Below are 111,217 nucleotides of genomic sequence, written 5' to 3' on the forward strand. Positions count from 1 at the left end.
TTATGATCGTTCTGATACATATTTTCAGGGGTCCATATTTTCATTTGGTATATGATGTAGAAAAAAATTCTCCCTCTCCCCATTTGTTGATTGGTCTTTAGTTGGATTAGAGTCAGGTTGTCATAAAATGCAAATCTAAGTTTTTTAGTATGTTAACAGTGTGAGAGGAGGAAGCTGGTGAGACTAAAGAGAATTCTTTGTAATGTTAATGTACAACTTTGTGGACTACCTGTCTCCTTTTTAAAAATTATTTAATTATTTTAGTTTTTTTAGTGAGGCAATTGGGGTTAAGTGACTTGCCCAGGGTCACACAGCTAGAAAGTGTTAAGTGTCTGAGGTCAGATTTGAACTCAGGTACTCCTGACTCCAAGGCCAGTGCTCTATCTACTGCACCACCTAGCTGCCCTGACTACTTGTCTCCTTGATGAGGAGGAGAGGAGGGAAGGAAGGACTCTTAGTCAAAGAAGATGAAGTGATTGGGATTAGAGTGAGTGGTGATAGCACTAAAAATAAGAATAGAGGCAAATGATTGAAGGGATTTAAAATCATAGCCATGAAATGTTGGCAGCAAACAATATACTCAGAACAAAGGTTAGTTCCAGAGATTTCTATAGGAAGACTCCACAGGGACACCTCTCAATTGAGATTTAGAATGTTTCAGGTAGAACAGTTTTGATTTTAAGACAGAAGGAATAGGATTCACTTTCTCCAAGGACATGTTCAACCTGGGAATCCAAAGAGCTGGGAGGAGAATCAGAGGGGCCCCAAGACTTATCCAACTGGGAGGTAAAATAAAGGAGTGCTTTGAAGAGACTGATTAAGGTTTTAAACCTGTGCTGAGTTAATTGAGTAACATGAGATTGTATGCCTGTACCTAACCTTTTTACATGTAATGTATGCCCAGAGATTGCCTCCAACTGTAGTAAAAATTGATTTGTGCTTCTGAATTGACTTGCATAGTATACATGAGTGGAAATGAAAATTCTCGTTTCCTGTCCTGGTCCATCTTTGGAAGAGAGGTCCTTGCTCATCTTCTGAGTGGTAGTAGTAGTAGAAAGTTACCCAAGAACACAGCTGCCATGGGAACTGGACCTGGGAGCCCTATTTGGTAGCTCCCCTGGGGGAACCTGTTTTATCACCCATAGTAAAAATATTAAACTTTTGCTTAATTTTTTTAGGGCAAGGGTCCAAAGGGAGAAGGAAGAGGGTGGTAAACCTCAGGTACTTAATTCACACAGAACTGGATCCCTCAGGATAGGAATGAGGACTCTTATTTTTTTTAATGTAGCTAAATTTGGTGGTAAATGTTCCTCAAGTCACAGGTGATGAACATGCTTTTTGGTTTGATGGTTTGATGATAAAGCACAGGCCCTGGATTCAGGAGGACCTGAGTTCAAATCCGACCTCAGACACTTGACTCTTACTAGCTGTGTGACCCTGCGCAAGTTACTTAACCCTCATTGTCCCACAAGAAAAAAAAAATTGATGTTTTTATGGTGTACTCAAACTTTCCAGTAGAGGCAAAATAAGATAAAATACATGTAACCTAATAATAACCTGTTTAATTTTTCCAAAGTACTTTTACATTGACTGATTCATTATATTCTCCCAACATTTCTGTAAGGACCACAATCAAACATAACAGAATTTCTAAACTGTAGTTCCCCCCAAACATTACCTGTTTACTTTGAAAATTTTCCCGGATTATCAAGTAGCTATGATCCTTTCTCATCTCACTCTGAACTTTCCACATCAAGTCCCTGATTATTTAGAGGCTTGTCCCAGTTCAAATGACTGTAGGACTTAAATGGCTGAACTGAATGAGATTTTCACTGATATGATTATGTCTTTGACTTTTCCCCTTATCACCTCATTACTGTTCATATACTCTCTTATGGTACTCCTAGTTATGCCATTCTAAAGGACCTTCACATTGATGAATGCCATGTGTTAAGGCCCTCCCAGCTCTTCCTTTCCACTAATGGCTGGAAAGAGCAGTTTACTCATTCCCTCTCTCTCCAGGAGGCTGGCTGTTTACTGTTGATTGCCCTATAGTGAGTGTGTAGAGAGGCTACAGATCCTCTAAAATAAGAGTTAAGAATCAATATAAAACAAATGAGATTAGTTATGTGGAAATAAATCAGCCTGACATTTGTTTGTATACAAATTTTTGGTGCCTCTCAAATCTCAAGAAGACTAAAAGCCATAACCAGCATTAAATAAGCTGGTACTAAAATTAATGACAATGTCATAACAGAAGGGTGATCTACCTGGAATCTAGGGGAAAGAGGGTTAAAAACTACCTAACAATTTAGCTTCCATTTATATAGACCTCTAAAGTTGCAAGAGCCTTTTTGTAAATACCTTCCTCCTGAAAAGTAAAGCCCAGGTAGCCCTGGGGAACTTCACATTTCTCTGCCCCATTGCTCCTACTCAGACAATATAGGAACTTTAATATCTGATCTTATCTTAACTCTCCTGGGGCATTAGTCACCAACTCCCATTACAAATACACAGGTTGACAAGGCTCAAAACATGAACATAAAGAAATAGAATTCATTTTGAACTTAAAGAAAACAATACTATCCACCTGTGAACAACCTCCCCACAAAAGTCTGTATAGGTTGTCAAAAGTTTAACACTTTTGTTTTAACATGTAAACATGTGGACCTGTAGGCTTCTCATATAGCCTACAACTCTCCTGAGTGTAGCCAGAATAAAATGTAATTGAGAAATATTTAACAAGCAAAAATACAATAAGACATGGATAATATTACATTTTAAAACTAAGTCAATATGCGGCTTGCAGGGATCCTTATGTAGTGATTTTGAATTTGACACCTAAAGTTTAAATCACTTACAAAGCTACCCTGAGTAGGGTTCCAGCAGGGGGGTCCTGGGAATTCTCTTTCACATTGGTGCTCCTTCTCAACACCTCCTCTAGTTGCCTATACCTTATTGTTTTTGTTTGTTTTGTTTTGTTTTGTTTTGTTTTGGTGGGGCAATGAGGGTTAAGTGACTTGCCCAGGGCCACACAGCTAGTAAGTGTCAAGCATCTGATGCCGCATTTGAACTCAGGTCCTCCTGAATCCAGGGCCAGTGCTTTATCCACTGCACCACCTAGCTGCCCCCTTTGCCTATACTTTATTAAAAAAATAAAAAATAAGGGTCATTTGCCCTGAACAATCTCTTAACATAATCCCCCATTTTCTCCTCCTTTATTCCATTCTGATGAAGAGGTGACCCTTCCCATCAAAGCCAACCTGTACATGTATCCTGTAATGATTGGAATGATGCCACCTGCTGGAGACTTACTGTAGAAAAGCTCCATCATGAGGAGAAGACCTCTGAGGGCAAGCCATGCTGTCAAGGTCCTTTGCATCAGGAAGTGATGTTTGTTCGTGGGCACTGTCTATCAAGGCTACCAGCCAATCAACTTGAGGAGCCTCTCATTTCTGGGAAGAAGACATGAAGGAGGAAGGAGACCGTTGTGGGACTGGGCTTCCTCTTTGGCTGTGAGACATCAGCATGGTGGCAGGGAGCTTCAGAAGTGGGAAATTAGGAAGGCTAGGATTGCCAGGTTATAAGAAATCTCTTCTCAAACTTTCTCTTTCTTTTACTATCTTTCAATAAACCCTTAAAAAAAATTCTAAACTCGTTTATCAGTAATTTTAGTCAGTTTCCCCCCAAAACTGGGGGGGGGGGAGGGACAGATTAGAACCCACATTTAGAATTTTAAATTATACAATCCTCAATCCCTTCCCCTTCTATCTTTTTCAGCAAATTGCACCCACTATCATATCTGATCTCTCTAATCTTCAATCTTGTTACAGGTAATGGTTCCTTCTATACCACCTACAAACACAATCAAATCTCCCGATTCTTTTTAAAAAAATTTTCTCAATTACATGTAAAGATATTTTTTGAATTCCAAATTTTCTCCCACCCTCCTTCCCTCCCCCATCCCAAGGCCATCAAGCAATTTGATATAGGTTATACATTACTATCATGTTAAACATATTTCCACATTAATCAGAACAAAAGGAAAAAAGTACAAGAAAGAATAAACAAGAACAACTACAAAAAAGCAACAACATAAGTGAAAATAGTATATTTCAGTCTGCATTCAGACTTCATAGTTCTTTTTCTGAATGTGAGAGCATTTTCCACCATAAGTCTTTTGGCGTTGTCTTGGATCATTGTATTGTTGAAAAGAGTTAAGTCTATCACAGTGGATCATCACAAAATGTTGTTGGTACTGTGTACAATGTTCCCTTGGTTCTGCTCATTTCACTCAGCATCAATTCATGTAAGTCTTTCCAGGTTTTTCTGAAATCCATCTGCTCATCAATTCTTACAGCACAATAGTATTCCATTACATTCATATACCACAATTTGTTTAGCCATTCCCCAATCAATGGGCATCCCCTCAATTTCCAATTCTTTGCTATCACAAAAAGAGCATCTGTGAATATTTTTGTACATGTGGGATATAGGCCTAGTAGTGGTATTGCTAGGTCAAAGGGTATGACCAGTTTTAAAGCCTTTTGGGCATGGTTCCAAATTATTTTCCAGAATGGTTGGATCAGTTCACAGCTCCACCAACAGTGCATTAGTGTTCAAATTTTCCCACATCTTCTCCAACATTTATCATTTTCCTTTTTTGTCATATTAGCCAATTGGATAGGTGTGAAATGGTACCTCAGAGTAGTTTTAATTTGCATTTCTCTAATCAGTAGTGATTAAGAACATTTTTTCATATGGCTGTAGATAGCTTTAATTTCATCATCTGAAAACCATCTGTTCATATCCTTTGACCATTTCTGAATTAGGGAATGACTTGTATTCTGATATATTTAATTCAGTTCTTTATATATTTTGGATATGAGGCCTTTATCAGAAACACTGTCTGTAAAGATTGTTTCCCAACTTTCTGCTTTCCTTCTAATCTCATTTGCATTGGTTTTGTTTGTGTAAAACCTTTTTAATTTAATGTAGTCAAAATAATCCACTTTGCATTTCATAATATTCTTTATCTCATCTTTGGTCATAAATTCTTTCCCTTTCCACTGTTCTGATAAGTAAACTATTCTTTCCTTTTCTAATTTGCCTATGGTATCACCCTTTATGTCTAGATCTTACACCTATTTTGACTTTTGGTCTATGGTGTAAGATGTTGGTCTGTGCCTAATTTGTGCTATACTATTTTCCAGTTTTCCCAGCAGTTTTTGTCAAATAGTGAGTTCTTATCTTGGAGGCTAGAGTCTTTGGGTTTATCAAAAAGGAGATTGCTATATTCATTTACTGCTGTGCTTTGTGTGCTTAACCTATTCCACTGATCCTCCTCTCTATTTCTTAGCCAGCACCAAATAGTTTTGATGATTGCTGCTTTATAATGTAGTTTTAGATCTGGTATAGCTGGGCCACCTTCCTTTGCATTTTTTTCATTAATTCCCTTGATATATTCTTTTTTGTTTGTTTGTTTGTTTTGCAAGGCAATGGGGGTTAAGTGACTTGCCCAGGGTCACACAGCTAGTAAGTGTCAAGTGTCTGAGGCCGGATTTGAACTCAGGTCCTCCTGAATCCAGGGCCGGTGCTTTATCCACCGCCACCTAGCTGCCCCCCCTTGATATATTCTTGACATTTTGTTCTTCCATATGGATTTTGTTATTGCTTTTTCTAGCTCTATGAAATAATTTTTTGGTAATTTCATTGGTATCACACTGAACAAATAAATTAATTTGGGTAGGATTGTCATTTTTATTATATTAGCATGGCCTACCCATGAGCAATTTATATTTTTCCATCTGTTTAGATCTGATTTTATATCCTTCCCTCCCTATGGGTCAACCCCAGTCATACCACTCTGAAACTCTGATCTCTTTTCCTCTTTGTCCACCAGTGGATCTCGGAACCAATCTCCTGTGCTCATCACAGCTGAGCCCCTGCCACACTTGGAGTGGACTTCAGTACTCTTCTATTTTTCCCATCCAACAGCCGTCTTCACAACTTTTCCCTCCCATCCATCTGTGCTCCTCATAGCTGAACCCCTGTCACAATCTTGGGGGACTCTGATACACTCCCTATTCTCCTATTTTTTTTCCATTCAGCATCCACTCCCATCTGCTTTACCTGATCTCCTGCAGTTGCCTGTACCCATTTCCCTAGTCCCCTTTACCCCTCCCCCACTGACTTCACCCATGCCCCTACAGGCATCTTCAACCACTCCCTTGCTTCCATTACAGGAAGTTCCCGATGGAGGCAACAGGTTGTGGGGAGAGGGAAAAGACCCTTTAAATGTAGGCTGACATTGCCTTTAATATGTATACATGAGGATCACAAATTTCATCATCCCTTCCTAGTTTTACCATCCTCATCCTGGCCCTTATTGGGGCGGGATATCAAGAAAAAGAGGGTCGGCCAAAAATTTACTAATATTGTTTTAAGGTATTATCTTTCTAAATTTCCTTATAATGTATAAATTGGTGAACAATTAAATCAGCTATGGTGGAAAGGCAATTTTTCATATATGTCAAAGTAAAAAAAAAATTCTGTTAAAATGGGAAATCTGAGTTTCCTCAATACTTAAATCCATATGAGGCTCTGATTATTGGAATTTACCAGTTAAGACATTATGGGACTCTTAATTGATTTGAGTCTGACTACTAAGTATTTTTTGGTTTGGTCATACTCCTGAGCCAGTGAATAGCAGGTGGTGGACTGCCATGGGAAAGGCTGGGAGCGTGACTTTGGCAAGGGCTGAGGTAGGATTTTCCTGATTTAATTTCCCTAATATGAAGCACATCCCACCTGACTCAATACACCTGGCTGTCAACAGAACTTCTGTCTGCAGTGTACATGAAGCTCCTTGAGAGGTTGGTCCCTTTTCTTCTATGGTAAATTCCTACAATCATGTCATTTGATCAGCATGAATACAATATTGGATTTTAGGTTGGTACTGCAAATGAGTTATTATAGTGAGATGCAAGTATAGAAATTCTAGTCCTTTTTATATTCTAAACAACTGAAGTGCATAAGAATCTGGCTTCGTCATCTGTCTGCTATTAGTTATGATTTTTAAAACTGAATCAGAAATGTGTTAAGTACAATTTATTTGACATGCACTGTCACCTTAAGTCTATTGATTCTTAACCTCTTCTTGAGGTCATCCAGGCTCAAGGCTTCAACCTCATGGCAGCTAGAGCTGGTGGCAATACATCTCCTCCCATCCTCTGGACCTCACATCTCCTTACTCTCTAGACCAAGCCCTTCCCCACACCACCCCCCCCTTGATTTCTTCAACCCCACTCATTTTGAAAGCAATTACAGAAGAAGAATCTTCACCCCTTTTCCTTACATATAGAGAAGTGGGGAATGTTATGGGGTTAGGATTAAAATTTAAACTGGCCAGCTAAACTGAAGGACACCTTGTAACAAGAGAGATAAGTTCATTAGTAATGGCTGCTGCCTGAATGGCACCGACGGGACTGAAAACTCCAGAAGTCAAGACCACTTCCCCTCATTCCATTGTCCCCCACCCCCAAAAGGAACTTTCCAAAGTCAGATGATCACCCCATTTGTCCCTCCACCATCATCTTCTATAAAAGCTTTTGCCTTTCTCCTATTCATAGGTATCTCAGAAAACAACGTCTCTGGATCTATCTCCCCTCAAGACTCCTCTTGAGGTTTCCTTTCTCTGGCATTCAAATAAAATATTTTATTCTAATTGGATTTGTGTTCGAGAGGGTATAATTTTTGTTTTGGGTGGGGGAGAGGCATGGCTGGCAAGGTTATTGGATGGGTGTTTCAGTACAAGAAGCAGATGACAAAGTAAAGGCAGCTCCTGGGCCCCACCCTCCATGGGGAAGCTACCCAAAACCCCTCCAACCCCAGCTTCTCCAGGGAGAGATTGTCAGGAAAAACTAAGTCAACTTCTGAGCGGTCCAGAGAAAACAGCCCTTCAGACCTTGGGGGTCGGAGCTTCTCACAGCAAGTGACTGTGTGGGCCCCAAGAGGAAAGACTAAGGGAAGTCACCTACTGGCAGCCTCAGGGTTGGGGTCCTCTCCCCTCCCTGGGCTGCATTCCAGAGAAGCCTCACTAAACGTGGGGTTAGGGCTGGTGAGGCCCACGAAACAGCCATGCCCACCGAGCCAGCCCCATGCCAGGGACCCCAAGGATACCCTGCTCGCTTTGGGTCTGCATAACTTGGAGGACCTTGCCTCCTGGGTTCCATTTTTATTAAATTGAGAGAAGGAAAAACCACATCTGGGGGAGGATACAGAAGGACCAACAGGTGAAGGAGGGAATGAGTGAGGGGACGATGGTGCCATTCCGGGGCAAGGCAGGGCTCAGTTACCATAGCTGGGGCCCCCCACCAGCTCAGGAGGGGCCAGGCGAGGGCCTAGGAGAGGGGGAGGGAGGGGCTCCAACCAGAATAGCCGAGAACTTGGTGTCCCCAAAATCCTTGTTCGTGTGAGTCTCAAAGAAGCATTGAAGGCAGATGATGGACTGGACATCAGCTTTGTCCTCTGTGAGTTTGTTGAATTGCTTGAACATGTGGCCCAGTCCTGGGCAAACTCCTGGGGGGAGCCGTAGCAGGGCGACAGCTTCTCCTTCAGGCGAACTCGAATCAGAGTGAGGTCCAGGGTTCCCGGTTGCTCCGCTGAGGGCTCTGTTGTCATTCGGTGCAGGGGATAACATGGCTCATGACATAGCAAGGCCAGCAGCACAAGCTCACACTTCTGCTGGCTAGTAGGCGACAGCTTGGCAGGGCAGGTGTCTTCATCAGGGGTCAAGGCCACACTCTTGGGGCCAGGAAGAAGGACCTCATCTTTATATAGTCCACCACCTCCTGGCACAGGGAACACCTCCACTCCTCCCCAGGCACCTCCTGCAGAGTGGGCAGGTGGCATTCCAAATGGAAGCAGAATTCGCACTGGTTACATATCACCAGGTCCCCCAGCTTCTGGCCAGCACGGCAGATGGTGGAACTGTCATCCACTGCCTCCGGGGTCACTAGTGGCGGAAGTGGCTGCCACAGCTGCATCAAGCCTACCCAGTATTTCCAGGCCAGAGCTGGTGCTGCCACTGGGTGAAGCCAGGTGAGGGCCCTTGGGTCCTGAGGCCTCCAGGGGAAGCAGGAACAGTGGTTTTGTCTCTAGCCCCTCCACTCCTGGGGGCTCTGATGGCAGCCTCTATCTCTTCCTCCTTAACCATGGCCATGGGTGGCATGGGAGGCCCCCCGGGGCCCCTGGCTGCTGGGCCCCCCCCCCATGATGATGAGGTTGTAGTCCTCCTTGGTTGTTCCAGGGAAGACTTTGAAGACAGCGGGCTGGCTGTCCACTGTGAGGTCCAGATCAAGGCGTTCCAAGCTCAATCGGGTACTTTCCAGATAAGGCCACTCATTTTCCCCTTACCGGATCTGGACCTTTTCATCTTTGACACATTGGGCTTAGCACTATAGGGGGTCATCTGGCCTGTGGCTCCCATAGCCCTCCTGCAGGTCCATAGCCTGATTACCTCCAGGATTGCCGAGGGTGCCCGGACCACTCCTCTTGAAAACAATCTTGGAAAAAATCTTGCCAAAGGCCTCAGCACTTTTCGTCCAAGCATTAAGGTCCCACTGGAACTTCATGTCCCTCTGGGGTTCCACAGGGTCTGCGATCATCTTGCGGGCCCAGTTAACCTGGAAGTAAATCAGCTTCTTGGACAGCAGCAGGGCAGTGTTGTTGTCGGTCTCCAAGGCCCAGGAGGCAAAGTGCAGGATGTGCTCCTGATGATGCTGGATCTTGGACATGGTCCAGTGCTGGCACTCCAAGCGCTCCTGCTGCCCCTCTCTCACCTTCTGGGCGTTGTTGACCAGTACACAGCCTCGCTTGTTCAATTCTTTCATGATCTGCAAGATGGCCATCTTCACATCCACCTGCACCCGCTTTCTGCACATCCGTCACCTGGCGGATCGAGGTGCACACTTCCTTGGTGTTCTGCAGGGTGGTGTGCTTATCCTCCAGGCACTTGACCAAGGCAGCCAAGAGTTTCCTCTGGTTTCTCACAGCATCCTCTAAGAACTGGTACTGATGGTCCTTGTGGGCATTGAGTTGGCAGTCTCGGCAGGGGAGGGAGTCACAATTCTCGCAGAAGAGGACCAAAGGCTTGTGCTTGTGGACCGAGCAGTAGACGGCGTGCTCCCCTTCACGGGACTTGGCGGGGCCAGTGGAGTGGACGGTGTGGTCCTTGGTGTACTTGACGCGCTGGTGAGCCTCAACACAGGTCTCACAGAGGGGCTCTGAGCACTCCACGCAATAACTGGTGGCCGGGGTGTTGTCCTCACAATTAGTGCCGCATTGGTTGGCATCCTTGGGGTCCGGGTTGGCTTTGGCGCCTCTGTCCCTCATGAAGTAGTTCTCCACTATGTCCTTGGAGAAGCACTGCTGCTTGCACACGGGGCAGTCCACCACAGCGCCGTTGCCCCCATTGTTGGCGGCCGCGGGGCGGTGGAGGATGTGGCCAGGCAGCAGCGCCCGGCGCGGAGGCTGGCTGGAGCAGCAGGTACTGCCCACACGCTGAATGCAGGCAGGGCAGCAGGTGCTCCCGGCACACGCCACAGTGCTCCAGCAGCTTGGTCGCCTCTGGGCTGGGACCAAGTCCGGGGCGCCCGAGGCCTAGGCCCTGGAGACAGTGGCAGACCCTGGATCCGAGGGCCCCCCTGATGCCGCCGATCCCGCTGCCCCTCCAGGGCCCATGGGGCTGCCCCCGCCTGCCGCCACCCTATGCTGCTGGCGCACTCTCTGCCTGGGCTGGGCCGGGGCCTCACGCGGCTCTGCTCGCGCTGCTGATGGATGTAATTCTTTAAAGAGGATTCCTAAGGACCCCCACATCAATCATTTCCCCCATGACACTATTTTTTCCCTTGTTTGTTTTTTTCTTTCCTTTTACCCGGTCCCTTCTCACTAGTGTTTTGTTTCTGGCCACTTTAGTCTGCTCTCCCTTCTATCAACCCCACCTCCTTTTTATCCTTTCCCATTTCCCCTCCTAGTTGTACCCTCCCTTCTATTAGCACCCTACCCTTTTCTTTCCCTTTTTACCTCCCTATAGGGTAAGATAGAATTCTATACCCAATTGAGTATGTATGTTATTCCCTCTTTGAGCCAAATCAGATGAGAGTAAGGTCAAAACAATGCTCACCCCTCCCTTCTTTCCCTCTATTGCAATTGATCTTTTGTGCCTCTTCACCTAATGTGATATACCCCATTCTGTCTTCTCTTTCCTCTTCTCTCAGTATAGTTCTTTTTGTCTCCCCCCCCCCTTTTTTTTTGCGGGGCAATGGGGGTTAAGTGACTTGCCCAGAGTCACACAGCTAGTAAGTGTCAAGTGTCTGAGGCCAGATTTGAACTCAGGTACTCCTGAATCCAGGGCCGGTGCTTTATCCACCGCCACCTAGCCGCCCCCCTCCCCCCTCCTCCCCCCCCCCCTTTTTTTAACATCATCACATCAGAATCCACTTATACTCACACCTTCTGTCTGTGTATACTCCTCCTATCTGTCTTAATAAAGATACAGTTCTCAAGAGTTACAAGTATCTTCTTCCCATATAGGTCTATAAACATTTTAACCTTATTGAATAACATGTTTTTCCCCTTTTACTTTTTCATGTGTCTCTTGAGTCTTGTATTTGTGGATTGAAATTTCTGTTCAGTTCTGGACTTTTCATTAGGAAAGTTTTAAAGTCTCCTATTTCACTGAACGTCCATCTTTTCCCCTGAAAGATTATGCTTCATTTTACTGGGTAGTATATTCTTGTTTGTAATCCCAGTTCCTTTGTCTTCCAGAATATTATATTTCAGGTCCTGCAATCCTTTAATTTTGAAGCTGCCAGGTCCTGTGTAATTCTTATTATTGTTCCTTGATATTTAAATTGTTTCTTTCTGGCTGCCTGCAGTATTTTCTCCTTTACTTCATAGTTCGGAAATTTAGCTACAATATTCCTTGCTGTTTTCTTTTCAAAGTCTCTTTCAGGAGGTGATTGATGGATTCTTTCAATGACTACTTTTTCCTTTAATTGTAAGACATTGGGACAGTATTCCTTAATAATGTCCTGAAATATGCTGTCTAGGCTCTTTGATCATGGTCCTCAGATATTCTGATTATTCTTATATCATCCCTCCTGGATCTATTTTTCAGGTCTGCTGTATTTCTGAAGAGGTATTTTACATTTTCTTCTACCTTTATATTCTTTTGATTCTGTTTTACTTCTTCTTGTTATCTCATTGAGTCATTAGCTTCCATCTGTTCAATTCTGATTCTTAGGGAATTATTCTCCTTTTCCAATAGTATTTTTAAGGCATTATTTCTTTTTAGAAGCTATTGCTTTCCTCTTGCATAACTCTTTTTTTTTTTAATGTATGAGGTATTTTATTTTTTCCGTTACATGTAAAGATAGTTCTCAACTTTGGTTTATACATGCTTTACAATTTCAGATTTTTCTCCCTCCCTCCCCTCCCTCCCCCCTCCCCTAGACAGCAGGTAATCTGATATAGGTTATATCTATATATCTCTATACATATACATATAGATAGATATATATATACACACACACATATATATATATATACACATAATAACATTAATCGTATTTCTGCATTAATCCTGTTACAAGAGAAAGAATCAGAGCAGTGACTCTTGCATAACTCTTATTTCTTTTCCCAATTTTTCTTTTACCTCTCTTATTTGATTTATAAAATCCTTTTTTGAACTCTTCCAGGAGGGCCTTTTGGTATCGAGACCAAGTCTTCTTCCCCTTTAATGCTTCACATATAGGAGTTTTATCACTGTTGTCTTCCTCTAAGTTTATGTTTTGATCCTCCCTGTCACTATAGTAACTGTCAATGGTGAAGTTCTTTTTTGTTTCTTATTCATTTTAATTTTAGCCTCTTTTGTGCCTCTTAAGGTTGAGTTCTGATCCTGTGGTACAGCATATGCTGTCTGGAGCTTCTTTTGCTGGGAGTTGGGGGCCGAATCACCAGCTTCCTGCTCTGAGGTGTCAGCAGCTTGTGTCTTCTCGCTGCACTGGAGTGGCACAGCTTAGTTGGGCTTGTTGGGTAGCTGATACTCCAGCTTGCAGATTGATTTCTGCATTGGGGTTGGAGGCCTCACAACTGGCATGATGTGCCACTAGCTTGCTGTGCTAGGACCATGGGTCCTCAGCTGTTGATCTATGCTCTAAAAGCCTTTTGCTGGCTAGCCCAGACACCCTCTGCACTGAGCTGTGTTGCCCTTTTCTCCAGATGAAAATCCTGAAGATCTTATAGGTTATCTTAAGTTGGAAGGTTGTTTCACTCTGATTTTTTTTTTTTGCAGGTTTTACAGCTCCAAAATCTGTTGAGAGGCTTAATTTAACATTGTATCTGAGGAAAATTTGGGAGAGCCCAGGCAGGTAGTTTCCTGGTTTCACTCTGCCATCTTGGCTCTGCCTATGGAACTCCTCCCTATTCTTTTTTTTTTTGGTGAGGTATTTGGGGTTAAGTGACTTGCCAAGGGTCACACAGCTAGTAAGTGTCAAGTGTCTGAGGCCGAATTTGAACTCAGGTCCTTCTAAATCCAGGGCCAGTGCTTTATCCACTGCACCACATAGCTGCCCCCATGCCATTTCTTGTTGATTTAACCTCCCCAACATTTCTCAAATCCATCTCCTTCTCTATTCACACAACAGCCACTATAGTTTAGCCTCTTAATTAGTCTTCCTGCTTCTAGTCTCTTCCTTTTGGTTGTTGTTTAGTTGGTTAGTTATGGCTGACTTGTTGTGACCCCACATTTGGGGTTTTCTTGGCAAAGATACTGGAGTGGTTTGTAATTTCCTTCTCCAGCTCATTGTATGGATGAGGAAACTGAGTCAAACAGGGTTAAGTGACTTGTTCAGAGTCACATAGCTAGTAAGTGTTCGAGGCCACATTTGAACTCAGGTCCTCCTGACTCCAGGCCCAGAACTGCTGTGCCACCTGTAACGATTGGAATGATGCCACCTGCTGGATACTAACTGTAGAAGAGTTCTGCCCATGAAGCGAAGGTCTTTGAGGGCAAGACCAGGAGTCTTTTCTTCAGGAGTCAGGAAGTGACGCGGACTAGTGGGAGGAGGAAGGAAGAGACTGGCGCTCAGTCTCGCGCTCTTTCCTCTGGACTCTGGCGGAGAAGGGAGCTAGAAATGTGCTCTCCCTTTAATAGATAGGAATCTAGGCCTTTTTCTCTCTCTTTACCAAATTCTTATTCTCCTTAATAAATGCTTAAAAGTCTAACTCTTGCTAAAGCTTTTAATTTATTGGCGACCACTCATTAGATATTTTAGACAGTTTAGCTAGAATTTTAGCCCTTAACAGATGGCTGACCACGAAGAGGAAAGCTAACCCTCAGTCTTCTTCTGATCTTCTGGTTGGGTAAGAAATTTCCCCTCCCTCTCCCTTTAACTGCTAAGTACTGGTGTACTGGCTGTGTTTTCCTTTAAATTTTTTCAAATGGATCTTTTAAACTCCCTAATTACCCTATTTTTTATTTTAGTCTGTTTAACCAGACAAATGGGAGATAAGATCATGTTAATGCTTTGTTTTTGTGGATTTTCTATTTTTCTTTTTATTTTTGTTAAAAGAGCCAGTAACTTACTCACAGGAGGAAATATCTCTCCCTCTCCCAACCATGCTTTTTCAGAGAAACCTGAAGAGATTCCTGCAGCTTTTCCCAGTTCCAACACTAATTGTTGCTCTAATTTTGCATGTCTGGAGGCAATGACCCACCCTCTAGAAGCTTTTAATCCCCTAGCACCTGGAGGCAAAGTGGGGGAAGAGGAATCCAGGCCTGAGTTCAAAATCAAGTCGGATTCAAATTGCGCTGGTCCCTCCCCTCCTCCCCAGACCCCACCCTTTACTCCTCCCATGGCCAAGCCCATTGCTTCCCCTGCCTGGGAAGTCCAGAGATCTGATGCACATGCGCAACTTTCTGTAACTACATTTGCAGCTTCAGGCTCAGCCCTTCCCCAGCCTGGATGTGCTTCTGAGACAACCTTAGAAAGCCCTTTAAATTCCACATATGCCTGTTTTGTTCATAATTTTGCTAACCTGCTTTTGTCTTTAATTAGTATTCTTATAAAGCATTTGTATGGTGAAAACACTGACAGACAATATAGAGGGGTTAAAGAAGAAAAACTTAAGCTGAATAAGAATGACAATCAACATAGTTCAAGACTCTGCTTCTTTTGCCATGGAAGGGTATATATTTTACAGAAATGTAGAAGTAAGCAGCAAGGTATTGATATGAGTATTGGGGATTTTAGATATCGGAATCAAAAGTGTTCTGAATTCACTCAGAATAATAGTATCAGTTCAGAGGTTACATAGGATTTCTATGCTATTATATATACATTTTGAAATGAATGGTATGGGTTTATTTTCATAGAGATTTTCATGCATTTGAGATTGTGTTTTATACTTAGTTTCTAAAACAAGGAGAATATTTGTAAAAGCTTTTTATAGTCATGTGATCAAGTTTATATTTTATAATACTCTTATTAATATTAAGTTCACATTCATTTAGACTTCCTTAGTTTGAATTTCATTGTCTTTTATTGTTCCATGTGTATTTTCTTCTATTTGTTTATTTATCTAATTTTAAAAAATTGCAAGATGGTTTTGATTTCATAATACAATGTTAATTCTAGGAGTATTGTGCTCCCATATTCTGAGTTGTTTGTTTTTGTTATTTTTTTTCCTCAACTGATTATTTGATCAAACTCTTTAAAGCATTTCCCTGGCAAATTGGTTGCCATGGCAAGTGTAAATTGATTCTAGAAGTATTATTTTTGATAAGCATATTCCAAAAAAAAAAAAAAAGAGGGGAATGTTTGTAAAAGTTTTCTTTTTTCATAAAAAGTTTTCTTTGGGATTCTGTTGTGCTTTAACTTGTATTTAAATATGTTCTGATTTTTCACAAAAGTAATGGTATACTAAGTAAAAAAAGGGGTATTATTTGAAATTGTTGCATAATTATATATTGTGTTCTGAGTCAAGATGTATTCACATTTTTTGCAATCATTTATTATCCTCAATTTTTAAATCCATATGAGACTTGGATTATGGGAACTTATCATTTAAGACATTAATTGCCTTTATTCTGAGTTATCAGATGCCAGTTGGCCAAGGTGCCATCCAATCACAAGAGGAATACATGCAAGAGCAGACACTGAACTGTCACATGAGGGGAGACATGCATGAAGTCAAGGTATGGCCGAGGGAACGGCTTTTGACAAATGTTGAGGTTGGATTCTCTTGGTTTAATATTTTATTTTTCCCCACAGTATTGTACAGATGGCTGGAAGTTTTGATCCCACCCATCTCACTCCTACACCTGGCTTCTATGCTCCCTCCTATATGCCTGATGCCATGGACATCTCAATCCCATGCATCTGATTAAGTCTGACTCAGTTTCTTCCAATATGTTCGGTGGCATGGACATATATTCCATCCACCTATTTTAAGCCTGGCATACTGTATGGGCAGTACATATTGCTCAAGTGTGGGAATGCTCATATCCCATCATTTCTCTGTTCTTTTATGGTAACCCCCATAATTATCTCAGGTGTCATGATAAATAACAGTGTTGAATTTGGCCTTGACATCTGTTACTAATTATATTAGATTTTAAATTTCTCATAATGGCATGAGGATAATTAGGCAGATGATGCAAAAAGTGATAAAACAAAGATAAAAATTATTTTTACTAATTAATATTGCAGCAATTGTCTTCTCAATTACCCTCCATAAGGGGGGACTATAGTAATATTATAATTTTAAAGAATGTTTCAATTTTTGTTTTATTGTATGTTTCACGTGTTAACAACTAAGATTCTGAATTCCCTTAGACATGTTTTTGAGAACTTTCATTGTTTGATTTGATTATTGACAAAGCTATTTTAAAGTTGTGTTAAGCTCAATTTTGTAGGAAATTTTCCTGGCTGATTACCAGCATCCACACATCAACCCCTGAAAAGACTTCCATTCCACGACTACACCTAGAGGACATCTGAGAAAAGACTTTCAGAGACTTTAAATGAACAGTTTTGATTTGTTGTTTTTGTTGTTGTTTTTTTTTTTCTCTTTCTGTTATAATATACACCATCTGTAACATGTATTCTCTGCAGAGGCCCTCCCTTTGCAAGACTAATGTCAAAGCGTCGGTTCATGAGGACAAAAAAAAATCGCCCCTCTGGACAAAACTTTCCTCTCTTCCTTTTCTATATTGTTGTTCACATATTATTAGTTAGCAATAGTTATTATATTGTTTTTACTGTTCCGCCAAGGAAACATTCTGTTTCTTGAGGAACAACAGGGGGGACTGTAACGATTGGAATGATGCCACCTGCTGGATACTAACTGTAGAAGAGTTCTGCCCATGAAGCGAAGGTCTTTGAGGGCAAGACCAGGAGTCTTTTCTTCAGGAGTCAGGAAGTGACGCGGACTAGTGGGAGGAGGAAGGAAGAGACTGGCGCTCAGTCTCGCGCTCTTTCCTCTGGACTCTGGCGGAGAAGGGAGCTAGAAATGTGCTCTCCCTTTAATAGATAGGAATCTAGGCCTTTTTCTCTCTCTTTACCAAATTCTTATTCTCCTTAATAAATGCTTAAAAGTCTAACTCTTGCTAAAGCTTTTAATTTATTGGCGACCACTCATTAGATATTTTAGACAGTTTAGCTAGAATTTTAGCCCTTAACACACCTAACTGCTCTACTTCAATCCATTTTCTACATAGTTGCCAAAATGATTTCCCTAAAGAACAGGTCTAATCAGGCCACTTTCCTACATAATAAATTCCAATAGCTCGATGTTACATCTAGAATAAAATAGAAACTCCTTTCTCCGTCATTTAAAGCCTATAACAACCTAGTTGCAATTAGGGACTGTGAGGTAGCACAGTAGATAGAATATGGGCCCTGGAGTCAGGGAGCTCTGAGTTAAAATCCATCCTCAGGGGCAGCTAGGTGGCATAGTGGATAAAACACTGGCCCTGGATTCAGGAGGACCTGAGTTCAAATTTGGCCTCAGACAATTGCTAGCTATGTGACCCTGGATAAGTCACTTTAGCTCTTTTTGCTTCAGTTTCCTTAATTGTAAAAGTTTCCTTAACTGTAAAATGAAGATAATAGCAACCCTTACCTCACAAGGTTATTGTGAAGATCAAATGAGATCATATTTGTAAAGCTCAGAGCACTGTGCCTGACACATGGCCTTATTACACATCACTTCCTGTCATATACTCTATATTCTACCTCAGGGCTTTTAAAACTTTTTCCACTAGAGACCCCTTTTCTCCCAAGAAATTTTTATGCAACCATTGGTATATAGATATATAAAATAGGTATATATAACCTTTTACTGTTGCCAAATTTTTCCTGACCCCCACACTCAGTTATGCAACCCATATGGGGTCATGACCCACAGTTTAAGAAGATTTGTTGTAGCTAACTTTGCAGTTCCTCTCACATGACACTCTACCTCCTGGATTTGTGTTTGCACTGGCTATCAACTGTATGGAATGCATTTTGTTCTCATCTCTGTCTTAGAATTTCTGGCTTTCTTCAAGACTCAGCTCAGGCACTACCTTCTAATCCCCACAGCTACCTTCTCTTTGCCCTTCTCCCACCCTCAGCCCCAACCAGATTATCTTGTATTTTCCCCTCTTGGCCCTGCGTCTGACTTTCTGGACTTTGCACCATTCCTCAGTTTCTAGCTCACTCTGGAATTTTCCTCAGTGCCTGGAGCCTCTACTCCTGGAGCCATCTGTCCCTGCAGCCTTTCCATCCTGGAATACCTCTTCTAGGCCAGCCCTAGTCTTCCACTGATGAGTTCCTCCCAGGGCTTCTATTTGGGGAAGGGACCCAGGCCAGTCAATCTTCATTCTGTTCCTGGCTCTGCTTTTGACTTTCCCGATGTGATGAAGCCATGCCCTACCCCCATTGCCCCATTTCAACTCCCTTTTGTGTGTTGTCTTCCCCCATTACAATGTAAGCTCCTTTAGGGGAAATATTCTATTTCTTTATAACTTGTATTCATATCTCCAGAATTAGCACAGTGCCTGCATGGCACATCTTCAAGGTTGGCTCTCAGGACACTACAACAGGCTCCTAAGGATTAAAAAAAAAAACTGAGCCACTCATGATCAATTTGCACAAGTGCCATAACATGTCTCAGAAGCAAGAAAAGTATTATGTTTCAGACTTGCATATATATTCTTTGTCTGGATATCAATAAGTAACCTGAGAAGTTTTTTTGTGGGGCAATGAGGGTTAAATGACTTGCCCAGGGTCACACAGCTAGTAATTGTCAAGTGTATGAGGCTAGATTTAAACTCAGGTCCTCCTGAATCCAAGGCCATTGCTTTATCCATTGCACCACCTAGCTGCCCTCAACCTGAGAAGTTCTTTTCTTTGAGTTGTCTTTTCTTTGAGGTGGGACATGTTTGACTAGTATTTTTTTTTTGAGGCAATTGGGGTTAAGTGACTTGCCCAGGGTCACACAGCTAGTTAAGTGTTAAGTGTCTGAATCCGGATTTGAATTCAGGTCCTCCTGAATCCAGGGCCGGTGCTCTATCCACTGCACCACCTAGCTGCCCCTATGTTTGACTAGTATTTAATTTTTTTTTCCATTCACAAGGTCACAAGGGTTAGTTTTGACACTTAACTCTCATAAACATAACTCCAACTTACTGATTTTCCCTGCCCACACACTCCTTTCAGTTTTATGTTTTAACTTTACAAGATCCAGGCTTCTATTTTCCCCACAATAAATCATTTTACAGAGGAGAAAACTGAGGTCAAGGATGACTTGCTCAAAGTCACACAGATAGCAAGTGGCAGGACTGGCATTTAAGCCAAGGTCCTTGGCTTCCAAATGCAGCATCTTTCCATTGCACCATGCTATTACCAGCACCTTTTCTCTATGGGAAGTCCTGTACCCATGATGCCATAATTTCCACTTGGAAAAATAATTCTTTAAAGCTTCAGGAACCTGGGTGCTAAGTAAGCTGGTATGGATGTATTGATGGAAGCTTTCAACTTGCATAAGTCCAATATTACTCATTACAATGATTCAGGGAGCAATATAATGGCCCCAAAGGTCCCTTTGGTTTCCTTCTTTCTGGTTTTAGGGAGTTTATTTTAGATTAAAAGTTCTGAGTTCATTCACTGCCCCAAGTTGGCAAAATTTCCCAATACGTAGGCAAAGGTTGTGTTCTGCCTCCCTTTACATTTTATCTTCAAGGATAACACTAAGGGTGCAAGCCTGAGGGGCTGGGAGATTTGTGCTGCTTTTAACAGTAATAAGGAAGTTTGGAGAGGCAGATGGCTTTGGGGGGAAGAATAATGAATTCAGTTTTGGACATGCTGAGTGTAAAATGACTATAAGACATACATGTTATATCTAATAGGTAGTCGGAAATGCAAGACTGGAGGTAAGCAGAGAGGATAGAGCAGAATAAGTAGATGTGAGAATCATCAACACAGCGATGATAATTAAATCTATGGAGGTGATGAGATCACCAAGAGAAGTAGTATAAAGAAGAAAAGAGGGCCCAGGCCAGAGCCCTGTGAAATATCTATGGTTAAGAGGCTTGATCTGGATGACATTCCAGCAAAGGAAAAGCAGCAGTAAAATAGGTAAGAGAATTAGGACAGAGTACTGCCTTGAAAACAAAGAAAGAAGAGAATATCAAGGAGAAGAGGGGAATCAACAGTGTCAAAGGCTACAAAGAGGTCAAGAAGGATGGGAACTGAGAAAAATCCATTGGATTGGGTAACTGAGAAATCAACAGTCATGTAAGTAACAAGATGGAAGACTAGACATTTTCTCTGATGCTCATAACCTCACAAAATTCTCTAAAACATAAATTATGCACCAAAGATAAAGCAAATTCAGCTGAAAAGGAGGTAAAAACAATCCAATCTCAAAACCCATGAACATCTGATGCTCAGTGACCCTGAGCTCACCCAGCCCTCCTTCCCACCCTGCTATGCTATGGCAGCAAGGCTGCATTAGCAGACCCCAGGACCCAACACAGTTTTACTACAAAACTCACTTCTACACCCAGGTACCCCCTCCCTCTTTCCAGTCTGGAGCAAAAGCCTTGGGGGTGAGGTAGTGGGGTGGGGCAGGACTCAACTTCATAACACCAGCACTGCAAAGTTCTGAATTGCTAATGCTCAGGCAGGCAACTATATACTTAGGTGGCAATTCTCTGAACTGACATTGCTGGGATAGACAACCCCATAGCACCCAGCTATGAAGAGACAGACCTGGGGCATTATGGATAGAATCCATATATATATATACATATTGGTGAGTCAATTGGGATTAAATATATTTTTTTTTGGTGAGGCAATTGGGATTAAGTGATTTGCCCAGGGTCACACAGCTAGTAAGTGTTAAGTGTCTGAGGTCAGATTTGAACTCAAGTCCTCCTGAATCCAGGGCCAGTGCTCTATCCACTGCACCACCTAGCTGTCCCTATATAATTTTTTCTAGGACTATATTATAACATGGGAGGGTATATGAAGGGCGGGGGGGAGAGAAGAGAATGGGAGATAGAAATGTATGTTGTTCTAGGGTCAAATCAAGGGCTGGCAATGAGAAAAAGTGATTGTTGTAGTCTCAGAAAGAGACCAGGAAGGGGTAAAGGGGGGGGGGGATTAAAAAGAGGGGGAAGGGAGTCTTGCTGTGAGAAAATAATGGGTTTTGGACTGCCCAGGGGCCACCCTGTTTGAGGGGATTAAGATTGATTGGATTGACTTTGCTGACTGACTCACTTGGAGTTAACTTGATTGGAACCACACCTACCTGAAGGCCTGACCCTCAGGGGGTGTGTTCTCTGAACTATGACCTTGGCATGGACTGCTTATGGACTACTTTCAAATCTAGCTAACCAAATAGATTTGGGTGATGCTAGCCAATTAGCTTGGAGCTGTGTGTAAGGACCACCTCTCCTCTGGACCCAGAGGGAGTTTCCACTCTCAGAGAGGCTCTCGAGCCACTGGAGGTGGAGGATTTAGAGAAAGAAGGAAGCCAGGCTGAGCTCTATCTGTCTTCTAGGCTAGATAGGTTTCTTAACTTTCTGAACCATGTGTTGTCTCTCTCTTTTCTTCTTTTTTTTTTGGTGAGGCAATTGGGGTTAAGTGACTTGTCCAGGGTCACACAGCTAGTAAGTGTCAAGTGTCTGAGGCCAGATTTGAACTCAGGTCCTCCTGACTCCAGGGACAGTGCTTTATCCGCTGTGCTACCTAGCTGCCCCCTATATCCATACCCTTTGAACCAGAAACTCGATTACTGGGTTTATTTTTCAAGGAAGCCACCAAAAAAAAATCCCTATATAATCCAAAATATTTATAGCAGCAACTCTTGCTTGTGATGGCTAGGAATTTGAAACAAAGTAGATGTCTATCAATTGGGGAATGGGTAAGCAAACTGTGGTACTTGAATATAATGGACTATTAACATACTGACATATGTGATGGATATAGAGAAAAATGGAAAGATCTATATGAACTGATGCAGTGTGAAGTAAACAGAGCCATGGAAATAATAGGTACAGTAATTACAACAATATAAATGAAATAACAACTATACACCAAAAAATCAAAAGTAAAATGTAACAAAATTATAAGCAAGCAGGATTTGGTCACCACTCCCTCCCTCCCCAACCCATCCCTTTATGGAGGTGAGATGACCGCAGGCATTGAGCATTGCACATGTTTTCAGACTTTTTCATTTTATTGGTCGATCATGCTGATTTTTTTCCTCTCTAAAAAAATGCTATTTTTTTTTTTAGGTGGGAGGGCTCTCTAGGAGAAAGAAGAGGAGGGATACTTGGGATAACTATGATGATATAAGAAACAGAAGATATCAATAGAACCTGAAAAAAGAGATAATTGTTTAATAACTTTGAACCTTCTTTCCTTGATGCTCATATAGCCATGAACTTCTTTATCACTCCACTACCTTCTCTACTGTCATTCAGTCTTTCCTTTGTTCCATGCTTGCTCCAATGTCTAGAATCCATAGTCTCAGAATCTGTTCTCCAATTTCTGACATAGCTTCTGTTTTATAAAAAGTGCTTAGCATGTGATCCAGTGTCTCACAAAATGTATTTGATTGATTTAAAGAGGTGTAGAGGCCCATTGCATACTCAGTTCTGATTGTTTTGATGGAAGCAGCTAGGAGGGGCAATGAGTAGAACACTGGACCTGAGGTGAGGAATCACTTAGTACTTACTTACTTCCTTAGTCACTTACTACTAGTGGGATTCTTGTCAAGTCACCTAACTTCTGTCTTCAGTGTACTCTTCTGTAAATGAGTATGATACTAGTACCTCTCTCTCAGGGTTGTTGTGAGAATAGAAAGAGCTATTTGAAAAGTGCTTGGTAAACCTTTAAAGTATTATATAAAGATAGTTGTTATAACTACTACTATTATTATTGTAGTAGAAGGAAGAGTGGTAGTGGTGGCGGTAGTGTTGGCAAGTAGTAGTAAAAAGTGCACCCAAAGCATCAAAACCAAATGGGGTGATCTAGATTCCACTCTCACACTATTATAACTTCTTAAAGCATGTTCAAATATGGAGTCAATTTATGGTACTCTTAGCCCAGTGATGAACATATAATACTAGGCCTTCTATAAATGCTTGCAGAAGTGATTAAGGGGTATATTTAAATATCATTTAGTGGAGAGGAACTGCACTATCGATAATTTCAATTCTGTTGAAGGAAATTTGGTTGTATCTATTTACTTACAAGGTTTTATAGCACCTCTCCAAATAACTTAAGTATTGACAAATAATTTTCACAATATTTTAAAGTACCATATTCAAATAGAGGGATCTATACGCAGGCATTCTGAACCTATGGAATTTTTCAGTCTCCTCTTCTAGTTGCCTATCTTCTTTGCCCCACTCCTCCAACTTCCTGAATTGTCTTACCATAAGATCTTAGCTTTGTTGTAGTAGTTGTTGAAGTTTCCTTCTCTAAGAGGACCAATGACATCATGAACATCAAGACATCAGTTTTGGCTTGTTCATGAATTGGATTTGAGACAGAGATGTGCAAAGTCATCAGCCTTGATCTCTCCTCCAGTCACTGAAGTCCAGTGGCAAGAAAAAGGTCAAGACAAATGGCAATGGCCCCCAAGATCATAGATTTAGAGCTGGAAGGGACTTCAGAGCTCATTGAGTCCAAACCCCTCATTTTGCAAATAAACTGAGGCCAGAGAGATTCACTGACTTTACACACAGCTAGTAAATGTTTGCGGGCAGCTAGGTGGCACAGTGGATAGAGCACTGGGCTTGGAATCAGGAAGACTCATCTTCATGAGTTCAAATCCAGCTTCAGATACTTACTTGACCCTGGGCAAGTCACTTAACCCTGTTTGCCTCACTTCCTCATCTATAAAATGAGTTGGAGAAGGAAATGGCAAACCACTCTAATATCTTTGCCAAGAAAACCCCAAATAGGGTCACAAAGAGTTGGATATGACTCAACAACAAAAAGTTAAGTATTTGCAACAGGATTCAAATTCAAGTCTCCCCAACTTGTCCAACACTATGCACAATACCTATGTATCTCTAAACATGATTTAATCCCTCTGGGATAAGAATCCAAAAAGTATTGTTTGCCAAATGATCTTTAAAATTGGTATCTTCCTCAGTGGCAAAATAAAAGGGGATTATGCCAGATCTCTAAGGTTCCTTTCAGTTTTAAGTGCTATGATCTTATAGTTGATGGAAATGTTGTATTCCACATAATTTGCTACTCTGATTAGCTGTGATCAAAATAAAATAAAACAAATTCAGGTATTCCTAGAAGATGATAGATGGGACTCATGCTTTTAGGAAGTTCTGTTTCTGTGTGGTTCAGCCTTCCTGTGACCAGTTAAGTGGGTAGTGACTTGGGGAGGAGACATTTGGAGATCTAAGAACGAAGTGGCTTGGTTAGTTGAGTCTGGACAAGACCTTAAATTCATAATCTTCATTTCTTCACTGTTTTCCCCTTCAGATCCCATATTTAGTGATTCCCCCCCCCCCCTTTTAAGACTGCTCTTGCTGATTCATCTGAACTTGATTTCATTTCTATAAAAATATCATTTCAGCCTTTCTCAGTGCCAAATATGCTCCTTCCCCCAGTTCCCTAGATCTACTGAAAGCATGATTCAGAATCATACGTAATGATGATTAATAATATGATGGCATTGTGTAGCATTATGAAAAAATTCTGAGTCTGGTAGCTTTCTCATTATTTGCATTCTGGATCAGTGGGGTCTTTGACTTCTCAGTTTGGGGTGGAAGGGAAAAAGGATTGTCCCGTTTTTACCTTTAATACTATTTCTGTCTTCATATAATCTACGATTTTTACATAATGTCATTGATTTCTTAAGTAAAGGCAAATGACAATTTATTGATAATGAGTAAATACCCAGAATGTAAGTGACTACTCAACAAAGAGAATGCTAGTCCATGAAGCAATATATGAGGTCCCTTTACATATAGTAGATTAATGAATCTGTCACTAAACATTTATTAAATACTCACTATATGCCAGATACTGTACTAAGCAATGGGAACACAAAGGTAAAAGAGCCCTTGCTCTGAAAATCACAGTCTAATTAGGGAAGCCTGCAAGCAACTTTGTAGAAAGAAGCTATATACAGAATATATAGGAAATAACCAACAGAGGAAAAGCACTAAAATTAATAGAGATTAGGAAAGACTTCCTGCAGAATGTGAGATTATAGCCAGGACTTGAAGGAAGCCTGAGAAGCCATGAGGTGAAAATGATGAGGGACTGAATTCTAGATATGGAGGACAGCCAAGTGAAAATGCCCCATCTAGAGATCGAGTGTATTGAGGAACCGCAGAGGCCAATGTCCCTGAATCAGAGTATTTTCGTTGGGGGCTTCAGGGAGAGTGTAAGATGTAAATAGACTGGAAAAGTGGGGGAGGGGGCAGGTTATGAAGAGCTTCACATGCCAAAGCATTTATTAAGCACTTGCTGTAGGCCAAGCACAATGCCAGATAAACAAAAAAAAGGACATCCCCTACGCTTCAAAGATTTCACATTCTAATAGAGTGAGACACTTGGGGAAAGGTGTCTGGGGAGGTGCACTTTGGTCGATCTAGTTACAGTGATGTTGAGCAGTTCTAGAATTGAAAGGGGGTAAGGGGGAGAGGAGTCGGGGTTGCTCATGTGGCTTAATAAATGTTGAATTTAAATTATTTGGGGTGTAAATTCTGGAACTATTCAAATCAGTCAAGATTGTTATTAAGTGTCTTTTGGTAATGCCAGCGAACTAAAGAAATTAATATTCCAAGTCAAATATGCCGGTAGAGTAACTCGGAAATTGGATAGTAATCAGACTTAAGGCAGTACTGGACAAATCAGTTGGTACGTGCAAAAAAAAAAAAGTAGCACCCCTCCCCCACCTAATTTAAAAATTGAGGGCACAAAACCCCAGACGCCGTTTCCTTTGGTGGATTTGCGTGCAGCAGATATTTTCGGGAGCGAACACTGCAGGAGCTTCTTCCGGAGAAAAGCGCGAACGTGGTGCTCTGGCCGAGGAGCAGCAGCAGCAAGAACTCATACCAGGTGTCTAGGTTTTTGGACTGATGACTTCGCAGATCGAAACTTAAACCAGCGCCCGGCTCGCTGGGACGGGAAAGTGAGTCACGTGACCAATTAATCACTGGCCTACCCCAAGGCCAGAGCTAACAAGGCTTCAAGTGAGCGCCACTTCTGAAATTTCGCCCAACTGATAGGGCGCGCCTCTGGGGACTGGAGAACGGCCGGCCGCTCCTAGATTCGCTAGCTGCTTCGATTGAAGCTCCCGCCTTTCCCTTCAGCCGGTTTATTTTTTTAACTCTTATCTTCCCAAAGTGAGAGACGTGAAAAGAAACTTCCGCCTGGGTCACGGCGAAGGCAAACCACGTGACCCCGGCACGAGAGGCGATTGGGAGGGGTGGGGCGGGAGTAAGTCGGTCAATTTCCCAGCTCCCCAGCCCCGGTTCCTTCCCCACCTTCGCACAGTGCTGAGACGTCGGTCTACCGCGAGTCACTTTGGCAGTCTCGCGCGCCCCCAGGCGTGCGTGCACACAGCCGCTCTCGCGGTGTCTCGCACCGCCTACCTACCCCCACCATCCTTACTCCTCCTCCCTCTCCCACTCCGCTCCTTCCCTCCTCCCCTTCCCTCCCCTCCCCTCCCCTCCCTTTCCTCCCTGCCCCTGTCTCTCGACGGTGGTGGCTCGCGCAGCTCGTTGGCTCACTATATAAAGGAGAGAAGCGGGCGGAGAAGACGGCTGGTGGCTGCAGCCCGTGCGGCGGCGGCGATAGCGGCAGCGCGGGGGGCGGCGACCGGTGGCAGTTTCGCTCCTTTGCCCCGGGCGGGGGGCGGGGAACGCTCCCCTGGACCCCCGAAGGGTCGATTTTTTTTTTAAAAGGGCGATTCTCGAGGATTTCAGCTCCCGGAGGACCCCCCCCCTTTCACCGCCCCCCCCTTTCCCCCTACTCCACCTTCGGGACTCGATTTCATTTTTTATTTTTATTTTTTTAAATCTCGGTGATCTGGTTACAGTCGGGGTCTCTTTTGCTTTTGTTTTTATTTCTTTTTTATTTTTTTATTTTTTTGTTGTTGTGTTGTGTGTGGAAATGGCGAACTCGGCAAATACAAACCCCGTGGTAAGGATGTGACTCGGTGACCGGCGGCGGCGGCGGCGGCGGCCACGGCCGGAGCTGGGTGGCGGTGGGGGCGGGCGCGGGCTGGGGGCCCAGGAGCCCAGGAGCCTGAGCCGGGCTCAACTCTTTTCCCCCTTCCCCACCCCCACCCTCAGCCTCCTCTCGCTGTCGCCGCCGCCGCCACCTCTTCCCGCCGAAGGGAAGACCTGGGCCGAGGGCGGGGGAGGGGGGGCTGGGGTGGAGGCAAGAATGTGGGGCTCCTGGGGGCTGGGGTGGGCATCCCTCCTCTCTCCAGGAGGGAGGGAGGGGTGGGGAAAAGTGGGGGAGACGAGAGTAGGTGGAGGGCGCTCAGCCCTGCTTTCAGGGTTTAAGGAAGGCTTTCCTCAGATTAGTCACCACTCGAGCGCAAGAAGAGGCTAAAAACTTGAGAAAGGGGAGGGGACGGGGGCAGATAGCCTCTCCTTCCGCCCCCCTTTCCCCCCCCAAACCCGCCATAAGATGGTTTTGGTGGAAGGAGAGTTGGTTTTGTTGGGGGGGGGGGAGGGAGATTGTTTGGTAGAGGGAGGAGTTTAGAAAGGAGTGTGATCCTCTGGGGCAACCGAAATCTATGGCAATCTCTCCAGACAAGTAAGGCAAGAGAAGTGGCACCGGGAAGCCCGAGAGTCTTCCAAGCCCAAGCTGGCCCGGAGCGAGCTCGTCCCGCTTGGCAACACTCAACTGTTTCATTCTGATCGAGGGGGAGAAATCCGGGTCTTGGGGAAGAAGATTAATCTTCCAGACCCCGCCCCGATCCAGTTTGTTGGGGGTTGGGGGGGGTTCTTTTCTTTTTTCCCCCTTTCTTTTTTCCTTTTATTTTTGAACAAGGATGCCATGGACTAGCGCGAAGTGTGAGGCGACATTTGAGTTTTGTGGTTAGTTTCTTTGGAGCTGGATGGGGCCATTTTACGTTTTAAAAAGGTTGAAAAGCACTTGTCCCATCCCCTTTAGAATCGTTAAAATGGCGAAGGGGAAACAAAATCCCGTCATACCTTCGACTAGCAAGAGGGAAAAAAATCACATTGACCCAAGGCACCCCCTTTGCCTTAAATGCTGCCTTATCCTCCCCACCCGTCCCTGTATCCTTTTATTTTTTTTGTTACTTGCAGTCACATAGGTTTGCAAAAAGCAGTCACATAAATAACCTTTGCAGTCACCAGTGCAATGTGATCCTCGATCCACCCGACTCTCCTTTATTATAAGACTAAATAACAATAAAAAATGATACCCCCCCACCCCTTCCCCAAATGCCGCAAACAAACCCTCTCTGCCCAGGACTGTACCGTGGAGACTTGGCCCCCTTGTTTGCGACTCTCAGAGAGAGATCGATCCATCATGGCTGCTGCAGCTTCCCCTGCTTTTCAGTCCCTGCTCCTTGTGGTCCTCCTCCCTTTGGCTGCCCTGTTTATATAGAGCCATTGCGCTCTCTAATATAGACTCTGCCAGGATGGGAAGGTGCTTTTCAGGCCTACGTCACCAGCTCTCCATTTAAACACCAGATCAGGCTTTAAATAGTGAGAGCTGCGGAGAGCGAGGCTGGGAGGTGCATGCTCCGGAGTGAGAAACTGATTCGTGCACAGCATAGTTTTTGTTGTGTGTGTGTGTGTGTTTTTTTTTTTTCCTATGTGGCCTCCTCTTGCACTTGAATTTTGCAGCTCGTGGGTCCACTTTATACATTGCTTGTTGACGCTGACTTGCTACAGTAACTTGTTTTTCTTTCTGCCTTTTTAAACAATAGGAGTCTGTGTTATTTCTTGATGACTTCTGTGTATTTTTTCAAAGAGAAAAATGTAAGAGAGGCTTGCCTTCCTTTTCCTACCTAGTACCTCAAGTTTTTCCAAAGTATTTAGAAGTGGGAAATAGACCAGATTTATAACTTATGTGGAAGATGTAGGACAGGCTGTGCTCAGTACTGAGTAATTTACCATTTTTGTTTACAGATGACTTTAAAAGAGATGTTTTTAAAAACCTCTGTTTATTTATTGAAAAATTTAAAATTGCAAAACATGTAAAAAACTCATACTTTTGAAATGTGGAATAGATTCTAGGTTCCTATGGTAAATCTTAAATGTAATTTGCCTTCCATACCTTTTCTTTTCATTGTGAATGAAGGGGTGCTTTGGAGTATAAACACTGAATTAAAAAAAAGTTAAGAATAACAGAATGTTGAATGGATAGATATTAACATTATCCCCTTGTTACACAAGCAGTTTCGATTTATTTTACATTGTATACAGGGTTCTAAGTGTGTAGATATGGATTTATACAATCTGTCATCACCACTATCCTTAAATTTGCAGACTATATAGGTGTCTTGCTTTATGGAATAGATGAGTGGATCAACAGTTGTGTATATAGAATTTGTGTTAATAGAATCAATTATCCATATTGTGGGAACTGATTAAGAGGAACTCTGCAATAATAGTTAACAATTACATAGCTGCATGTATTATTTCATTTGATCCTTATGACAGTCCTGTCAGATAGGAAGTATAAATATTTGGACTGTTTTATTAATGAGGAAACTAAAGTGCAGGGTTGCATTGCTAACAAGAGTTAGATGGATTCCGGGCCTGGGAGCTGGATTTAGAGACAAGATAAAGTTTTTCAAACAACACCTTTGCTACTTAGTATAACTGCAACTAGCCCTCTGTCTCTTCAATGTGTAAAAGGAGAGTTGGGCCACATGGCCTCTCCTCCCTCCTGTATTAGATTATTTGGTAATAGAAATATTCACCCTCTAATTTATCCAATTGTAAATTTTGGCATATAACATCCCAGTCTTTATGGTGATGCTTCCCAAACTAATTAGATATTTTGTAAAATGACTACAGCATTAAAATCCAGTATATCCTAAATGAGTTTGTTTTTCAAAAACTTCATTTTTCTTTTCAGCCCAAATTATATAGATCTGTAATGGAAGATGTCCTCAATGATGTCAGAGAAGTTTTTCTGGATGATGGAGTAGATGAACAAGTCCTTATGGAATTAAAAACAGTGAGTTGTCATTTGTTCAAAACATTCACCATCACACCACTACTTGCCAAACATGTTAGACAAATTTTTACATTCTTAAAGGTGATATCCAGTAAATATTAGTCATAGTCTCCCCAAATACACCTTTGATAAATTGTTTTAATTTTCTGAAGGTTAGATTGACATTAAGGTGTGTTAAGATGTTATAGTTTGAATGACATCTCGTAATTTTGATATAGGGATTTTCTGTTTTTTTAACCTAACTCCTTTCTTAGGTTTTATGAAGGTCAAGTGATAGGTTTTTCATGTCTGTTCAATTTAGTAGCTCTAAAGTGAAGATTAGGATGATGCCTGGGCAGTTTCTTAGGTTTCGATAAGTAATATTGGGATATTTTCATTCATCATTGATATGTTCCTACTAGTCAGTATAGTGATATGATACCAAATGCACTTTTTTTGGTAGTATTATCTATAACTCAATTATTCCTCAGTATTTAGCTAACTGGCGAATGATGATGTTGTAGTATGATAACATGATCATAAAACAACTATTCTATAACTGTCTTTATCTCTATATAACAGTCCAATTCAGTTAACAAATTTATTCATTGTTATGTTCAGCACATATAGATTAGGTGTTTATCCTAAGAGGTACAAACATAATTGACATTGATAACTGCCCTAGTCTGTTATGTAGCAAATGAGGAAGAGAGGCCATAATTATTTTTTTTCCCATAAGATAAATCTTATTTTTATGGAGCAGTAAAATTTGTGTGTTAGTCAGCAAGCATTTAAGTGCCTACCATGTGCTAGGAAGTGCTTGGGATTTAAAGAATGAAACAATTTCTACTTTCAAGGAACTTGTGTTCTATCAAATGAGATAATAGTAGTAAAGTGCTTAGCATGGTGTCTGCCAGAGTAAGCGCTATATAAATCTTAACTCTTACTATCAAGAAAGATGGAATGTATGCATATAAGTAGAGATAAAGTAAATATAAAGAGCATGAATGCCAATAAGTACAAGATAGTTAGGGAGGCTTCATGTGGAAGGTGGTGCTCAAGCTGCATCTTGAAAGAAGGAAAGGGATTCTGTGAGCTGGAGGTGAGAAAGGAATGTATTCCAGCAATGGGTATGGCCAATACAAAGGCATGGAGAAAGGAGATGGAAGAGCAAGAAGGTCAGCTTACCTGGATCACAGAGTGGGAGGAGGAATGAAGAGCTTTAAAAGCTAAACAAAGGTGTTTTTAATTTCTTCTAGAAGTAGTAGGGAGTTAATTGAGAGGAGAGTGATACAAGCAGATTCACCTTTAAGGAAAAACTTTGGTATCTTGTAAAAGTTGGACTCAACTAGAGTCCATGGATTTAAGGTGAGGAAACTTATAAGAAGTTAGGCTAGAAGTGATAAGGATGTAAATTTAGGTAGTGGTTCTGTAAGTAGGGAGAAAAGGTTGAGTGAGAATGATATGGTAGATAGCAAGATTGGGAAAATGATGGGGTATGTGGGGTGAGGGAGTTGACAATGCCACAGTTAGAAACTTATTTTGTATTTCTAGTTTAATTCTAGTAGTATTGTTTAAATTAAATAACAAAAATATATCAGCCAATTGACATGAGGTTAGTATAATCTATCTAGAATTAGTCATATACATACACTTTAATTTAAAATATATTCCTTCAAAAAATTTGAGAGCAACCAGAAACGCTATAAAGGTCTTACTTAGATGCCTTATCATGACAAAGAGTGGACTCTGGGCTTTGAGCGCTTTGCAGAGTACAAGTTGTCAAAGTTGGGAGGGCTTTGAATATGGGCCCAATGATAGCCTTTCTCTGAGGACCAACCTAGCTAATTATGCAAAGGCTTTTTCCACAAAAAAGATAAAATTACAAAATTGTCCACAGAACGGGGAACAGACCACTGAGAATTGTACAGTTCTTAAGTTGTCTACAAACATTAATTTAACTTGCACTACTCAGTTCAGAATTTTGTCCCATTGACCAAGGTATTGATACACTACTAGAAGAACTGAACTACAGTGATACTGATTTTATTGCTACAATGCCATAACACAAATGTAATTTACATCATTTAAATGGAAGGTAGCTCACAGGCTGTCCTCAGAGGTGAACAAAAGATTTGGCAGAGTTTGTTTGGTTAGTCCTGAACCTGAAGGCAATAGGAAATGTTACATCACTGTACACTTGTTTATCTTGCCCAGAATTTCTTCTGTGAGTAAGCAAACTATCCTGAGGATAAATTACAGCTTATACGTTGCTGCAACAGATGATTATGTAGAGAAGGTCTAGGAAGAACTTAACAAATTCCTCTAAATTAAGCCATATTAATTAATTAAGCCATTACTTGGTGATTCCAGTGTAATTCGTTCCTGATAATGGAAGCCATTTCCAAAGCAGCTGCCTATGTAGACTAATCATTATTAGTATTTCTCAAAATGATACATAACAAAAGCATATATTTCACCCAACTATATCATTTTGTTAGATCTCATTAAAATAGATGGGGACTTTGCAGTATGGAAAATTACCAAAAGTAAAGATATTGACTTGACTACCAGTTTTTTAAAGTTTGTATGATTATATAAACGATATTGAAACAATATCATAAGCAGTTCTCTTTTTCTCTTTTATGATCCATGTGGAAATGTCCATTTTCTTTAATGGTAGGTACAGAATATGAACTTTTTAAAAAAGGAATATAGGGGCAGCTAGGTGTCACAGTGGATAGGGCACCGGCCCTGGAGTCCGGAGTACATGAGTTCAAATCCGGCCTCAGACACTTAACACTTACTAGCTGTGTGACCCTGGGCAAGTCACTTAACCCCAATTGCCTCACTAAAAAAAGGGATATAGATTGCTAATAAACAACAGGAAAGAGAACAGTACTACTTAAAGTATTTTTTCTTTATCAGGGAAATATTAAAATGGCAAAACTAGAACAAACAGGTTTAGGAGAGAATTGAAGCCTTAGATAAGTATTTTGTTTTTACTTCCTTACTACTTTGAATATGTTCTAATTATGCAAAGTAGTTGTCACAGCAAGTAGGTTACAACATAATAGAACTAGTCTCATTAAGCAAACACCTGATTTTCTTGCCTAGTAGATAGTTAGAAATCAAAGTCAGTTGTCCAAAATTATAGAGGACAGTGAAAAGTGGTATTACCTTATTGAACAATGCAAAGCTGGTTGAGGGTTAAACAGATATGTACAATCAATAAACATTTATTAAGTACCTACTATATGTGAGTCAGTATACAAGAGCTTGGCTTGAGACCCAGTCAGCTAAGCCAGATCATTCTGAGAACATTTGTAGATGAAACTAGAGGAATGCTGAGAAATAAGCAGTGAAACAGAATAGATCTGCTTTCATACCTATTACTATTTCTTTTTATCAATGACAATAATGGAATATGTTTAGAATTTAATTACCTCGGTACCCAGTGTACAGTGTATTTAGCCAGGTCTCCTCTGTCCTGTAAATTATTGTTGTTTTTTTTCCTAGCCAAAGTTCAGGATTTTATATTTATACATTTTAAGTTTCATTTTAAATTTTAGCCCCCCCCCAAAAAAAAATTTAGCCCATCATTCTACTGTGATCTTTTGGATCTCATTGTTATTATTGATCTCGTTAGCTATACCTCCTATTTTTATCATTTGTATTTTTGATGAAAATGTCATTAAAAACTTTGTCAAAGCTGTGTGGGGCAGAAGGTAGACCCAAATGACATGCAGTAGACAAATTTTCCTTCAGGTTGACACCAGTGACTCAATAATCTTTTGGAACAGTTTAGCTAGCTACCAGTCTACTGTACTATTTTTATCCATTCCACATTTATCCATCTTATTCACAAGGAAATCATGTGAAATAATGTCAAATGCTTTGCCTCTTTTTTATATGAAGACAGTAACATTTCCCTGTCTGGTAACTCAGCAGAAAAAGAAATGAAATTCATTTTTTACGATTTGTTCTTGGTAAACCAATATTAGTTCCTGAGTTTTAGCACTTTATTTTGTAAATTTTCACATATTTATTAATTTTTGCCAGGTACTGAACTCAATTCATTGTTTTGTAGTTTTCAGAGTTCACTTAAGAATTGGGACAATATTTGTCCACTTCTAGATTGTAAGCACCTCTGTTTCGATAATACCAAAAATGATTGCTCTAAATTCTCTGAATTGTAGTTTGTTCATGTCAGGGAAATTGAAAATATTAAAAATAATCATGTAAAAAGGTAAAAAGAAAAAAAAAACACCAGAAGCTATAGTTTTAATATTGTTTTTCTCAATAGAGAAAGAATGATAATTTTTTTTTTTGGTGAGGCAGTTGGGGTTAAGTGACTTGCCCAGGGTCACACAGCTAGCAAGTGTTAAGTGTCCAAGATGATGGTATAGCTAGCTCAAAGAGTACTCTTAGATTAGTGGGGTTGAAGGCATAGTTCTTGATTGCTTTCCAGAATAGCTGGACTAATTCCTCCACTTGGTTTGGGTTTTTTGTTGTTGGTGGTGGTGGGGGTTTTGTTTTTTTTTTTGGTGAGGTAATTGGGGTTAAGTGACTTGCCCAGGGTCACTCAGCTAGTAAGTGTCAAGCGTCTGAGGCCGGATTTGAACTCAGGTCCTCCTGATTCCAGGGCCAGTGCTCTATCCACTTTGCCCCTGGACTAATTCCTAATGTGATTAACAGTCCATTAATGTGCTTGCTTCCCCAAAGCCCTTTGAGCAACTGTCATTTTTGTTTTTTGTCATCTTTGCCAATACTTCTTTCCTTCAAGCATGACTGGGCACAGGCAATTTCATGGCACTGTAGATAAAACATTGGGTCTGGACTCAAAAAGACCTGAGTTTAGATCCAGCCTCAGACACATCATAGTTTTGTGACCCTGGGCAAGTCACTTAACCGCTGTTTGCCTTGGTTTCCTCAACTATAAAAAATGGGGATAATAATAGCACCTACTCTGAAGGGCTGTTGTGAGGATCAAATGAGATATTAGTTGTAAAGCACTTGGTACAGTGCATGGCATATAGTGGGCACTATAAAATGTTTATTCCTCCCCCCACCCCTTTCCTTTGTTTTCTTGCCCTATACATAGTATAAATGTTCTTGTCCCTTTTTTAGTGCCAGCTTTCTAGCACCTCTTGGCTCCATTATTCTTTATTATTCACAATAACTTTCTCTGATTTTGAACTTTACCTAAATGTTGTTAATCTGTTTTCTTTCCTATGCCTACAGAAACAAGATAATATCAAATTCAGGGAGATGTAGGTTTTGTTTTTAGAAAGCATGGGGGGTGGGGGAAGCATGTGATAGACTCTTTTGGTACTTTTTTCAGAGATTAATTCTGGAATTAATTTAGAAAACTGAATGATCTGTTTTTTTACCAAAGTGAATTGGAAATCAATGTGAAATTGGAGGAGAGAGTGGGGAATAAAATAATCTTTAGTCATGGCCATATTTGGACACTTTTTGCCATGCTATATTAATGCTACTATCAGTACCCAAACCAAACCTTTAACTTTCATTTAAATAATAAGCTTATATATTATTTGTATGAAATTCAGATTTTGAAAAATTAGCCAGCAAATAAACATAAAAACATTTACCTTCTAAGGATAAAAAAGCTCTAACAGGAACTAATTAGGCCATCATTCCTTTCTGTAAAAAACACTCTGGTCCCTATTGATCTCTTATTGCTAGAGGGAATCCCCTTCCTCCAGGGATACCCCTTTTCTACTTATGTGTGTGACCTTTCTGGGCCTCAGTATTTTCTTAATTTGTGAAATGAGAAGGTAGAATGAGATAACATCTAAGGATTTTTCAGCTTTAAATCCTGTGATCATAGAACTGGAAATTTCTCAGAGAAAAAAATACTATAAATGCCAATGATAGCAGCTTCAATTTTCTATCGTTCTTTACAATTTAAAAAAAATAAGCCTGCAACAAGTAGTTGCACTTTCATATTTCAATAGAATTTGGATTTCATTGATGTGGGGCACCTCCTTTTATCTCAAGTTCATTTTGTTGCTTCTCCATTCTTTCTCATTTGATGCTATAGTTTTACCCATATCTTCCTATAAAACTTTCATACTGGATCTGCCAATCATACTAGAGTACAGGAGTAGAAATTGTTATATGGTTCTCTATTTGATTGTTCTTCTTAGACTTGTCTTGAGTGACATCTTTTGTGTTCTTTTTCTCAGCTAGCTCTCAGCCTGAAATCAGAGAAGTCAGGAATTCAAATCCAGCTTCAGACACTTGCTAGCTGTATGGCCAAGTTACTTAGCTTCTGTGTGCCTCAGTTTCCTTAACTGAAAAGATAACAATAGTACCTACCTCTTAGGATGGTTGTGAGGATTAAATGAGATAATATTTCTGATACTTTTACCACAGTGCCTTGTACATACATATTAAGTACTTAATAAATGCTTGGTCTCTACCCTTTCCCCTTCTCACGTGCAAGTCATTGTTAATGGTAAGTTTAAGCAATCTAAAGCATACTAAATTTCTTTCTGTTATCCTTTTGAGTTATCTGCTGTGTTGATTTCTCTGATGTGATGGTAATCCATGTTATGTAGCATCACTCAGTAAATATTGCTGTTTTTGTGGAAGGGGTCTGAAAACGTTGTGAAGTTTCCCAAATATATTCCAATTACTTAGTTTAGGCGTGTGTGTGTGTGTGTGTGTGTGTGTGTGTGTGTGTGTGTGTGTGTGTGTGTGTACACACGTATGTACACCAATGGACTAACTCAATTGGTTGTCTATTGAGGTACATTTCACATACACATATCCAAAACCTAATAGTTACTTAATAAATGTAATACCGATGAGTTCTTTTGGCATTTGGTTGTCCTTCTGTCTAATTTCTTCCTTGATGTTGATTTTCAGTAAATTCAAAAGGTTATTTTGTTGCATTTCTCATGGACTTTTTTTTTTCTCCTTGGTTTTTTTTTTTTGGTAGGGCAGTGAGGGTTAAGTGACTTGCCCAAGGTCACACAGCTAGTAAGTGTCAAGTGTCTGAGGCTGGATTTGAACCCAGGTCCTCCTGAATCCAAGGCCAGTGCTTTATCCACTGCGCCACCTAGCTGCCCTACTCATGGACTTTTTTATCTTAAAATGTGTATAAGTACAAAAAGGTATAATGAGACAGGTTATCTGAAGAAGAATGTTTCTGGTAGTAGCCTTGAAGCTTAACATGAGTCAGTAATGTGATAAAGCAACCAAAAAAGCCGGTGTCATTTTAGATGGCATTGAAAGGCCTAGCATTCATGATTTGAAGATTGATAGTACTCTGGTGTTCTGTCCTGGTTAGATCACATTTATTTTTATTTATTTAGATCACATTTATAATACTATATTCTGTTTTGGGCATCACATTTGGGAAGGATATTGATATATTAGAGAATATCCAGATAGGAGTGGCCAGAATAGTGAAGGATCATGTCATCTGGGGATATTTTGAAGCAACTGAGGATGCAAGAAGACTTGGCAAGAAATGACAGCTGTCCTTTCTATGATATTTATAGAAAATTTCTTGTTGGAGAAGAGGGACTTTAAGGCTCTGTTTCTGTTCCACCTAGTTAATATTTATCAATAACACACATAGGGCTTTTATAGTTTCTGACTGAAGAAATGCTCTGATGTTAAAATTGACAAAAGCCTCTTCCCTTCTGATGACAGTCTTGTGAATTCTCTCCACCCCTCTTCAGAATAATGTTTATAAATGTAGAAAAATGTATAGGGAGCATCTAGGTGGTGCAGTGGATAAAGCACCAGCCCTGGATTCAGGAGGACATGAGTTCAAATCTGGCCTCAAACACTTAACACTTCCTAGCTGTGTGACCCTGGGCAAGTCACTTAATCCTCATTGCCCCACAAAAAAAGAAAAGAAAGAAAAGAAAATATATAGAAGTACAAAGGAAGCCAATTATATTGAAATACAGTTATCAGTTTTTTGGATCCATGATCCAAGCTCATGGTTCCCAGGTTAAGAATGGGTGATCTAGACTCAAAAAGGTTTTATAGAGATAGGAAGGTGATAGGCACGTGGGCTCATCTGATGTTATTCCCTAGTTTGCCTTATCTTCTCAGTGAAAATAATTAGGATGATTTAATCCATTGTTTTTTAGAATTTGCTTTTTGGATTTACTGCCTCCAGAACGAAACCTAGTTCTGCATGTATTTGGGTGAATCCAGCCACTCTTCATTTCTTTTATTTGCACTGTTGGAGAAACTGAGCCATTCTTGTATTAATTTTCAGTTTCTTTCCTGGTTTTATAATAAGAATATTAATGTGGATGAGGTTTAATTTCCCTGATAGTCTATTTTCTCATTGGTGATTTAACAAAGGTCACATGTTTAAGAATACTAACATTTTAAAATTTTGGTAAATGATCTTAAAATTATGATTATTAATATTCATCCCATTTTTCTCCCACTGTACTATAATCTCTCTGAAAACAAAAGTGGATGGCACATAAGATGGTAGAATATTTTCTATATTTATTAGAATGATCGTTTACTGTGGGCACAAACTATGGTGAACCTTGGTATAGTTAGCCAGACTGGCCCTTGGCAAATGCATTTTGTAGTAACAAAGGAAAAAGCTTTTCTAGCTCTGTAGAACCAGCAGACCTGGATGCTGCTGATAGATAACTTCAAGATCCTGCAGTCCACACCTCCGGTCCTGTGATGAATCCTCTTAATCTGTCTTTTATGGAGGACAAGCACTATTACCCTCATTTCATAGGTGAAGGAAACAACACTCACCAGGGGTAAAGTGACTTTGCCAAAATGACACTGCTAGTAAAGCCTCACAGCTATAGAGTTTAGCTCATTGGATCCAAGTCTAATACTATTTCACCTGCTCCATACTGCCTCCTTATGTAGTTAAATATAGTAGTACATTAGTCTACAATCCATACTTGCAGATGACAAAGACTTTTATTGGCTGGCCTTAAAATTAACTACCCATTGTAACATTGTTCATATAAGGCCAAGTACCCTCAAGACTAAACTAGATCCAAAATTAGAGATGAATTGTATCTAGCTTTTTACATATTCCTTAGTCATTAAGTTTATAGTGATAGATATTACCTTATGCTAAATGTTCAAAGATTTAGGTTATCTTGCATTAATAAAAATATGTGTATTGGTAATTTCTTTCTTTTTTTCCTTTTTTTTTTTTTACGGGGCAATGGGGTTAAGTGGTTAAGTGACTTGCCCAGGGTCACACAGCTAGTAAGTGTCAATTGTCTGAGGCCGGATTTGAACTCAGGAACTCCTGAATCCAGGGCTGGTGCTTTATCCACTGCGCCACCTAGCCGCCCCTATTGGTAATTTCTTGATGTATCTGTAGCAGTTGAAAAATTTGCACATTAAAAGTTCGTTACTTTGGGTAGTTTTTGCAGATAATTTATTCTTAAATGAGGAAGTGCTGCTTATTACTTAAATGCTTATTTGTCCTGAGCTAAGCACTGAGGATACAAATGCTAGAAAGTAAAGGTAACGCCTGCTTTGGAGGAGCTTAACAATGTTAGTCTGGGGGGGGGGGGCGGTGTGTGGAGGGGTGGAGAGAACAATACCTACAGGAGAGTCAAGGAAAAGATAGGGTTTGGAAATGATTGCTAAGAAGTAGAGACTTGTTTCTGGGTAAGATAAAGTAAACTATAATATTATTAATGATTATTGATTGGAAATTTTTTAAAAAATAAAGTAAGTGAAAAATAAAATGAGAAAACATTTATTCTAAGTGTTTACTGTGTACCAGACATTGTGTTAAGCACTGAGGATACAAAAAGCAAGATGGTTCCTAGTCTCAAGGAATTTGTATTCTAAAAGGGAAGGCAACACCTACATGAGCTGTGGCCTGGGAGAGAAATGTTTTAAGGCAAGTTTGAAGGATTGAAAATGGAGCCATTGAGGCATTAATTGACACATGTTCTTCCCCTTTCCTCCAATGGCAATTTTGATTGTATTACGATTCTCAGAGCAAGAGGTAGGAATTGGAAGTGGGGGTGTTGACAGTATGACATGAAGATGCACTACTAGCAGCCTTGTAATGGATCTGGGTTGGGCTATAAATGATGACTTACCAATCAGAAACTCAGAGCCCCAGGGCAGTAGGTAGAAGTAGCTTTATGTGAAGTCAAGACTAGAACAAAGGACATGGCATAAAAATGGTTGAGGAGCAAAAAGGGAGAGGGATTTAACCCCAAAATTACTCACAGTGATCAAATTGGATTTATTCCAAGCATAGGACAACATTAGGAAAACAATAAAATATCATCATGTTAACAATAAAACCTTCTAATACTACATGATTTTGCCAGGAGATGGAGGGAAAAACCCTTTGACAAAATACAAAACTCATTTAATTTAAAAGCCCTACAGAGGTTAGACATAGACCTTTTAATATGATAACAAAAAGACAGCATTCTACTTAGTGGGGAAACACTAGATGCTTTCTTAATAAACAGAGAAATAGAGTCTCCACTCCAGACATTTATAGAAATGCCAGCAATAAGACAAGAAAAAGAAATTAAAAGCATAAAGAGGAGGCAAAATTATTCCTCTTTGAAATTAATAGTTTTCAACCATCCAGAGCAGAGCTATGACCTAGGAAGGAAAACAGGCCCTTATTATAGTATTGTCTTAGCTCTTGCTGTTGACTTCCCCCTCATTCTGCATAGGTGTTGTTTAAACCTCTTCTTTATTTTCCTGGTTCTTTAATATCGCTCAGACCTCATTGTAGCAGAAGATGTGACACTCTCTTTCACCCAAAGGGTTGAGGTTGTCCAACGTGAGCACCTTCAGTTACATCCCCTTGTTTCTCAGAATTTCTCAATTTCTTTTTTTAAAAAGTATTTTATTATTTTCCAGTTACATATAAGGATAGTTTTTAACATTTGTTTTCACGGGAATTTTTTTTTTTTTGGTGAGGCAATTGGGGTTAAGTGACTTGCTCAGGGTCACACAGCTAGGAAGTGTTAAGTGTCTGAGGTTGGATTTGAATTCAGGTCCTCCTGAATCCAGGGCTGGTGCTTTATCCCCTGCGCCATCTAGCTGCCCCCGTTTTCACAGGATTTTTAGTTCCAAATTTTTTTCTCCCACCCTCTGTCCTCTCCAAGATGGAAAGCAGTCTGATACAGATTGTATATGTACAATCACATTAAACATATTTCTACATTAGTCATCTTGTGAAAGAAGAATCAGAGCACAAGGGAGAAACCTCAAAAAAGAAAGAAAAAAAAAACAGTGCAAAAATAGAAATAGTATGGTTCAATCTGCATTCTTTTTTCTGGATGCTGAGAACATTTTCTTTTTCTTTTTTTTATTAAAGTATTTTATTTTTTTCCAGTTACATGTAAAGATAGTTTTCAACTTTTGTTTATACAAGCTTTCCAATTTCAGATTTTTCTCCCTCCCCTCCCCGCCCCCCCCCCACAGCAGGCAATCTGATAAAGGGTTTTTATATATATATATGCGTGTGTGTGTATGTATGTATGTATATATACATATAATAACATTAAACATATTTCTGCATTAGTCATGCTATAAGAGAAAAATCAGAGCAATGAGGAAAAACCTCAAAATAGAAAAACAACAGCACCAAAACCAAAAAAAATAGTATGGTTCAATCAGCATCTATACTGCACAGTTCTCTTTTTTGAGAACATTTTCTATCATGAGTTCTTTGAAACTGTTTTGGATCATTGCACTGCTGAGAAGAGCCAAGTCTATCCCCATTGTACATCACACAATATTGCTGTTACTGTGTACAGTGTTCTCCTGGTTCTGCTCCTTTCAGTCAGCATCAGTTCATGTAAGTCCTTCCAGGTTTCTCTGAACTCCTGCTCATCGTTTGTTACAGCACAATAGTATTTCATTACATTCATATATCACAACTTGTTTAACCATTCCCCAATTGATGGGCATTTCCTCAATTTCTAATTCTTTGCCATCACAAAGAAGCTGCTATAAATATTTTTGTACATGTGGGTCCTTTTCCCTTTTCTATGGTCTCTTTGGGATACAGACTAGCATTGGTACCACTGGGTCAACAGTCCCATAGCCCTTTTGGCATGGTTCCAAATTGCTCTCCAGAATGGTTGGATCAGTTCACAGCTCCACCAACAATGCATTAGTGTTCAAATTTTTCCACAGCTCCAACATTTATTATTTTCCTTTTTTGTCATATTAGCCAATCTGATAGGTGTGAGGTGGTATCTCAGAGTTGTTTTAATTTGTATTTCTCTAATCAATAGTGATTTAGAGCATTTTTCCATATGGCGATAGCTTTGACTTCTTCATCAGAAAACTGCCTGTTCATATCCTTTGACTATTTCTCAATTAGGGAATATAATTTTTCAATTTCATATCCTCTTTTTTCTCCTTTACTTAGGTCACCAAAAAGATGCCTTGATTCCTTACTAGGATTAATATTTGTGTGTATTCTTGATCTCGTTTTTCCTCTCACCATTTACAGAACTTTGTACTAGCAATTCCTTTCTATGTATCTTCAATATTTTCCTTTCCACTGATTCCTTCTTAAATTCCTTGTTTCCTAATTCCTAAAGGGGCAAGGGGGCAACCTTCTTTGACTTTTTTACTCTATTCTGGGTATTTGCCTATCTCTTTGCACTTCATTGCTAATAGCAAATAGATCAGTTTGGCTAGAACCAAACCAAAGCATATGAGAAGAAATTGTATGTAATCATATGACTAGAAAGTCTGGAGGTGGTTTGTTAAAACTTTTAAATGTCAGGCACAGAGGACTTATTCTAAAGAAAGGGGATACTCGGGGCACCTAGATGGGACAGTGGATAAAGCACCAGCCCTGGAGTCAGGAGTGCCTGAGTTCAAATGTGGCCTCAGACACTTGACACTTACTAGCTGTGTGACCCTGGGCCGGTCACTTAACCCCAATTGCCTCAGTTAAAAAAAAAAAATAAAAGAAAGGGGATACTCATGCTTCTTGAACAGGAGAGTGACATGGTCAGACCTATGCTTTAAAAATATCATTTTGGCAGCCATATAGAGGATAGATTGAAGAGGAGAAAAACTAGATTAGAGGAGAATGGGGAAGATACTATTCTGCTAGGCCAGGCAAAGTCTGGACCCAGATGTGGAAGGTAGAGGGGTGGTATATCAGAAACCTAGGTGACTGGAATAATGTTGAGTCTCACTGCAAATAGAGGAAGGAGGTTAAGTGGAAAGATGGTTGTTTTGTGGAATTTGAGTAAAAATATGTGATGCTTTGTCAATCTTGTAATCTGTGTACTTGCTCTCTTTGTTTTTCCATTCTTCTGTATTCTCCTTCCTCTGGGCGTCCTGTAGTAGTCATTTGTTGCTGTCTTACCTTTTTTACTAGAGGGTAGGGACTATATCTCCTCTAAATTTTCTTTCTCACCAAATCACCTAAAATAGTATTTTTTTGTACCTACCAAAATCAGAAAAATGAAAGCTTAAACTCAAGGGCATAACTGTATTGTAGCATAATATAACTGATAGAATCGTTACTCTGTAGCATCATGAGGTTTTATTATATATTAAACATTGTATTTAAGGAGTAAGTAAATTATGCAGATTTATTTTTAAGTTTTTTTGTATTAAAATTAAAGCATGTTGGTACTTAAGAGGGAAAAATTTCAGTTACTTACATAATGACCCTTCCTTTCCCAATAATGCTGAATAAACGGGGCATCAGCCTTTAATAATTAAGTTGAAGATTTTTAGGAGTGACCAAAAAAATTACTAGTATGCCATAAGGTAGAAAAAATAAGATATCTCTTTAGTCATTAATAATAAAGTCACAAATTTAAAACTCTGGAAGGAACTTTGGAGTCCATTGAGCTTAACCCATTTCTTTTACAGATGAGTTTCTCTTTTATCTCCATTTATTTAAAGAGTGTAAATTTGTAGTGTGACTTTTTTTACTGTCAGAATTGACAACATACCATATAAGCACAGAATATTTGCTTTTTAAAATTTCTACCTGGGTACATTTAGCCTTTTTTTTTCCTTTAGTTATGGGAGAATAAGTTGATGCAGTCTAAGGCAGTAGATGGATTTCATTCAGAAGAGCAATATTTAATACAAGTGCAACAGCAACAACAGCAGCAACAGCAGCAGCAACAGCATCACCATCATCACCACCATCAGCAAGCACAACCCCAACAGACTGTGCAGCAGCAATCCCAAACGCAACAGGTCCTTATCCCTGCATCACAGCAAGGTTTGTATGAAGTTGGTTTCAGGCTTTTAGATGACATCTTTTTTTTTTCCTCTTGTAGGAGAAATTAAATCTGAAAGAGTTAAACCAATCATGGTTAAATGGTGCTTAGTGAGACTAAAAAGTGGCATAAAATATTAATGTTGGCTGATGTCCCAGTTTCTTTTGGTTCAGTTATGTGCATATTCATTTACTCCTCCAAGATTAGTCCAACTTAGTAGCTATTATCATAATGCCTTGCACTTAGTGGGTACTTAAATATTTGTTGAATCTAATTAATGCTTAGTGTCTTTCAATAGGATCAAGATTTAGAGGTCGAAAGGACCTTAAAGATAATCTATTATTACCAAAGATAATCTTTATTAGTCCAGCCCCTTCGTTTTATAGAGGGGGAAACTGAAGCCCAGGAAAGTTCATGTGACTTGATAAAGGTCATGTAGCCAGTTCATAACAGAACTGGGATTCAAGCCTATATCTTCTGATTTGAAACCATGACAGGTAAAATCTGAAATAACTCAAGCTACAAAGGTTCAAGTTCCTGAGCATATAGATTTATTAAATCATTGTATGCCAATTGCATAACAAATTGGGACCAGGCCTCCTTCAGTTTGGCACTGGAATATTTTTATGCATTAATAGAAAATAATAAGATATAAACCAGGATATAAGGTTAGGTAATCTGATTTCTAATTGGGGGAATGATTAGGCACTTTTCAAGTTGGGAAGCGGGACAGTAAATAGGTAAAATTCCCAGAAATTTAAAAAAAAAAAGATGTCCCCATACTTCCCTAGTGTCTGTATTCAATTAAAAGAATACGGAAGCGGGGCAGCTAGGTGGTGCAGTGGATAAAGCACTGGCCCTGGATTCAGGAGTACCCGAGTTCAAATCCGGCCTCAGACACTTAACACTTACTAGCTGTGTGACCCCGGGCAAGTCATTTACCCCCCATTGCCCTGCAAAAAAAAAAAAAGAAAGAAAAGAATAAGGAAGCAGTAACTGACAACCGTGCAGCCAGTTTTCAGATAAAGTATGGGTTGCTTGAGATGTATAATTGTGAGAAAATTCCTTTCATTAGTCTTTCGATCTGACCATGTTTCTGGTCAGTATTACCTAAATCTTCAGTTAACACTAAACAATAGGTAGAGGTGAGGTGGTCCAGTTTCCCAGCCACATAGGGCTTGATTCAGACAATGCAATGAAGTTTTCTCACAATTCCCATAATTAAATAAAATGTTCTCACAAGACAGAAAGTGGACTAGACCCATAATTGAATAGAAAAGGGAACTAGGCAAACTCCAGAATTTAATCATAAGACAGACAGTGTGGTTCACTCAATTCCCACAATGCCCACAAAACTCAATGCTTGTTCCATTACACTATGCTCTTTTTTTTTTTGGGTGGGGCAATGAGGGTTAAGTGACTTGCCCAGGGTCACACAGCTAGTATGTGTCAAGTGTCTGAGGCTAGATTTAAACTCAGGTCCTCCTGAATCTAGGGCCAGTGCGCCACCTAGCTGCCCCCTACACTATGTTCTTAACTTCCTATGTAAATAACAAATTATTATTTCACATTTGAAGTACCCTCTGTGCCCAATCTAAGACAAAAGCACTTTTAATTTTTCCTTGGAGAAAGATTTGTCTTATTACTTGGGTATGTCAGTTACCTCTGACAAGTCAATTAACCTCTGGCCTTTCTTTTCCTCATTTGGAAAGTGAGTAGGTTGGACTAGATGATTAATAAATTACATTTTGGCTTTGAGAATTTTGATTCTAATCATTTGACAGTGTGACTGAGAAGTTTATTTTCTTTTGCAAAGTGTCTATCATTTGAATAATCACTTATGAATTTCTTTTATGAGTTCAATTATTTACTAGTATTTGATTTCAATAAGGTGGGCTGAATTATTATTTTTTTTTGTGTGTGGGGCAATGGGGGTTACAGTGACTTGCCCAGGGTCACACAGCTAGTAAGTGTCAAGTGTCTGAGGCCGGATTTGAACTCAGGTACTCCTGAATCCAGGGCCGGTGCTCTATCCAGTGCGCCACCTAGCCACCCCCTGGGCTGGGCTGAACTTTAATACCAAGAAATATCTTAGTTAACTTTATGCCCTCCATTTATGTTTTCAGTATTCACAGCATTTCTTCTTAGTCTTTTTTTTGTCAATGGTGAGTTTTATTGTGCTAAACTATCTGTATATATTTATTTGACTAACCACAAAAATTCTAAATATTCACACATTTATAGACAGGTGTCCTTATTTTCCCAATCCAGATAGTAAGGCATGTGTTCATCCTAAGTCATTAAACCCCGAAGAAGAGTGATGACTTTTATCAGTTTTAGGTAACGATTTAGATCACAGCACCTGTGCTTCTTTAGTCTATCAGTTCCTGAATTGCTGTCACTGAAAAAAAATATGCACCTGGTGACCCATCTTTTGGTGATGAATCTGACCCCATTTGGTTAGGCTGGTTGGCCTTCAAGCAGCAGTTTAGCTTGGGTTATTATGCTTCCATAGGTTTACTTCCATTCCAAATGAAGTTCTAGAGTAGGCTTCAGTGGAGTGTAAATAAATGTCATTTAATGTAATAGGTATGCTTTAAAATGATTAAGTATGGAGAAAATCCATCTATTCATTTGGAGAATTTAGTTATGGTGTTAGTTATCTTTATATAACTGTTATAGGGAAAGGGAATTTCTTTTCCTAAAACTAGTAATTTTGTTTGATAAACTTGAAGATAATTTTCTCCTTTCTGGCTTGATGACTGTTCCTCCTACTGCCTAGAGCTCTGGCATTAGGATTTTATGTCATCATACATTAAAATTTGACTTTCTTCACTCAGAGAATATTTGGGATAAATGAGTTATCCTTTTCTTCTCTGAAATTTGCGGAGTCAAACACTAAACATATTATGCACTTTTACCACAGGATACTGGTTAGGAGTCAGTGGTAAATTTGAAGCTAGATGTTCTTGATGGTTGACAAGGATATATTGCTAATGTATAATGATACTTAACTTTGGGCAATAATTTTTGAAAATACGTTTTTATTGATGTCTTTTTACATCACCAAAGTTTCCCCCATTATCCCTTTCTCCATATAACTAATATTTTTTTAAAGAAAAAATCAGAGGAACTAATTGATACATCTAAAAAGTATGAAAATATACACAGTGTTCAGTACTTGGACCTCTTAACTCCTCGGAGGGGGCAGAGGGTTGAAGTGTTTTCTCATATCTCTTCTTTTGAGCCATGCTTGTTCTTTATAATTTTGTAGCATTCACTTTTGGAGTGAGTTAGTATTTGTGTGTTCTTTCCATTTATATTGTTAAAGACATTGTGTATATTGTTTTATTGGCTCTTACTTCACTCTACTTGGCTTCTTGTGTATTCATCACATTCAGCATTTCTTAAAGCACAATGAATAGTCCATTCATGGACCATGCTGTGTTTAGGCATTTCCCAATGTATCTGAGGCCAGATTTGAACTCAGGTACTCCTGAATCCAGGGCTGGTGCTTTATCCACTGCACCACCAAGCCGACCCCTTTTATATGTTTTTTAAACATAGTTTTGAGTAAGTGGGAAAATTACCAGTTTTCATAGTATTGTTTTATCTACTCAATACACACACGTGTGTGTGTATTAGTACTGTAATTGCTATTTTGAAATAATGAAATATTTTTAATATCTTTTAAATTCCCAACTTTTATAAATTTGTTAATTATTTACATATCAGTTCTTAAAACATTTGATTTTTATGTTTTCAGCAGCACCACCTCAAGTTATTGTGCCAGAGTCTAAGTTGTTACAACATATGAATCCGTCAAGTATGGTAAGATGAACAATTTAACACTTTAATTAGTTGTACCTTGACTTCATTCTAAATAGGATTTTTATCACATGGTGATATAAATTAGTAAGAGAAAACAAAATAAACCCAAAAGATAACAATTAATGATTGGTTACAAATAGATTATTTTGTTTTTTAGATTTAGCAATGGAAAAAAAAAATGACTGTACAGAAGTTGAGTTTTGAATTATATAATTTCTTGGCAAAACATCATAAAATCTGACTCTTCATGGGAGGCAAGAACTATTTTAGAATTTGATTTTTTTTTTTTTTTCATGTCTGTTGGGACAAGTAATCTGGTTAAATTAACCCCAGAGAAAGCATGGTGTTAATTCTTATGTCATCTAAAAGGGGGGGGATGGGGGGGATTGTGTATATCTCCTTTGTCCCTAACTTAAGTTTATAAATATGCACTAAATTTTAGGAAACCATCAATAATTTTTGCACTTAGTAGCTGCAGGTATGCTTGGCTTTTTTTAAATTTTTTTTTTTTAGTGAGGCAGTTGGGGTTAAGTGACTTGCCCAGGGTCACACAGCTAGTAAGTGTTAAGTGTCTGAGGCCGGATTTGAACTTGGGTATTCCTGACTCCAGGGCCGGTGCTCTATCCACTGCGCCATCTAGCTGCTCATGATTGGCTTTTTTTCATATTTGGAAGTAGATCTTTTATATGAATTCTGCTTTCTAGCTAGCCTCACTAGCTGTTCTTCATTGCATCTATCATTGTTTTCAGACTATAGCATTTTAGAAGGGTGTTTATAGTGTTTAAGTGAGATGAATGGTAGGTAGGAAAGCGGTATAATATGTGTATATTTATACACAGTGCATACACAAATACCCTTTATATAGTATACTTTTGATTACTGCTTCCTCTCCCTTTCATATGTGAGCTCCTTTGAGAATAAAGATTGTGGTTTTGCCTTTTTTGCATCTCCTCTGCTTAGTGTGTCTGGCACTTATAAGTGCTTACTATATGCTTGTTGACTGGATTGTTAACATACTATTGGCTAAAACCTAAAGAACCACTTATTAGATTTCTAATTTTTTAATGTATTTTTCTTCTTGAGAAAAAGATTATTTCTTAATATTTTGTGATACAGATCTCAGTGACAATATTTCTAAGATTCATGACCTTTCCTTTAGTGTTTATGATAAAATTAATTTAGGCACTCCTTGAGTTATAAACACATGTCTTGGGCAGCTAGGTGGTGCGGTGGATAAAGCACTGGCCTTGGCTTCAGGAGGACCTGAGTTCAAATCTAGCCTGAGGCACTTGACACTTAACTAGCTGTGTGACCCTGGGCAAGTCACTTAACCCTCCTTGCCCTGCAAAAAGAAAAAAACAACAACACTGTTAAGGGTTAAAATTCTAGCTCGTTTGTCTAAAATATCTAATGAGTGGTCGCCAATAAATTATAAGCTTTAGCAAGAGTTAGACTTTTAAGCATTTATTAAGGAGAATAAGAATTTGGTAAAGAGAGAGAGAAAGGCCTAGATTCCTATCTATTAAAGGGAGAGCACATTTCTAGCTCCCTTCTCCACCAGAGTCCAGAGGAAAGAGCCCGAGAGAGAGCGCCAGTCTCTTCCTTCCTCCTCCCACTAGCCCGCGTCACTTCCTGACGCCCGGTCTTGCCCTCAAAGACCTTCGCTTCATGGGCAGAACTCTTCTACAGTAAGTCTCCAGCAGGTGGCGTCATTCCAATTGTTACAACACAAAACCAAAATAAAACACCTGTCTTATTCTTGTAAATCAAAGACCCAACTACCTATTTTCTTTGTAGATCATGCTCTTTTTGATAGCAACCAGGTTGTTTTGTTGTATTCCATAGTGCTAACTACTAACTACTTGTAGTTTACCTTGATTGTGCTGCATGCATCTCTCCTCAGTCATTTGCTTTTCACAGCTCAGTTAAATTTACCAAGACAATCATTCCCAAATGTACATAATTTCCTTTTTTAACTTTTTTTGTGTTATGAACTCCCTTTGTCAGTGGACTTTTTTCAGAAATGCATATAATTACAAGAAACTGATTATATTGACATACAGGTACTAAAATCTTTTTAAAATATTTGCTGAACCAAGGTGAGCTATAACTACTGTTCTAGCCTTTTGTCCTTTCTCCTTCCCCTTTCCATCCTTTTGGTTGTAAGTGAATGAAAGGGTATTAGCACCTATACCCAGGAAAGGGAAATCTAGATGTGTGTGGGGTTTTTTTTGGTTTTTTGTGTGTTTTTTTTGTTGAGGCAATTGGGGTTAAGTTACTTGCCCAGGGTCACACAGCTAGTAAGTGTTAAGTGTCTGAGGTCAGATTTGAACTCAGGTCCTCCTGACTCCAGAGTCAGTGCTCTATCCACTGTGCCACCTAGCTGTCCCTTTGCCTATCATTCTCAAAATAAACTTGCTTTTCTTCCAGAAATAATCTTCCAGATATATTTAACTTTGTCCGTTTTCTCCCATTTTTATTTCTTGTTTGGAACGGATTTTTCTTTTGTTGGTTCAGTATTTACAATTTGAGACCTGATTTTATTTTTACCTCCTCCCCCCAGAGTGCTGCTGCCACTGCTGCTACCTTGGCACTGCCTGCTGGCGTTACTCCTGTTCAGCAGATAATAACTAATTCAGGTAATTCAGGTAATTCAAAATGATAGGCCTATTTGACATCTCAAAAATTACACCTACTCTTGATTGATGAATTTATGTTTTTGTATAATTAGGAGAATAAGAATAATTGTGAGCTTTTAGTGTCTATTTTGTGCTTTCACTGTAACATTTCATTATTTCTCAATATGAACTCTGTTCATGGAAATAACAGAGAAGAATGTATACAGTAGTATTGAGTACTAAGAGCTGAACACTTAGTTGTTTAGATCTTAATGTTTTACTTTGTTTTATATATGTAATTCATAGTCTACCATGTTCAGTATTATTACTTATTATTTACCTTGCTTAAATAGTGTGAAAGGGAAAACTGTTTATTTAATCAGTGTAAGAGACAATTTATATAAATATGCATATGTAAAATTACATGTGTATATATTTCTAAGCATTGGAAGCATCTCCTAGAAATTAAAATTCTTTCTAACCCAGGTTAAGGCCTTCTTGCATTTTGCCTGGCATATAGTCAGCTCGATGGCACAGCAAATTAAATACTGGATCTGGAGTCAGGAAGACCAGAGTTCAAGTCATTTAATAATAATCTCCTTGTTCAGTATACTCATTCATAAAATGAAGATAATAATTGTATATACCCCTTCCAGGGGTGTTGTGAGGAACAAATGAGATAATATTTGTAAAGTGCTTTGCAAACCCTGAAGTGCTATATAAATGACAGCTATTGTTATTATATTAATATTATACATAAGAAGCTATTAATAAATACTTGTTGCTTGATTTTTTAGTATTTAAGAAACAGACTTTTTAATCAAGGTAAGGCAAAGTACAAAGTATAGGATAGGGTTTTTAATTTGGTCAAATAGAATAATAATCTTTGATATTTAAAGGTATGTCCTTGCAGATGACATCTTCTTCAAAACTAATGGCACATTTAGGGTGTAACAAAAGGATCATATTCTTTGCTGCTTTGCTTTAAGGAAAAAACACTGATAGTTTAGTATGCCATTCAAGAGGCAGCATAGAGTAGACATCATCTGTCAGAAAAACCTGGGTTCAAATCCGACCTCTGGTACATATAGTACTGACTATGTGAAGTCATTTAACCTCACACACCAGACAAATCAGTAAGACTATGAGATACAGAATAGCTGCCAAATCTACTCTAGTCAGAGGAGATTCCTTGTCAGGAATTCCTGAGCAATGGAATCACCAGTCTGCTAAAATAAATATAACCTCATGTGTTTATGTAATGCACAGGTCTGTTTGTAAAGTTCTTTAAGTTTTCTCTTGTAAGCATTTTCAATAGTCTTGCCATTTTGATTTTGCTGTTAATTTACTTTGTTTAGGAAGAAGGACTCACTTAGTTATCATCCTGTTAGGCTACTAGGATTTCATTTTGAATTAAGAAGTCATTCCACTCAGCCCTCTGGTAGTCTGTTTCATGCATTTGAAAAGATAAGTCTGAGACTAGATTGAGAAGCTTTTCAACCTCTGTTCTAATGTAATACAAGTAGGATCATAGGATTTTAGAGCAGGGGGTTCATAAAATAAGAGTTTTACAAAGAAAACCAATTATATTGAAATGCAGTTTTCATATATCTATATCCACATCTATACATGAAATACATATGCATATGGATATAGAATATATACCTTTGTATATGCATGTGTATGTACATGCATATATACATAAAATGGCATTTCAAGTAATTGGTTATAATTGTATATATCATATATATACATTGTATATACACATGTAATTATATATACATTGTATATATGAACACACACATACATGCATACATTTTAAAGTTCAAAGACGCTAGGTTAAGAACCCTGATTTAGACATCACCTAGTCCAGCTTCCTCAATTTTCAGATGAGGAAACTGAGGCTTGTAGGAGTTCAGTGACAAATAGCAGAGGTAGGATTTTAAAGTCCAGTTTCCTCCTTACTCTAGATTGTTTCTTAACAACTAACTAGTAGAATCAGATGCTTATGTATTTCAGTCAGCAGTTTGGATCCTGTAATCAAATTGCACACACTCTTAATAAAAGTCCTGTTGGAGGGCAGCAAAAAAGATGAAAACAATAGAAAGTGTAGTGTTTAAAGCATCACTTTAACTGGAATTTGGTATTTGGACAAAAGTAGAGAAGGGAAAAAATATAAGAGAAGAGTGTGAAAAGGCATATTAAGTATAGATGATAGCACTGAATTCAATTTTTAGGCATATTATTGGCTAGTATGTTCTGAGAGCTTTTCAGTAAAGTTCAACTTGTGACATGCTATAGAAATCATTACTTAAAAGGTAACTTGCATAATTTTTTGTTGTTGTTATAGGTCAGATTCTACAGGTAGTCAGGACTGCCAGTGGTGCCCAGTACATTCTTCAACCACAGCAGTCAGTGGTTTTGCAGCAGCAGGTTATACCACAGATGCAGCCTGGGGGAGTACAAGCTCCTGTTATACAACAGGTAAAAGAATCTTTAATAATAAGGAATATTGTGTATGTATGTAGCACCTACAGGTGGTGTTAATTTTCACTGGTATCAGAATTTAAAGATTATCTCAGCCACCCAACCTCATTTGACATATAAAAATACTGTGGCCTGTTCTGCCAGAGACCTTGCCTAAGTAAAACTAGGTAGTTGTAGCAGAGGCGGGACTAGCTTGCCAGGTGTTCAGAAATCCTTTCCCATGGTCTGTCTAGTATTTCTCCATCAAAGGTATTAAATGAAAGGGTGGGATCCTCAGTGGCAGAAAGGAAACTGAGAGCCTCATGACTTTCTTTTTTTTCTTCAGATTAAAATTTCAGCTTCTGTAGAAAAAGATTACTTTTCATAAAGAAAACTGGTACTTGTAACTTGACATGAAAATCTTCCTGTCTACTGAAACACACTGAAAGTCTTGTTTCAGAAACACTTAATATTCAATTCAAATAAATATTAACTGCCATCTCTGTTCAGGGGATTGTGCTAGGTGTTGTGAATACAAAGATAAAGAATGTGAGAGGGGGCAGCTAGGTGGTGCAATGGATAGAGCACCAGCTCTGGATTCAGGAGGACCTGAGTACAAATTCGGCCTCAGACACTTGACACTTATTAGCTGTGTTACTCTGGGCAAGTCACTTAACCCTTATTGCCCCCTCAAAAAAAAAAAAAGAATGTTGGAGAAAGAAGAAATGGACGTAAATACTTGGAAAAGATTAAACATTGGTGTGTGAGGTTCATAGAGGAAGAAATCACTACTAATTGAGATCTTGGAAAATTTCAGAGAAGGTAGTCCCTGAGTTGATCCTTTAATATAGAAGAAGATTCACATGATGAGAAGGTTAAGAGAGTCTGGTCCAGGTATATGGGCAAATGTCCATAAAAGTGAGAAGGCATGCCAGAATTGGAAATAATTCAGTTTGAGTAGAGTTGTACTAGAACCTGTATTAGGAAAAGAACTTGATAATATATTGGCCAGATGAACTGCTTCCATTTTCAAATTGTTCTTTTCCTGTGGCTCGAAGTACCCTTGCTTTTGAAGTACCTTGGTTTCTTCAAATTGTATGATCTCATTACTTCTTGCCTAGATTATTGCAGTGAATGGTTGGTTTCTGTAATGTGTCTAAAATTCTAGCTATACTCTCTAAAAATCTAATGAGTGGTTGCCAATAAATTAGAAGTTTTAGCAAGAGTTTAGACTTTTAAGCATTTATTAAGGAGCATAAGAATTTGGTGAAGAGAGAGAAAGAGGCCTAGCTGCCTACAGCTTTCTACCTCAGGGAGCCAGCATTTCTAGCTCCACTCCCCACGAGAGAGCCTCACCCCTTCTCCACAAGCCTCCTGTCTAAACCGGAAACATCAAATGTCACTTCCTGATGCCAAGGAACTGACCTTCCAAGCCACATGGCTTGCCCTCAGACACCTCCTCATGGTGGAGCTTTCTTACAGTATCTCTCCAGCAGGGGGTGTCACTCCAATTGTCACAGTAGCAAACACCCAATTGGTCTCCCTGCTTCAAGTCTTCTCACCACTCTAGTCCAGCCTACTGTCCATCCTACTGCCACCATTGCTGCCAAAGTAGTTTTCCTCAAGCTCAGACTTCTGGCTCCCTTCATTATCTAAATCCACTGGCTTCCTATTGCCTCTAGGATACATTATAAACCCTTCAGTTTTACTTTTAAAGCCTTACACAATATGAATATGGCTCCAACCTATTATTCTATCTTCATTGGGCATTACTCCCCCTCCTCTCTCTTCCTCACATACAGCACACCATCTCCTCTCTCCATGTCTTTACACTGGTCATCCCCTATGCCTGTATTGCACTTAATTCCAGCTAATAACAAGCATGTTTTATCATTTCAAGGTTTTGACTTTGCTAATTTCAAATTATTTACAACTTCATCTGCTTGAATTACTTGTTATAATTTGTCATATTTCTTTCTTCTGCATTTTTTTGTTTGGTTTTGTAAAACAAGTTAAAACTACAAGTTTTTAGATCATAGGTTATCGATAGAATTGTGAAATATTTGTACAATTATGCTCAACAGTGATCTGTTAAAGCTAGTATTTTTTCTAGTCCTGTAGTGTTAAAATATCTTCTCTATTGAAGATGTGAATGAAGTATGCATGTACATAGACGGTTGATTTGATTTGGGGGCTGTTTATTTTGTTTTTAAAAAACTCTTCAAGACATAGCTCAAGTACTATCTTCATGAAATGTTTCCTCATCTCCCTCAATTGCTAGTGCCCTCCCTTTCCCAAAGTACCTTATATTTAATTGCTTACTATATATTTGTATTTATTTGCTTCAAATTTGTCCTCTATAGGTACTTTTCATCCTTCCCATTAGAATATAAACTTACACACACACACACACCCTTTTAATTCATTGAGGGAAACTACCTCACAAAGAAAGTGCTTTTTTCCACTCTGCCCACTGGTCAGTTGCTTAATAAAAGGAGACAAATCTTATTTGCTAAAAATAAGTGATTTTAAATTTCACAACAGTGGTATGAAGAATGATTTGGAGAAGGGAGACAATGGCACAGAAAAACCAGTCAGGAAGCTATTTCTTAGAAAGTGAAAAAAGAAGTGAAAAAAGGAGCCATGTAGATAAGAGAAGAATGGGTTCTACTGTATTCAGCAGTTGATAGATTTGGCAAATGACAAATGAATCAAAAGGCTTACAGAGTCAATGATGACTTCAAGTTTCATGCTTTGGTGACTAGAAGAATAGTGGTGTAATTAAAGGAAAGAATGCATTAGTGTCAGTCATGAGGACACTCTAGTAGAACTAATTCTGTGCTGTGTAATATTTTTTTTATCAGTTATATGGATGAAAGTATCAGATGGCATGTTCATCAAATTTGTAGGTTCATGAAGCTAGGAATGATAGTTAAAACATTGACTGAGATCATATCCAAAAAGATCTTACCAGGATGGAATAATGTGCTGAATTTAATATGATGAAAAATAATTAAGGATCATTGTAAAGTCTTTAACAGGTAGAGGTGTGTGTGTGTGTGTGTGTGTGTGTGTGTGTGTGTGTGTGTGTGTGTAGTAAATATAGGACAGGAGAAGGGCATCTAGAGGGTGCAGTGAATAGAGTGCCAGAGCTAGTAGAGTTAGGAAGACTCATCTTCTTAAGTTCAAATCAAGCCTTTGACACTTACTAGCTGTGTAACCCTGGGCAAGTCACTTAATCTTGTTTACCTCTCTTTCCTCATTTGTAAAATGAGCTGGAGAAGAAAATGTCAAGTGACTCCAGTATTTCTGCTAAGAAAACACCAAAAACGCCAAATAGCATCAAAAAGAGTTGTACGTGACTGAAAAATGACTGAACAAGAACAAAGGACAGGAGAAACCTAGTTTGAAAACATTTCATATGAAAGGCATACCAGGGATTTAGTGAACTGCAATCTTGGTTTGTTGAACAATGTGATGTGGTAGCTAGAAAAAGGAAACATATTTAGCCGCATGAATAAAATCATAACGTCCAAAGGAAGGGAGGTTGTTAAAGTCTCAGTGTCCTCTGCCATAGTCTTTGCATATATGGAATACTATGTTCTCTTTTAAGTATCACAATTAGGAATCAAAAAGTAGTTGGAAATCACAAAATCCACTCTATTTCCTTGGCAAGGTAGCTGCTTAGGGTCAGGTCCTGTCTCCATTTGAAGCTTTGAGTTAGGACTAGGAATTGAATCCAGAGTAGGGACTAAGCCCCATTCACTGCTGCAGTCTGTTGCTTTGGTCTATTTTGGGGCGGGGGTGGTGGGTTGGTCTTCCTTATCCCCGTGGCTTGCACAGTCATTCATCAGGAGGTCATTGGCTTTAGGCCTTGTCTCCTAAAGCAACCTAGACTAGAGTTAAAGCTAGGTTCAGGCCTATCTCCTGGGAATTGGCATAATTTCTTTGGTCAGTCACCTACTACGAGGTCTAGGATTTTTTTACATTTTGTCCCCGAAGAGTACCCAGATTCAAGTTAGCATTGGCCTCAGGCCCTGTTTCCTGGACCCTGGTACATTATTTTATGGGAAGAAGCATCTTGGTGGCATTTCTCTTTGGTTTTGGTGACTCTCTTTTTAATACAGCACTCTTCTTCATTAGTTGCTATCATTTGTGCCCAAGTCACTCACCAGAAGTGGGTCTTAGTCATATCTGAGAAATATTTGGAGTTTTCCCTATCTTGTTTAAATACATGTCCTGGGTGGTGAGTCAACTTCACTCTATTGTTGTGGGAATAGAGCTTGGCAAATTTGGGGCAGCAGATAAATATTTAGGAGTTGAATTTAAGAGTGCTTTTAGGTCAAAACTATGCAAGTAGATATGATCTTGGAAACATAGTTGGGGGGGGCGGGAAAGAAAGCTGAGAATAGGCATGGGAAATATCCATTTGGAACTAGGAAGAACAACCACTGAAGAAAACTGAGGACAATGTCATAGTTAAAATTGTTAAACGTGAGGTGATAGACGATAGGAAAGTTTGCTTAGGATAAAGGAGTTAGTATGTTTGTAAAAAGCGGGTAAAAAAAGCAGTAGAGAGGTAGAGATTCAAGAGGGAAAAAAATGGGAATGATAGACGGCACAACCTCCCAGAGAAGACCAGAAGAGATTAAAACATGAGTGCAATTGGCCAAAGTTACTTTTGCTAAGAAGGGGACAACATATCTAAAATATAACTCTATTTTTCCTCCCAAACCCGTCCTCCTCCTAGCTTGCTCATTTCTGCTTGAATGGACCACAATTCTTTCAGTCACCTAGGAGTCATTCTCAACTGCTCAGTCTCATTAGCCTAATCCATGTCGAGTCAGTTGCCAGGTTCGGTCAGTTCCATATCTTGTTCCCTTTTAGTCACACCACAACCATTTTAGTATAGGCCCTCATCATCCTGACTATTGAAATAGCCTCTTCCTGAATCCAGCTGCTTCCCTTTCAATCCATCTTCCACATTGCTGGCAAATAGATATTCCTAAAGTTCAGATCTGACCTTATCACTCCCATGTTCAAAAAACCTCTGTGGCTTCTCATTGTTTTACTAAGATATGAATCCCTCTTTTGCATTTCTAGTATTTAAAGCGCTTTATCATCTCCAGCCTATCTTTACCACATTACTTTCCCTCCTGTATTCTATCTAAATTCCAGCAAAACTGGTCCGCTTACTATTCCTTGTGTTTTAACTTGCCATTTCCTCCATCCATGCCTTGTGTTAGCTGTTGTCCCCTGTGCCTGGAATGCTCTCTTTTCCTCCCTCCTTCTACCTCTGGTAATAATCTGTGACTCTCTTCAGAGCTGAAGATACACTTCCGTCAAGGTGCCTTACACTAGTTGTTAATGTCCTCTCTGCCAAATAACTGTTGTGTTTATTTTGTATCTATTGAGTTTGTTTATCTGTGAATGAATCAATGCTTGATGGACTCCAAAGAGTAGAATGAGAGGAGAGGGGTGTTTTGTATGGTATGAAGGGAGGACAATAAGGTGGTTTCTGATTTGTGTTTCGAATCTTTCCTGTAAAGTAGGCTTAGTCATTCATTGAGATAAAAAGGGTTGAGGTAAGGTTGTGGGGCCATAGGAAAAGTACAGAGGAGGCTTGGGTCTTGGGAGTATGAAGAAATGATTTAAAAGATTTCTGTGTGGCATTGAGGAACCAACTGAGGTGAGCGTAAGTTTGTCGTAGATCAAGTTAGCATAGATGAAATAAATACAAATGAGACTTTAATATTCCATTTCCTTGTGTGTCAGGTTTTGGCTCCTATCCCTGGAGGGATACCACCACCAACAGGTGTCATCATACAACCTCAGCAGATCTTATTTACAGGAAACAAGACACAAGTCATACCTACCACAGTGGCAGCTCCTACTGCAGCACAAGCACAGATCACTGCAACTGGTCAGCAGCAACCACAGCAGCAACCTGCCCAGCCACAAGCTCCTTTGGTGCTACAAGTAGATGGGGCTGGGGACACTTCATCTGAAGAAGATGAAGATGAAGAGGAAGATTATGATGATGAAGAAGAAGACGATAAAGAGAAAGATGGAGGAGAAGATGGACAAGTTGAAGAGGTAAGTCTGGAGAAAATTTGGAAATGAAAAACTTGAGCACAGATTTTATATTTTTTATATAGCCTGTATATAACCTTATTGGGAAGGTCAATATTTAAGTGCTGATTACTTAGGGAGCAACTTTTATCTTAATATTATTGTTTTAAGTTTGTCATAGATCTGTGGGATTGAGATTGAACTAGTTAAGGTGAAGACATTTAATCTTTAGAGTTTGGGTGCTATTCAACAAATTTGCACAATGATTGAAGTATATAAAGTAAGATTTATGGCAGCTAAATCGTAACACTTATGCCTACAGGTGTAGTTAAAATATATCAATTTCAACTCTTGAATTCATAGAGTAAGTCTAAATATGTAACTCCTTTGATAGAGCAGACAATTGGTAATGCATTGTTTTACTAGGTTACTATAGATAAAACATTCAAAAAATGAAAAGAAACCCGAGAGAAACAAAAATATCTAGCATGCAAGAATTTTCCCTAGTTTGCCAGATTGCTGCTTTTGGCAATTAAAATCAGAAGTTGTAAATTATTTTACCATTATATTCATGTGTATACTTTCAGTTTCAGTTTGCTGAGTATTAGTAGGATTTGATGCTAGTAATATTGATTGATGATAAATTAATATAAGTATCTTTTCTAGGAACCCCTGAATAGTGAGGATGATGTGAGTGATGAAGAAGGACAGGAACTATTTGATACAGAGAATGTTGTTGTGTGCCAATATGATAAGGTAAGGAGTTTTACAAACTAGAGGTTGTTTGTACGGAAATTTCTCATCTTGCCTTCTTCCTACTACTAATGCTCACCCATTTGTTTTTAAGAGAATAAAAGTAAAAAGACCTATAGTTATTGCATTAATATAAACAGATAGTAATGAGGGCCTGTATAAGGCAAGGGAAATTTAGTAGAAGTACAAATTAAAGACTGAGTTAACTGGATAGAAGAGGAAGTATTATGTGTAAAGATATCCTCAGGTAATGGGAGATTGAGCAACCACTGTTGCTATAGATAAAAAATAGTAGTATATTGAAGAAGAAAGAAGATGACTTAAGTTTTGTTGCTAATTTTTAAGTTCTTACCAGACCTTCCAGGTGGAAATACCTTGGAGATAGTTAAAAATACAGGTCTGAATGATTTGGGAATTAATTTGCATACAAATGAAACCTTGGGAGTAGAAGGGATTTCTATAGTGGAGTGTGTGTAAAGGAAAAAGATAGTTGTTGGGGAGTACATTAATGGATCAAGAAAAGATTAAAGAGCCAGCATCCAAGATAGAAAAAGCACTGGAATGCTTCTTCTGTCCCTAAAGCTAATGGAGTAAGGATATACAGAAGGAGCTATCAATTGATTTAGATAGTATTGAGAGATCAACATGTATGAAGACTACAGAAGCCATTGAATGTTACTTTTGAAGTATTTTTTAATCTTTGCAAGTATGGTTTCAGAGTGATGAGGGTAGGAAGGTTTGAGAGAGAAATTTGGAGAGTGAGGAACTAGAGACAATAAATATTTATTTAGTGCATGTCATATACTAGGCACTGGGAAGCAATGATGGGAAAAATCAACAATATTTGGTGGAGTGGTAGGGTCAAGGGAAAGATGTTTAAGGATTAGGAACTATGTTTGTAGGCAAGTGAAAAGAAAGTAGTGGGGAAAGAGAAATATAAAGATAAGGTCCTTGAGGAAGTGAAAGGGAATGGATGGGATCCAGGGGAGCAGATGGGTGGTCATTAGCTTGATTGAGAAGTACCCCTAGCAAGAAGGCCATGTGGCCTAGGGGAAAGAGTGCTGGATTTCAAGTGGAGAAGTCCTAGATTCAGATCCCACCTTTGACATTTAGCAGCTCTGTGACCCATGGGCAGGTAATTCATCTTGCCAGTCTTTGTCTATCCACAAAATGGAAATAATAATGCCTACAGTACCTCTCTCATAGGGCTGTAATGAGGCTTACATGAGATACTGCATATAAAATAACTTGGCACACTTTAAAGTGACTTAGATGACTGCTCTGTGACCAGTAAAAAGGAAGAGATGATGGTAAGGGAACTGAGGAGGTGTGAGGACTATAGTAGAGGACTTAAAGAGGACTGTGAAAGCAGTCCTGGTCGTAGTTCTTCTCATTTCAAAGTACATGGTATTGTGAATTTCGGAATCAAAAACAAAACTCGAACTCACCTGCAGAATGGAAAAAGCATTGTCAGTTTGGTGTAATAAAGTATTAGATTTGAACTTAGAAGAAATAGGTTTGAATTCTAGTTCTGCTTACTACCCATCACTTAGACTTTATGAGTATAAAATAAAGGGGTTGGACTAGATCACTTTTGTAGTCCTATGTATTTTATTCTATGCAACTAAGAATATTATTCTTAGAAGGCATCCCTAGGTTTTGGGTTTTTTTGGTTTTGGGGTTTTTTTGTTGTTGGTTTTGCGGGGCAATGAGGGTTAAGTGGCTTGTCCAGGGTCACACAGCTAGCAAGTGTCAAGTGTTTGAGTCCAGATTTGAACTCAGGTCCTCCTGAATCCAGGGCCAGTGCTCTATCACTGTGCCACCTAGCTGCCCTTTTTTCTATGGGATTTTAAAAAAGACTTTCTTGACTTCATTTGTAATTAATGTCAAACATTTGGTTTGTGTAGGATATTAGTTGTAGAATACAATCTGCTCTGTTATGGTCTTGTCCCTTGCTTTTCTTGCCTTGTGTGTTATAGAAGTCAGTAAACCTGTACAACTGAAAAAGTTTAGAAGTCGTCTGGAGTAAACATCTCATTCCAGGCGTAGAAAGGTTGTGATTTTCCCTTAATCATATAGGTAGGTAATGATAGGACTAGGATCCATGCTTCTTAACACTTAATTCCAGTATACTTTTCAGATATTCAATGAATTACAGTAGGTCAAAAGTCTCTAATGTTTAGGTATATGACAATCATTTCAGTATATTTTGCTCTGCTTTAAGTTAATTAGTATTTTTACAAGTGTCAGTTACTATACCTGCAAATATCTGTATATGTGTCTATGCCTCCCCTCTCTTTGGCCATTTCACTGATTTTCCACCAGAGGGCACCCAAAAGAAGTAGATGATAAACCAAACTCTAATATTTAGATGTATGACAATCATTTCAGTATGTTTTGTTCTGCTTTATTTTAGGATACTTTCACCAGTGTCAGTTACTATGCCTGAAAATGTGTGTATATAATATATACATGCATATATACCTACAACTGGATTAGAAATTGACATGAGGGACAGCTAGGTGGCGCAGTGGATAGAGCACCAGCCCTGGAGTCAGGAGGACCTGAGTTCAAATCCATCCTCAGACACTTAACACTAGCTATGTGACTCTGAGCAAGTCACTTAACTCCAATTGCCTCACCAAAAAAAAAAAAATTGACATGAGAGGATATATTAATAGAGAATATCTATTTGAAAGACTGTTGTGTAGAAGGGAAATTAGTCTGAAATTCAAGGGCAGAATTCTAGGCCCAGTGAGTAGAAATGTCTAGGAGTTAGTTTCTTATAAGAACATTTATGTTTCAAAAAGGGAAGGAGCAATTTTCCATTGACTTTTTTTCACAACAGTGACATGTTGGAAGGGGATATTTTACAATGTTAATATAATTTTGACTTGGATTCAGAACAAAAAGATTTATTATTTTTTTAATTGTTTTGGTAATTTTGGGGGGGGTAGGGCAATGAGGGTTAAGTGACTTGCCCAGGATCACATAGCTAGTAAGTGTCTAGTTGTCTGAGGCCGGATTTGAACTCGGGTCCTTCTGAATTCAGGGCCGGTACCTTATCCACTGCGCCACTTAGCTGCCCCCCCCCCCAAAACATTTTTTTTTTTTAGGCTTGAAAAGGGTATCCTGTAAAGAGTCAGCTAGTTAGGAAGGTTGCTTGGAGTCATTTAAGTAGTGTGATGGCAACAAGGGGAATGGAATGAATAAAGGACATATTGAAAGAAAACTGAATAGAACTTGGTGACTTTTGGGGGTATGTGTGACATTTTTGAAGATGCAGAAGAAAGGTAAATGGTTTAGTAGAAAATCATAGGACTTAGAATTGGAAGGGAGCTTAAAGATCACTTAGTTCATTTCATGCATTTACAGTGGAGATGTTAGATAAGTAGCAAAAGTAGACACCAGGTTATTTGGCTCCAATCCATTCCTATTTTTCCTGTGATGCCTCTATAGTAGGAGTTCTGTGGTATGTGAACTGTAACTATTTCAGCATAATTTGTTTTCTTTGTAATCTTCTGTATTTTATTCTGTGCATTTAAGACTTTTTTGTGGGGCAATGGGGGGTTAAGTGACTTGCCCAGGGTCACACAGCTACTAAGTGTCAAGTGTCTGAGGATGGATTTGAACTCAGGTACTCCTGACTCCAGGGCCGGTGCTTTATCCACTGCGCCACCTAGTCGCCCTTAAGACATTATTATGAGAAAGAAGGAATGGGGAGAGTCCATAGGCTTCACCAGGTTGGCTATTAGGCAGTGACACATGCAAAAAAGTTAAGAACACTTGCTTTATCAGAACAGCACTAAACTTAGTCACAGGACCTGGCTCTCCTATTTAATAGATGTATGCTTGAGGGCTAATCATCTGACTTCTTTGAGCTTCCATTTCCATTTCTTTAAATGAAGGTTGTAGTGCCTCAGTGGGTTGTTGCAAAGAAATTGTGTTATAAACTTGAGTTAGAAGTGACTTGTTTTGGGGCAGCTAGGTGGCACAGTGGATAAAGCACCGACCCTGGATTCAGGAGAACCTGAGTTCAAATCCAACCTCAGATACTAGACACTTATTAGCTGTGTGACCCTGGGCAAGTCACTTACCCCTCATTGCCCCCTAAAAAACCAAACCAACAAACAAAACCAAACAAACAAAAAAAACGACTTGTTTTTATTTCTTGGGATTTTTAGGTTAGGCATAGTGACAATGAACTGAAGTAGCATAGGTAATGGGAGATCTGTTTAATTTTTAAAATTTCTACTTCCTGTTCTATCAAAAAATTTAATAAAAAGAAGTTAGAATTAAGTGGTTTTAGATTTTTCATTTCTTTTCCTTTTCTGTTGAATTATAGAAGATGAAGAAAAGTAAAGTGCCCTCTTTTATTTTTTAATCCTAATTATTCTTGAGTTAATTTGAAGGTAGCTGTAATTTGCAGGAATTTAATAAAATGCATCTAAATGAGACTGTTGAAGACTACCTAGTAGATAGAAACCTTATTTATTCTATATCCAGGTGAGAGACACACATACACCCCTTATTTCTGTGTGCAAGGTCATTTATGATAAAGCATTTGTAGGGATGAGATAATACTTTTGGTAGATTGCTTAAGGTTTAACCAATAAATTAAAAGCCTTAAGAACCATAATTGACTGTTTAAAAAGTTATTGTTGGCTTTTGTTTTTATACAACACTAACTTCTTTTTAACTGCCCCCCCTCTTGGCTTATGTTTAGTAGATTTGTGCCTGGAGGTTAATCACTTGACCTCTCTGAGCTTCATTTCTTTAAATTAGAGTGCCTCACAGGATTGTTGTAAAGAAAGCATGTTGTAACCTTTAAAGTAGTGAAACATTACTTGTATTTATTGTGGCTCCTGGGTTATTGTATAGTGAGGAACAGATTTAGCATAGATCGATTTAGTTTAATTGTTAAAATTTATACTTCTACTCCGTTAAAATTCTTATAAAAAGTCAGAACCAACTGGCTTTAGATTTGCTGCTTTTATTTTCCACTCTCATCATCTGGTAAAATAATCGGTCAGAACCCTCTCACCCCCCCACCCCTTCTTGTTTTAAAAAAAGAAAAAAAAGCATTAAGCAAAAAAACCAATCAAATACAATGGCCATGTTGGACAGCATATACGTAATTCTACCATTTTACATGCATGGTCTCATCCTCTAGCCCCCTCCCCGCACCCCACATATACATACATACTGAAAAGTGGAGAGATGTATTATCAGTTTTCTGGGGGCCTAGATTATTCATTACAATTCATCATGAATTTACTTTTCAAATGGACTATAGTATGTTATTTCTGAATTTTAAAAATCTAATTTCTTTCTACCCTTATTTTTATCTTTTTTTGTTGTTTGTTTAGATCCACAGAAGTAAAAACAAATGGAAGTTTCACCTCAAAGATGGAATTATGAATCTTAATGGAAGAGATTATGTATTTTCCAAAGCCATTGGAGATGCTGAATGGTGAAGAATTGCCTTTTTTTAAAAAATTAAAAAAAAACATCAACAACAAAAAAAAGGATTCTTAAAGCTGGACTGGTTGAAAACTTAGGACATATATTTCAACCAAAATTTACTTCTGCATGTCAGAACAGTATGGTAGAAGCAAAGCTACTGGAACAAAGATTGACCATGACAACGTAGACACTACTTCAGACTGGCAAGCCATGGAACTGTAGCACCTGGCGTTGTTTGGAGCTGAGTTTTTGTTAGGAATACCATAATTATCACTTCAGCATACAGGTACCTACAGCCAGTAATTAGCATGTAAGGCTTTGTTGCCATCTTTCTCCCTCTAACTTGTTAAATCAGAAATTATTTCTTGGAACAAATTGAAGGAACTCTTCCCTTTTGATAGACTGATTTGGAACTTCTTGTGTGTGGTCATTATATTGATTAAATTTGTGTGGGGGCTTTTTACAAAAGGGAAAGAATTATGGTATTGAATTAAAATTCTCTTGTATAAGGAAGATTTAAAATTCTATTTGATAGGTCTTAAGTAATTTTACTTGCCATTCATTGTCCCTCAGTGATATTCCTTCTATATCCCTACTCCTTCCTTTTCTCAGCATCTGTTTAATGGAGAAAAGAATATAATCAGTGATAATATCCATAGTATCATAGACTTAGAGCTGGAAGGGACCTTAGAGGTCATCTTACTAGAACCTCATTTTATAGATGCTGGAATCTGAACCCAAGTCCTTTGTTGGATTTGGACCCAATCTTGTTAAACTACGTTGCTTCCCAATTAAATTCATTTTTGGAGACCACATCTTTATTTAACCTAAAACTTTATATGTATCTTAATTAAGTTTTAAAAATCTGTTCAGTATAATTAAAAAAATATTTCATAGGAGTTGAGAGGAAATACAATGGTAAGTTTAATTTCCTTAAAGAGGGCCTGTCTCCCATTCCTCATCCTTTTCCTCCCTTTTAAAGCCAAATTGGCTCCTCAGGAATAGTTTTATTTCAAAGGGTACCATCTGATTGAAATTGTATATACCTGTGCAAATATATTGATTTATTCCTATAATTAGGCTGAAATTTGCCTTGGTGAACTTAATCTCCAAGCTTTTAGATATTCAGTGCATTTATTATAGATAACGGTGAGGACACTGATTTTACTAAACAACTTAGTTATTATAAACAAGTTTCTTATGCTTATTGGGAAAGAATAGCAAAACTCAGTAACAAAAATCTAATTGTCAAATTTAAGGTAACAAGTTTTTTTTTGACAAGTGACTTTTAGGTAAAACTTTTTTTCCTTACATATAAATAAATGTCCTCATTTACATGATGGCCCTACTTTTAAAACCAAGTGGTGGGCAACGTAAAACATCTACTCCAGTTTGTTCAGCAGGAAGAAAAGCAGTGGGGTTTGGGGCCAGATAGCAGTCGCAGTTCAGTGGCCTACCAGAGGCTCAGGAACAGTGTAGCTATAGCACTGTTTATTATATCAGCTATTTGGGAGAAGAACAGTTAATATCACTAGTAAACTAAGAGGGCATATTCTTGGTTCCTGTCCTTAAGGATAATTAAATAATTGTCATGGTTTTGGTTGACAAATTCCAAGTATATTTAACCTCCTGTATATTTATTAACTGCTTTTCTTTTCCCTCTCCCATTTTAGTCTTCCTTTTACTTGCCTCTCAATATGTTTGCAGCAGTAGCTTACATGAAAACCTTAAAGTATATTGCAAAGAAGAAAACTGTGATGAGCCATTATATGGTTTTTTTACACCACTTAGATCTCTAAAATTATCTACTCACCAGAGAGCCTAATCAAATTACTGCCCCTCTTGTCCTTGCTTATATGTTGTAAACCTCATTATAAAGTTGGTTTCCAGTCACATTAATAATAATTAAGTACTGTTTTGATGTAAAGATTTTGAGTATGATTTTTATTTTGATTTGTCTTAATTTAGGGATGTAATCTATTCTTTTTTTAGGAAAAAAAAGTTTGTTTTTAATTACCACTATGCTAAAAGCACATGCAATTTTTTTGGAGGTCATTTATACGCTGGGGTGGGGTGGGGGAAGCAGACTAGTTCTTACCTAACTTTTTTCTTTTGAATTGTCAGGTAGTAAAGCTGCCAAATAGTAGGTTTGTTTACCCAAAAAAGGAATTAATCATCTACCTGGAAAAGTTTAGCAATGCTGCACACAGTTGAACAAATGAAACCTTTTAGCTACTTAGCAATTTTTTACTACTGGAACCCATGTTACAATATACTTATTCTTTTTTATGTCTTGGGTCCTCTGTGGTAGACATATCTTTTTTGTTCATATAGCAGCATTATAAACTGGCCTGTCACTATACTATATTTTGTGATATGAATAACCACTGCTTTCAAAGTAATTTTTGGATTCTTTTGAAGCAGGTTAATAACCATTTGTATTTGCACCTGTGTCTTACATATTAATTATGGCATGCTTGGCAAATGAGGGATTTTGTTTTAATTACCTGTGAAGTTTTTTGAAAGCCAGTCAAACAAAATGACTTACCAAATTGTGCTCTTACATATTGCTACTTCAAGTGTTCCTTTTAAATCAAACTTTTCAATTTTATTTTGTAGCAATTTGCTGTAAGAATGTAGCTTGCTTACCTTTTATCGTACTTGAATTTTAATCATGGTTTTAAACATTGTAATTGAACAGACCATTTCATTAGGTTCCATAGAATTTGTCGTTCCTTTGAAGAGGACAAGGAATTCCCACTTTGAGTTTTAAAATTAATATAACTTGTTTATTTGAAGTAGAAAACATAGTTCAGTATTAATATTATGGAGGTGAGAGGTTTCAAAAGCGTTAAGTTTAGATTTGCACAGATGGTAACAGCACCTTTTAACCTGAAAAAACGGGGAAATATCTTTAACATTAATCATCAGCTCTAATGAACATTTGCATAGCAACTGGATAAAGTGTAGAAATTTGTGCCTTTCAGTATACAGATTCTTGGTTGGTGGTCATTTGAATAATCTGGGCCACTTGAATTCCTGAGAGCACGTTTAATTTTTGCGGAGTTCCAAATGTATCTTAACAAACTCTTAATGTGCAATTAATTTCTAAAATCAAATAAGTAAAATGTCTGCTATTGAGGGGAATAGACATATAAGGAACTTTATATTGGACTGTTATATTTTTAATGTTCAATTTTTGTTATTGCTAAGTAATTAAATTTCATCCTAATGTTACATCCATGTTGTCCCTTGCATTGAAATCATAGGCTACATTGACATAGTCCTCTACGTAATACATCATGATTTCAAAGTACATGGTGATTTTACAGTGTGTTTTTTGAGGAGCATAGTTCTAATATTCACTGTTAGAAAACAACATGAAAACATGATGTGTACATGTTTTCCTTTGCTAGAGTGTAAAATGAAAAATCAAGGTTTGGGCTTTTTCTTCTCTCTCTCTCTCTCTCTCTCTCTCTCTCTCTCTCTCTCTCTCTCTCTCTCTCTCTCTCTCTCGCCTTTTTTTAGGGGGGTTGGGGTGGGGGATGTGGATTCCCCTCAGTATTTTATGAATTACCCAATAGCAATAATATCACCATAAACTACTTCCATCGGGGAAATATTCATAATCCCAGTATAGGAAAACAGACAAATAGACTCCCATAGGAGTCCCCCTTTAAAAAATTAGTAATTTTTTCCACTCGAAAAAAGTTCCTTTATTTGCATATTGATTTCACACTGATTTTTTTTTATTGCTTAAGAGTCATTGTGCAATCTTAATTGACACTTTTATTGGCATTTTATTTTATTTTATTTTGGCAGAAGCCCCTTTTATCCCCTGCACCAATTTCAAATTAAGCTATTTCAGATTTTCAAATTCATTGGTTAAGTATAGGATTAAGACATACAGACACACATTTATTTAGTTTTGATTATTATCCCACTGTTATGTCAGGGAAGTGATATTTAAATTTATGTTTTTTTTTTTCATAAGGCTGTTCTCATTTACTTTTGGTCAATTGCTCTGGCTTTTAAAAATTATTTTGGCCTATACCTATTATGAGGAACAAAAGGAGCTTTTTATGGGAGGACTATTTTGGGTTATTTACATCTTTGGTCCAGTGTGTATCAGTGTACCAATGGACTACAATATTTTTTTGCTTGGGGAGGGGCTAATACCCTTTTTTGCTGTTCTGAGCTACAATTGTCAACTGCTGTTGTACATACTATTATGTGTACGGGGGTAAATATATTTATTATGTTTGTAAAAGTCATTCTGTACAATTACAGATCAAGGTTGCTCTTCTGTGATATACAGGATATTATGTTTCAAAGGCCATGCTTGGAATACAATTAGAGAACTTAGTATTTTGATGTACTAAGACCTATTTTAAGTTTAATATTTTGCCTTTGCAAAAACTTTAATTAAAGATGTTATTTAAAAAAAAACTAGTTTTTTTTTTAATTTTACTTGTTTAATAATAAATTTTATTTTGGCACAAAGGTTACTACATGAAGTTACATCCTTTGGTAAATTAGGCTAATACTTCAAATGATGGTAATCTAAGTGAACTGATTTATGATCAGAAAATGACATAAAACCTGATTTAATTAGTAAGAAAGAAGACCAATCTGAATAAGAACTCTGTTTACCAATATTGGATAGTTTTTAAGTGTCAGTAGTAATATTAATCTTTAAAAATGGAACCATACTTAATGTTCCATTTTTAAAGATCAATGGTTCCATTTTTAAAGATCAATATTACATAGAATCAGATTTAGAACTGAAAGAGGAACCTAGGAAGGGATCTAGCGCATTCCTCTTTTTTTCATAGAGGAATAAATTGAGTTCTAAAGAGGGAAAATGGTTTTGCCCATTGTTTCACAGACACGGACATTGGCAGAACTGGATTTGAAACAAGGTAGGAGCTTTTTAAAAAATAATAAATTTTATTCATATTTTTTATTTCTACATTTCCTGCTGTATTTTTTCCTTATTCCCTTCCAACAAATCATTACTTAAATTTTAAAAAAGGAAGGGAGGGGCAGCTAGGTGGCTCAGTGGATAGAGCACTGACCCTGGATTCAGGAGGACCTGAGTTCAAATCCGGCCTCAGACACTTAACAATTATTAGCTGTGTGACCCTAGGCAAGTCACTTAACCCCAATTGCCTCATCAAAAAAACAAAAACAAATTAAAAAGGAAGGGGAAAAAAGTCATTCAGACCCAACCAATGTATCAAATAATTCTGATGTTATATGTGGTATTCTGCCATAATACACTCCCACTTCTGCAGAGGAGCCAGGGAACTGGGGGAGTGAGGGGTACCTGGGAGAGAAGTATGAGAGCATCTTGTCATATCTCTGGTCATTATTTCACAGCATTCACTTTCAATTTTGATTTTTGCATTTACATTTCTGTAGTCACTGGGCACATTGGGATCTTGTTTCTTTCTGACTCCAAATACTGTACTGAAATGCCTCGTATTGGTTTAAGGTGCTTTGTTGAAAGTACTTTGAGCATTTACATTTAGGAGAAAAATTATTTACTTAAAACTTCTTTACCCTTCTAAATTGGTTTATCTAGCCTTTTATAGGTAACATCATAAATTCCAATTTTGTCTATGTACAGTTTTACTGTATGACATTACATTTATGTTAAATGACAGATTTTCTTGGTCATTTTATAAGTATGTTAAATATAGATTAAAAATGGGTTTTTATCTTTGTTTTTGTTACTTGGACCAGTATCACTATTTTCTCCTAGCCTGGTACTCAGCAAAGTTTTGTCTTCCTTTAACATCTTCGGATATTGGTCCAAAATACTGTTAACTTAATGAATTATTATTACATGATACATAAACACTTTCACTTTCCCCTTTTCCCCACAATAACTCTTGCACAGAAAAATGGTTTAAACTGATGAAATCACTTCTATTAACCTGCTTGTGGGTTAGCCTTGCCATTTGCTTTTATAGTAAAAAACACAGGGTATAATAAATTAGAGTTAGTTTCAGAGGGCAGGTAATCCAAGAAGATTGAGGAGCAAGCAAAGCTTTTTGCAGAAATTGCGTCTGGAAAGGAAATTAGAAAGTAGAGATTGAAGGGAGAGTGCCAGTTATGCGGGATAGCCAGTGAAAATTCCTGGAGTCAGGAATGTCTTGTTCAAGGAACAGCAAGGAGGTGTCACTGTCCATCCAAGAGTAAAGTCTAAGAAGATTGAAAAGGTCAGAAAGGCCAGGTTATGAAGAGCTTTAAAAGCAGAACAGGATTTTATATTTGTATCCTAGAGGTAATAGCAAATCACTGTAATTTATTTAAATTAAGGTGGAGGGAGGAACGTGATCAGATGACTTTAGGAAGATCAGTTTAATAGTTCAGTAAAAGATGGACTGGATTGAGGAGATGGGGCAGGGAGACTACTAGCAATAGTTCAGGCTTGAGGAGTGGCAGTGTCAGGAGGGAATGACGTGTATGTGAGATTCTGAAGATTGAAACTTATAGGACTTGGAAGTGCATATCGGGGAGGGGTGAAAGAGAGAAGTTGAGGATGACGCCTAAGTTGCAAGGCTGGGTAATGAAAGGTAGGGGTACCTTTGAAACTATAATAGGGAAGTTAGGAAGAGGAGGGGGTAATGTTTTGAGGGGGAGAAGTAATTAGTTTTGGACATCTTGAGTTTGAGATGTCTGAGATATCCAGTTCAAGTTGGAGATGCAAGACTATAGTAAGGAGAGAAATTAGAACTGTATACAAATCTGAGAATCATCTTCAAAGAGATGATAGTTGTAGCCATGGAAACTGGTGAGATCATCATGAGAAAGAGTAGAGGGAGAAAAGATGTCCCAGGACAGAACACTGGGGGACACCTGTGGTTAATGGATATACCCCAGAAAAAGATTCAGCAAAGGATACTGAGGAATGGTTAGGTAGAAAAAGCAAGAGAGAGAGAAGGTAATTTGACAGTAAAAGGCTGCAGAGAGCTCAAGGAGGATGGGAATGGAGAAAAGGTCCTTAGATTTGGCAACTGAGAGATCATTAGTGACTTTAGAGAGAGCAGTTTCAGCTGAACAATAAAGTCAGGAGCCAGACTACAGAGTTAAGAAGAGAAGAAGAAAAGAAGGGGAGGCACTGATTTTAGGATTCTTAGGAGTTTTGTTATGAAAGAGAAGAGGGGACCATTGCTAGTAGGAATGAATGGGTCAAGCGAGGACTTAAGGAGGATAGGGGAGACATGGGCATACTTTGTAAGCAGTAGGAAAGTATCCAGTAGACAAGGAGAAATTGAAGTGAGGTTACTGGAGGGAGCAGTTTACTGGAGAAGATGGAATAGGATGCCCTCACGTGTGCAAGTAGAGGGTTTTTGCTTTTGCACTGAAAAGAGTCACCTCTTCATGGGAGATGGGGTGAAAGCAGAGATAGTAGAAGGCATCTGAGTTATTTGAAATAAGTAGAAGAGAAGCCCTTGGTAAATGGCCTCAGGGTTTTTCAGTAAATATGAGGCAAGTTACTCATCTGAGAGGGTAAGGGGAGAGAACTTTGAGGAGAGAGAAAAAGTTGTGGAAACACCATTATGGTGAGTGGGACAGTGAATCAAGAGGTGCTACATTGAGGGTCTGTTTGAGATTATGTAACGAATTTGTAGTGGACCTAATCAGCGTCAGCAAAGTTTCATGTTTTTCTTCAGTTTTCAGCAGCAAGTGAGTAGGAACAAATGTAGCAAATGATGGGAGAGTAATCCAAGGCTGAGGCTTGGTGCAGGGCAAGATAGATGATAGGATTTGGGGGCATGAGAATGATAGAGATACAGTGTAGAGTTGACATGGTTTACCCAAAGGTCTAAATGGCAAAGTAGAGAGTTGATGGCCTGGGAAAGAATTGAGGGGTATAAGAATGGGAGGTCATCATTGAGGACAGAGAACAGAATTAGGGCATACCAGACAGAGGAAGAGGTGAAAGGTTATAATGAAAGTTTATAATCAGCAAAAGGAATTTAAGTACCTACCCTGGTTAGATGTTAGGGATACAATGACAAAAATGAAAGTTCCTGCCCTTGAGCCCTGTTGGGCTGGATAGATAGCTGGAACATCCCACCTTGAATCTTGGCTCCAGGGTTGCCATGAAACTGGGAAGAACAAACTAAACAGAAACACCTCAGACTCATATCTGTTGGAGTCATGAGGTAAAAGGACAGAAGGGGAAAGAAAGGCATCTATCCTCTGCCTACCCCACCCCAGTCCAATCGAATAAACGTTTAAGTGCCAGGCATTGTTCTAAGTTGAGGATATAATTAATAAAAATAACAGTTCTAGCCCTCAATGAGGTTAAAATCTAAATGGGGAGACACACAAAAAGCAGGAAAGGGGGGATAGGACACCAGGGGACACTTGGTGTGGGGTAACCTTCCTCTGTAGGGCAGCTGATGCAAGATAATTATCAGAGAGTTTGCTTCCCTCAAGGAATGCATTGGGAAATTTGATAATCCACCTCCCAGTTCTCCAAAGGGAAATGGAGACTGAAGAGGTAATGTCAATGAAACCTTGAGTTACCTATGTGGTGATGAGATTAAAAGTGATGAGGAGAATCTTATTCCATGGAGTTCAGTTCATGGCATTGTAGGTGAACTGTGAGTGATCTTTACTGATATTTTCAATTTCTGACATTTTCTAATATTTTTCCAGGTATAAAAGAATTATCTAGAGAGTCATATACAAAACAGCAACCTGTTTCTAATGTTTATTACCTGGGTGATCTTGAGCAAGTCCCTCAGCCTCCTTCGGTGTCTATTCTTATGTAAAATGGGGACTAGATCAGGGGCTTCCTCTGTTTTCTTTTTGTTTGTTTGTTTTTGTTGTTGTTTGGTTTTTTTTTTTAGTGAGGCAATTGGGGTTAAGTGACTTGGCCAGGGTCACACAGCTAGTAAGTGTGTGTTAAGTGTCTGAGGCCGGATTTGAACTCAGGTACTCCTGACTCCAGGGCCGGTGCTCTATCCACTGCGCCACCTAGCTGCCCCTCCTCTGTCTTTTTGAAGCTTTAGATTTTAAATCATGGGAAACCACGTTACTAGAGCATGTTTGACATACCGTTCCATATGGTAGACACCAAATAAAACTGAAAAATCATGAGGAGAAATTAAGATCGGAGATGTATAGTTGTAACAACTTAGAAGTCATCTAGTCCCTCTCCCCGCCATTTTGCAGATGAGGGATCTAAAGTTCAGAAAGTCACACAGCTAATTAGTCAGAGGCAGTATTTGAATGTGGCGTTTCTAATTCCAAATCCAGTGTCCTTTTTACTGGTGAAAAACACTGGGTGTTTTAAGAGCTGAAATTATTTCAAAAGGTTGTGAGAAGGAATTGAGATTTTTCATGAGCATTACTCAAAATATGTAAAATATCAAAAGACTTCACATGATCATAGACTGAGACCTAGTAGCAATTTTAGAGGCCATTTAATCCAACCTCCTGATTTTACAAAGGAGGAAAAAGGTTAAATGGAAGATTAAACCTAAAGCAAAAAAGTATCAGCAGCTAGGTGGCACAGTGGATAGAGCACTGGGCTTGGAAGACTCATCTTCATGAATTCAAATTCAGCTTCAGAGACTTAGTAGCTTTGTGACCCTGGGCAAGTCACTTAATCCTGTTTACCTCGGTTTCCTCTTCTGGAAAATGAGCAGGAGAAGGAAATGGCAAACCACTTTAGTATCTTTGCCAAGAAAACCTCAAATAGCATCATGGAGAGTGAGACACAACAACAGAAAAAGTGTCAGAGCTAGAATTTGAACATGAATTTTCAAAATAATGGTGAGTTGGAGAGAACTGCAGTTATCTTCCTTACAAATCAGAATAACTAGATTTTTCCATGCTTTTTACATCAAAAAAGGCTACAAAATCTTTGATTAAATTGGAGAGGTAGGAAAGAGATGTTATACTGATAAAAACCAAATCTAATTCTTTTTTTAATTAGGATCAAAAAGGATTCTTTAATTTTCAAGAGCAAAATAAATTATAGAAACAATTAAAAGTACATGAACAATACTGTTGGTATTGTCAATTCAACATGACCAAATAGGATGCAGCTTAAGCAATTTTTAGAGCTTATCATCTGAGTGCTCATATTAACAGAAAAGAATATTAATGAGTTGAGTTTGAAGCTTAAAAACACAGAAAAAACAAATGAATAATTCAAGATGAACACAAAAAAGATCGCTAAAATCAAATGGGAAATTAACAGAATTGAAAGTAAAAATAAAACTTAAAACCAATAAGCCATTAATTAAATTTAAAAAGAAGGAAGAATCAAGAATCAAGAAAAAGAGAGGAGTTATAGCAAATAGTGTATAAAAGAAGGGAAAGAACAAGGCAAGGAAAGAGCTATTGATCAATAGTATGGATTTGAAAACATTAAAATATTGGCAAACAAAATACATGTCAAAAACTACATGTGATCTTAAACAAGTCACAACCTCCTTGGACTTTAGTGTCCTAGTATATAAAAGGAGATTAGTTTAGAGTCAATGTTCATAACTAGGCCAAATTAATATAATAGAGATGACAATACTTAAATTAATCTATAGATTTGATTCTACTGATTGAAATACAGTATAATTTATAGAATTTTACAAAATAAAATTCTTATGGAACAAAATATCAAGATTATCCATGGAAATTAGGGGTTGGGGGAAAGAAGTGGGAGTGGAAACTGCATTTTCATGTTTTAAATTATACTCTGAATAGCCTGCATTCATAAAGCTAGTTTGCAAAGCACTTCACAAATATTATTTCAATTTATCCTACAATAATCTTGATACTATTATCCATATTTTATAGATGAGAAAACAGGTTAAGTGCCATGGGTCACATAACTAGTAATTGTATGAGGCAGGATTTGAACTTCAAGTCTAGCTAGCACTCTTTTTTCTGGGGGTGGGGCAGGGCAATGGGGGTTAAGTGACTTGCCCAGGGTCACACAGCTAGCAGGTGTCAAGTGGCTGAAGCCAGATTTGAACTCAGGTCCTCCTGAATCCAGGTCTGGTGCTCTATCCACTGCACAACCTAGATGCCGCCCCCCCCCATAGCACTGCCCCACCAGCTATAGAGTAGAAATTATCAAAACTGGTGCCAGGAAAAAAATTGAGCAATGTAATGAGTTAAATGAGAATGAGGTAGAACCAGATGCACCCAATAGTTAGAGAAAACCATTGTTCAAAAAAAGAAATTATAGGAAAACTGGATGGTTTTTCCAAAAAATGGGAAGACAAAAATTTCATACCGTTTTCCATGATAAATTCCAAATGGTTCAGCAAAGTAAAACAAAATTAGAAACTAGAAAATAATTTTGTTATATCTTTCACACTGGCAAAGGGACATAGTCTTAAGATGTTACTTAAGAGAAATTGAGTCAAAATAGATGAATGTGCTTTTATAAAAAATAAACTTTTGCATAACAAAAAGCAGTGAATCCAGAAGGAAAGAAAAAAATTGAAAGGAAAGTCTTTACTCATTTCTATTGTCTGACATCCAAATTTAATAAAACGTGAAATTTATTAGAATTATGTTAATTCTGCCATAATTAATCATAGAATAAGAATAATCAGGTTTTCAAAAGGAGTCAATAAGCATTTATTTAGCATTACAAGTAAATTAAATCCCTGAGAGTTTCCAGGTAATTAACTATTTATTGGGCTAGCTAATTATAAATTGATGGTCAGTGGTCAAAGACACCGAGAGAAACAGAGAGAGAGAGAGAAGCCATTTCCATCCAGATCTTTCTAGCTAGTTTTCTCTTTGATGAGCTGGGTCACCCTACACTCTAATGGAGGGGATCAAGGACAAGGAAAAATCTAGCTGAGACTGACTTTTGTTTACAGAATAAACAAAAAGTAAGGGTTCCTGTCCCAGTAAATGCCTTGGAGTTGGGAGAAAACCTTGCCCTAAAACCCTTCTAAAACCCTTATATCCTTTTCAGAAGTTGGGTCTTAACAGAAATAGGAGGAAAGGGATGGTTTGCAAATTAATAATTAGTTATTAATATAATTGTATAATGTTAATTTCTCTTAATACCTACTAAGTGCAAATTACTATGCTAGGTGCTAGAGACACAAAAATACAAAAGAACTTATATTCTTTATTGTTTCTTTGTTTGTTTTTTGGTGAGGCAATTGGGGTTAAGTGACTTGCCCAGGGTCACACAGCTAGTTAAGTGTTAAGTGTCTGAGGCTGGATTTGAACTCAGGTCCTCCTGAATTCAGGGCCAGTGCTCTATCCACTGTGCCACCTAGCTGCCCCCAAGAACTTACATTCTAAAGAGGAAGAAATACAGGTATAAAAATGAATGACCCAAGATCTAGGTACCATTATCCTACCAAAAGGTTTCAGTTCTGGGCTCATGTAGACCAAGTGATGCCCTTGAGGAGGCTGACTCCCAAATCAGGGGGATCTGGCTCTTTTTGTAGTTTTTGGATCATGTCTCTACCTCAGCGTAGAACTCTCAAGAAAATCTCAAAGCTTAGGAATGATTCCTACCTAAGGTTTTCCCCCAAAAGGAATTAGTAGAGTCTCTTCTAGAAAGGTACTGTGTATTGAGTAGCTAAGAAATAGCATAGCTACTTACTCCTTTACCACAAAAGAAATGCCTGAGACTGAAAAGACTCAGACTCCTACTGACAAATACTTAAAACACGATAGAGTAACCTATCTTTCATATTATCCTGGGAAGTAAGGGATACCAGAAAATTCGTGGGATTTTTTTATGATTATGTAAAAAAAAAATAGAAAGTGAAGAATGTCATGCTTCAGTCTGTTCCATCAATATCAGTTCTTTCTTTGGACGTGGATAGTATGTTTCATCAGTAGTCCTTTGGGATTGTCTTGAATCATTGTAACATTGAGAATAGTCAAGTCATTCAGTTTTTCATCAAACAGTATTACTGTCTCTGTGCACAATGTTCTCTTGGTATCATTTCATACATGTCTTTCCAGGCCTTTCTGAAGTCACCCTGCTTGTCATCTCTTATAGCACAATAATATTCCATCACCATCATATACCACAGTTTGTTTAGCCATTCCCCAATTGATGGGCATTCCTTTGATTTCCAATTCTTAGCCACCACAAAAAAAGCTGCTATAAATATTTTTGTACAAATAGGTCTTTTTCTCTTTCGGGGATGTCTTTGGGATATAAACCTAGCAGTGGTATTGCTGGATCAAAGGGTATGCACAGTTCTACAGCCCTTTGGGCATAGTTCCAAATTGCTCTCCAGAATGGTTGGATCTTTTCACAACTCCACCAACAGTGAATTAGCATCCCAGCTTTCCCACATCCCCTCCAACATCCAATATTTTCCGTTTTTGTTATATTTGTCACTCTGATAGGTGTGAGGTGATATGTCAGAGTTGATTTAATTTGCATTTCTCTGGTGAGTAGTGATCTAAAACATTTTTTCATATGATTATAGATAGTTTTGATTTCTTTCTCTGAAAACTGCCTGTTCATACATATCCTTTGACCATATATCAATTGGGGAATGACTTATATTTTTATAAATTTGACTCAGTTCTCTATATATTTGAAAAATGAGGCCTTTATCAGAGATATTTGTTTTAAAAATTCTTTCCCAATTTTCTACTCCCCTTATAATCTTGGTTATGTTAGTTTTGTTTGTGCAAAAGCTTTTTCATTTTATATAATCAAAATGATCTATTTTACATTTTATTTTACTCTCTGGTCCTAAATTCTTCCTCTAAATTCCTAAATTCTTGGGTCCTAAATCCTTCCTCTGCCCATAAATCTGACAGATGAATGATTCCATATTCTCTTTCTTTTCTTTCTTTTTTTTTTTAGTGAGGCAGTTGGGGTTAAGTGACTTGCCCAGGGTCACACAGCTAGTAAGTGTTAAGTGTCTGAGGCCGGATTTGAACTCAGGTCCTCCTAACTCCAGGGCCGGTGTTTTATCCACTGCGCCACCTAGCTGCCCCACCATATTCTCTTAATTTGCTTATGGTATCATCCTTTATGTGTAAATCATGTACCCATTTTGACCCTATTTTAATATATGGTGTGAGATATTGGTCTATACTTAGTTTCTGCCATACTGTTTTCCAGTTTTCCCAGCAGTTTTTTCAAATAATGAGTTTTTGCTCCAAAAACTTGAATCTTTGGGTTTATCATATATGAGATTACCAAAGTCATTAACTATAGTGTAATTTCTCTCTATTCTATTCCACTGATCTACCTCCCTATTTCTTAGCCAGTATCAGATTGTTTTGATAATCACCACTTTTTAATACAGTTTGAGATCTGGTACTGGTAGACCACCTTTTTGTATTTTTTTCATTGATTCCCCTGATATCCTTGAACTTTTTTTTCCAGGTGAATTTTGTTATTATTTTTTCTAGCTCTATAAAAATATTTTTTGATAGTTTGATTGGTATAGCACTAGATAAATAAATCAACTTAGGTAGGATTGCCATTTGTATTATATTGGCTCTGCCTACCCATGAGCAATTAATATTTTTCCAATTGTTTAGATCTGACTTTATTTCTGTGAAAAGTGTTTTGTAGTTTTGGTCATATAGTTGCTGTGTTTGTCTTGGGAGGTAGACTTTCAAGTATTTTATATTGGCCATCGTTATTTTAAATGGAATTTCTTTTTCTATCTGTTGTTGCTGGATTTTATTGGTAACATATAGAGATGCTGATGATTTATGTGGATTTATTTTGTATCCTGAAGCTTTGCTAAAGTTGTTAATAATTTCAAGTAGCTTTTTAGTTGATTCTCTAGGATTTTCTAAGTATAACATCATATCATCTTCAGAGTGATAGTTTTGTTTCCTCGTGACCTATTCTAATTCCTTTAATTTCTTTTTCTTCTCTTATTGCTGTAGCTTACATTTCTAGTACAATATTAAATAATAGAGGTGATAATGGGCATCCTTGTTTCACCCCTGATTGTATTGGGAAGGCTTTTAGGTTATCCCCATTACAGATAATGCTTGCTGATGGTTTTAGATAAATAGTACTTATTTTAAGGTAAGCTCCTTTTATTCCTATGCTCTCTAGTGTTTTTAATAGGAATGGGTGCTGTATTTTGTCAAAGACCTTTTCTACATCTGTTGAGATAAACATATGATTTCTGTTGCTTTTAATACTGATATGGTCAATTATGCTTATAGTTTTCCTAATATTGAACCAGCCCTGCATTCCTGGTATAAATCCCACTTGGTCATAGTGTATGATCCTTGTGATATATTGCTGTAATCTTTTTGCTAGTATTTTATTTAAACTTTTTGCATTAATATTCATTAGGGAGATTGGTCTATAATTTTCTTTTTCTGTTTTGGCTCTTCCTGGTTTGGGTATCAACACCATATTTGTCTCATAAAAGGAATTTGGCAAGTCTCCACTTATTTTTTTCAAATAATTTATATAGTATTGGGATTAATTGATCTTTAAATGTTTGGTAGAATACACTTGTGAATCCACCTGGTCCTGGGGATTGTTTCTTAGTTTTATTATCTATTTCCTCCTGTAACTCATTCAATTTCTCCTTCAAAAATTTAGATGCTATACCATTTGGTGCTTATGTTAAGTATTGATATGACTTCATTGTCTATGGTACCTTTCAGTGAGATATAGTTTCCTTCTTTATCTGTTTTAACTAGATCTATTTTTGCTTTTGCTTTGTCTTTTGTCTTTGTCCTGATTGCTACCCCTGCTTTCTTTGCTTCAGCTGAAGCATAATAGATTCTGTTCTAGCCCCTTACATGTACCCTGTGTTTATTTTTCTGCTTCAAATGTGTTTCTTATAAACAATATATTGTAGGATTTTTGTTTTGTTTTGTTTTTGTGAGGCAATTGGGGTTGTGACTTGTCCAGAGTTACACAGCTAGTAAGTGTCAAGTGTCTGAGTCCGGATTTGAACTCAGATACTCCTGACTCCAGGGCCAGTGCTCTAACCATATAGTTATGATGACTGCTTATTTCTCTCCATGCTATTTTTCACCTGTTTATCCCCCCCCCACTGTTGCCCCCCCCAAGCTCTCCCTTCTCACAAGTGTTTTACTTATTTATGATCACTGCCTTCCCCAATATCCCCTCCCTTGTATAAGTTCCCCCTCCCCCTTCTATTATCACTGTCCTTTTTTAAACTTCCTTATAGGGTAAGATCGATTTCTATATCCAACTGAGTGTGTTTGTTATTCCCTCTTTGAGCCAACTTTGATGAGAGTAAGGTTTGATCTTTGTCCATGCTCCCTGCCCCCCCCCCGCCCCGTCTTCCCTCCATTATGGTAGTTTGTATGCCTCTTTTTTGTGTGGGAGTGGGTGGGGGACAGTTCACCCATTCAATTTCTCACCTCCTTCCATGCAATTTATTTTTACACCTTTATTTTGTTTTCTGGGGTATCGTTCTATCAATGTCACCTTATGACGCTCTGTCTACATATACTCCTTCTAATTATTCTTATGTAAAGTTAAGACTTACAAATATTATCATCCCTTTAATATTACCTTATGACCACATCCTCTTTACATATACTCCTATTTGCTTTAATGATTGCTCTTAGAATAAAGTTATTAATATTTACAAATATTATCATATAGAACTAGCAACAGTTTAACCTTATTAAATTTCTTACAGTTTTTCTTTCTTATTTCTTTTTTGCGTTTCTGTTGACTCTTGTATTTGGAGGTCTGATGTTTTTTATTCAACTCTGGCCTTTTTTTTTTTTTTTTGGCAAGGCAATTGGGGTTAAGTGACTTGCCCAGGGTCACACAGCTAGTAAGTGTTAAGTGTCTGAGGCTGGATTTGAACTCAGGTCCTCCTGAATCCAGGGCCAGTGCTCTATCCACTCTGCCACCTAGCTACCCCGAACTCTGGCCTTTTAATCAGAAATTCTTGAAAGTCCTCTATTTCGTTAAATATTCTTTTTTTCCCCTTAAAGAATATATTCATTTTTGCTGGTCAGGTGATTCTTGGTTGTAAACTTAGCTCCTTTTTGCCTTGTGGTATATTGTACGCCAAGCCCTGGGGTTCTTTAATGTGGAAACTGCCAAATTCTGTGAAATTCTGACTGTAGCTCTATGGTATTTGAATTGTTTCTTTTTGGCTGCTTACAATACTTTTTCTTTGATCTGTGAGCTTTGAAATTTGGCTATGATGTTCCAGGGAGTTTTCATTTTGGGATCTCTTTCAAGCTGTTATCAGTGGATTCTTTCAATATCTATTTTGCTCTCTCGCTCTAATTTTTCAGGGCAGTTTTCTTTGATAATTTCTTGAAAGATATTGTCCAGGCCTTTTATTTTTTGGTCATGGCTTTCAGGTAGTCCAGTAATTCTTATATTATCTCTCCTGGATCTATTTTCTAGGTCAGTTGTTTTTCCAATGAGAAATTTCACATTTTTTTCTATTTTTTTTTTACTTGTTTGATTTTGTTTTATTGCATCTTGGTGTGTCATAGAATCATTGGTTTCTATTTGTTCAATTCTAATTTTTAAAGAATTATTTTCTTCAGTGACCTTTTGTACTTCCTTTTCCATTTGGCTAAATCTGTTTTTTTAGGGAGTTATTTTCCTCAGTAACTTTTTATATTTCTGTGAAATTTTTTCCCAACTTTCTGCTTTCCTTCTAATCTTGGTTGCATTGGCTTTGTTTGTGCAAAAACATTTTAATTTAATATAGTCAAAATAAGCCATTTTACATCTAGTAATGCCCTGTATCTCTTGTTTGGTCCTAAATTCTTCCCTTCTCCATAGATATGACAGGTAACCTATTCCATGTTCTCCTAATTTTCTCATGGTTTTACTCTTTATGTCTAAAGCATGTGCCCATTTTGACCTTATCTTGGTATATGGTATGAGATGTTGGTCTGTACCTGGTTTCTGCCAAACTTTTCCAGCTTTCCTAACAATTGTGATAGTTGTGCTTCTTGATAAAAACCAAAATAAATTTATATTTAAAAAGAGAATTTAAAGGTGCTAGATATGTGAACACCAAAGGACATCATGAAAATGAAACTGACCATGCCTTAATATATAAGAAACAACTCACGATAGTTATTGCAGTCATTTCTGAGTCAGCTGTGTTGTTGCGGTCAAATTATCTTTTAGGTAGAGCATAAGTTAAATTAAATATGAAATTCAAAAGAAAGGATAAAGACAAAAAGCCAATACATATGACTGTAGTAGCTCCAGCCCAACTTTTAAAAATGGGCTCATACTACTTATAACTTATGTCTTTACTTTTGCTCTTTTTTCACATTCTCTGAGTTTTAAGAAAATGGGTCACAAGAGGAGCTCAAATTCAGCTCTTCAGTGTGGTAAATGGCTATACCATGGTATGTGTTGGGAACATTTATGAATTTTTGTTCAATACTAAATGTGGGAACCAGGGGCCCCTCCCCCCTGCCGAGAAAGCATTTGACCTTTCTAAGGTCGAATTGGCGTCCTGGAAGTTGCCTCACAATTCATGGACCACCTTCAAGTCATCTCAATCAGTGGACTTGAATGCTACCAGCCAATTAGCTTGGAGCTGTGTCTGGAGACTGCCCCTCTTCTTGTTCCACAGGGAGCTTCCAGTCAAACTGACTGGGATTCAGTCTCTTTGATAGCATGACCTGCTAAGTGGAGGCAATTTTCTCTCTCTCTCTCTCTCTCCCTCATAGATTTAAACTAGGGTTTTCTATTCTTTTTTTTTTTTTTTGAGGTTAGATGGCTTAGTACAGTGATGTCAAACTTAAATAGAAATGAGGCCCAAGCCCTAAGTAACGATCCCTGAACAAACAGCATATTGACTTAGAAAATCACAAATAACCATGATTTTTGTTTTACTATATTTTAATTTATTTTGTTAAATATTTCCCAATTACATTTTAATCTGGCTCCAGCCACTCTCAGGAGTATTGTGGGCCACAGTGCTCCCCAGTGGTATGTATGACACTTCTGCTATAGTGGATAGAGTGCTAGACCTGAAGTTAGGGAGACCTGAGTTCAAATTCTACCTCAGACACTTACTGGCTGTGTGCCATGAGACCCTGGGAAAGTCACCTAACCTTTCTTAGACTCAGTCCCCTCATCTGTAAACAGGAACAATAATAGCACCAATCTACAGGTTGTGAGAAGCAAATGAGATAAAGTACATTGCAAATCTTAAAGCACTATAAAAATAGCAGCTATTAATTTGGTCTGTGAGAGCCATGTTTAAAACTGCCCTTCTTACCATGCCCAAAAGGCTTTAAAACTATGTATACCCAGGGGGTGGCTAGGTGGCGCAGTAGATAAAACACTGGCCCTGGATTCAGGAGGACCTGAATTCAAATCTGACCTCAGACACTTGATACTAGCTGTGTGACCCTGGGCAAGTCACTTAACCCTCATTGCCCCACCCCAAAACCAAAACAAAACAAAAAAAACTGAATACCCTTTGACCCAGCAATACCACTACTAGATCTGTGTCCCAAAGAGATCATGGAAAAGGGAAAAGCATCCACGTATACAAAAATATTTATAGCTGCTCTTTTTGTGGTAGCAAAGAATTTGAAATTGAGGGGATACCCATCAATTGGGGAATGGGTAAACAAGTTGTAGTATATAAATATAATTGGCTACTATGTGCTGTAAGTAATGATGAGCAGGCAATTTCAGAAAAACCTGGAAAGACTTACATGAATTGATGCTGAGTGAAATGAGCAGAACCAAGAGAACATTGTACACAGTATCAACAACATTTTGTGATGATCAATTGTGATGGACTTGGCCCTTCCCAGCAATGCAATAATCCAAGACAATGCCGAAAGACTTATGGTGGAAAATGCTCTCCACATTCAGAAAAAGAACTATGGCATCTGAATGCAGACCAAAGCATGCATACTATTTTCACTTTTGTTGTTGCTTTTTTGTTATTGTTCTTGTTTATTTTTTCTTGGATCTTTTCTTTCCTTTTGTTTTGACTAATGTGGAAATATGTTTACCATGATTGTAATATATAACCTAGGGGCAGCTAGATGACACAGTGGATAGAGCACCGGCCCTGGATTCCGGAAGACCTGAGTTCAGATCCAGCCTCAGCCACTTAACACTTACTAGCTGTGTGACCCTGGGCAAGTCACTTAACTCTAATTGCCTCACACACACAAAAAAGTAATATATAACTTATATCAAATTGCTTACTGGCTTCAGGAGCAGGGTTGGTAGGGAGGGTAGGAGAAAAATTTGGAACTCAAAAATATCTTCCCATGTAATTGAGAAAAATTAAATAAATACATTTCAATATATATGTATACACACATCTATACATACATACACACATCTGTACATATCTATACATATCTCTATATATGTATATATATCTGCCCTTCTTGGTTCTGGTTGACTATGTGGGAACGAAGGAGCCTGCTTCATGGCATGTGGTGACTCAGAGAGGAAAGAACTTTTCATTTTCTTATGAATATGAATAGTTATCAATAACTAAATACATTATCAATAGTCCCTCAAACGTCCCCCAGCCCTGTGAGCATGATCGGGTATGAGGGAAGGGTGTCATGTCAATTAAAAGATGAAATAGCTTCCAGTTCAGTACCTCTTTCTTCAGCATTCTAGATAGCAACATGTAGCGGCAGTTAGGTGGCACAGTGGATAAAGCACTGGCCCTGAAGTTAGAAGGACCTGAGTTTAAATGTCACCTCAGACACTTACTAGCTGTGTGACCCTGGGCAATTGCCTTCAATATCTGGGGCCATTTCCAGTCCTGATCTATATCTTGCTCCTGGACCCAGATGGCTCTGGAAGAAAGTGAGGTTGGTGATCCTGCAACAGCCCTCCCTCACTTGAAAATCCAATTCAGTGCAAGTCATGACATCACCCCAATATCATGGGGTCCTCTTTGAGAACAAAGAACAAACAACAAGGCAACAACATGTAACTCCAAGACCTTTTGCCACTCAGCATCATGGAGATTGTGCCTATGTAGCAACTAATTCAGGGGGACTCAGGTGAATTTATGGCTGAGTCCCTGGCCTTTTCTGTTTGGAGGTTTGTTCTTTCCTGATATTAGATGAAAGTATCTATTATAAGATAGGCATGATCAAGCCTGGAGGTGACTTTGTGAGTACTTGGACCAGAGAACTGGCTTCCTGCTTTGAATGGTCGTGGGGAAGGAGTCCCTTGTAACTACTCCAAGATACTCACAGAAAACAGCCACTAGCAAGAGAATTGGCCCAGGCCTGAACATTTTCCCAGATATATAGTAGTAGTTGTTCAAATAGTATAGAACCAAGGAGAAATGGAAAATGCCTAATTAGAAACCCTTCAAATTGCTTTATGTTTTGACGAGGTTTAAGTAACAATCTCCCAGCAGTTTGTAGCAATAGTTATGCTCTGAATTCTATTTTAAGTTGTTCTATTAATGCATAATAATTATTCTTTATTTTTAGCATTTCATAAATTACCTGTCCCATACATGATTCATATTATATATTGATTACCCTTTTCCTCTTTTGAGGAAACCCTGGATATGGGCCATGGTTTAAATTATAAGCAAATTTTTCTCCAGGGTACCAAGATGAGGGGAGGGTTAATTATATGAAGAGAGTGAATTTAAAAAGGGGAGACTGACACCCCTAATACCTCTCTCTTTGGAGGTTCCCCCTGGACTAAACTCAGTTCAACCACATATCTGGGTCTAGAGCAGAGGTGGGCTTTAGTGGAGAATGGAGTGGTAGTGGGGCCCAACAATAGTTCTTCAATGTTAGAACTGCATGTAACCCTAGGTTGTCATCTAGCAGGTCATACCCTAAATCTTCTTCCTCTGTTCCACTCTGAATGTTTATAATGTTCATTCTAGCTTTAAAAAAAGTGACTTTTTTTTTCTGGTACAGATGGCAAAGTAAAAGATTTGAAGGGAAGCATATATTTTTCTTTTCTTTTTTTTTTTTTTTGTGGGGCAATGGGGGTTAAGTGACTTGCCCAGGATCACACAGCTAGTAAGTGTCAAGTGTCTGAGGCCGGATTTGAACTCAGGTCCTCCTGACTCCAGGGCCAGTGCTCTATCCACTGTGCCACCTAGCTGCCCTTGCCCCAACATATTTCTTAAAAAGAAACAAAACAAAACATCAAAGTCACCAAAGAGGAAAAAAAGACTTTAAAACCACATAATAAAAATAAAAATAATCTAAAATAAAAAATGAACAAAGCAACAACAAATTACCAATACAGTGGGAAAATATTATGAACAACTAAAACTGTGTCATTACCAAAAGTGACCCAGCTGGAAAATGAAAATATGTAAGAAGCATTCTTTGATAGGCAAAGTACATTAAAAAAATTAAAAACTTTTAATATATTTATTGCATTAATTTCTTAATATTTCCTTCTGTCCCCATATTCAGTCATTCCATAATAGATATTAAAAAGAAAGAAAAGCAGTTCAGCAAAACTAACTCACATATGTACCATATCCAAAAGATAATGCAATACTCTAACCTCATAGTCTAACAACAAAAGGGAGATTTTTCTCTAAGTCCATGTTTGGTCATTAAAATTACACAGGGTTTGCCTTCATTTTGTTGTTCTTTCCATTTACATTGTTGTAGTCATTGTGTACTGCTTTCTTGGTACTGCTTATTTCCTTTTGCATGAGTTCATATATATTTTCCCACACTCCTTTGAATTCTTCATTTTCTCATAAAATCCTTTATTTTCTTTCTCATTGTTTCTTATGCCATTAGTAATGTTCTATTACATTTTTGCACCCAAATTTGTTTAGCCATTCCCAAGATGAAGTGTGTCTACTTTGTCTCACCCAACTCTCACCCATGGCTCCAAGAAACTGTAGCATGTGCAGCATCTGTACCCCAGTCAAACTACTTTGGCAGATGGGCTAAACTGGGTTGAGGGTAACTAACAGGTCTCAAACCCATCAGTGAGTTAGGGGGCTGTCTACCCCAAGCATGTCAAGATTTTCCCTGGTGAAGTGGGCAGATGAGAACAGTTTGTTCCCAAAGCCATATAGGCAGCTAAAGCAGGCACAGTGAAGCACTTAGGCTTTATCAGACATTGAAGATGCTAAGGTCATCCACTGCATCTTGGGCTTTCCACTGCTTTTGATGACTCAGGAAGAGAGTGAAGCTGAGGACTTTGTGCAACTCTGCCTCATTTAGATCCAATTCACATGCAAGTCATCGCCCTCTGATGTCATTGGTCCTCTTTGAAAATGAAGGATGGGTGGAGCCAAGATGGCAGATGAAAGGCAGTGACTTCCCGGAGTTCTCCCTAGGACTCCTACAAATACCTTCAAATAATGCCATAGGACAATTCCTGGAGCAGCAAAATCCACAAAGGACAGGGTGAAATAATTTTTCAGCCAAAGACAGCTTAGAAGGTCGGCAGGAAAGGTCTGTTGTACTGGGTTAAGAGTGGAGCACAGCACTGTGGCCATGCTGTGCCATGCTATGCAGACCCAGCCCCAGCCTCTGAGAAGCAGGCCTTGAGAGCTTCTGAATAAGCTTCAGGAGGCAGCTGCTTCTGGAACTCAGCCCACAGATGGTGAGGGGGTTGAGCAGTTGGCCAGGGGGAGATTACAGGGGTTTCTTTGCTGGCACTGAGGTGGGACTCTGTTGTTTTGTCCTTGCTCGGAACTAGGACTCAGTCTTGGGTTTTGGCCCAGGCAAGGGAGGAGCACAGGTGTGCCAGAGCTTGCAGCCACAGTGGCACAGGATTCTGTTCTGGGTTAGAGCCTAACAGGCCTGTGGTTGCTTGCAGACATTGCACACAGGCCAGGGGAGTGGTGAACATGCCTCTCCTTAAATTGTACCACCTTGGAAGAACTAAGGACTTACAAATTCCTAAAAGTATCTAGGAGAACAGCTGCTCAAACCCCCTGAAGCTTGGGACAGTGCTCCCTCTACCCTGGAAGCAGTGCCCACTTTAAGAAGGAGTTAAGTCAAGAAATAGGCTGGGAAAATGAGAAAACACAAAAAAATGCTGACCCTAGAAAGTTTCTATGATGACAAGGAAGATCAAAATAGACCCTCAGAAGAAGATAACAAAGTTGAAGCTCCTACATCCATAGCTTCCAAGAAAAATACAAATCAGTCTCAGGCCATAGAAGCACTCAAAAAGAACTTTGAAAATAAAGTAAGAGAAGTAGCAGAAAAAATGGAAAGAGAAATGAGAGTGATGCAGTAAAATCATGAAAAAAAAGTCAACAACTTGAAAAGCCAAATTGGCCAAATGGAAGAGGAGGTACAAAAGCTCTCTGAAGAAAATAACTCTTTAAAAATTAGGATTAAGGAAATGGAAGCTAATGACTTTATGAGAAATCAAGACACAATAAAGCAAAACCAAAAGAATGAAAAAATAGAAGGCAATGTGAAATATCTCATTGGAAAAACAATTGACCTAGAAAATAGATGCAGGAGAGATAATCTGAAAATTATTGGACTACCTGAAAGCTATGATCAAAAAAAGAGCTTAGACATAATCTTCCAAGAAATTATCAGGGAAAATTGCCCTGATATTGTAGAAGCGTAAGGTAAAATAGAAACTGAAAGAATCTACCAATCACCTCCTGAAAGAGCTCCCTAAATTAAAACTTCCAGGAATATTATAGCCAAATTCCGGAGCTCCCAGGTCAAGGAGAAAATATTGCAAGCAGCCTGAAAGAAACATTTCAAGTATTGTGGAGCCACAGTCAGTATAACACATGATCTAGCAGCTTCCATATTAAAGGATTGGAGGGCTTGGAATATGATATTCTGGAAGGCAAAGGAACTGGAATTACAACCAAGAATCACCTACCAAGCAAAACTGAATATAATCTTTCAAGGAAAATAATGGGAATTCAATGAGAGAGAGGACTTTCATGCATTCGTGATGAAAAGACCCGAGCTGAATAGAAAATTTGATGTTCAAATACAAGACCCTAGAGAAGCCTAAAAAGGTAAACAGGAAAAATAAATCATAAGGGATATCAAAAGGTTAATCTGTTTACATTCCTACATGGGAAGATACTTGTAACTAGTAAGAAATTTATCATTATTAGGGCAGCTGAGTGGAGTATATTTAGACACAGGGCACAGGTGTGAGTTAAATATGAAAAGATATCTTTAAAAAATAAAATTAAGGGGTGAGAGGAATGCACTGGGAGAAAGGGAAAGGAAGAAGTGGAATGGAGTAAAGTATCTCACATAAAGAAGCAAGAAAAAGTTTATGGCAGAGAGGGGAAGATAGGGGAGTGAGTGAGCCTTACTTTCATCAGAATTGGCTCCAAGAGGGACAGCTAGGTGGTGCTATGGATAGAGCACTGGTCCTGGATTCAGGAGGACATAAGTTAAAATCCAGCCTCAGACACTTGACACTTACTAGCTGTGTGACCCTGGGCAAGTCACTTAACCCCCATTGCCCTGCAAAAAACCAAAAAAAAAAAAAAAAACCATAAACACTCAGTTGGGTATAGTAATCTATCTCACCCTGCAGGAAAGTAGGAGAGGAATGGGATAAGGGGGTGTGTGAAAGAAGGGAGGGCAGATTGGGGGAGGGGACAATCAGGAGCAGAACTCTTTTGAGGAAGGATAGGGTGAAAGAAGATTGAAAATAGAGTAAATATCAAGGGGAGGGAAATACACTTATCAGTAGTAATTGTGAAAAAAAAATTGAAGCAGGTTTGTCTGGCAGGCCTCAGTTCTCAAACACAGAGAATTTGTTTCAAATAAGAGCCATCTCCCAATTGATAGATAATCAAAAGACATGAAGTCTTCAGATGAAAGAATCAAAGCTACCCATAGCCATATGAAAAAAAAAATGCTCTAACTCACTATTAATTGGAGAAATTCAGGTCAAAACAATTCTGGGTACTACCTCATACCTATTGGATTGGATAATAGGACAACAGAGGATAATGACAAATGTTATAGGGGATATGGGGAAAATGAGACATTAATACACTTTTGGTAAAGTTGCAAACTGATCCAAACATTCTGTAGAGCAATTTGGAACTATGGCCAAAGGGGTATAAAACCATGCATATTCTTTGACCTAGTAATACTACTGCTAGGTTGGTATCCAAAAAAAGATTTTTTAAAAAGTTGAATTTGAAATTGGGGAGATACCCATCCATTGGGAAATAGCTGAACAAATTGTGGGATGAGATTATGATGGAACACTATTGTGCTTTAAGAAATGATGAGCAGGATGCTATCAGAATAACCTGGAAAGACTTGCATGAACTTGTGCAAAGTGAAATGAACAACAATATTGTGAGATGATCTGCCGTGAATGACTTAGTTATTTTCAGCAATACAGTGATCCAAGATAACTCTGAAGGAGTTATGAAAAATGCAGCCCGTCTACAGAGAAAGAAATGATGATATCTGAATACAGATTGAAGCATAAAAAAAAAGAAAAGAAAATGAAGGATGAACAGCAACAACAACATTTCCAGTCCTTCACTATGACAAGTGCTATTATGAACATTTTGATGTATATAGAACCTTTTTTTTCTCATTGATTTGCTTGGGGTATATGCCTACTAAAGGGATCTCTGGATCAAATGATATGGATATTTTTAGTTGCTGTTTTAGCTTAATTCCTAAGTGTTTGGACCAGTTTACAATTTGATCAAGTGCGTATCAGTGGACTTGTATTTGCAGCATTCCTTCCCAATATTGACTTCTATCTTTTGTCATATTTTCCAATTTGCTGGGTTGGAAGTGTGAGATTAAAATTGGATATTAGATCATAAATCTCCCCTACTTAACCTTTCCCTTAATTTATCTCCCAGACTAGTAAATGGAAGAAGCTTCTGGTTTTCTAGATAGAGCCTTTATTGTATGGTAGTCACAAGGTGATGTTGATTAGAAGGATAGGAAAGTAGAAATACAATACAAATCGTCTTAAGTCTAGGCTTAGTCTATATTCTGTATAAAACTCACCAAAACCCAAGGCCACTTTTGGGGAGAGAGACCGAGTCAAGCGTGTGCTGTTAACCGAGAGCCGGGCCGAGTCAAACTCCAGTCCGCGTCTGTCTGTGCAGCGCAGCCAGGAGACCAGCGGAGCAGGAAAAAGCTCCACTTCCGTTCTCTCCACCCCGGAAATCGAGTGCGTAGCAGGCAGTTTGACGTGCGCAGCAGGCGGACTGTTGGTCTCCTCCCCAAAAGGGTGGTCCTTCAAAAACTGGAGTCTTTCAGTTATCCTAACCGACTGTTAAAAAATTTTCATATTTTTTTTACCACAGAAGTAAAACTTCCATTTTTAAAAATTTGCATGTCTCATATCATTAATGTTTCAAGAAGTCTTTCATATGTTTGAAAATTATAATTCTTCTGAAAACTGTTCATAGTTGATATCATTTAACAATTTTATGCTTTGAAGAATGGTTCTTGGTCTTATATATTAGTACTGATTCTCTATATAGGTTGTGTATCACCATCCTTCCCGAGATATTTAATAAAAATATTTTCTTTTCCTCCATGTGATGATTCATTGCCTGCCCAAGATTAAACCATCCCATTCTTATTTCCCAGTCTCTCATTTCCACTTGCCTGGACACTTCCCCTGTGTTCTATTCCAACTTTGCCTCTCTTCCACTGTGACTTTCAGAACTCCCATTCCATAGCTAACAAATTTACTTTCATTTTAGAGATCTTTATTTCAGGCTATTTTCTTCTTGTTTCACATATACATATACATAGATATATACACATACAAATATACATATATACATACATATATACAGATGCGCACACACACACACATATATACACCTACATATATGTACATATATATATTTGTTTGCATATTGTTTCCCTTGTTAGATGATAAGCTTCTTGAGGGCAGAGATAGTCTTTTGCCTCTTTATTTCCCTAGCTCTTAGCACAGTACGTGGCATCCTCTTTTCCCTGATGGGTCTTCTTTTGTTGCTGTTGGTACCTCTTAAATCCCTAACATACTAAGGTGGGTATGTGAAAGAAATTGAAAAGGAAAGCAACCTTATAACAAGATGCAGTTTGATCAGGTGGCGCAGTGCTTAATAAATATTTATTGATTGATTCTCAAACTCATATAGACCCAAATCCTCAATATGACACAGAATCCCTAACCACTCTTCTCTATTACTAGATGCAGTTTCTATAATACTAACCTTCCCCTTCCTCAACATCCTATATGCAGGTCCTGGGTGATGAGTTGCTCTCCACCACCACTTCTAGATTCTCTTTTTGCCACCATCACTAAACCATCTCTTTTCCTTTGAGGTTCACTCCATTCAATTTTATCACCCAATCTAGATCTTATTAGTTGGTATCTAGCAGGCCGAAGACATTCTCTATCTTATCTGAAGGAGTTCAGTACCTGACACAGTCTCCTTCTCTATCCCAGTTCTTGCCCTTATCCTAAGGTACCTATCCTTGAAAAATGGAGGTTAGCACAAGAAACCAGGGAACACAGGGCAAAACCAAGCAGGGTTAACCATTTTACCCCCAAATTGAGCAGGAGCTGAATTCTGATCCTAGCAAAGGCCCATTTCAGGTACTAAAGCTGGAGAGATGAATGAATCCAAGAAACAGTGATCCATAGTGAAAATTGTTGCAAATTTAGAGATTTCCCAAAAAGGAAAGAGTAACTCTACAACTGACTCACAGAAAAAAAAGTGATTTTTTTTTACAAGTATTATATGGTTAACCAGAAGAAATGAAACTATTAATAAATGTATGCATATATATAGTACACACACACATTTAATTAAATTAAAAGTTTAGAGGAAAGAACTGGGAGACTAAGTAGTTTAGAAGAAAAAAATGGTAGATCTCAAGAAGTAGACTCAGCTGGTGAGGTGGCACATGTCTATATCCCTGCTGCTGGAGAGGCTGACGCTTGAGTCTAGGACTTCTGTGCTGCTGCCAATTAGGTATCCACACTAACTCTGGCAACAGTATGGTGAATCTTGAGAGTAGAGGGCCGCTAATTCACTTAAGGAGAAGTAAACTGGCCCAGATCAGAAAAATAGTGGCTCAAATCTTCTGTGCTGATTGATATCAGGATTGGGTCCATGAGTGGCCATTGCACTTCTAGCCTGGAAGAGATAGGGAGACCTAATCTCAAAAAATATGAAAGAAAAGAACTCTGAAAATTCAAATACACCAACTAGAAATCAATGACTCTAAGAGATGGCAAGAAATATGATAAATTCAAAAGGTTTTTTTTTTAATCTAAGATATCTAAAGATAAGAAGAACCACTAAAATCTGGAAAAGAGATCAAGGAAAAATAACTTTAAAAGGGGTAGGTTGGGGATGTTCTCATATCTCTTAATTCAAGTCCTGTTTGATTTTTGTAATTTTGTTACATTTACTTTCGAGCACTCCTGATGAAAACACCAGAGCTAAATAGAACATTTAACACTGGGGAAAAAAAAGACTCAAGAGAAGAATAAAAAGGTAAACATGAAAGAGAAATTGTAAGGACTCAAAGTTAAACTGTTAACGTTACTATATGGGAAGATGATACATGTAATTCTTTCTTTTTTGGGGGGGGTATTATCCAATTGGGGTTAAATGACTTGTCCAGGGTCACACAGCTGGTAAGTGTCAAGCATCTGAGGCCAGATTTGAACTCAGGTCCTCCTGATTCCAGGGCCGGTGCTCTATCCACTGCACCACCTAGCTGCCCGATCATGTAATTCTTAAGAACTTTATCATTATTAGGGAAGTCTACATAGACAGAGGCCATGGATATGAGTCAGTTATGTTGGGATGATCTAGAAAAGAAAGAGGGATGCATTGAGAGAACAGGGAAGGGAGAAATCGAATGGGGAAATTATCTGACAAAAAAAAGAGGCACAGAGGGAATAGTTTTTACAGTGAAAGGGAAAATGGGGGGGGGTGCAGTGCAGGCAGTTCTTGAATGTCACTCTCATCTTGGATCCAAGACAATTCTGAAGGACTCATAATGAAAGATGCTATCAATCTCCAGAGAGAGGACTGATGAACTCGGAGTACAGATTGGACGGGGGAGATGGGGATAGGGGGAAGATGTCTGAGTAATGGGAAATGAAGAAGAGGATTGAAGAGGGAACTCTTAGTAAATAGCTTCTATTTTTTTCAGTCAGGAATGACTCAGGGGACCTTAGCTGAGAGACTGATGAGAGGGTTGGATGGAAGGCTCGAGATTATTGTGGATAAGTGTTTTGGAATAGCCACTGTAGTGAGTCAGAAAGTGAACTGATTAGTTAATATTTATTAAGTGCCTAGTATGTGACTGGCATTGTGCTAAGCTCTAAGGCCATAAAGAAGAAAGAGAAAGACAACCCCTGCCCTTAATGAGTTTACAATCTAATGGAGGAAAAAACCCTAACAATCTAATGGAGGAACACAATACACAAAAGAAAAGTACCTGGTGTCAGGGGGCGTGATGTTCATGGATTCCCATCCAAGCAAAGCAGCCTACAGTAAATGAAGAGACTGGAGGGTACCAGATAGTATAGAGTTGAACTGATTCACCAAGAGTTTAAGATAGGGAAGGAAGAAAAATGTCGCCAGTGGAGGGATTATGGCCTGGAACAGAACTGAGGTGTAGAGGTCCCATGATAAGAACAAAGCAGAGGGCGAGGGATTGTAAAGCAGAGGGAAAATGGAAAGATAAAAAGAGTATGAGCAGATAAAGGAATTTTGAAGTTAATAAATGTGGAAATAGTTGTTAAGTCTAAAAAAGCAGCAGCACCTGGCTTCCCTCTTTCAGTCTACATTTTATGAGCCCCCTTTCCCAATAAATGTCCTTTGATAAATTCAGAATAAATCACAAGATACCATAGTAAAGTAAATGATATTTACTTACTGTAAGGCAAATTTTAAAAAAAGAGTTACATCAAGCAGTAAGTACTCTTTCCAGGCATTTCCCAAAGCTACCACCTCCCTACATGTCTCCTGCTGTTCTCAACTCCTGATGAGGTTCTCTGGGCTTCTGTCCCCTCCATAATACATGTAAACCAAGGCAAATGCTCTCTTTATGGAATTTAGATCGATCTCACTTTCCCCAAAGGGGAAGAATACAAAGAACGCAAAGGCCAGTTCTCAAGATTTAAATCCCCCTTTTCCTAAAAGGGAAGGGAACCAGAGAAAGATAATGCCTGTGAAATTAAAGAAAGGTTTTATTAAGCAGAAAAGAAAAATTAACATGCACATGGGCATTATCCAGCCTATTGCTGGCTAGGATACCAGGTAACAGATTACAGGGATTTATATGCAGTTTCAACAAAGGCAGGTAAAGAATTTGGAGGGAAAGGTGAGCTATATTAAAATGAAGAAGGGGCAGCGAGGTGGCGCAGTGGATAGAGCACCGGCCCTGGAGTCAGGAGGACCTGAGTTAAAATCTGGCCTCAGACACTTGACACTTACTAGCTGTGTGACCCTGGGCAAGTCACTTAACCCCAATTGCCTCCAAAAAAAAAGATATTAAAATGAAGAACTATATCAGACCACACCCCGACTTGGGCTATCTATTCAAAGAATGCATTTCCTTTTCAGTGGGTAGGCTGAGTGTCCCCTCCAAGGACAGAGAGGCCTTCCTTTCTAGACAAATGGATCTGTCTCTACCCAAACTTCTGTAGAACACATTGAGCTTCTCCACCCTAGATTTCTTGCAAGCTTGGGATGGTTCTGAACAAGATGAAAGGGAGTTAATTTTATCTCATGGAGAAGGAAAAAAAAAAACTGGAAAAGTTGGGGGTGGGAAGTCAGGAATTTCAAAGAAGTACAATCTCTCACAGCAGGAATAAATAACATATAAATCACTTTTCACAAGAAGGCATTTCAGTACTGAAGGGACTGGATTTTTTAGCATAATAGTGTAGGCTAAAGTCATTTATAGTGAGGTGGCTGCAAAGGAAATTGGGATGTGTTGTGATTTTTGTTCTCAGTGTGGCTACCAGGTGAACAGGACACCAGAGCCTGGTCCCAGTTGCCATTTCTTCCCCAACTTCTTTCTGGCTCTGCTTCCCAGACTTGAAACCATTTAAAATTTGAGATTCTGGTATCTCATTTCCCCTTAAAGTTATTGCCTTGCCTCTGAAATTATCTCCAGTTTACTGTGTATAAATCTGAATCTTGTTTGTACATAGCTGTTTGCCTATTGTATCCACCTTTCTTTCCCCCTGGAATATGAGCTCCTTGAGAATTTATCTCTTGACTTTCTTTGGATTTGCAGAGGTTAGTACCAGTTCCTGGCACATAATAGTATATGTGAATGTGTATATGTATATACATACACATATACATACACATACACATACATATATCTCCACACACATGATATATACATTATGCATTGTGTATGTGTATATGTACATGTACATACATACACATATGTATATGTATGTGTATATATGTATACTTATTTCAGTTGACTGGCTGACCTCAAATTAGGCATTCTAGAGTAGTGGGACACGGGACCCTAAGAACACATAGAAACTCTAAACCCCTCATCCTTAAACTTTAGGCATTAAAACCAAAAGAAACCAGAAGTGAAAATAGTTCTGTCTCCCACCTCAGAATGTGGTGTAGCCAGCCCCTGGTAAATTCAGAGACAGTTCCATATATGATATAAGCACTGATACGCATACCAATGTCTACAAGGAACAAAGATGATATGCAAGTTCTATATGTTCAAGATATGGATTCCTTGCACATCATCAGGATGTGTGCTACATATCTTTTTTGGGGGCGGGGCAAGGCAATGAGGGTTAAGTGACTTGCTCAGGGTCACACAGCTAGTGTCAAGTATCTGGGGCCAGATTTAAACTCAGGTCCTCCTGAATCCAGGGCCGGTGCTTTACCCACTGCGCCACCTAGTTGCCTACTGCATATCTTACTGATAGCCCATTACTCAATCTCCAGGCACTGCCTCTCCAGTTATTTTTTAATCTCCTCACTTGGCACATAGCCTTCTTTGATTGTAAACATATTTAAGATCAACTCTCTTTTCACTTGGGGAGGCAGTCCCCATCTTAACTCTGTCTCCCAGATATTTATTCCTCTCTCCTAATAAATCTTTATTGTACAAGATTTGCTGTGAGCCTCTAGTTCTTTGGGTGAGTTAGCCCTCCTGAACCAAGTTCAAGATCCTATCATAACATTAAGTTCCTCCCATAACATTATGGTTCTGAAATCCAGGATGAGTCATCTGACAGGTAATACGGACTGCTCATTTGGTTCTTTGATTCCTTGCGTGGGATGAGCACTGTGCTTTCTCTTCTGTCAAGAGCCTCAGTTGCATAAGGGGGATGCCCATGGTCTGAGATTGGACTAGCCAGGCTACATTCAGATTTTCATATCTCTACTTTTGGGAGATATCCTGACTTGAGAAATGCTTTTCAGGTTTTTTTCAACACCCACTTGGACACAGGTATGGTTGTCTCTTGGGTATGGTCTAGCCCAGCCCACAGGATATGGAACAAGGAGAAAGCATTCAATGTGACTCTTCCCCCCCCCCCCCCCCCCCCCCCCCCCCGCCGCCCCTGCCGCCCCCAACCAGGTGTATCCTTAAAAATTGGAACAGATTGAACTTAGGTGATTAAAAAAAAGAGAGAGGGGCAGCTACGTGGCTGGCGCAGTGGATAGAGCACCGGCCCTGGAGTCAGGAGTACCTGGGTTCAAATCCGGCCTCAGACACTTAACACTTACTAGCTGTGTGACCCTGGGCAAGTCACTTAACCCCAATTGCCTCACTAAAAAAAAAAAAAGAGAGAGAGAGAGAGAAACAAATGAGCTGCTAAACTCTGCACAGGAGACAGAGGAATACACAATGGATAGAGCACAGGGATTGGAGTCAGGAAGACCTGAGTTCAAATTCAGTTTCAGACATTTTTTAGCTTTGTGACTGAGAGAAATGATTATTTAATAACCAATTATTGGAGAGCTCCAGGGTTTTCTCCGTTCCTCTATTTCCTTAAAATCCAGTCTTTCAAGGAGATCTCTGACTCTTCCCCAAAATTTACCTTACCTAGACCATTTTATCTAGGTGGAGTTATTGAAAAACCTTACAAAGAAAAACCTTAAAAAGATCATTTAACCTGGGTTAATTCCAGCCCACTGTGTTCTACTCAGACTTGGTAATAGGGTGGTGTGGGGGATCATTTGTCTAGATTGCCATGGACTGGGGGATGGTCTGGGAGTAAGAGTGACATAATCAAAGTTACACCTCCCAGCCCCTCATTAGAATAGGTCTACCTCTCTCTCTCTCTTTTTTTTTTTTTGCGGGGCAATTGGGGTTAAGTGACTTGCCCAGGGTCACACAGCTAGTAAGTGTCAAGTGTCTGAGGCCGGATTTGAACTCAGGTCCTCCTGAATCCAAGGCCAGTGCTCTATCCACTGCACCACCTAGCTGCCCCTCTCTTTATAATATTTGTTCTCTCATTAATTGTTAATCAAGTTGATTGCCACCTGTTGGGAACACCCACTCTTCCAAGGACATATAAACATTAAGAAGTGAACATAAATCTTTGGCATCTGACAGTGCCACTGACCTCTTTTATTATCTTCTAGCAATAATTAATAAAATGATTTATTACCCAGAAACCGTCTCTCAAACTTTTTATACATCACATGACCACGGGCAAATAACTTAACTTCTGTTTCCCCAAATGTAAAACAGGAATAATAATAGTACCTACCCAACAGCTTGAAGTGAAGATCAAATGAGATAGTATTTGTAAAAAGCACTTCCCACAGTACCTAGCAATCTGTAGTCATTATATAAATGCTTATTCCCTGCACTTTCTCCTCCCCCACTCCCCAGTAGCCTTCTGGCAGATTTAGTTTCCAAAAAGACAAAGGTGCAGACATTCTTCACTCAGCTCCACCCCCTTAAATAAAAATGGATAAATTTAAATGAAAATAAAAAAGATTCACTGACCCCACAGTTTTTCAACATCCAAACAATACAAGTAGCTGTCCCTTTCTTTCCCTAATTACAATTATCCAGTCCTCCTGAGCATCAACAGAACCAACAAATAAACTTCCTTGGGAAAATCTCCCTAGGCAGAGCTGAGAGCCAACTCTATTTCAGTATAAGATTAATTTTCCTTTGAGAAAGTGACAGTTTTCATCAGTTTATCATGCTCAGAACTCAAGAGAAAGGAGGGTTAAGTGGTACCTATCTGTCTTTGTATGGAGGCAGATATTTTCATGAATTACTTTACCTCTATCTGAAGAAGTGACAAATGGAGTTGGCAAGACCAGAACTCCTGAAGTAGAAACTGAAGCATCATTATGTGCTAATCCTTGGTTTATATCAAGAGAGAGCCTAGCCTTTAACATTCACTTTCCCTCCTTATTAGACTATTTAATCTTTTCTCTCTCTCTTTTTTGCTAAGCCCATGAATAAGTGAGATACAGTGGATAATATGACTTGCCCTCCAACACAGAGAAAACCAAGAATTCTTCCTATAAACATCTCTGACAAGTGATCTTCCATTTTTATACTTCTGATATGGGGGAAAATGGGGTACAGGTTTGGGTTAGGGGTTGGGGTAGGGGTTCTTAGGAATTCCTCTTTAAAGAATTACATCCTCTTGCACACAAAAGCAGTTAGAATAAGGTGGTAGTTTATTTAGGGGCAAGGGAAGGGAAGGAGAACCATGAAAGAAATCCTTGGACTTCTCATGGGGAGATAGGTATGGAACAAAGCACATAGCTCTGAGGTACCAATTTCATTGAGCAGGAGACTGGCAGGCACTTTTATAGGGGGTTGATAGGGGCGGACCATCTGCCTGTGGAAAGTTCTTTTAGTGAGGGAGGACCATCCCCCACTGGTGGTGGCTAGAGGAGTTGGGTGAGGGGTGGCTACGGATCTCTCAAGCCATCTCTCTCTTCAGGACACAAAAGCTGCAGCCACACCCAAACTTATCTCTCCAGGTGTAAGGGAGACCAGAATGAAGGGTGGAGATCCCAAAGCTAGCTCAGTCCAATTTGGTTCCACTTCTCTCTCTAAGCATATCTAACTTCTGTTTTAGTTTCTCAAGGAGATTCCTCAATGTGCCCCAGAGAACTTTTGGGGAACTCTGAACCCTCAACACTTCTCATGAGGGGACACCCTCTACCTCCTGAAGGATACAATTCAATTTAGGATAGCTCTATTAGGAAATGTTTTTCATAGGGAACCTAATTCATCAACTATAGCGTTTCTACTTTGCTAAGTCAGGCTCATTGTACCATCTACCTTCTCTGACCTTCCTCTTTGCTATAATATACTTTGAAAAGCATTTTCTAAAAAGGAACTAATAAAAAAAACACTAAAAGGAAAGAGGTTATACACAAGAGATAGAAGGTAGAAGATGTATTCTTTTTTTAAGTGACTTGCCCAGGGTCACACAGCTAGTAAGTGTTAAGTGTCTATTGCTGAATTTGAACTCAGGTACTCCTGACTCCAGGGCCGGTGCTCTATCCACTGCGCCATCTAGCTGCCCCCAGAAGATGTATTCTTTTTTTTTTTTTTTAGTGAGGCAATTGGGGTTAAGTGACTTGCCCAGGGTCACACAGCTAGTAAGTGTTAAGTGTCTGAGGCCGGATTTGAACTCAGGTACTCCTGACTCCAGGGCCGGTGCTCTATCCACTGCGCCACCTAGCTGCCCCAGAAGATGTATTCTTAACCAAAGAAGATAGAAGCAATCACAAAAGACAAAACAGATAACTTTGATTACTTGAAACCAAAAAGCTTCTTCACAGACAACCTTAATACATAAGAAGGGAAGTGGGAGACTGTGAAAAAAATCTCTGATTATGAGAGTAATAGCCATTCCCCAATAGAAAAATGTTCAAATGAAATGAATACACAGGTCTCAAAAGAGCTATAAAGCATTAACAACTACATGAAAAATATTCCAAATAATTAATAAGAGAAATGCAAACTAAAACAACCTTGGGGTTTTTCTGCACACCCTACAAATAGGCAAAAATAACCAAAAAATGGCCACAGTCAGTGTTGGAAAGGTTGTGGAAAGACAGGAACACTAATGCACTGTTGGTAGATTTGTGAAATGGTACAACCATTTTAGAAAGCAATTTAGAATTATATAAATAAGGACTAAAATGTCTATATTCTTTGAACTGGAGACTCTGTTGCTGGGCTTATACCCCAAGGAAAGCATCAATAAGAAAAAAAAAAATCCCCATGCGCTTCAAAATATTTATAGCAGCACTTTTTGTGATAGCTAAGAATTGAAAATAAAGTAGATGCCCATCAATTGGGGAATGGCTAAACAAATTGTGGCACATGAATGTAATAGAATGTTGCTGTGTTGTAAGAAGTGATATATGTGATGAATACAGAGAAGCATGGGAAAAACTATATGAATTGATTCAGAGTGAAGAAAGCAATGCCAAGGAAACAACATATACAGTAAGTACAAGAATTGAAATAGAAATGATATTATATATTAGAAAATCAAAAGTAAATGTAACAAAATTATTAAGATCAAACAGGACTTGAATTAAGAGATATAAGAGGACACCCTCAACATCCCCCTTTGTGGAGATGGGAGATGGGAAAGGTGTTACACATTACACATATTTTTGGACTTTTTCAATATATTGATCAGTTGTACTGAGTTGTTGTAGTACTACATACACATCTATATATAGTATATACATGTACTATACATCTGTTGTTCAGTCATTTCAATCTTATGTAACTCTTTATAAACCCATTTGTGGTTTTCTTGGCAGTAGTTTTCCATTTCCTTCTCTAGTTCATTTTACAGATGAGGAAACTGAGGCAAAACAGTTTCTTGTGACTTGTCCAGGGTCACACACTAATAAGTGTCTGAGGCTGAATTTAAACTCAGGTCTTCCTGTATACATACACACACACACATGTATATTCTATACCATATGTACTACATATATATATTCTTATAGATATACTATACTATATATAATATATAAGTACTATATTACTAGATAGATGTGCTATATATGTACTAAATACTATTGTACTATATATGTGCTGTATACTATAGTATTATATATAATACTGTATAGATGTGCTATATATAACACATATATACATACATATGCATATACACAGTATTTACTTATCTCTATTCAGGTTGTTTTCACCTTGAGAAGAGCTCAAGTCCAACTCTTCATGACTCAATTTGGGGTTATCTTGGCAAATATACTGGAGTGGTTTGCCATTTCCTTCTCCAGGAACGACTGGAACTCAGAAAGATGAGTCTTCCTCACTGTAGTCTAGGCATTCCATCGGATGCCCTACCTAGCTGCCCATGTACTATATATGTACTTTTACATATATATGTAGTAAACACACACATATATACACACACACATATATATATTATATATATACATATACATATTACATGTATACTCAAATATTGGTTTGAAGCTAATGAAAGAATTAGGGCTAATTTAATTGGAAACTCAGGAAAAGGCACAACTGTTTCTGGGTATCCTACAGAGCATCACTAACACCTGGAAGATTTTCTCTCTCACTCTCTCACTCTCTCACTCTCTCACTCTCTCACTCTCTCACTCTCTCTCTCTCTCTCTCTCTCACACACATTCACACTCTCTCACTCTCCTCTCACACACACACTCACACTCACTCTCATTCACACTCACTCACTCTCACTTTTTTCCTACTGAAAAATGAGGTTAGATGAGATGATCTTAAGCTTCCTTCTAAAACTAACATTCTATAACTCTATAACTATTTCCCTACCTCAAAGCCTATTTTTTAACATACTGCTCTAGCTACATTTAGCCTCTGGGTTCTAGAGGACCTTGAGGGTTTGGAAGTCAGGGCTGTAGAATTAGACACACTCATGTCTTTAGTAGCAGGTTTTGGATTTGTTTTCATCTATCAGCTTGACTGGGCAGAATTTAGCAGGGGCTCAATTTTCCAAACATTTCTGTTGGGAATGTCTTCTTGCTTGTGTTGAAGAGAGTGGAGGATACTCTGAGTGGAAGGAGTGCAAATGGATTGGATTTGGTGGTCATAGCTAATCTGTTAAGGATGAATGGCTTCAAAGGAACAGTCCAGAACACTCACATGAAGGGAGATTTTGAATTCAAACCAGGGCCCCAGTGGAAAACAATGTGTGAAATCAGGTAGCATGTTAACTCACTAGAGAAGACTGAATTAAGAAATCAGGTGGCGATGTAGCCTATTCGAGGTAGTAGGTTCAAGTGTCTACCCTGTTTCTTTACCCTCCTCAACACTATTGATTATTTGTTAGGTGTTTAGCCAATCTCCCAGGACTTCCTGATGAGCTTTAAAACACCTGGTGTGACTCATTCACCCTTGGCAGCAGGGGAGTTATTTTGCAACTAACTGGGCAAATTAAACTGGACTGATGTCATCTCCTCTTCTCTCCTCTCCCTGGAAGAACAAAACAAACTGTCAGTTATACCAGTCAGAGCGCTGCTAGCAGGCATTAGCAAGAATACTTTGTTTAACTATAAAATGAGTTATAATCATTCATTAGGGATGGATTGAGAGGCAGGGACATAGGGGCAGCTAGGTGGTACAGTGGATAGAGCACCGGCCCTGGAATCAGGAGGACCTGAGTTCAAATCTGGCCTCAGACCCTTGACACTTATTAGCTGTGTGACCCTGGGCAAGTCACTTAACCCCAATTGCCGAGAGAGAGAGAGAGAGAGAGAGAGAGAGAGAGAGAGAGAGGCAGGGATAGAGCTTGGACATTGAAAGGCTGCCTGGAATGGTGTCATTATTATATAACAGTACCATGTACAGGAGAGGCTGTATGGTACAGTGAATAGAGAGGTGGCTTTGGAATCAGGAAAACGTGGATTTAGGTATTGTCTCTGGCACATACTAACTTTGTGACCCTGGGAAAGTTACTTAACCTTTAAAGGTGCTAGAATTGCAGGTGCCAATGTGCAGCTAGAATTTCCATATTGAGGGGGCAGCTAGGTGGTGAAATGGATAGAGCACAGGCCCTGGAGTCAGGAGGACCTGAGTTCAAGTCCAGCCTCAGACACTTGACACTTGCTAGCTGTGTGACCCTGGGCAAGTCACTTAACTATCATTGCCCTGCAAAAAAACCCCAAACTTTCCATATCGGAAATTTCCTATACCAATAATAACACTCCCTGTATCTCCTCCTTCCCCCTTACTCCACAAATATCCCAAATTATGTGCATATTAATGTTTGTGTAAGGGTAGGAATCAATTGAATCAATCACTCCATCCCATTTAATTCTGATACTTTTATCAGGTGATTAAAGCTCTTTTGAATCAGTCAGTCAAAGGCATTAAACTAATGTAGGTTTTGTTATGCCCCCTAGATCTCCTATAAAATAGCAAACCACTTCAGAACCCAGTGTCAGATTCTCTGGCAGCTTATAGGAGAGAACACTCTAGTCAAGTGTCTGAGAGGGGATTGTTTGGGGGTAAGAAATACCCCATCCTTGACCAGAAGAGGACCTTGTAAACTTTGAAAGGTGAGAGGATTTGGACTTCTCTTCCTAGCAGCATCCCCAAACCAGCTAATGGCAATGTCTACATTGGAGATAATAACAATTATAAAACTAGCATTTATATAGCACATACTATGGTGTCAGGCACTGTACTTAGCACTTTACAATTATTATCTCATTTGATTCTCACAACAACCCTGGGAAGTGGGTGCTGTTGTTATCCCCAGTGTGCAGATGAGGAAACTGAGGCAAAACAGAGGTTAAGAGAATTTCCTAGAATCACACAGCTAGTAAGTGTATGATGCCAGATTTGAACACAGGTTTTCCTGAATCCAAGCCCAGAACCATATCCACCACACCACCTAGATGCACAAAGCTTCACCATGCCTAAGGGAAATTTTATAAGTACTTCATGAAAGGGAGAAAAAGACTTTCAGCAAGCAGGCTCTGTGACTTACCACTTTGCCTCATGTGTTCTCTAAGCTTGAGCCCGCTTTCCCCTATATTCTGTATATACCAGTGGCAGAATGTGTCACAGGAAGAATGTTTTGTATCAGCTGTTCTTATATATCATCTTAGTAAATGTGAGAAAACAATGGGCTTTGCCAATGCCCAAAATTGCCCCAGCTGGAGGAGATTGATTTGGATGGATTGGATTGAGTGAGACTGACTGACTGCTGATTAACTCACTTAAAGTTGACTTGATTAAAACCATACCTGCCTGACTCCCAAGAGGGAGTGTTCTCAGAGGTTGTGAACTATGACATCAACATGGGACCACCCTCAAGTCCAGTGAACCAATGGATTTGGGTGATGCTAGCCAATTAGCTTGAAGCAGGGTGGAAGGACCACCTCTCCTCTGGAAGCAGAAGTTTGGACGTGCAGTTTGGTGCTGGGACAGGCTCATGGTAGAGGACTTGCGAGAAGAACCAGGCCAGGCTGAACTCTTATCTCTCCTCTAGGGTAGATAGGTTTCTTAACTTTCTGAACTCCACGTGTTCTCTCTTTACTCTTTAATAAATGCTTAATGCCCCAAAAAACTAGTGCTAAAGCTTCTAATTTATAAGTAAACCCTAGCTAGTTTTCCCTACACTGGGGACAGGAATAAGATGACCACACATTTAGTTTTACTTATCACATAAATACCCCTTTTTAAAAGCTAATTAAGGGACAGTTAGGTGGCGCAGTGGATAGAGCACTGGCCCTGGATTCAGGAGGACCTGAGTTCAAATCCAGCCTCAGACACTTAACACTTACTAGCTGTGTGACCCTGGGCAAGTCACTTAACCCCAATTGCCCCTCAAAAAAAAAAAAAGCTAATTAAAGTTTGACTAACTAATGGATCTCAACTCACAGTCATGAAAGTATACCAGTGGGAGGTCATGAACTATTGAATTAGAAAGCAACTCTCACCATCGTTCTGCATTGTAGTTGGTTATATCTTTCCCTTTCCCCTTTCTCTTTCGCTTTCCTTCTTTCAAAGCCTCATCAGACAGCCATTTTGCTTTCTTGCTCTTCTTTTACTTTGGAATGCTTTTTGTTGCTGCCCCCTGTACAAATGTTGTGATCCCCTGTCCATAGTTCCTCAGACACTCTGTCTACTAGATCTAATCACCTTTATTTCAAATTCAGGGGGAATGTTATTTAGGTCATACCTATAGTGCCTCATGGTTTTCCCTGCTTTCTTCCATTTAAATCTGAATTTTGCAATAAGAAGCTCATAATCTGAGCGACAGTCGGCTTCAGGTCTTTTTTTAACTGACTCTAGAGAGGTTCTTTACCTTTGGCTACAAAGTATATAATCCATCTTATTTCACTGTTGACCATGTGGTGATGTCCATGTGTAGAGTCACCTTTTGGGTTGCTGAAAAAGTGTTTGTTATGAGTTATCTTGAGAAAACTCTATTAGTTTCTGCCCTACTTCATTTTGTATTCCAATGCCAAACTTGCCTATTATTCCAGAATTACCAGAGTCTTAAACTCAGTTCTGATTCTAAGCCCAATGTTTGTTTTTCCCACTATACCAAACTTTGGGTTTTTCTCTGACCATCTCTACTGAATTTAAAAACAAACACATTTTATACCTTTGTTTCAGGAGAAGTCTAATCAAGAGAAATGAAACATTAAAAGTATTCAGAGTGTCTGGCACATAATAGGCACTTAATAAATATTTACTGACTTTCTGGGAATAAACACTTGTTCACTAAAAGTTGGAGGCTAACATGAATGCCTCAAGCAATATTAGCCTATGGCCCATGCTGTAGAATAAAATCAATTAAAAAGAGGAATAGCCTATATTTGGCTCTATTACTGCTCTTTGAATGTGCCTACTTCCAGAAGGCCACCATGGCCACCAGCTAACTGGATGGTGATGTTGACTAGGAAACATTAAAATTATAGGGGAGAGGGGGGCGGCTAGGTGGTGCAGTGGATAGAGCACCGGCCCTGGATTCAGGAGTACCTGAGTTCAAATCCGGCCTCAGACACTTGACACTTACTAGCTGTGTGACCCTGGGCAAGTCACTTAACCCCCACTGCCCCGCCAAAAAAAAAAAAATTATAGGGGAGAGGGACAGCTAGGTAGTGCAGTGGATAAAGCACTGACTCTGGATTCAGGAGGACCTGAGTTCAAATCCAGCCTCAGACACTTGACACTTACTAGCTGTGTGACCCGGGCAAGTCACTTAGCCCTCATTGCCTTGAAAAAAACTCACCAATCCCCCCAAAAAATGATAGAGGAGAGAGAGGAAGAGAAAGGAGGGAGGAGGAGTGGGAGAGAGAGAAGGAAAGGGAAAGAGAAAGGAGCAGGGTCTTAATCTTTCAGGGGAGGGACTTTTAGAGAAGGGTCAGGACCTTTATAGCACTGATGAATGAGAATTTGATAGGTCTGACACCTGATTCTGAATGCTTAGACCACCAGGAACACCTCAGTGAGAACCATCTCTCCTCCCCCCTACCCCAATGTACTAGAAATGTGAGCAAGGGAGCTGAATGCATTTCCCAAACTACTGTAAGTGGAAGTGTGTGTCGTATCTTAAAACTACTTAAAATGTTGTTTTTTCCAAGTTCCACTCCTTGACTATGACCCTTAAGTTGGCAGACATTTGCCCTCCCAGAAGCACAGACTCTCAGACTTGACTGATTCTTGCTGAGTCAGTACCAGCAATAAGCACCTTGTGACACAGGTATATTTGATATTTTATTTTCCCCTTTAAAAGGTCATTTGTGCCTTTTGTCCTAACTACGTACACTGCTAAGCCTATACCCAAAATATATTAAAGAAAGAAGAAAAGGTCCTTTATGTACAGAAGTATTTATAGCCTCTTCTTTTGTGGTGGCAAAAAACTGGAAACCAAGAAAATGTCCAATAGTTGAAGAAGGGTTGATTAAGTGGTGGCATATGCATGTAATGGAGCACTATTATACTGTAAGAAATGAACAAAGAGATGATTTTTGATTTTTTGATTTTAATTTTTTTTGAGGGGCAATGAGGGTTAAGTGACTTGCCCAAAGTCACAGAGCTAGTAAGTGTCAAGTGTCTGAGGTTGGATTTGAACTCAGGTCCTCTTGAATCCAGGTCCCATGCTTTATCCACTGTGCCACCTAGAGATGATTTTTTTTTTTGCAGGGCAATAGGGGTTAAGTGACTTGCTCAGGGTCACACAGCTAGTAAGTGTCAAGTGTCTGAGGTCAGATTTGAACCCAGGTCCTCCTGAATCCAGGGTTGGTGCTTTATCCACTGCACCGCCTAGCTGCCCCTGAGATGATTTTTAAAAGAAATTAAAAGACTTATTATTAAAGAAATGATAAGACTTATATGAACTGATGCAGAGTGAAGTAAGCAGAATTAGGAGAACAATTTATGCTATAACTGGAATATTGTAAAAATGAATAATTTTGAGGACTTTTATAAAATGATGAAGAATGAAATATGCAGAACCAGGAGGACAATTTATACAATAACAATACCAGGAAAGCAGACAATTTTGAAAGCTGTAAGAGCTATGATCAGTATAAGGACCATTCATGATTTTGGACTAGTAGACTGATTATGAAACATGCTATACATTACAGAGAGGTGGTAGGTATATGCTGCAGACTGAGACATATATTTGTATACTAGAATTGAAAGATTTTGTTTTGCTTGACTATGCTTATTTGTCACAGGAATTTTTTTTTTTCTTCACAGTTGCAAAGGGTGGGAAGGAGAGAAAATAGATTTATGTTATTTTTTTTAAAATAAAGAAGTAGAGTGGTGCTCTAGATGTGAAATGCTGCATTAACATTCCAACGAGTGTCACTGTATTATTAGTTTTACTTTGTTGTGAGATATTACATAAAGTGGGAGCGATCTGAAAATGTAATATAAAAACAACACTTACCAATAGAACTGGAGGGAAAAGGAGGAAGGTAAAAGGCTAATGTTAATCTTTTGCATATTCAAGCAGGAGCTTGTCTATGGACTTTGACTTGACACTGGGTTAAAGGTTGCTAGGTCTCTTTTGTACACACACCTGATGTATTCTGGGCCACAGAACACTTCATCTGTCTGGAACTCAGCTTTCTAGGTAATT

General features: G+C 38.8%; 2 protein-coding genes and 1 non-coding gene across 5 annotated transcripts; 2 read left to right on the forward strand and 1 right to left on the reverse strand.

Moving 5' to 3' along the window:
• Positions 1-8,380: 8,380 nt before the first annotated feature.
• On the reverse strand, positions 8,381-18,834 carry LOC122738617 (transcription intermediary factor 1-beta-like). Its single transcript, XM_043980608.1, is given in 10 exon segments — positions 8,381-8,565; positions 8,568-8,805; positions 8,847-9,003; positions 9,005-9,175; positions 9,177-9,272; positions 9,274-9,379; positions 9,382-9,461; positions 9,463-9,935; positions 9,937-10,662; positions 18,769-18,834. Coding segments are annotated over 10 exon segments (2,298 nt in total).
• An 8,264-nt stretch (positions 18,835-27,098) lies between these two features.
• On the forward strand, positions 27,099-69,438 carry GTF2A1 (general transcription factor IIA subunit 1). 3 transcript variants are annotated; one of them, XM_043984533.1, is made up of 9 exons: positions 27,099-27,743; positions 30,672-30,773; positions 44,790-44,997; positions 48,765-48,826; positions 51,390-51,474; positions 53,795-53,928; positions 59,686-60,006; positions 60,649-60,738; positions 66,105-69,438. In XM_043984533.1, exons 1-9 carry the CDS (start codon positions 27,714-27,716, stop codon positions 66,210-66,212), a joined length of 1,140 nt encoding a protein of 379 aa, XP_043840468.1. In that variant the 5' UTR covers positions 27,099-27,713; the 3' UTR covers positions 66,213-69,438. The 3 variants fall into 3 exon arrangements, with proteins under 3 accessions (XP_043840468.1, XP_043840466.1, XP_043840469.1); XM_043984531.1 differs by having other exon boundaries at positions 27,100-27,743; positions 48,762-48,826; XM_043984534.1 differs by having other exon boundaries at positions 27,101-27,743; positions 48,762-48,826; positions 51,390-51,465.
• On the forward strand, positions 47,752-47,896 carry LOC122745114. Its single transcript, XR_006355402.1, has one exon. It is a non-coding gene; the product is annotated as a small nucleolar RNA SNORA79 (small nucleolar RNA).
• Positions 69,439-111,217: the final 41,779 nt, after the last annotated feature.

This window comes from Dromiciops gliroides, chromosome 2 (assembly GCF_019393635.1).
Source record: "Dromiciops gliroides isolate mDroGli1 chromosome 2, mDroGli1.pri, whole genome shotgun sequence".
NCBI lineage: Eukaryota > Metazoa > Chordata > Mammalia > Microbiotheria > Microbiotheriidae > Dromiciops > Dromiciops gliroides.

What these genes read in the sequence shown, in the direction of transcription:
- GTF2A1 (XM_043984531.1), top strand. Translation starts at nt 27,714, where the DNA reads ATGGCGAACTCGGCAAATACAAACCCCGTG. An exon ending in ATATGAATCCGTCAAGTATG is followed by an intron (nt 48,827 to 51,389) that starts GTAAGATGAACA and finishes TCCTCCCCCCAG; the next exon opens with AGTGCTGCTGCCACTGCTGC. An exon ending in AAGATGGACAAGTTGAAGAG is followed by an intron (nt 60,007 to 60,648) that starts GTAAGTCTGGAG and finishes TATCTTTTCTAG; the next exon opens with GAACCCCTGAATAGTGAGGA.